Here is a 117,811-nt window from a genome sequence, read left to right as displayed (position 1 = left end):
AGTGGGGTTAACACAGTGAGGCTAACACAGTGAGGTTAACACAGTGGGGTTAACACAGTGGGGTTAACACAATGGGGTTAACACAGTGAGGCTAACACAGTGAGGTTAACATAGTGGGGTTAACACAGTGACGTTAACACAGTGAGGTTAACACAGTGATGTAAACACAGTGAGGTTAACACATTGAGGTTAACACAGTGAGGTTAACACAGTGGGGTTAACACAGTGATGTTAACACAGCGGGGTTAACACAGTGAGGCTAACACAGCGGGGTTAACACAGTGAGGTTAACACAGTGGGGTTAACACAGTGAGGTTAACACAGTGAGGTTAACACAGTTGGGTTAACACAGTGGGGGTAACACAGTGGGGTTAACACCGTTGGGTTATCACAGTGGGCACGGTTTCTGAAGTCGGAGCTGTGGTGAGCGGCCTGCCCCACTGCCTGAGGAGCTCATAGTTCCCCGATTCTCCGCCTTGTGCTGTGGGGGACTGAGTGTGTTTGTTGTAGTTGTTTACTCTGTAAATTTAATTCACATTCTCTACCCGTCTGTGTCTGACCCTATCTGAACCGACTGTGACCCAGACATGTTGAACTGAAATAAAATGAAATGAAATAACCTCCTGATTGTGCCAACTGTGTCCCATTCCCGAGCTGTGGGGAGGTGGTGGTTTAGTGGTATTGCCACTGGGCTAGTATTCCAGAGACAAAGGGGAATGATCTGGGAGCCTGGGGATTAAATTCCCCTACAGCCGAGGGTGAAATTTGAATTCAATAAAAATCTGGAATTAAAAGTCTGATGATGTCTATAAATCCATTGCTGATTGTCATAAAAGCCCATCTGGTTCACTAATGTCCTTTAGTGAAGGAAATTCTGCTGTCCTTACCTGCTCTGGCCAGTGTGTGACTCCAGACCAACAGCAATGTGGTTGAATTTTAAATGCCCTCTAAACAAGGGCAATTAGGGATGGGCAATAAATGCTGGCCTAACCAGTCACACTCACATCCCATGAATGAATAAAATCAATCTGATTGGGAATCTGAATTCATTTTCTCCAGTTAATAAATGTTTTATTTGTAGACGGGACTGACACCGGGTGTGATGATTGTTGATTGAGAGACTGAATAGAAAGAATGAGGAAGGAGAATATAAGAAATAGATGCAGGAGTAGGACACATGGCCATTCAGTAAGACCCTGGCTGAACATCAACATCAAATCCACTTTCTCACCCTATCCCCCTTTCACTTCATTCTCTTTGTAACCAAGAATAAATCGATCTCGGTGTTGAATCTACTCATTGTCAGCTCGCTGGGATAGAGAATTCCAAAGATTCACAACTCTGTGAGTGAAGAAATTTCTCCTCATCTCAACCTTAAATGTTCATCACCTTATCCAGACTCTGTGACCCCTAGTTCCAGACCCGTCTCAGCAACTGCCCTGTCAGGACCTCTAAGAATTGTCTATGTTTCAATGAGATCAGCTCTCACTCATCTAAACGGCAGAGAATGTATATCCATTGTACTCAAACTCTACTCATAGGACAACCCGTTCATCCCAAAATTCAATTCAATGAAGCTTCATTGCACACCTCTAAGATAAGGAGCTTAATAGGACATGAGGAGGTTGCAGACGGATATGGATATGTTGAGTAAGGGGGGCAAAAATCTGGCAGATGAAGCATAATGAGGGAAATATGTGAAGTTGTTCACTTTGGCAGGAAGAATAAAAAAGCAGAGCATTACATAAAGAGAATGACTGCAGAATTCTGAGATTCAGAAGGATCTATTTGTTCTAGTTCATGAGTCACAAAAAGTTGGTATGCAGGTACAGCAAATAATTAAGAAGGCTAATGGAATGCTTTCCTTTATTGTGAGAGAAATTAAACATAAAAGAATGTTATGCTTCAGTTATACAGGGCATTGGTATGACCACATCTCAAATACTGTGTGCAGTTCTGGTCTCCTTATTTAAGGAAGGATATAAATGCGTTGGAGGCGGGTTCAGAGGAGGTTTACTAGATTGATACCTGGAATGAGTGGGTTGCCTTGTGAGGAAAGGTTGGACAGACTGGGCTTGTTTCTTCTGGAGTGTAGAACAGTGAGGGTGGTTTGATTGAAGTATATAAGACCCTGAATGATCTTGGCAAGGTGGATGGGGAAGGGATGTTTCCACTTGTGGGTGAGTCCAGAACAAAGGTTGAGGGGGGGGGGGGGGGGGGGGGGGGGGGGGGGGGTTGGTGGTGGTGGGGGGCGGGGGTGCATTGTTTTAAAATTAGGGGTCACCCTTTTAGGAAAAGATGAGGAGAAAGTTCTTCTCTGAAGCTTGTGCAACTTTGGAACTCTGTGTCTCAGAAGGTGGTGGAGTTAGGGTCATTGAATATTTTTAAGGCAGAGGTAGATAGATTATTGTTAGGTAATGGGGTCAAAGGTTATTGGGGTAGATGGGAATGTGGAATTAGAAATACAAACAGATCAGCCATGATCTTATCAAATGGCACAGCAAGCTCGAGGGGCCGAATGTCCTTCTTTTGTTCCTATTTCGTATGTTCCTAACTGTACACAGTCCTTGAGCTGTGGCCTCATCAAATCCCTGTATAATTGCAACAAGATGTATACTCTTATACTTTAACCCCATTGTAATAAAGGCTAACGTACCATTTCCTTTCCTAATTGTTCACTTTATCTGCATGTTAGCTTTCTGTGCTTCATGGACACCCAAATCCCTCTGATTCCCAACAAATCTCTCTTTTTAAAAAATATCCTGTCATCCTCATTCAAAACTGGACAATTTTACAAAAGGTGGAGAGCATTGAGCCCCTCCAACCTGTTCCAGCATTCAGTTAGACCATAGCTGATCTGTATCTTAACCACATTTACACACTTTGGTTTTATAACGTTTAACCCTTTGTGAGAAGAAATGCTTCCTGAAATCCCCCTTGAGCTGTCTCATCCTGATGGGCCGTTTGCCCATGTTGGTGGGAAGGGGATTTAACATGGAGCAGCACCGCCATCTGCTGGCACTGCTATGAATGACCACTTGCACCGTCAGCTGCCTTGAAACTCGTCTCCTCTACATTGGAGAGACAAAACGTAAACTGGGCGACCGCTTTGCAGAACACCTGCGGTCTGTCCGCAAGAATGACCCAAACCTCCCTGTCGCTTGCCATTTCAACACTCCACCCTGCTCTCTTGCCCACATGTCTGTCTTTGGCTTGCTGCATTGTTCCAGTGAAGCTCAACGCAAACTGGAGGAATAACACCTCATCTTCCGACTAGAGACTTTACAGCCTTCTGGACTGAATATTGAGTTCAACAACTTTAGGTCGTAAGCTCCCTCCCCCATCCCCACCCCCTTTCTGTTTCCCCCTTCCTTTTTTTTCCAATAAATTATACAGATTTTCCTTTTCCCACCTATTTCCATTATATATAAAAAAAACCCACTAGAGCTATACCTTGAGTGCCCTACCATCCATTCTTAATTAGCACATTCGTTTAGATAATATCACCAACTTTAATTTTAACACCTATGTGTTCTTTTGTACTATTGTCTTTGACATCATTTGATGATCTGCTTCTATCACTGCTTGTTTGTCCCTACAACCACACCCCCCCCGCCCCCCCACCTCTCTGTCTCTCTATCTCTCCGCCCCCCACACACACACCTTAAACCAGCTTATATTTCAACTCTTTCTTGGACTCGAACGCAAGTTCTGTCGAAGGGTCATGAGGACTCGAAACGTCAACTCTTTTCATCTCCGCCGATGCTGCCAGACCTGCTGAGTTTTTCCAGGTAATTCTGTTCTTGTTTTGAAACTGCAGGCCTGATTTAGTGAGTCACGGACAAATCCAACAGGGAATTCAGGAGAAACACCTTTACCCCGAGAGTGGTTAGAATGAGGAACTCACGACAATTCAGTGAGAACAGAAAGAGAGAAGGGGTTAAAACAGCGAGTGGGCAGAGCACCAGTTCAGCGCCGGACTCACTCTGACCTGGTTTGGGGATGGTTCGTGGCCCTTGTTTTAGGTGAAACTATTTTAAAGTTGGACGCGATGGCAGCATTGGTATTCAACTGTACAGAAATTTTCTTCATTGATCTTCACTGACATCCCTGATTCAGGATCATCGATCGCGGGTTGTCTTCCTTCTCCAGGCAACACTCAATCTTCCAGCTCTGCTCTTCTGATTGAAACATCTTCAGACTGATGGCTCAAAGTCTCTGTCACCCCTTCCTCCGCAACTTGTGCCCCACAATCCTCTCACACGGAGCTGACTGTTGACATGGCCTCACCACAGCTTCGATGCTGCCTGACTCATGTAATGTCTCCGCAGCTACATTCCTCAACCTGAGCAAGTGTTTCCCCGAGCGTTGCAGGAGAGCCCAGCAGGAGCTGTTCATCTTCCCACCGAGAAGCTGATTGGAGAGCGTCAAATCCGATTGCGGGAAAGATGGGCACGGGATTGGGAGGCAGCGACACTTTCCCGGACTTCACACAAGCGGGGGAGGCTGGAGATGGGGGAGGGGGGTGGGGGACAGTTGTCGAGGGCAGAGGGGGTGAAAAGTTGGCTTCTACAGAAAGGGGCGCAGATGGTGGAAGGGTCGAGGGAGGATAAGGTGGGTCTCGGGGGGGCGGGGGCGAGAGGAATTCGGAAAGCACACGAGGGGAGCGACAGGGAGAAACTAGGGATGGATGTGGGGGCTGAGGGGGTGATGTTTGATCGTTGGGCGAGGGGGCAGGAGGTTAGGGGCTGAGGCAGCTGAGAGGGTGGTCTCAATATTACTGAAAAATAAATTTGTGAGCTCCTCACACTTGTTCAGGTTAAGGGGAGTGGGTGGGAGACGGAGCAGGGGGAGGTGTTAAGGAGTGGGTGGGTTGGCAGAGAGAGAAAAGGAAAGACTGTGATCAACCTGGCTTTATAACAGTGAAAAGACTCCAGACACAATAAAGGGAGTCAGTTTGATTCAGGGACAAAATGCCTGACACTGGGTTGGTCTCTGATTACGTGAAGTCAAATCCAGGAAGTGCAGCCCTGAACGAGAATTGAAAGTGAAAGTGCTGGAACAGGGAAGGAGAGAGACTCTGAGCACCGAGATGGCGTCTGCAGATCTCACCTATGAGCTGACCTGCCCCATCTGCCTGGAGACGTTCACCGACCCGGTGTCTCTAGAATGTGAGCATCACTTCTGCAGGTCCTGCATCTCTCAGAGTTGGGACAAGGTCCCGGGAGATGTTTCCTGCCCCCAGTGTCGGCAGGTCTTCACCCAGAGGAACATCAGGACCGCTCGGACCCTGGGAAACATCGTGGAGACGTTCAGGCTGCTCAAGGTGAAGGTGACACAGCCAGATGAGGTGTTTTACTGTCAGGAACACGAGGAGAAGCTGAAACTGTTCTGTGAAGAGGAACAGAAAGCGATCTGTGTGGACTGCTGGAGTTCAGGACATCAAACTCACAAAGATCTACATATCAAAGAGGCTGTTCAGAAATACAAGGTACCAGATCACTGCTGCTGGCACAAGTAGACATGGAAGGTGGAAGGAGGTGGTGTATAACGGGAGAGGGGGGAGGAGAGGGCGGGAGAGAGTTGGGTAGGGGTGAGGTGTGGGGGGTGAGGAGGGTTTGGGGGAGGAGAGGTCTGATGGAGAAGGAGGTGGAGGAGGATAATTGCAACAGTTAAAATTAAAAGACAGTTTCTACTTATCAATTTATCCCAGATGTTGACTGTGATCAGTCCTGAGAATTTCTTCTTCCCTACTTCACAAGTGCCAGTGTATTTAAAAACAGCAAACACCTCCAGAAAGTCACACTGAGTGTTCCCCTTCACAAACCCCTTTGTGTTCTTTCTGTTTTTCAGAACAAATTAGAAAAATCACTGGAGTTCCTGCAGAAGCAAATGGACCTCAGTCTTCAAAGTAAAAGAGAAGGAGAGGAAGGGATTTTACAGATGAAGGTAGGATTGTTCGTTTAGGCTTTGTGTAAAGTTCCCTGTGTTTGTGATTGTGAGTGAATGAGCTTCTCACAGGGTGAGAGAGTTTTACTGAATGAAATGCAGTTTGTCCAAAGCACACTGCAGTCTGCTCCCTGAACTGCAATGTCAGGGACCGTCCAAAAATTCATAATCATTATAACAACTAATAAAGGATAAATGTTCTTACTCCATCCAATCTGGAAGGTTGACTACAATCAATGATGAGAATATATCCTTATCTACATTGCAAAGTATCCATATATCACTGATCCCCTCTCTCCTGCCAGGTTTCAGTTACTGATCACACAACTCACAGTTATCCATTATTCTATATCTAAACCATACACCCCTCGATTAGAATCCAGCCCTATAAGTCACTCCTAGGAATCCATTACTCTAAACATCAACTGTCTGAACGTCTGAATTACATTCCGGTCTGTAACACACTCCCAGATATCCATTATTTTATATAAAAACCCTCTGAACCGCGCGAATAGATTCCAGTCTGTAACTCAACGACGGATATTCACTATTCTGTAGATAAATCCCCTCAACCCCTCAATTAGATTCCAGCCTTTAACTCCCTCCCGGGTTTCTGTTATTCGATGTATAAACCAACTGAACCCAACGATCAGATTTCAGTCTGTAACTCACTCCCGGGTATCCATTATTCCGACATTTTAACGAACTGAATCCCTAAAATAGATTCCCATCTGTGACTCACTCCACGGTATGCATTATTTTATGTATAAACCATTTGAACCCCTCGATTATATTCCAGTCCGTAACTCACTCCTAGATATCCATTATTCTATATTTATACCAGCTGCACCCATCGATTATATTCCAGTCTGTTACTCACTCCCAAGTATCCATTATTCTATATATAAGCCACCTGAACCCCTCCATTAAATCGCAGCATGTAACTCATTCCAAAGTATTCATTATTCTATATTTCCAAACCATCTGAACCCATCGATTGGATCCAATCTGTAACTCACTCCCAGGTATCCATTATTTTATCTACGAACCATTTGAACCCCTAGATTAGATTCCAGTCTGTAACTCACACTTAGGTACCCATTTTTCTACATATAAACCACCTCAACCGTCCTTTAGATGCCAGTCTGTATCACACTCCCAGATATCCATTGTTCGATGTAAAAACCCTCTGAACCCCTTGAGTAGATTCCAATCTGTAACTCACTCCCAGGCATCCAGTATTCTACATATAAACCATCTGTACCCCTCGGGTAGTTTCCAGCCTATAATGCAGGTTTCCATTATTCTATATATAAACCATCTGAACCCGTCGATTAGATTCCAGCATATAGCTCACTCCCAGGTATCCATTATTCTATATATAAACCATCTGAACATGTTGATTAGATTCCAGCGTATAGCCCCCTCCCAGGTATCCATTATTCTATGTGGGAACCATCTGAACCCTTCAGTTAGATTTCAGTAACTCATTCCCAGGTATCTGTTACTTTATTTATAAACCATCTGAACCCCTCGATTAGATTCCAGTCTGTAGCTCACTCCCAAGTATCCATATTCTATATATAAACGGTTTGTAACTCACTCCCAGGTATGCGTTATTCTACATATAAACCATCTGAACCCCTCGATTAGATTCCAATCTGTAACTCATTCCCACAAACCATTATTCAATATATAAATCATCTGAAACCTTAGATTAGATTCCTGTCTGTAACTCACTCCCATGTTTCCATTATTCTATCTGTAAACCATCTGAACCTCCTGATTAGATTCCGGCCTGTAACTCACTTCCAGGTATTCATTATTCTATATATATATATACCATCTGAACATGTCGATTAGATTCCAGCATATAGCTCACTCCCTGGTATCTATTATTCTATGTGGAAAACATCTGAACCCCTCAGTTAGATTTCAGTAACTCATTCCCAGGTATCCGTTACTTTATTTATAAACCATCTGAACCCCTCGATTAGATTCCAGTCTGTAGCTCACTCCCAAGTATCCATATTCTATATATAAACACTCAGCCATGAGATTAGAATCCAGTATGTAACTCACTCCCAGGTATGCATTATTCTACATATAAACCATCTGAACCCCTCGATTAGATTCCAGTCTGTAGCTCACTCCCAAGTATCCATATTCTATATATAAACGGTCTGAGCCATGAGATTAGAATCCAGTATGTAACTCACTCCCAGGTATGCATTATTCTACATATAAACCATCTGAACTCGTTGATTAGATTCCAATCTGTAACTCACTCCCACAAACCATTGTTCTATATATAAATCATTTGAACCCTTAGATTAGATTCCAGCCTGTAACTCACTCTGGGATATCCATTATTCTATATATCAACCATCTGAATCCCTCAATTAGATTCCAGCATGTAACTCATTCCATAGTATCCATTGTTCTATATATAAACATTCTGAATGTGTAGATTAGATTCCAGTCTGTAACTCACTGCCAGGTATCCATTATTCTGTATTTAAACCATCTGAACCCTTCGATTAGATTCCAGCCTGTAATTCACTCCCACAGCTCTATTACTCTATATATAAACTATCTGAATCCTTTAATTAGCTTTCAGCCTGTAACGCATTCACTAATATCCATTATTCGAGATAAATCATCTAAACCCCTCAATTAGATTCTAGACTGTAACTCACTCCTGGATATCCATCATTCTCTATATAAAACAACTGAACCGCTAAATTAGATTCCAGTCTGTATATCCCTCCCAGGTTTCTGTTATTCAATACTGAAACCATCGGATCTCCTCGATCAGATTCCAGTCTGTTACTCACTCCCAAGTATCCACTATCCTATATATAAACCATCTGAACCCCATGATTAGATTCCGGCATATAGCTCACTCCCAAATATTCATCACCCCTTATATAAGCCATCTGAATCCCACGATTAGATTCCTGTCTTTACCTCATTCCCGGGTATTCATTATTCTATATATAAACCATCTGAACCCCTCGATTACATTACAGTCTGCATCTCACTCCCAGGTATCTGTTATTCTATATATAAACCATCTGAACCCCATGATTAGATTTCAGCATATAGCTCACTCCCAAATATTCATCACTCCTTATATAAGCCGCCTGAACCCAATGATTGCATTCCAGTCTGTAACTCACTCCCGGGTATTCATTATTCTTTTTATAAACCATCTGAACCTCTCGATTAGATTCCAGTCTGTTACTCACTCCCGGGTATTCATTATTCTATATATAAACCAACTGAACCCCAAGATTAGATTCCAGTCTGTATCTCACTCCCGGGTATTCATTATTCTAAATATTAACCATCTCAACCCCTCAATTACATTCCAGTCTGCATCTCACTCCCAGGTAAACATTATTCTATATATAAACCATCTGAACCCCCTGATTAGATTCCAGCATATAGCTCACTCCCAAATATACATCACTCCTTATATAAGATGTCTGAACCCCACGATTAGATTCCAGTCTGTAACTCACTCTCAGATATTCATTATCCTAAATATTAACCATCTGGATCCCTCGATTACATTACAGCTTGCATCTCACTCGCAGGTATCCATTATTCTATATATAAACTGTCTGAGCCCCACAATTAGATTCCAGCATATAGCTCACTACAAAATATTCATCACTCCTTATATAAGCCATCTGAACCCCTCGATTACATTCCAGTCTGCCTCTCACTGCCAGGTATCCATTATTCTATATATAAACCACCTGAACCCCTCGATTATATTCAAGCCTGTATCTCATTCCCAGGTATCCATTATTCTATATATAAACCATCTGAACCTGTCAATCAGATTCCAGACTGTGACTTACTCCCAGGTATCCATTATTCTATAAATAAACAATCTGAATCCTTTGATTACGTTCCCGTCTGTAACTCACTCCCCGGTAACCATTATTCTATATATATAAATCAACTGAACTCGTCAATCAGCTTCCAAATTGTGACTCACATCCGGATATCCATTACTCTGTACATAAATGACCTGAACCCCTCCATTAGATTGCAGTCTGTTACTAACTCCTGGGTATTCGTTATTCTATATAGAAACCATCTGACCCCCTCAATTAGCTTCCATCTGCAACTCCCTCCTGGGAATCAATTACTCTATACATAAACTGTCAGAACACCTCAATTAGATTCCAGGCTGTATCTCCCTCCCAGGTACCCATTATTCTATATATAAGCCATCTGAAACTGTCGATCAGATTCCGATCTGTAAATCCCTCTTGGGTACCCATTATTTTTTGCATAAACCATTTGAACTCCTCGATTAGATTCCAGGCTGTTACTCAGTCCCACGTCTCCATTACTCTATATATAAACCATCTGAACCCATCAATTAGATTTCAGCCTGTAACTCATTCTCTGATATCCATTATCCGAGATAAATCATTTGAAGCCCTCAGTTAGATTCTAGACTGTAACTCACTCCTGGATATCCGTCATTCTCTATATAAACTAACTGAACCCCGAAATTAGATTCCAGCCTTTATATCCCTCCCAGGTTTCTGTTATTCAATATCGAAACCATCGGAACTCCTCGAACAGATTCCAGTCTGTTACTCACTCCCATGTATCCTTTATACTATATATATAGACCATCTGAACCCCACGATTAGATTCCAGCATATAGCTCACTCCCAAACATTCATCACTCCTTCTCTAAGCCAACAGAACCCCACGATTAGATTCCATTCTGTAACTCACTCCCGGGTATTCATTATTCTATATATAAACCAACGGAACCCCACGATTAGATTCCAGTCCATAACTCACTCCCAGGTATCCATTATCCTATATATAAACCATCTGAACCCCACGATTGGATTCCAGCATATAGCTCACTCCCAAATATTCATCAGTCCTTATATAAGCCATCTGAACCCCTCGATTAGATTCCAGTATGTAACTCTCTCCCGGGTATCCATTATTCTAAATAGTAACCATCTGAACCGCTCGATTACGTTCCATTCTGCATCTCATTCGCGGGTATCCATTATTCTATTTCTAAACCACCTGAACCCCTTGATTAGATTCCTGTCTGTAACTCATTGCAACAAACCATTATTCTATATATAAATCATCTGAACCGCTCGATTAGATTCCAGCCTGTAACTCACTCCCGTGTACCATTATTCAATATCGAAACCATCAGAACTGCTCGATCAGATTCCAATCTGTTACTCACTCCCAGGTATCCATTATACTTTGTATAAACTATCTGAACACTTTGATTAGATTCCAGGCTGTAACTCACTCCCAGATAACCATTGTTCTATATCTAAACCATCTGAACCCCACGATTAGATTCCAGCATATAGCTCATTCCCATGTATCCATTATTCCACACATAAACCACCTGAACCCCTCAATTAGATTTCCGTCTGTAATTCACTCCCAGGTATCCATTATTCTATATATAAACCATCTATACCTTTCGATTAGATTCCAGCCTGTAACTCACTCCTAAGTATCCATTGTTCTATATACAAGTCAACTGAACTCCTCTATTTGATTCCAGCATGTAACTCACTCCCAGGTATCAGTTATTCTATATATAAACCATTTAAACTCTCGATTAGATTCCAGTCTGTAACTCACTCCCAGGTAACAATTATTCTATATATAAACCATCTGAACCCTTTGATTAGATTCCAGCATATAGCTCACTTCCAGATATTCATTATTCTTTATATAAGCCATCTGAACCCCTCGATTAGATTCCAGCCAGTGACTCGTTCCTTGCTTTCCGTTATTCTATATATAAGCCATCTGAACCCTTTGAGTAGGCTTCAGTATGTAACTCACTCCTGGGTTTCCATTGTTCTACATATAAACCATCAGAACCGACTCGTTTAGGTTGCAACCTGTAACTCACTCCCAGGTATCCATTATTTTATATATAAACCATCCGAACCCCTCGAATGGATTCCAGGCTTTTACTCATTCCCTGTATCCATTATTCTACATATAAACCATCTGAACCTCTCAATTAGATTCTAGTCTGTAACTCACTCCCAGGTATCCATTATTCTATGTATAAACCATCTGAACTTGTCGATGGATTACAGCCTGTAACTCACTCCTGGGTTTCCATTTCTCTATATATAAACCAGCTGAACCCCTCTCCCACCCCCAATTAAATGCTAGCATTTAACTCACTTCCAGGTATCCGTTAGTCCATATACGAACCCTCTGAACCTCTCAAGAGATTCCAGTATGTAAATCAGTCCCAGGTATCCATTATTCCAATCACTTGAACCCCTAAATTAGATTCCAGCCTGTAACTAGCTCCCAGGTATTTGTGGTTCTATACAGAAAGCATCTGAACCCCATCTGAATGCCTACCTTGGAGAAGTTTAGCCCTACTCTCCGTCATGATTTTCATATCTCTCTTTTGCCTTGTTCACCATCATTGCTTTCCATTTCACCCCTGGTGTTTGACAAGGTGTTTACTAAAACCCGCTTTCACAGCCATATCTCCTTTCTCAGTGACTGTCTCCGTCTCCGACTTGCCCCACGTGGATTTCAACTGAAATTCCATCCCTCATGTTTCGAACCCACCCAGGATTACATGTATCTCCGGGACATACAACGTTCCTCGGACTGCTGTTCCCGTCACATTCTGAGATCCACACTCAGTGCCATGCGCCGCCATATGAACACACTCGACCTCTCCCTCCAGCAGCACCGTCGCACCCTTTTTCAAAGCTGTGCATGCCCCCAGTTTCATTTTATTCTTTGTCTCATCCAACGCCTCAACAAGAAACTTTTTCTCTTTCTCTCAAGTGTTAAGGAACGCAAGCTCCAACAACTCATCGACACCAACACCCATCTAGGACCCTCCACCCCTGCTTGTCCCTCTGTCCCCATCTCGTCTTCCAATCCCAGCCCCAGCCGTGTATTCACTATACCCCCCGACCTTTCCCTCTTCGACGCTGAACGTTCAGTGCTCAGCAAAGGACTTAGTTTCATACCCCTACGCCCTCACCTTAATGAATTTCGGTCTCGGCACGATGCTGAACTCTTCTTCCGCCGCCTTCGTCTCCGGGCTCACTTCTTTGGGCAGGAGTCCTCTCCCCGTTCAACGGATCCTTTTACCCATCTCCAATATTCTCCCTCCACCTGGACCCCCACTCTGGATTCTTACCTTCTCTTGCTCTTTTCATTAAGAACTGTTAGCGTGACATTAGTCATCTCAATTTCTCTGCTCCTCTCACCCATTCTAAGCTGTCTCCCTCTGAACTTACTGCACTCCTTTCTCTCAGGTCCAACCCCAGTCTTGTCATCAAACCCGCTGACAAGGGTGGTGCTGTTGTTGTCTGGCGCACTGACCTCTACCTCGCGGAGGCTAAGCGTCAATTCGTAGACACTTCCTCCTACCTCTCCCTGGACCATGACCCCACCACTGAACATCAAGCCATTATTTCCAGGTCTGTCAGTGACCTCATCTCCTCTGGAGATCTTCCTTCCACAGCTTCCAACCTGATAGTCGCCCAAGCTCGAACGGCCCGCTTCTATCTCCTACCCAAAATCCACAAACAGAACTATCCTGGCAGACAGATCGTGTCAGCCTGTTCTTGCCCCACGGAACTCATTTCTCGCTATCTTGACTCCCTTCTTTTTCCCCTTGTCCAGTCCCTTCCCACCTACATCCGTGATTCCTCTGACAATTTCCGTCACATCAACAATTTCCAGTTCCCTGGCCCCAACCGCTTCCTCTGCACCATGGACATCCAATCCCTCTACACCTCCATCCCCCACCAGGATGGTCTGCTGGCTCTCCGCTTTTACCTCGAACAAAGGCCCGAACAATCCCCATCCACCACTACTCTCCTCCGTCTGGCTGAACTTGTTCTCACACTGAACAATTTCTCCTTTAGCTCCTCTCACTTCCTCCAAATAAAAGGTGTGGCTATGGGTACCCGCATGGGCCCCAGCTATGCCTGTCTCTTTATGGGGTATGTGGAACATTCCTTGTTCCAGTCCTACTCCAGCCCCCTCCCACAACTCTTTCTCCGGTACATCGATGATTACTTCGGTGCCGCTTCATGCTCTCGTCGGGACTTGGAAAAAGTTATTAATTTTGCTTCCAATCTCCACCCCTCCATCATTTTCACATGGTCCATCTCTGACACTTCCCTTCCCTTCCTTGACCTCTCTGTCTCAATTTCTGCTGATAGACTGTCCACCAATATCCATTACAAACCCACCGACTCCCTCAGCTACCTCGACTACAGCTCCTCACACCCCGCTTCCTGTAAGGACTCCATCCCATTCTCTCAGTTCCTTCGCCTCCATCGCATTTGTTCTGATGATGCTATCTTCAAAAACAGTTCCTCTGACATGTCCTCCTTCTTCCTTAACTGAGGTTTTCCACCCACGGTCGTTGACAGGGCCCTCAACTGTGTCCAGCCCATCTCCCACGCATCTGCCCTCACACCTTCGTGTCCCTCCCAGAAACATGATAGCGTCCCCCTTGTCCTCACTTATCACCCCACCAGCCTCCGCATTCAAAGGATCATCCTCCGCCATTTCCGCCAACTCCAGCATGATGCCACCACCAAACACATCTTCCCTTCACCCCCCGGTGGCATTCTTAGGGATTGTTCCCTCCGGGACACCTTGGTCCACTCCTCCATCACCCCCTGCTCCTCAGCCCCCACCTATGGCACCACCCCATGCCCACGCAAAAGATGTAACACCTGCCCCTTCACTTCTTCTCTCCTCACCGTCCAAGGGCCCAAACACTCCTTTCAAGTGAAGCAGCATTTCACTTGCACTTCCCTCAACTTAGTCTTCTGCATTCATTGCTCCCAATGCGGTTTCCTCTACATTGGAGAGACCAAACGCAGACGGAGTGACCGCTTTGCAGAACATCTTCGGTCTGTCCGCAAGCATGACCCAGACCTCCCTGTCGCTTTCCATTTCAACACTCCACCCTGCTCTCATGCCCACATGTCTGTCCTTGGCTTGCTGCATTGTTCCAGTGAAGCTCAACGCAAATTGGAGGAACAGCACCTCATCTTCCGACTAGGCACTTTACAGTCTTCCGGACTGAATATTGAGTTCAACAATTTTAGATGATGAACTCTCTCCTCCATCCCCACACCCTTTCTGTTTCTTCCCCCTCCTTTTTGTTTTTTCCAATAATTTATATAGATTTTTCTTTTCCCACTTATTTGCATTATTTTTAAATGTATTTCTATGCATTGTTTTATCTCTACCTTTTACCCCTTTTAGTATTCCTTCACCCCACCCCACCCTCACTAGGGCTATCTGTACTTTGCTCGTCCTGCTTTCTACCCATAATTAGCACATTCCTTTAGATAATATCACCACCTTCAACACCTCTTTGTCCTTTTGTCTGTGACATCTTTTGGTTATCTCCACCTATTACTGGCTTCTTGTCCCAACAACACCCCCACCCCCCTTAAACCAGCTTTTATTTCACCCCTTTCCTATTTTTACTTAGTTCTGTTGAAGGGTCAGGAGGACTCAAATCATCAACTGTGCTCTTCTCTGCTGATGCTGCCAGACCTGCTGAGTTTTTCCAGGTATTTCTGTTTCTGTTTTTGTATCTGAACCCCTTGATTAGCTTCCAGTCTGCAACTCATTCCTTGATATCTATAATAATAAACCATTTAAATCATTTAGTTTGGTTTGGTTCTAACTTACTCCCACTCATCCAATATGCTATCAAATTGTTCAGCCTGAAGGGAGCTGTTATTCTTTGTTTTGTTTTTAATGAACCTCTTCTGCAGCCCAGTTTGTGTGGCAGTCAGTGGGCCATCCGGTTTGACACACATTCTAACACACAATGTGACTCACAATTTAAACCAATGACAAATCCATATTGGATAAAATGCTTTAAACCTGTAGAGGGCGCACAGAGTCCAGAGACACTGGGATTATAGACGGTGTTTATTCCATCCTGTATTTAATCTGTTCCAGGCTCAAGTTGACAGTCTGAGAAATGAAATCAACAGTGAATTTGAAAAGATGCACAAGTTCCTGTTTGAGAAGGAAGAGCTGATGAAAGCAGAGTTGGAGCGAAAAAGCAATAAAATATTAGAGGAAATGGAGAAGAATTTAAAGAAAACCCTGGAAGAAATGTCTTCTCTTGAAGGAGCAATAATAGGCCTTGAATCGAGGCTGGAAGTCCAAGAGGCTCCAGCGCTCCTCAAGGTACAAAATTTCTCTCCCCTTGTACAGGGAATGTGAACGGACAATGAAATATCTGTCAGTGGGGCTGATCGAAAGGTAAATGGGATCAAACAAGCTCGCTCAGTGAGTTGAGGTCAGCAGGAACCCTGAAACATTCAGGGGACTGAGGGCTGACACACTGACCTTTAACCTCTGGGCTTGGGTTTGGCCCCGGTCTGATTGGTTGGATGATTATCCCTTTCTGCTAACACTCAGAGTCCAATGGGAAATGAGATGAGGCAACGTCAGTGCAATTTCTATGCACGGTGTAACCACGGTACTGATTGATGATTGGACTCAGAGGGGGCTGGGCTGGGGACTGGAGAAGTTTTCACTGGTGCAGATGGGGCTCTTCTGAAGGTGGGTTATGGTGCACTGGTGAAGCAGAGTAGGTAGATCTTTATTCTCTTGCAGGTTCTGTTCTTCTTGACCCTGTAAGCAATTGATGTAGCTGAAGATACAGCCACCAATGGTGGAGGGATTAAAATGGGGGATGTACAAGAAGCCTGAGTTAGGGGATTGCAGGTATCTCGGAGGGTCATGCTGCTGGTGGAGGTTACAGAGACAGAGATGGGCAAGGCCATGGAGCGAATTGTAAACAAAGATGAGAATTTTAAAATCAATGTCTTGTTTACTTGGGAGCCAATGTAGGTTGCCGAGCACCGGGCTGATGGGGAAATGGAACTTGGTGCGAGTTAAGACAAGAGCAGCAGAGTTTTGGATCAACTCGAGTTTAAGGAGGTTGAAATGTAGGAGAGCAGCCAGGAATAGCCGAGTCTAGACGTAAGAAACATATGAGGGTTTCACAAGCTGTGACTGGCGGAAAAGTGGGAGAAATAGGTGATCTTTGTGATATTTCACGATTTGAGATTGGAAGCTCATCTCACAGTTGAATGTGACTTCAAGGTTGCGAACAGAGTGATGTAATCTCAGACTACTGCCAGGGAAAGGGAATGGAGCTTTGAGCAAGGACCAAAACCAATGACTTCATTCTTCCTAATAATTAATTGAAGGAAATTCCTGCCCATTCCGGACTGGATGTCAGATAAACGGCCTGATATTTTATCAACAGTGGAAGAGTTAGGAGAGGTGGTGGCGTGGTAGAGCTGGGTGTCAACAGCGAACATGTGAAAACTTACACTGTGCCTTCAGGTGGTGGTGCCTAGGGGCTGCATGTAAACAGGATATAGGAAGGGTTCAGGCATAGATCCTTGAGGGACACCAGACATAACTGGAGTGAGAACAGAAGCCATTGCAAGTGATTCTCTGGCTGTGATTAGACAGATAAGAATGAAATCAGGTGAGAGCAGTCCCACCCAGCTGGATGACAGTGGAGAAACATTGGAGGAGGATGGTGTGGTCAGCAGTGTCAAAAGGCTGTAGGCGGGTTGAGAACGATGAGAAGGGAAAATTTACCTTTCTCACAGTCACCTAGGATGTCATTCATGACTTTGATAAGGGTCCTTTCAATACGGTCAAAATGGCGCAAACCCAATTCAAACGGGATTCAAATTTGGAGTTTTGGGAAAGATGGGCTTGGGTTTGGGAGGTGGCAACATGTTCAAGGGCATTGGAGTGGAAAGTGAGGTTTGAGATGTGATGGACCATTGCAAGGTTCGTGGAGTCAACGATTATTTTGGGGCGAGAGGTGAAGATGAAGATTTAAAGAAGAGACACACAACACTCCAAGAGTGAGAACGGTTTACAATATCAGTTAACATGGGGATCAGGAGGGGAAGTTGGGTGATCAGTAATTTAGTGGGAATAGGATGGAGGGAGCAGGAGGTGGGTCTCATGGACAAGATGAGGTCAGAGAGGGAATGAAGTGAACAATAAAATTCCTTTTCTGACTGACTCCTTGTCTTGATTCTGTCCCTCTTCATAATTTTTCCTAGAGATTTACAACAACAGCTCTTTAATCTGACTCAGTAATATCTATTGTGTTTCTTTCCCCTCAGGACATTCAAGTTCTTTTGAAGAGGTAAGCAGATTTAAAGAAACTGTGTTGTGATTTGTTCACTGTTGTCTCTCTAACACGGACTGATTTCCAGGCCTGTTTTTACAGGAGTCAGATGGAGTTTCACAATCCTGGAGCTGCCTCCACTCAGTTACCTGCGGATATAGTTGATGAACCATTCAAATACATCAATGTGTGGAGGGAAATGAGAGCAGTGATTTCCCCAGGTATCATTCTCTGTATATCACCTTCTCCCTACTGTTATCCACATGAATAATGAGGTTTGATACACTGACCATAGGATGATAGATTCCTGTTCAGCAAGGGGATCAAAGGTTATCGGGTTTAGATGGGAATTTGGAAATCGAAGCACAAACAGATCATGGATGATCTTAATGATTGACACAGGAGGCTCGAGAATGGCTTACTTCCGCTCCTATATCGTATGCTCGTATGCTTCCTGTCTCCCTCCCCTTTTGAATAGCAGTGTTACATTTGTGGTTTTCCAGCTGCTGGGACATTTCCTTTCACATGCAAGTGGAATTCCTGGTGTGAACTTAGCTTTCAGTCGTGTTATCTCCCCACTCAGTCAGAGAGCTGTAGGTTTATGTCCCATTCCACAATCTTGAGCAGAAAGTCCAGGCTGATACTCCCAGTTCAGGACTGAGGAAGTGCTGCAATGTTGGAGGTGCCGCCCTTCAGCTGAGGCTTTTCACCTTCTCAGCTGGAGGTCAATGATCCCATGGGTCAAGTTTGAGGAAGAGCAGCAGAGCCCTTGTCCTGACTGAGATCGCAGAGGGGGTTGTAGGGCTGGAGGAGGTTACAGAGATAAAGAGGGGGGTGGCCATGTAGACACAGGAGGGAGAATTTGAAGTTTGAGACATTGCTGGGCCAGAAGGCGATGTGGGTCAGTGAGCACGCGGGTGGTGGGTGAATGGGTCTCGGTAGGAGTTAGGATGTGGGCAGCAGAGATTTGAAGTTATCAACATTGGCCAGAAAGTGTCAAAATCCAGTAGGCTGGGCTCAGGGATGGGGACCGAGTTCCTACAACTTGTCATAACTGAGTTGTACTGGAGTGAGCTCTTTATTTTATATAAATTGATGCAGATCGGTGCTGAGTAAATAGGGCTGAGGGAGTGGGGAGACATTTCTTCAGGCTCTCTGTCTCTGAGCTTCTACAGTTCAGGGGCTGAGGGAAGTGGTGATGTCTCATCACCGTCTGTACACGTCTCGTGATTCACTCCTCTTTTTCTTATAGTAACAGCTTCCCATTCATGTTCCCTTCCAGTTCCAGAATCTCTCACCCTGGACCCAGAGACAGCAAACAATCTACTCAGCATTTCCCAGGATCTGACTGGTGTGAAGTTTGGAGATGAGGAGCAAGACCTTCCTGACAAGCCAGAGAGATTTGCTAAATACTGTTATGTTTTGAGCTCACAGAGTTTCTCATCAGGGAGACACTACTGGGAGGTGGATCTTGGAAAGAAGCCTTACTGGATTGTGGGTGTCTGCAGAGAGTCTATCAACAGGAAAGAAAACATCACACGTTCACCTGATAATGGATACTGGGTCATCGGCCGATTGCCTGAATGCAAATCATTGAATATACCAGATGTCATCTCCCAGCTGAAAGTGAAACCCCAGAAGTTGGGAGTTTACCTGGACTATGAGGGAGGACGAGTGTCATTTTACGATGTTGAGGACATGTCTCACCTGCACACGTTCACTGACACATTCACTGAGAAACTCTATCCCATCTTTAATCCTTGTAAGAATTACACTGGTGATAACACTGAACCACTCAGACTGCTCACGATTTAACACATCAGGGTTAACACAGTGGGGTTAACACAGTGGAGTTAGCACAGCGGGGTTAACAATGGAGTTTACACAGTGAGGTTAACACAGTGAGTAAAAGTCTGATGATGTCTATAAATCCATTGCTGATTGTCATAAAAATCCATCTGGTTCACTAATGTCCTTTAGTGAAGGAAATTCTACTGTCCTTACCTGCTCTGGCCTGTGTGTGACTCCAGACCAACAGCAATGTGGTTGAATTTTAAATACCCTCTAAAGAAGGGCAATTAGGAATGGGCAATAAATTCTGGCCTAACCAGTCACACTCACATCCCATGAATGAATAAAATCAATCTGATTGTGAATCTGAATTCATTTTCTCCAATTAGTAAATGTTTTATTAGTAGACTGGACTGACACCGGTTGTAATGATTGTTGATTGAGAGAATGAGTAGAAAGAATGAGGAAGGAGAATATAAGAAATGGATGCAGGAGTAGAACACATGACCATTCAGTAAGAGCCTGGCTGAACATCAACATCAAATCCACTTTCTCACCCTATCCCCCTTTCACTTCATTCTCTTTGTAACCAAGAATATATCGATCTCGGTGTTGAATCTACTCATTGATAGCTCGCCGGGGTAGAGAATTCCAAAGATTCCCAACTCTCTGAGCGAAGAAGTTTCTCCTCATCTCAGTCTTAAATGTTCATCACCTTATCCAGACTCTGTGACCCCTAGTTCCAGACCCGTCTCAGCAGCTGCCCTGTCAGGACCTCTAAGAATTGTCTATGTTTCAATGAGATCAGCTCTGACTCTTCTAAACCTCAGAGAATGTATATCCATTGTACTCAACCTCTACTCATAGGACAACCCTTTCTTCCCAAAATTCAATTCAATGAAGCTTCATTGCACACCTCTAAGATAAGGAGCTTAATAGGACATGAGGAGGTTGCAGAGGGATCTGGATAGGTTGAGTAAGGGGGGCAAAAATCTGGCAGATGGAGTATAATGTGGGAAAATGTGAAGTTGTTCACTTTGGCAGGAAGAATAAAAAAAGCAGAGCATTACGTAAAGAGAACGACTGCAGAATTCTGAGGTTCAGAGGGATCTAGCTGTTCTAGTTCATGAGTCACAAAAAGTTGGTATGCAGGTACATCAAGTAATTAAGAAGGCTAATGAATGCTTTCCTTTATTGTGAGAGGAATTAAACATAAAAGTAAGGATGTTATGCTTCAGTTCTACAGGGCATTGGTATGACCACATCTCGAATACTGTGAGCAGTTCTGGCCTCCTTATTTAAGGAAGGATGTAAATGCGTTGGAGGTGGTTCAGAGGAGGTTTACTAAATTGATACCTGCAATGAGTGGGTTGTCTTATGAGGAAAGGTTGGACAGACTGGGCTTGTTTCCACAGGAGTTTAGAAGAGTGAGGGGTGATTTGATTGAAGTATACAAGATCCTGAATGATCTTGACAAGGTGGATGGGGAAAGGATGTTTCCACTTGTGGGTGAGTCCAGCACTAGGGGTGGGGGCACTATTTTAAAATTAGGGGTCACCCTTGTAGGACAGAGATGAGGAGAAAGTTCTTCTCTGAAGCTTGTGCAACTTTGGAACTCTGTGTCTCAGAAGGTGGTGGAGGTGGAGTCATTGAATATTTTTAAGGCAGAGTTAGATAGATTATTGTTAGGCTAAGGGGTCAAAGGTTATTGGGGGTAGATGGGAATGTGGAATCAGAAATATCAACAGATCAGCCATGATCTTATCAAATAGCAGAGCAAGCTCGAGGGGCTGAATGTCCTTCTTCTGTTCCTATTTCGTATGTTCTTCACTGTACACAGTCCTCCAGCTGTGGCCTCATCAAATCCCTGTATAATTGCAACAAGATTTATACTCTTATACTTTAAGCCCATTGTAATAAAGGCTAACGTACCATTTCCCTTCCTAATTGTTCACTTAACCTACATGTTAACTTATTGCGCTTCATGGACACCCAAATCTCTCTGATTCCCAACACTTGCAAATCTCTCTTTTAAAAAATATCCTGCCATCCTCATTCCAAACTGGACAATTTTACAAAAGGTGGAGAGCATTGAGCCCCTCCAACCTGTTCCAGCATTCAGTTAGATCATAGCTGATCTGTATCTTAAGCACATTTACTCACTTTGGTTTTATAACATTTAACCCTTTGTGAGAAGAAATGCTTCCTGAAATCCCCCTTGAGCTGTCTCATCCTGATGGGCCGTTTGCCCATGTTGGTGGGAAGGGGATTTAACATGGAGCAGCACCGCCATCTGCTGGCACTGTTATGAGTGACCACTTGCACCGTCAGCTGTCTTGAAACTGCAGGCCTGATTTAGTGAGTCACGGACAAATCCAACAGGGAATTCAGGAGAAACATCTTTACCCCGAGATTGGTTAGAATAAGGAACTCACGACAATTCAATGAGAACAGAAAGAGAGAAGGGGTTGAAACAGTGAGTGGGCAGAGGGTCTTTGCCACCAGTTCAGCGCCGGACTCACTCTGACCTGGTTTGGGGATGGGTACGAGGCCCTTGTTTCAGGTGAAACTGTTTTAAAGTTGGACTCGATGGCAGCATTGGTATTCAACTGTACAGAAACAAGAATCTCTAATGCAGGCTTGTTCCTTTTCGCTCAAGTCGATTATAAGCCAGACCCAGATATAAACTGTTGTAGTGTGGCCAAGTCGCCTATTTGTAATACTTGCTATGTACAGGCAACTTTCTGAGTGGAAACATGATGTTCATTTACAAAGCAGCCAGCAGCAACTACACGTGTGCTTTCAGCTCAATCTCTATCTCTACACTGACTGTGGGGGTTCCCTGCACTGCCAACACACTGGTTTGCACAGATCATGTGATCTTACATCGCCGGTCTATTCTTAAAGGCACAGGCCAACATTTAAGAAAACCATAATTACTACATAAACAAATACAACCTTTAACCAGGCATTGTGCCTCGATTGTGGAGGGAGATCAGTCCTCGTAGTGGGAGGAGAAACTTTCTTCACTGATCTTCACTGACGTCCCTGATTCAGGATCATCGATCGCGGGTTGTCTTCCTTCTCCAGGCAACACTCAATCTTCCAGCTCTGCTATTCTGATTGAAAAATCTTCAGACTGATGGCTCAAAGTCTCTGTCACCCCTTCCTCTGCAACTTGTGCCCCACAATCCTCTCACACGGAGCTGACTGTTGACATGGCCTCACCACAGCTTCGATGCTGCCTGACTCATGTAATGTCTCCGCAGCTACATTCCTCAACCTGAGCAAGTGTTTCCCTGAGCGTTGCAGGAGAGCCCAGCAGGAGCTGTTCATCTTCCCACCGAGAAGCTGATTGGAGAGCGTCAAATCCGATTGCGGGAAAGATGGGCACGGGATTGGGAGGCAGCGACACTTTCCCGAACTTCACACAAGCGGGGGAGGCTGGAGATGGGGGAGGGGGGTGGGGGACAGTTGTCGAGGGCAGAGGGGGTGAAAAGTTGGCTTCTACAGAAAGGGGCGCAGATGGCGGAAGGTTCGAGGGAGGATAAGGTGGGTCTCGGGGGGGGGGGGGCAAGAGGAATTCAGAAAGCACACGAGGGGAGCGACAGGGAGAAACTAGGGATGGATGTGGGGGCTGAGGGGGTGATGTTTGATCGTTGGGCGAGGGGGCAGGAGGTTAGGGGCTGAGGCAGCTGAGAGGGTGGTCTCAATATTACTGAAAAATAAATTTGTGAGCTCCCCACACTTGTTCAGGTTAAGGGGGGTGGGTGGGAGGTGGGGCAGGGGGAGGTGTTAAGGAGTGGGTGGGTTGGCAGAGAGAGAAAAGGAAAGACTGTGATCAACCTGGCTTTATAACAGTGAAAAGACTCCAGACACAATAAAGGGAATCAGTTTGATTCAGGGACAAAATGCCTGACACTGGGTTGGTCTCTGATTACGTGAAGTCAAATCCAGGAAGTGCAGCCCTGAACGAGAATTGAAAGTGAAAATGCTGGAACAGGGAAGGAGAGAGACTCTGAGCACCGAGATGGCGTCTGCAGATCTCACCTATGAGCTGACCTGCCCCATCTGCCTGGAGACGTTCACCGACCCAGTGTCTCTAGAATGTGAGCATCACTTCTGCAGGTCCTGCATCTCTCAGAGTTGGGACAAGGTCCCGGGAGATGTTTCCTGCCCCCAGTGTCGGCAGGTCTTCACCCAGAGGAACATCAGGACCGCTCGGACCCTGGGCAACATCGTGGAGAAGTTCAGGCTGCTCAAGGTGAAGGTGACACAGCCAGAGGAGGTGTTTTACTGTCAGGAACACGAGGAGAAGCTGAAACTGTTCTGTGAAGAGGAACAGAAAGCGATCTGTGTGGACTGCTGGAGTTCAGGACATCAAACTCACAAAGATCTACATATCAAAGAGGCTGTTCAGAAATACAAGGTACCAGATCACTGCTGCTGGCACAAGTAGACATGGAAGGTGGAAGGAGGTGGTGTATAAAGGGAGAGGGGGTAGAGAGAGGGGGGAGGATTGGGCGGGACAGAGTGGTGTAGGGATGAGGTGTGGGAGGTGAGGAGGGTTTGGGGGAGGAGAGGTCTGATGGAGAAGGAGGTGGAGGAGGATAATTGCAACAGTTAAAATTAAAAGACAAATTCTACTTACCAATTTATCCCAGATGTTGACTGTAATCAATCCTGAGAATTTCTCCTTCCCTGCTTCACAAGTGCCAGTGTATTTAAACAGCAAACACCTCCAGAAAGTCACATTAAGTGTTCCCCTTCCAAACCCCTTTGTGTCCTTTCTGTTTTTCAGAACAAGTTAGAAAAATCACTGGAGTTTCTGCAGAAGCAAATGGACCTCAGTCTTCAAAGTAAAAGAGAAGGAGAGGAAGGGATTTTACAGATGAAGGTAGGATTGCTCGTTTAGGCTTTGTGTAAAGTTCCCTGTGTTTGTGATTGAGAGTGAATGAGCTTCTCACAGGGTGAGAGAGTTTTACTGAATGAAATGCAGTTTGTCCAAAGCACACTGCAGGCTGCTCCCTGAACTGCAATGTTAGGGACTGTCCGCAAATTCTTAATCATTATAACAACGAATAAAGGACAAATTGTCTTTCTTCATCCAATTTGGAAGGTTGACTACAATCAATGATGTGAAAATATCCTTTTCTACTTTGCAAAGTATCCATGTATCACTGATCCCCTCTCCCCTGCCAGTTTCCCTCACTGATCACGCAGCTCACAGATATCCATTATTCTGTACATAAACAATCGGAGCCCCCGCCAATTAGATTCCAGTCTCTAACTCACTCCAGGCATCCATTATTCTATATATAAACCATCTGAATCCCTCCATTACATTCCAGTCTGTAATTCTCTCCCAGACATCCATTAATCTTTTTGTAAACCACTTGAAGCCTTCGATTAAATTCCAGTCTATAACTTATTCACAGGTATCCATTATTCTGTACATAAACCACCTGAATCCCTCGATCAAATTCCAACTCACTCCTTATAATCTTTTTTTCATAATAAACCATTTGAATCATTTCATTATGTTTGGTTGTAACTCACTCCCAGGTCGCTGATATTCCATCACGTTGTTCAGCCCGCAGTGCTCCTGTTGTTTGTCATCTTTTTTATGAACCTCTTTGTCCAGCCCAGTTTTTGTGTCAGTCAGTGGGCTATCCACTGTGACATACATTATCATACACAATGTGACTCTCAATTGAAACCGATGACAAATCCCATATTGGATACAAGGTTTTATCCTGTAGAGGGCGCACAGAGTCCAGAGATACTGGGATTATAGACGGTGTTTATTCCATCCTGTATTCAATCTGTTCCAGGCTCAAGTTGACAGTCTGAGAAATGAAATCAAAAGTGAATTTGAAAAGATGCACAAGTTCCTGTTTGGGAAGGAAGAGCTGATGAAAGCAGAGTTGGAGCGAAAAAGCAATAAAATATTGGAGGAAATGGGGAACAATTTAAAGAGAACCTTGGAAGAAATGTCTGCTCTTGAAGGAACAATAATAGATCTTAAATCGAGGCTGCAGATACAAGAGGCCCCAGAGCTCCTGAAGGTACGAAGTGTCTCTCCCCTTGTACAGGGAATCTGAACGGACAATTAAATATCTGTCAGTGGGAGTGTGGGAAGGTAAATGGAGTAGTGGTATTGTCACTAGACTAGTGCTCCCAGGGTAATGTTCTGGTGACCTGGGTTTAAATCCCACCACAGGCAGATGGTGAAATTTGATTCCATAGACATGTGGAATTAAAAGTCTGATGATGATCATGAAACCATTACTGATTGTTGTGAAAACCCATCTGGTTCAGTAATGCACTTTAGGGGAAGGAAATCTGCTGTCCACACCTAATCTACCTTACGTGTTACTCCAGGATCACAGCAATGTGGTTGACTCTTAAATGCCCTCTGAACTTGGGCAATAAATGCTGGCCAAGCCAGTGATGCCCAAACCGGACGAATGAATGAAAAAGACAAGCTCCCTCCCTGAGACCAGGAAAGTAGGATCCTGAAACATTCAGGGGGACTGAGGGTTGACACACTGACCTTCAACCTCTAGGGATGGATATGGCCCCATTCTGATTGGTTGGATGCTTTTCCCTTTCTGCTAACAGTCAGTGTCCAATGGAAATGAGGTGAGGCAACCTCAGTGCAATTCCTATACACAGTGTAACCACGGTACTGATTGATGATTGGACTCAGAGGGCTGGGCTGGGGACTAGAGAAGTTTACACTGGTGCAGATGGGGCTCTTCTGAAGATGGGGTTTAGGTGCACTGGTGAAGCAGGGTCAGTAGAATTTATGTTGGTTAGAATGTGGGGGACAAGCCAAGTGTGCATTGGAATAGTCCAGTCTAGAGGTGTAGATGAGGGTTTAATGATCTGATACGGGGGCAAAGTTAGGCATTATTACAGAGATAGAAATCAGTGATCTTTGTGATGTTTCAGGAATTTGAGGTTGGAAGCTCATCGCACGTTCGAATGTGACTCCAAGATTGTGAACAGACTGACTTAACCTCAGACTATTGCCAGTCGGAAGCATGGAATCAGTGACAAGGGAATGGAATTTTGAGCGAGGACCAAAATCAATGACTTCACTCTTCCCAGTATTTAACTGAAGGAAATTTCTGTTCATCCAGAACTGGATATCAGATAAGCAGTTTGACAAGTTAGCAACAGTGGGAGAGTTAGGAGAGGTGATGGAGAAGTAGAACGGGGTGTCATCAGCATCCATGTGAAAACTAACACTGTGCCTTCAGAAGATGGTGCCATGAGGCAGCATATAAATGAGCTATGGGGGGGAGGGGGTCAAGGAAAGGTCATTGGGGGACATCAGAGGTAAGGTTGCTGGAGCAAGAAGTGAAGTGAATCCAGGTGATTCTCTGGCTACGGTTAAATAGATAAGGATGGATCCAGATGAGAGCAGTTCCATCCAGCTGGAAGACAGTGGAGAGGAGTTGGAAGAGGATATTGTGGTCAACCTTGTGAAAGACAGCAGACAGGTGGAGAAAGATGAGGAGGGAAAGTTTACCTACGTCACAGACAGCTATTCAGTCACATTCATTTCTGATTTTAATAAGAGCTGTTTCAGTATTGTGGCAGAGTTAAAACCTGATTGGAGGGATTCAAACAGAATTCAAACCTGGACTTTGGAAAAGATGGGCATGGATTTGGGAGGAGATCAGGGAATTTGGAGAGGAAAGGAACATTGACGATGGGATGGACGATTGCAAGGATGGTGGGGTCAAGAGTTGTTTTTGGGGAGGGGGGGCTGACACAAATTTAAAGGAGAGACACACAACACCCTAAGAGTGAGAATGGTGTACAATATCAGTTAACATGGGGATCAGGAGGGGAAGTTGGGGGATCAGTAATTTGATGGGAATAGGATGGAGGGAACAGGAGGTGGGTCTCATGGACAAGATGAGGTCAGAGAGGGAATGAAGTGAAAAGTAAAATTCCTTTTCTGACTGACTCCTTGTCTCGATTCTGTCCCTCTTGATAATTTTTTCCTACAGATTTACAACAACAGCTCTTTAATCTGACTCAGTAATATCTATTGTGTTTCTTTCCCCTCAGGACATTCAAGTTCTTTTGAAGAGGTAAGCAGATTTAAAGAAACTGTGTTGTTATTTGTTCACTGTTGTCTCTCTAACACGGACTGATTTCCAGGTCTGTTTTTACAGGAGTCAGATGGAGTTTCACAATCCTGGAGCTGCCTCTTCTCAGTTACCTGTGGATATAGTTGATGAACCATTCAAATACATCAATGTGTGGAGGGAAATGAGAGCAGTGATTTCCCCAGGTATCATTCTCTGTATATCACCTTCTCCCTACTGTTATCCATGTGACTAATGAGGTTTGATACACTGACCATAGGATGATAAGGAATAAGAGCAGGAGTAGGCCATTCGGTCCATTGAACCTACTCCGCCATTCGATAAGATCATGGCTGATCTGATTGTGGCCTTAACTCCGTTCTTCTGCCTGCTTCCCATAACCTTTAACTCCCTTGTCAATCAAAAACATCTGTCTAACTTAGCCTTCAATATCTTCAATGATCCAGCCCCCACTGCTTTCTGTAGAAGAGAATTCCAAATACTAATGACCCTCTGAGAGAAGAAATTTCTCTTCATCTCTGTCTTAAATGTGAAATCCCTTATTTTAAAACTATGTCCCTTATTGTTTTGATTCCCCGAAGGGATGAAACATTCTCCCAGCAGTTACCCTGCCAAGCCTCCTCAAAATTTTATATATTTCAATAAGATCACCTCTCATTCTTCTAAACTCCAATGAATATTGGCCCAACCTGCTAAACCATTGCTCATAAGACAACCTCTTCATCCCAGGAATTAGCTGAGTGAACCATCTCTATTCTGCTTCCAAAGCAACTATATCACTCCTAAGTAAGAAGATCAAAACTGTTCACAGTAGTCCAGATGTGGTCTCACCAATGCCCTGTTCAGCTGGAGCAAGACTCCCCTCCTTTTATCCTCCTTCCCTCTTGCAATAAAGTCCAACATTCCATTTGCCTTACTAATTATTTGCTGTACCTGCACGTTAGCCTTTTGTGATTCATGTACAAGGACCCCAAGATCCCTCTGTACTGCAGCATTCTGCAGTCTCTCTCCATTTAAATAATAATTACATGGCAGTATAGAATTTGAGTACAGCTGAATAAAGTGATATTTGTCAAAGCATTTCATCTTGCACTCATCAGGACAATTCTCAAAATAAAACAGTTTAAGGGAAAACAATGAATTTATACTGTAGAAGAGGAGATTGCCATTTGGTTGGCAAGTGGATTCTGATTGGTAGAGGCATTGCCAGAGAGAATGTACCACTTGATGGTGACTGACAGTTAACTGCCAAGCATTGCTTTAAATTTCAACCAGGCAGCTTGACTCCGATTGGTCAAAGCATTACCCTGAGAAATGAAACAGTCACTTATGTCGTTTATCTGAAACAGGCACAATGTGTGTCTGTGTCCTTTCTGTCCGCAAAGAACAGGACCCTGTGTATTAATATATGTAGCTTCCAGTACATGCAGCAAGCCTGAATGACAATCTTAAATTGGTATCAACTTAATGCTTCGCATATATGTGGATGATATCTTCGCTGTATTTAAATTCGCAGCTGCAAGTAATAATTTCCTTCCATGTCTTAATGTCTCCATCCTGCACTCAAATTCACCTTTGAAATAAAGCAGTCAAATGAACTCCCCTTTCTTAACGTAATAGTTGAGGAAGCTGCCAGGGGATTCTCTACCACGGTCTACAGCAAACCTGACTTCACTGGTCAATATACGGGTTGCGATTGTTACATTTCCTCTCGTTATAAGATTGGTCTTATCGGTAACCTTGTAAATAGGGCCTGAGCCATTTGCTCACCATGCGAGCTTGATGCTGAAATCAGGCAAATCAAACACATCCTGTAGGTTAATGGCCACCCTGATAGGATCATTTTGCGCTGTACACCGCACAAACTCAAGAACGGGTCCAAGGCGGTCACTTTCGGCTCTGAAACGTGCCCAGTCTAGATCACCGTACACAACCAGCCCGTGCTTGTAAAACTCAAAACAAAGCGTCCAACATTAGGTGTGATTCCGTGATTGGACAACATTTGTTAAATAATCCTCATTGTGCTAAGAATTACTTGACAAACAATTTAAGATTGTCAGTCAGGTTCGCACATTTACATGTCCTGGAAGCTACATATATTAATACACAGGGCCCTGTTCTTTACAGACAGAACAAACATGAACACATTGTGCCTGTTTCAGCTAAACAAAAAAAGTGACAGCCATTCGCTGTTTCATTCTTCGGCACAATGTCTTGACCAATCAGAGTCAATTTGCCTGGTTTAAATTTCAAACAATGCTAGTCAGTTAACTGTCAGTCATCCTTGACTGGTGCATTCTCCATGGCAATGCCTCTGCCAATCAGAGCCCACTTGAGAACCAATCAGCACACTCATACAGTATAAATCTGTTATTTTTCCTTATATTGTTATTCTTGCGAATTGTCCTGAGGAGTGCAAGTCAAAAAGCTTCCACAACGTCTCTTCTTTCAGCAATACTTAAAGAATATTTTGAGTTTCTATTCTTCCAGCCATTTGGACAACTGTAAATTTTCCCACATATTACTCCATCTGCCAAATTTTTGCCCACTCACATCACCTATCTGTATTGGTTTGCAGGCTCTTTAGCTCTAATTTTCATGGAGACGGAAGGGCCATGTGTCTTTGCCAAAATGTCGCCGGAGCCTCGAATCTAGAAATTCCGACCCCGTATCCGGCACCCATCATTTTTTCTGGAGCATGGTGAGAAATATTTTGCATGTGTGTGATTCATAGAGGCAGTAGCCCATTTAAAACTGCCGATGCCTTCACTCAGAAGCAATTTTTGTCACCAAAGTTTTCTGAAACAACCTGTGGGATTTTCACATTTGAGGAAAATATCTAAAGCTGCTGGAGGACTTTGCAGAGGTCAGGTTGCATTTTGGAGAGGTCAGGTACACTTTTGGGCTCTTGAAGAATAGACATGAATGTGCGTAAAAGGTGGTTAAGGTTTGTGGAACTCTCAAGCTGTCAAGTTATTTCATTCCTCTGCTCTTTAACTTTGAAAAAAAACAGCCTGCTGTCTCTCAATTGAAATAAAAATGCTGTTCTTAATTTCTAAAGCTGTTTGCTGACAGAAGCCTGAAGGCTATCATGATGTTATCCTTGCTGCTTGATTGCTTGCACAAGTATCATTATCATAGTCGAGGCTCTGTAAGTTCATAATTTGGTTGACAGCCTCGTGGGGTTATAAACCATTTGTTGCAGTGAAAATGCAGCAGTTCAGGGCATTTTCTCCCAAGTTGGAGATGTGAGATTTCCCAGCTCCGCCCACCTGACTCGGAAGTGAAATTTTGAGCCTTTGTGTCCTCCTTACAACTTGCTTTTCTACCTATCTTTGTGTTATCAGCAAATTTAGCCACCATACACTCAGTCCCTTCATACACGACAATAACATAAGTCATCCATATTGAGGCTCCAGCACCGAACCTTGTGGCACTCTACTGGCTACAGCTTGCCTCCCTGAAAATGACCCATTTACCCAACTCTTGTTGATTGTATTATGATTTTCTAAATGTGTTGCTACTGCCTCCTCAGTCATGGATTTTAACATTTTGCGAGTGACAAATGTTCGACTAACTGGCCTATATTTTCCTGTTTCCTGCTTTCTGTCTGGCACCTTTTTTGATCAATGGTGCTACATTTGCAGCTTTCCAATCTTCTGCATCCTTCCCAGAAACTAGGGAATTGTGGAAGATTGCAACCAATGCATCCGCTATCCCTGCAGCCACTTCATTTCAGACCCTAGGATGAAGGCCATTGGGTCCAGGGAACTTGTCAGCCCTTAGTCCCATCAGTTTCCCTGATAGTTGTTCTCTGGTGATCATGGTTGTTTAAGTTCCTCCCTCCCTTTGTCCCCTGGATTTTCTACCACACTGGATGACCCCTGGTGTTGTTGTTGGTATATTGTTGGGTATTTTCATACCACCAGGTTAAGAAAAAGACATGTATTTAATGATCTTCAGTCATTTCAAAGCGAGATCACCAGATATCAGCACAGAGCCACCGATTGGGGTCCCACGTGTCCCATTGTCAAGGCTGATACATTTCCCCTCACTCAGTGTACCAGACCCCTCCTGTGACCAAGGACAGGAACTCTCAACTTTGTTAGACTTCATCTTTTGTCTCTTCCTCAGGACTTTGTCTTGTAGTAAGTGGAATTCAATTCAGAGTGGCCATTTGGATAAGGAATTGGCTGAGTAACAGAAAACAAATAGAAGTGATAAATGTTTGTTTTTCAGATTGGAGGAAGGTCTGCAGTGGATTTCCCCAGGGGTCAGTGTTGGGACCCCTTCTCCTCCTGATTTATATTAATGACCTAGACTGTGGTATTCAGGGCATGATTTCAAAATTTGTAGATGATATGAAAATTGGAAACGTTATGGTGGATTGGCAGACAAGTGGCAGATGAAGTCCAATGCAGAGAAGTGTGAGGTGGTCTATTTTATCAGGAAGAATGTGGAGGGAGAGTAAAAAATAAAGGGAAAGACTCCAAAGGAGGTTCAGGAACAGAAGGACCTTGGTGTATATGTACAACGGTCATTGAAGATGGCAGGGCATATTGAGAGAGCAGCTAATAAAGCAAATAGTATCTTAGGCTTTATTAATAGGGGAGTGTAAGTATTTGTATAAAACACTAGTTAGGCCTCATTTTGTGTACTGCATCCAGTTCTGGGCACCATACTAGAGGAAGGATGTGAAGGTATTAGAGAGAGTACAGAGGAGATTCACAAGAATGATTCCAGGAATAAACAACTTTAGCTGTGAGGATAGATTGGAGAGGGTGGAACTGTCTTCCTTTGAGAACAGAAGGCTGAGAGGAGACTTGATAAAGGTATTCAAGATCCTGAGGTGTATGGACAGGGTAAATAGCGAGAAACTGTTGCCACTCAAGAATACATCAAGAACTAGAGGGAACAGATTCAAAATAATTGGCACAGGGAGTAAAAGTGATGGGAGGTAAAATGTTTTCACCCAGAGGGTGTTTGGAATCTGGAACTAACTTCCTTAGAGGCTGGTAGAGGAAGGTTCGATCGAGGTATTTAAATGGGAATTGGATTGATAACAGAAAGGAAAGAATGCGTAAGGTTGGGGAGATATGGCAGGAGTGGCACTGGGTAGAATGCTATTTCAGTGAGTCAGTGCAATCTCGATGGGATGAATGGCTTCCATCTGCACTGTAAAGATTTTGTGGTTCCCAAAGAAATATAAGGTTGTAAAGGGCAGACGTGGCAAGGGGATATACAATAACTGCTAGGATAGTGAGAGGTGAAGAGGAACAGAGGCACCTTGGAGTTTATGTCCACAGATCCCTGATGGTAGCAGGACAGGTAGATAATGTAGTTAAGATGACATACTGGATACTTTCCTGTATTGACTAAGGGATAGTAAATAACAGCTGGAAGGTAATGCAGGAGCTGTATTAAACATGAGTTCGTTCACAGATAGATTACTTTGTATAGTTCTGGTCAATGCAATGGAGAGGTTATTGAGGAGATTAACGAGGGTGATGGCAGATCAGAGAACTTGAGTTATGAGGAAAGATTGGAGAGGCTGGTGTTGTTTTCTTTGGATCAGAGGAGGCTGAGTAGAGACTTAATTAAAGTGAGTAAAATTATGAGGGGTCTAGAGAGAATGGTTGGAATCCCCTATACCCATTGTCTGAGGGGTTCATAATCAGGGGGAATAGATATAGGATAAGAGATGGGAGGGTTAAAGGGGATTATTTTCACCCAGAGTGTGCTCTGTTTCTGGAACTCACAGCCTGAAAGGATGGTTGTGGCAGAATCCCTCACACTATTTACAAAATAATCAGGTATGCACTGAAAGCACCATAACCAACAGGGTTACAGACAAGGAACTGGAAAGCGGGATTAGGCTAGATGTCCCTCCCTCCCCTCTCCTCCCTCCCAGAAACATGATAGAGTCCCCCTTGTCCTCACTGATCACCCCACCAGCCTTCGCATTCAAAGGATCATCCTTCGCCATTTCCGCCAACTCCAGCATGATGCCACCACCAAACACATCTTCCCTTCACCCCCCGGTGGCATTCCGTAGAGATCGTTCCCTCCGGGACACCTTGGTCCACTCCTCCATCACCCCCTACTCCTCATCCCCAACCTATGGCACCTCCCCATGCCCACGCAAAAGATGCAACACCTGCCCCTTCACTTCCTCTCTCCTCACCGTCCAAGGGCCCAAACACTCCTTTCAAGTGAAGCAGCATTTCACTTGCATTTCCCCTAACTTAGTCTACTGCATTCGTTGCTCCCAATGCAGTCTCCTCTACATTGGAGAGGCCAAATTATACTGGCTGACCGCTTTGCAGAACACCTGCGTTCTGTCCGCAAGAAAGACCCAAACCTCCCTGACGCTTGCCATTTTAACACTCCACCCTGCTCTCTTGCCCACATGTCTGTCCTTGGCTTACTGCATTGTTCCAGTGAAGCCCAACGCAAACTGGAGGAACAGCACCTCATCTTCCAACTAGGCACTTTACGGCCTTCCAGACTGAATATTGAATTCAACAACTTTAGATCTTGAACTCCCACCTCCATCACCAGCCCCTTTCTGTTTCTTCCCCCTTCCTTTTGTTTTTTCCAATAATTTATATAGATTTTTCTTTTCCCACCTATTTCCATTATTTTTAATTTTTTTATTCCCTGCTAGTCCTTCCACCCCACCCCCACTAGAGCTGTACCTTGAGTGCCCTACCATCCATTCTTAATTAGCACATTCGTTTAGATAATATCACCACCTTCAACACCTCTTAGTTCTTTTGTTCTTTTGTCTGTGACATCTTTTGATTATCTGCTCCTATCACTGCTTGTCCCTACAACCACTCCACCCCCACCCCCGCACTTCTCTTCCCCCACACCCCACCCCCCCCCCCCCCCCCCCCCCCCCCCCCCCCCCCCCCGACAACCTTAAACCAGCTTATATTTCACCCCTCTCCTAATATTCACTCAGGTCTGTTGAAGGGTCATGAGGACTTGAAACGTCAACTCTTTTCTTCTCCGCCGATGCTGCCAGACCTGCTGAGTTTTTCCAGGTTATTCTGTTTTTGATTAGGCTAGATGGCTCTTTATCAACTGGCACTCACTCGCTGGTCTGAAATGGCCTCTTTCTGTGAATCAGAGAACCACCGAATGTTTACAACACAGGCGGAGATCATTCAGCCCATTGTGCTTGCGCTGACTCACTGCAAGCACAATTAGTCAGTCCCACCCTTCCACTCTCCTACATAGTCCTGCAAATGTTTCCTCTTCAGATAATGTTCATTTTCTATGAAAGCCAGCACTGAAATGGATTCCACTGCAGTGCATTCCAGATCCTAAATGCTCATAGCATGAGAAAGGTTTTCCTCCTGCTGCTGTTGTTTCTTTTGTCTGTTTGCCTCACCTTAGTAACCCAGAGACCCAGGGTAATGCTCTGGGGACATGGGTTCAAATCCCATCACAGCAGATGGTGGAAATTGAATTCAATAGAAATCTGGAATTTATTGTGGGTGACCATGGAACCATTGGCGATTGTAAAAACCTATCTTGTTCACTGATGCCCCTTAGGGAAGGAAATCTGCTCTCACTATCTGGTCTGGCCTACATGTGACTCCAGACCCACAGCAATGTGGTTGACTCTTAAAAATGCCCCCTGAACAAGTGCAGTTAGGGATGGGCAATAAATGCTGGCCTAGCCAGTGACTCCCACATCCCATGAATGAATAAAAAAAATATATTTGTGCCCACTGGTCCTCAATCCTTCCACCAATGGGGACAGTTTCTGCCGATCTACTTTGTCCAGATCTCTCGTGATTTTGAACACATCCAACAAATCTCCTCTCAACCTCCTCGAAGGAGAACAGCCCCAGCTTCTCTCATCTTCTTCATAACTGAAGCCCTGCATCCCTGGAACCCGGTGAATCTTTTCTGCATCCTCTCTAATGCCCTCGCATATATCCTAAAGTGTGGTCCTCAGAACTGGACACAAACCTCCAGCTGAGAATGAGCCAGTGATTTATACAAGTATAGCATAATATCTTTGCTTTCGTACTCTATGCCCCTATTACTAAAGTCTGGGACGCTGTGTGCTCTATTAACCGCTCTCTCAACCTGCCCTTCCACCATCAATGATTTATGCACATATACCCCGAGGCCTCTCTGCTCCTCCACCCCCTTTACAATTGTTCCCTTTATATTTTTCATCTCTCCATGTTTTCCCTACCAAAATGAATCACTTCACATTCCCCAGCATTGACCTTCATCTTCTATTTGTCCACCCATCCTAACAGCCTATCCATGTCCTTTTAAGCTTCTACATTCTCCTCCTCACATTTCACAATATTTCCAAGTTCCTTGTCATTTTGAAACTGTGCTCCGGACATCAAAGATTCAGATATTAAAGTACATCAGGAAGAGCTGGGGTCCTAATGCTGCCCCCTGTGGAATCCCACTGTACAGTCAGGATTTTCCAGCCTCCCTGCAGCACGTTCCCTCAGCAGTGGATGTGCCAAGCCATTTCAAACAGCCATTGGCTCCGGCGGGACCGGAAGATCCGGCTGACAGGAGGGGTCAGGAAATTCCGGCCTAAATCTTCCCCCAGCCTGAAAAACAGCCGTTCACCACTTCCCTGTCTCCTGTCACTCAGCCAATTTCACACACTTGTTGTTCATCAGATCAGCCATAATCTCATTGAATGGGGGAGCAGGCTGAAAGGGCCGAGTGGCCTACTCTTGTTCCTAATGCAACTGTACATATGTACTCTCCTGACACTTTTATTCTGTTACTTTCTGTCTATCAGTCTGTTAGGGCAGGCTCAAAGTTCCAGCCCTCAATATTCTTCACAAACTGGTTCCGAGTGAATTCCACTGTTCGCCTGAGACCAGGGAATCTCCAAGGAAGTTTAAGAGCAGCCATGTTATTGAGATAACTCGAGCCATTGTCGGCAATTTGGATCTGCGTTTTCCAGTGGCCTCTCTCCTGTCATGGAGTGGAAGTCCTGGTGGGAATTTAGCTGTGGGCCATGTTATCTCATCGCTGGGTCAAGGAATGAGTCAGAGTCAGAAGGAGCAAATCTAAGCTCCTTTCCAGAACCTTGAGCAGAAAATCCAGACTCACACTCCGGTGCAGGACTGAGGAAGTGCTGCAGTGCCGTCTATTAGCTGAGGCTTTGCACCTTCTTAGCTGGAAATCCGTGGGTCCATGGCGGGAGTTTAAGGAAGAGCAGCAGAGCCCACCCCCCACCCCCCCACCTTGTCCTGACTGAGATCACAGAGGGGGTTGTAGGACTGGAGGAGTTACAGAGATAAAGAGGGGGGAGGCCATGTAGACACGGGAGGGAGAATTTGAAGATTGAGACGTTGCTGGGCCAGAAGGCGATGTGGGTCAGTGAGCACGCGGGTGGTGGGTGAATGGGTCTCGGTAGGAGTTATGGTGTGGACAGCAGAGTTTTGAAGTTATCAACATTGGCCAGAAAGTGTCAGAATCCAGCAGGCTGGGCTCAGGGACAGGGACCGAGTTCCTACAACTTGTCATAACTGAGTTGTACTGGAGTGAGCTCTTTATTTTATATAAATTGATGCAGATCGGTGCTGAGTAAATAGGGCTGAGGGAATGGGGAGACATTTCTTCAGGCTCTCTGTCTCTGAGCTTCTACAGTTCAGGGGCTGAGGGAAGTGGTGATGTCTCATCACCGTCTGTACATGTCTCGTGATTCACTCCTGTTTTTCTTATAGTAACAGCTTCCCATTTGTGTTCCTTTCCAGTTCCAGAATCTCTCACCCTGGACCCAGAGACAGCAAACAATCTACTCAGCATTTCCCAGGATTTGACTAGTGTGAGCCTCAGAAATGAGGAGCAAAATCTTCCAGATCAGCTACAGAGATTTGATTGCTGCTTGTGTGTTTTGAGCTCACAGAGTTTCACATCAGGGAAAAACTACTGGGAGGTGGGTCTTGGAAAGAAGTCAGAGTGGGTTGTGGGTATCTGCAGAGAGTCTATCAACAGGAAAGGAAATATCACACTTTCACCTGATAATGGATTCTGGGTCTTCGCCCAATTGTCTGACTGCAAATCATTGAAAATCCCAGATGTCATCTCCCAGTTGAAAGTGAAACCCCGGAAGTTGGGAGTTTACCTGGACTATGAGGGAGGACGAGTGTCATTTTATGATGTTGAGGACATGTCTCACCTGCACACGTTCACTGACACGTTCACTGAGAAACTCTATCCCATCTTTAATCCTTGTAAGACTGACACTGCTGATGACACTGATCCACTCAGATTGCTCACTAGTTAACGCAGTGGGGTTAACACAGTGGGGTTAACGCAGTGGGGGCAACACAGTGAGGTTAACACAGTGAGGTTAATACAGTGGGTTTAACACAGTGAGGTTAACACAGCGGGGTTAACACAGTGAGGTTAACACAGCGGGGTTAACACAGTGAGGTTAACACAGTGGGGTTAACACAGTGAGGTTAACACAGTGGGCTAACATAATGGGGCTAGCACAGCGGGGTCAACACAGTGGGGTTAACGCAGTGGGGGCAACACAGTGAGGTTAACACAGTGAGGTTAACACAGCGGGGTTAACACAGTGAGGTTAACGCAGTGGGGTTAACACAGTGAGGTTAACACAGTGGGGCTAATAAAGTGGGGCTAACATAAGTGGGGTTAATACAGTGGGGTTAACACAGTGGGGCTAATACAGTGGGGCTAACATAAGTGGGGTTAATACAGTGGGGTTAAGAATGGGATTAACACAATGGGGTTAACACAGTGGGTTTAAGAATGGGGTTAACACAATGGGATTAACACAGTGGGATTAAGAATGGGGTTAACACAGTGAGGTTAACACAGTGGGGTTGACACAGTGCCACACGAGCTGGGACATGTCTGCAAGTCTTATTAAAAAAATTTATTAAACTTTATAAACTTTCAGGAAAGCTCATCCACCCCCACCTCCCCCCTACCCCCCCCCCCCCACCCCCTCCCGCCATGATAAACACGAAGGCCGCCTGGGGTCTTCGCCTGGCCGCCAACCTTAAGTTAACTATTTTAATCGGTATTTAAATAGCATTAGTAGGCCTTCGACAGTTCGGCGGGCGCGCAGCCGACTCCGGTGCGCGCCTGCCGGACTGAAAACCTGAAAGACGCCCGGTGACATCGGGACGCACGCCTGACATCACTGCGCATCATTTAACGCATCGGCGAGCAGGGCACTCACCTCCCGCGCTCCGGCCATAAGATTCTGGCTGTGGTCTGCGGTCCTCCAAGAAGGGGCTGGCCTAACCGGCGATATTCGTGTCGCATGAATGAATAAAAATACACCGGAGCGGCTAGTTCATTCTCTCAATCAAAGCTGAGATGGTTAGGCTAGTGTTAGGCAAGCCTATTAAGTATTACAAAACTGATGAGTTAATAATCAGCTGTGATCTGAATGTCCTGCTCCAGTTCCTACGTTCCAAAGTGCGAACGACAGATTCATGAAAGTGTGCTTCCCGGTTTTTATCCGATTAGTTTCAACACATGGGGAATCACGGTCAGTCTGTTCCTGAATTTCTTGTGTCATTGGAAGGGGAGAATCTACCTGCACATCAATTTGTGAGTTGTTTCCATCTCAGCGGCCCTGGTGCATTGCTGAATGGCAGCTGACTGAAGAGGGCTCAGTCTCTTCTCAACACTTGTGTTTGACCGCACGGTGAACCTCTGGCCTCACATTTGCACCATATCGAAGACCACCTATTTCCCCCCTCTATAACATCACCTGGCTTTACCTCTGCCTGCTACCGGAACCCTCATCCATGCCTTCATTACATCCAGTCTTGGCTACTCCAATGGCTTTTGGCTGTTCTCCCACGTTCTGCCCTCTGTAAGCTTGAGGTCATCCAAAGCTCTGCTGCCCGCTTATTAACCCACACCCAAGTCCCTTCAGCTTTCACCCCGGTGCTCGTTGGTCTACATTGGCTCCTTGGTGAGGAATACCTTTGATCTCCAAATTTTTATCCTCGTTTTCAAGTTCCTCCTGACCTCACACCTCCCTCTTCCTGCCATCTCCTCGGGTACCATACCTCTCTGTGCTGATCTCTAACGCTGGTCCGAGCACCTTTGATTTACATCGCTCCACATAGGTGGCCGTGCCCTCAGTTGCCCTGGCCCCAAGCTTTGAGATTCCCTCCCTAAATCTCCTCACCTCCTTATCTCAACTTTCCCCCTTTAAGACACTCCTCAAAACATATCTCCTTCACCAACCTGTTGGTCATCTGACCTTACATCTCCTTTTGTTCCTCAGTGTCCTCCTTTGCTTTCTAAAGCCCCTGTCAATTGCCTTGGGACATTTTATTAAAGGCTCTGCATAAATACAAATAAAAATGGAAAATGCTGGGATCTGCTCTGGCAGCACCTGTGGACAGAGGAGTAGAGCTAACATTTCAGGCTGTTGACTATCATCGGAACAGAATATAAATACGAGTTATTATTGTTGTTTTACAGCAGAGAATCCAAATGCTTAAACATTTGCTGAATGGGGAAGTTAAAATATAAGATTGTTATGGGCAGGGGAGAGAGACAGAATGAAACCCTCTAATTCTTCCACTCTTCTGTGTGTGAGCAGAGTGGTTTAACTTCAGTAAGGCTGAGGTGTGCTCCAAAAACCCTGTTTGTGTGTAGTCAGTTTTTACAGAGTCACTAGCAGCAGACCTTCATGGACTTTTAAACCAGGAGCATTATTTATTCAGGCACACACCCACACCCGCCCACGTTTCCCAGAAAGGTTTATTACTACATCACACACCCAAACCACCCACATTCGAGAAAGAAACATAAGAAGAGAGGAGTTTCATTCCTATGAGTATTAAAACCAAAGAGAAAAGCCCTGGTAAAGTGAAGATAAGACACCAGTGAAAGGGACTTATTCACAATAAATCCAAATGAGTCCAGATAGCTGAAGACAGGATTTTGTGGAGTTTCTTCAGAATAAGAGACGCGCAGCAAGTAGAATAGACAGCCTTGATAATGCTTGTCAACAGAGGATCAGTTTCCCTTTTCCAGTCGAACTCAGGATCTTTCAGAAATAGGCTTTCAAGGAGGCTTTAAAACTTTAAGCACTGTGGCTCGGTAGAAGGTGAGGTGTTATCGCCAGATTTCAGCATTGATATTACTCCTGTATTCTGTGATCTGCTGTCCGCTGCAAAGAGCAAGCAGGGCTTATAATAAAAGGCTTTAAAAAAAATTGAAGAGTTTTGGTCATGTGACGACTGGCCAATGATACACGATATGGTTATACACTTCGGTGTGAGAAACAGAAAGGCAGAGTATTATTTAAATGGTGATATACTGGGAAATGTGGATGTACAAAGTGATCTGGGTATCCTTGTATTTAATTCAATGAAAGTGAATAGGCAGATGCAGCAAGCAATTAGGAAGGCAGGTGGTATGTTGGCCTTCATTGCAAGAGGATTTGAGCTCAGAAGTAGGGATGTCTTACTGCAGTTATACAGGGTCTTGGTGAGACCACACCTGGAGTATTGTGTGCAGATTTGGTCTCCCTACCTAAGAAAGGATAATTACCTTAGAGAGAGTGCAGCGAAGGTTCACTAGGCTGATAGCAGGGATGGCAGGACTGTTGTATGAGAAGAGATTGGTTCTACGTGGCCTGTAATCACTAGAGTTTAGAAGAATGAGCGGGGATCTGATTGAAACATATAAAATTCTAATAGGGCTAGACAGACTGGACGCAGGGAGGATGTTTCCCCTGGTTGGGGAGTCTAGAACCAGGAGCCACAGTCTCAGGATACGGGGCAGGGCATTTAGGACTGGGATGAGGAAAAGTTTCTTCACTCAGAGGGTAGTTAACCTGTGGAATTCTCTACCACCGAAGGATGTGTAGGCCGGGTCACTGAGAATATTCAAGAAAAAATTGATAAATGTTTGGATATTAGGGGCATCAAGGGATATGGAGAGAAAGTGGGAATATGGCGTTGAGATAGAGGATCAGCCATGATCGTATTGAATGGCAGAGCAGGCTTGAAGGGCCGAATGGCCTACTCCTGATCCTAGTCTCTATGTTTCTATGATAGAAAGCAATCAATAATCTATTCATGTTATCAAAGGAATTTCCACCTCCCCGTGGTCAAACCATCAACAGATAATTGAGGCAGATAGGAGTCCTGAACATTTCTCTTGTACATAATCAGTTTTCTTAATTCTCCTTTGTTAATTAGTACTCCTGGAGACAGAAAACCTGAGGCCTTATTGGCCTTGCTGTTTTGGGGTAAGTTCTGACAATGGCAGCCGTGACAGTCCACAAGGATGTGCTCTGGCCATGTTCGTTACAATCCATTTTTAGACGTTTCCAGATTATTGGCCAACTCGCAGTTCACAAAAGTCAGGGTCAGAAGTGCCCTTTGTCAAAACAGGCATCTAAGCCTTTAAAAATGTGCAATGTCTTCATGCTTACATGGCATGACAAGGGACTAATGCAAGTAAGAGGGTGGCAAGTATTGGGAATGGGGCCTTCTCCTTTAAAGATTTTTGCAAGTGTATTTTATGAGAATGTTGTTTCCAGTTACTCTCAAATATCAAAAGCTTATCAAAGATTTTATATCCGCATATATATTGATTCTTGTTGCTCCATTTGCCTCACTTTATTACCACCTACTCTTACCATCTTTGTACCATTATGATTCCAACATTCATATTTTGGATGGGATTTGGTCATGCCCTGAGTTGTAATTGCATAATGTGCACACTGGATGGTCCTGTGATACAAATCACTGAACTATTTCCACCAGTTCCAATGTAATCTTTATTCATCTTATCAAACTGAATTATCCTTTCAATTTCAAATCAGTGTTAAACCTCATTTGAGGCACAAGATGGAAGGTTTTTCTGTTTTAGATAATGATATAGGAGCGCTTTTGCCCCTGCCACCTGACTCCTGACCCCAGCATGTGGTTGACCCTGTTTATTGTACAAAGTGACAAGGAGCTCTCTTGGCCTTTTCTGCTTCCCCCACCTCTTACTGCAGCTGAGTCCGCCACTCAGCCCTTCATTTATTATTGCCTTGAACCGCATGGTCGAAATGGCAGTTCCCCAAATCTAACTCTGAAGGAGCCTGCGGCCTGGTCCAGCTGCCTTGGAGCTCAGCCAACCACCCCATCACCTTCCTTCTTGTGACAGCCTCCTCCCACCCAAGTTAACCCCCTCGACTCTTGGATTACCATTGGCCATCCACTAAGTGCCCCATTCGTCTCTCTCCACGGATCACCCATTTATCTACATTGCAAATGTAACTATTTGCTTCAAAAATACTTCATTGGCTGTAAAGGTCTTTGAGACATCCTGTGGTCATGAAAGACTTTGTATAAACACAAGTCTTTCTTTCTGTCTTTCTTTCTGCCATTCAGGTCCCCCCTCCCGTCATCCGGACTCATCCAGTTTCTTTCCACGCCCATTGTTATATCACCAAGGCTATATCCGGATGGACCACAGTGGCTGGAATCCTGTACAAGGATTGTCCATTTCCCACTCGCGCTCCTTCTTCCTGAAAGGATCAGAGTTTTTCAGGCATGAGGTGAAATCAGCCACCTTACTATCTAACCCTTCCACGGCTGCGGAACAGCCAGATCAGCATCGTGCAGCAGGGAAGGAAGAGGCATGCTCAACCCACTCTGCCTCCTGCTGGCGCATTGAAAGACCTATCCAATTAGACCCCCCCTCACCCTGCTCTTTCCCCATCACCCTGCAAACTTTCCTCTTCAAGGCATTCATCCAATTCCCTTCCGAAACCCACCACCCTTTCGGGTAGCCTGTTCCAGATTATAACAACTCATCACTTAGAATTTTCTTATCTTCTTCCTGCATTAAGTAGAGAGGTGGAGGAATGGGGTTGGAGTGGGAACTTCATTGATTCAGGCCTCAGGCTTTGGTGACAGCAGAATAACACTCGCTGCCCCCAGGGCAGCTGGAGTAGTGAAGGAGATGATCAAACACCTCACTGACTGAGTGCAATGTTTCTAGTGCTCAGGGCTGCTACCCAGCATTAGGAAGCATAATAAGTTGCAGATTTTTTTTCCACAATTGTTAGAATAAAAGACACTGCTTGGAAAGTTAGTGGACATAGTTTGACACCAGACCAAGAAGGAGTGATGAGAATAAGTGGCTGATCATCTGGTCAAAGAGGCAAGATAGGAAGGGGAGGAGGCTATTCAGCCCCTCGGGCCTGCTCTGCCATTCAATGAGATCATAGTTGCTCCGTTATTTAGCCCCATCAGCCTGCCTTGGCTCCAAACCCTTGGCTGGCCAAAGAATCCTATCAATCTCAGGTTTAAAATGATTAAATGAGAAAGTATTGACTGTTTTTTTTGTGGGGGGAAGTTTGTGTGGACTTCGAGTGAAGAAGGGCATCCTAACTCTGTTCCTGAGTGACCTAGCTCTGGTTAGAAGGTTAGATTGGCCTCGGCTCTCCCACGGGCAGGGAAGGTCTCTCTGTGTGACCAAAGCATCTCCTACACTGTAATAACTATGACTCTATCCATCTTATCAATTATTTCCAAAGTCCCGTAACCTCAATGAAATTGCCCCTTAACTTTCAGTAGAAGATAATGTAACTCCTCCTTGTAATCCAAGCCTTAGAGCCTTGTGATGATGTGACTATTGCATCCACTGACACAGAGCCACATAACAACACTGATCTTTATTGATGGCGCTGTTTGAAGAATCAACCCCCCATCAAACACTGTGGCTAAAGTCAGTCCAGAAGGGTTCATAAAAATCAAAAGCACATGGAAGAAATGACTGTGATGAAAAATAAAACTTGACAGTTGGCAAAGCAAGTCAAATGATGCTGGTGAATACACCTTGGTGGTTCACTCCACTATGCCAGCAACCACTTGCTGCGAACTCAGAAACATTGCTGGTGATTGGCTGCATCGCAATTTCACTGGAGGAACAGCAGAAACCCTCTTTGTCCCGAAAAATTGGGTTCGGTGCTGCACTTCTGGAAAAAATTGTGCCGTGGACGAGACATTGAACCAAAACCCTGTTTGCTCTCTCAGGAGGAATCAAAAGATCCCATGGCACTATTTTGAAGTAAAGCAGGGAACTTATTGCCCGGTGTCCTGGCCAATATTTAGCCCACAATCCTCACCCTGAAAGCAGATTATCTGGTTATTTTCATACTGTCAGTCGTGCTGTGTGAAAATTGGCCCTCAAATTACTGCCAATGCTGGAAATCCGAAGTGAAGACAGAAAATGCCGGAACTCCTCAGCAGGTCAGGCAGCATCTGTGGAGAGAAAGAGAGAGAGAGAAACAGAGCTAACGTTTCAGGTTGATGACCTCTGCTCTGATGCAAGGTGCATGTGGTGAGTGACCGGGCACTAGGGATCTACAACCAGGCCAGAGGGAAAGCGTAGCATATTCAGCAGCTCCCTGAGGAGTGAGGTTGCACACAAGATCTGCTGCAGAGGGTTTAGATGGGGACTTTAGTGTGGCAGAGTACAGAAAAAGGATGATAAACACGCAGACCAAAATTCATCAAAATCTGGTGCATTGGCAGTGTTTCTAGGGAGCTTGTTGTCACTGTCAAGGAGCATGGAAGAGTCCAGATCCAACTTGGCACAGGGATTCACGCAGAGCATGAAGGCCACCCTTTCCAGTGTGGAAGTGGTGGCCAATCCATGGAAACACTTGCAGACCAAGCCATGGTGCAGCGACTGATGGCTGACGTCTCAGCTTCCATTGCAGCGTGGGCAGGAGCCACCTCAGTGTCTGAGTTGCTGCAGTGGAAGGTCAGACTGAGGTCACGAGATCTGTGCTTCTTTCCATGCAGGCCCAGGCCACAGATTTTGGCTGCAGACACCAGTGCGCACAGGGGTGTGCAGGGTCGCACACAGCGGTCCAGAAATCTGCGCTCCGATGGGGTGAGGTGTTGCTGAGGTGTCACCCCAGGGAAGTGGCAGTAGCACAAACCTGCTATTTTCACCCTCAACATTCCTGTCCCCACCACTGCCACTCTGCTCATGCCTCTCCTGTTGTCCCAGAGTTGCACTTCCCCCAGTGAAAGTCAGTCACCTTCCACCAACCATGCTGCAGCCACTTGGATAGCACTGTGTAGGAGCACTAAGCCAGACAAAATTCATACAGAACAAACACTAAGAGAATTCAGAAGGGTGAGTCATTGAGTACCTTCTAGAACATTGAAAGAGATGTTGGATAAAGCTGGTATGAAATGGTTGCTTTGTGCTGTGTTTTATTCCAGGATTGTGGCCAAGAGGACACTGTGGTGGTAAGGTGAAGAGGTGTTGAGTGTCACAAATGCCGAATTCACATCTCAAGTTATAACTTTTAGTTTTAGGAATTAAAGTTGTAACTGTATAGGAAAGAAGCATCTGGCTAAGGAACTGATAAGCAACCCTGAAGTAAATGGAATTCAAACAAGCTTGAAGTTAATTACACTGAAAAGCCAACCTGTGTTTATCTTACAAGGTCAAGGAGAGCAGTGCAACAGGCGAACATGGATGACCCATCTTTAAGCCTTAGGTAGAGATTTAAATTATGTGTGTAGTTTCCAGGTGAGAAAAAGCTGACATCAAATTTACACCCATGGGGGTTTCTTTGTGGGCAAAGAGAGCCTGAAGAAAGGGCAATCACATCCATTAACAATATAAATTCTTCACATAGGTTACAGAATCAAAGGGTAACATTGAAGGTAAAATAATTTGTATGTATTTCTGTTTTGAGGACATCCCAAAGCATGCCACATTGTCATAGAAGTAGGCTGTGGGGAGTTCTTTTGTTTAGTTTATCTGGGTGTCTGCTCTGAAAGCAAATAATTGCAGCTGTTGCCTTTTGCAGCTCACTGAGAAGAGAAAGCCAAAAGAAATGATTGCTAGTCAGGCCTGCAGTTAGACAGAGAAAATACTAACATCATCGTTCACCACATGGAAGATGGAAGGGGGGTGGAACTTAACCTCAGTTTGGGTTTCTTGTGGCAAAGAAAGCAGTCAGCAGAGTTAGCTTGGCAGCATTGAGAAGACAACCAGAACAAGTGACCACAGCTTCTAAGGTCAAGGAGTATTACATGAAAACCTTACCTTGGAAAATAGCTGGGACACTGAGAGAATTAAAGTGAATTCGAGAGAACTGTGGCATGCATTTGGGTGGCTCCCTACAAAGTAAATAATTTTAAGATATGGTAAAATATGATTGAATTCTCGGGGCAAGTATAAGTAAAACTGAGCGCATAACATACATAGTTATAAACTATGGTGTTAAGTTAATGCCTCTTTTGTTTAATTCTTTTATATACATTAAAGTTTATTTTTGTTTAAAGGCGGAACTTTTTGGGGCTTATTTCTAACGGTTAATCACTGGGTGTTCAGATTTCTCTTTAAAGGTTAATGGTTCCCCAAAAGGATAGGAGCGTGAGAATGGCGATCGGAAGATTCACTAAGGGGAACGGGAGGATGATGAGATGCTGTCCAGATGCAAATAGCCTGGTGACGTCCCCTATTCTCCCTCTTTCTCCTTCTCCTCCTGATCAGGTCACCCATGCCTTAGTGGTAAAGGGCTGGGCCTTTATGACAACAGGTAGATTTTGTTTCCCGAGAAGGGCAGCAAGTCAGTGGTGAGGGGTTGGGGAATGCCGTTGAGTGAGGTGGTGAGGGTCGGGGGAAGGGACAGAGAGTGAGGTGGTGAGGAGTCAGGAGAGAGACTGAGAGTGAGGAGATGAGGGGCCAGGAGAGGGATGGAGATTGAAGTGGTGAGGGGTCAGGAAAGGGACAGAGAGTGAGGGGTTGAGGGGTTTGGAGAGGGACAGGGAGTGAGGAGGTGATGGATTGGGAGAGGGACGGAGACCAAGGAGGTGAGGGGTAAGGAGAGGGACGGAGACTGAGGAGGCGAGGGGTAAGGAGAGGATTGGTGAGCGGGAGGGGAACGGGATAAACAGTACATGCACCGTCAGACAGTCTGTGTCCTATGGGGATGCGCAGCTGGTCCTTTGGAGCTGCGGGAGTCTCAGTTTATATAGTGGAACTGTTCAGGTCAGGCAGCGTGTGTGCTGAGAAAAAGCAGTCAGCAGGTCAATGACCTTTCACCAGAACTGAGAAAGGGTCAAAATCGAATAGACCGAGAGCAAGTGGAGGGGAAGAATAAATTGAGCGGTGTGTGATAGGGTAGAGGACAGCAGAGAGGAATTACAAACATTTCCTGGTTTGAAAACCAGGTAATGAATGATATAAAGGAGCAATGTCGTCCCAGCTTTCAGGAGCTGCATTGATCTAACCCCGAGATACTGAGCTCGAAACATTAACTCTGTTCCTCTCCGCAGATGCTGCCAGACCTGCTGAGTTTTTTTTATTTTTAATTTTGTTTTGGATTTCCAGCTTCCGCAGTAAAAAAAAACTTTTTATACAGAGCAGCATAATCGTCATGGGCGTGGATTTTCTTAATATTTCTAAGGATTGATCGCAAGAGGCAGTGAAGTGCAATCGGCAGCTTCCTCTCTCTGGCTTCACGCTTTGCATGGAGGAGACGGAGAGGCGTGGTCAGAAGATCAAGGAGCCACTTGGATCATGTCCGCCACCAACTTCTGCACGTTTATCCAAGCCGCTCTGCTTTTGGGACTTGATGCTGTCGCAGGTAAGGGGAGTGGGAGACTTTTATACAAAATAATTCTTGCCCTTACGGGAAGTGACACGCGAAGTGAGCCCGACCTGCCCCACAGTTAGCGGAAAGTTTGCAGGGCGGCTCCGGTGCAGAGATGTCTGTGCATAGATGGCAGTTCTGGCTCAGTTCACTGGTCCCAATGGCCAACAGGGAGATAAAAGCAAAGAAATGCGGATGCTGGAAATCCAAAACAAAAACAGAAACAGAAATACCTGGAAAAACTCAGCAGGTCTGGCAGCATCGGCGGAGAAAAGGTGCAGATGCCCTCCAGTCAGTTCGGTTCAGTCTATTGTATTGATTCATTGTCGTTTCGAGTCCTCATGACCCTTCAACAAAACTAAGTAAAAATAGGAAAGGGATGAAATATAAGCTGGTTTAAGAAGGAGGGAGGGGGTGGGGGTGGGGTGGGGCGGGGGTGGTTGGGACAAGAAGCCATGAATAGGTGGAGATAACCAAAAGATGTCACAGACAAAAGGACAAAGAGGTGTTGAAGGTGATGAAATTATCTAAAGGAATGTGCTAATTAAGAGTAGGAAGCAGGACCAACAAGGTACAGATGGCCCTAGTACGGGTGGGGTGAAGGAATACTAAAAAGGCTAAAAGGTAGAGATAAACAATGGGTGGAAATACATTTAAGAATAATGGAAATAGGTAGGAAAAGAAAAATCTATATAAATTATTGGAAAAAACAAAAAGGAGGGGGAAGAAACAGAAAGGGGCTGGGGATGGAGGAGAGAGTTCATGATCTAAAATTGTTGAACTCAACATTCTGTCCAGAACGCTGTAAAGTGTATTACCCAGACCTCCCTGTCGCTTACCATTTCAACACTCCACCCTGTTCTCCTGCCCACATGTCTGTCCTTGGCCTGCTGCATTGTTCCAGTGAAGCTTAACGTAAACTGGAGGAACAGCACCTCATCTTCCGACTAGGCACTTTACAGCCTTCTGGACTGAATATTGAGTTCAACAATTTTAGAGCATGAACTCTCTCCTCCATCCCCACCCCCTTTCTGTTTCGTCACATCTTCCCTTCACACCCCTGTCGGCATTCCGTAAGGATCGTTCCCTCCGGGACACCCTGGTCCACTCCTCCATCACCCCCTACTCCTCAATCCCCACCTATGGCACCTCCCCATGCCCAGGCAAAAGATGTAACACCTGCCCCTTCACTTCCTCTCTCCTCACCGTCCAAGGGCCCAAACACTCCTCTCAAGTGAAGCAACACTTCACTTGCATTTCCCCCAACTTAGTCTACTGCATTCGTTGCTCCCAATGCGGTCTCCTCTACATTGGAGAGACCAAACGTAAACTGGGCGACCACTTTGCAGAACACCTGCGGTCTGTCTGCAAGAATGACCCAAACCTCCCTGTTGCTTGCCATTTCAACACTCCACCCTGCTCTCTTGCCCACATGTCTGTCCTTGGCTTGCTGCATTGTTCCAGTGAAACCCAACGCAAACTGGAGGAACAACAACTCATCTTCTGACTAGGCACTTTACAGCCTTCCGGACTGAACAACAACTTTAGGTCTTGAGCTCCCTCCTCCATCCCCACCCCCTTTCTGTTTCTTCCCCCTTCCTTTTGTTTTTTTTCCAATGAATTATATAGATTTTTCTTTTTCCCAACTATTTCCATTATTTTTAAATATTTTTAAATCTTTTATGCTCCCCCACCCCCACTAGAGCTATACCTTGAGTGCCCTACCATCCATTCTTAATAGCACATTCGTTTAGATATATATCACCAACTTCAACACCTATGTGTTCTTTCATTCTGTTGTCTGTGACATCTTTTGATGATCTGCTTCTATCACTGCTTGCTTGTCCCTACAACCACACCCCCCCCACTTCTCTCCCCCCACCCAATCCCCGCACCCCCCCCCCCCAAACCTCCCCCCCAACACACATACCTTAAACCAGCTTATATTTCACCCCTTTCCTATTTCTACTTAGTTCTGTCGAAGGGTCATGAGGACTTGAAACGTCAACTCTTTTCTTCTCCACCGATGCTGCCAGACCTGCTGAGTTTTTCCAGGTAATTCTGTTTTTGTTTTGCAGTAGACTAAGTTGGGGGAAATGCAAGTGAAATGCTGCTTCACTTGAAAGGAGTGTTTGGGCCAGATGTGGTTTTAGTTTTAATCAACAATGGCCATCATTAGACTTTTAATTCCAATTTTTTTTTAACCGGATTTAAATTTCACCATCTGCCATGGCGGTATTTGAATCTGGATTCCCAGAGGATTACCCTGGGTTTCTAGATCATTATTCCAATGACAATACCACTGCACACCGCCTTCAAACCAATTGCTAAAGAGAACCCTGCATGTCAGTTTACTATAAACTAGGAAATGCAGATGTAATTAGGGTTTTATTGTTCCTTCCCACAATGTGTACAGGGGGCGGGAATATGTGGAAGGTGTGGGGTGGGGGGTGTTGGTTGGTGTCAGGGATGCCAGTCTGGAGGGTTCACCTAGGGAAGCAAATACCCTTGCACTGGCACTGCCCGTGGGTTGGTCCAAAATATTTTTTTACTCATTCATGGGATGTGGGTTTTGCTGGCTAGGCCAGCATTAGTATTTCCCATCCCTAATTGCCCTTGTTCAGATGGGAATTTTTAAGAGTCAACCACATTGCTGTGGGCCTGGAGTCACATGTAGGCCAGATCGTGTGAGGATGGCAGATTTCCTTCCCTAAAGGACATTAGTGAACCAGGTGGGTTTTTACAACAATCAGCAATGGTTTCATGGTCATCATTAGACTTTCAATTCCAGGTATTTATTGAATTAAAATTCCACCACCTGCCATGGTGGGATTGAAACCCAGGTCCCCAGAGCCTTAACCTGGGTCACTAGTCCATTGACAATGCCACTACACTAACACCTCCCCGTATGCAGGTTGCTGTTGCACAAAGCCATAGCTGATGCCGGACAAGAGAATGGGTCAGGGCCCTCATTCCCACTGCTTGCTTGATGTTGTGGTAATGGCAATGTCATTGGATGATAACCCAGAGACCTAGGCTATTGCTTTGGGGACATGGGTTCAAATCCCACCAGGGCAGCTGGTGGAATTTAAATTCAATGAATAAATCTGGAATATAAGCTAGTCTCAAGTAATAGTGACCATGACAAATATCATTGATTGTTGTTAAACCCAACTGGTTCACTAATGTGAAGGGAAGGAAATCTGCCATTCTTACCTGGTTTGGCCTACATGTGACTTCAGACTTGCAACAATGTGGTTGACTCTTAACTGCCCTCTGAAATCACCTAGTAAGCCACTCAGTTCAAGGGGAATTAGAGATGGGCAACAAATCCTGGCCTTGCCAGCAATGCATGTACCCCAAAAGAATAAACGGAAAAAAATACAACCAGATGACTCATGTGTGTTTTTGTGTGTGTGTGTGTGTGTGTGTGTGCGTGTGTGTAGCAGGAAATGTCATAAGCAACATTTATATGGTAGTTGCAACATACAAACTGTGAGATTGGACTTTCAAAACTTTAGGGCTATAAACAAAGAAAGAGGAAGAACAGGCGGAACGTGCAGCTCTCTGGGCTTGGAGCCAGATGCCACCTCATTATTCTCTCCTCAAAGGCAGATCCAACTTTCCCATTAGTTCTGATGAGATATTTTGTAGTGGCAAGTTGATGGGGTAAGACCAGTAGGTGGGCCATATGGTCATTTGCCCAAATAGAGTGTTCTCCTCCCCCCCACCCCCGAACTAAAGTGCTTGAGATAGTAATAGTGTTACATGGACAATAACAGCCCCTCCTGACTTTCTGTAGTTTCGGCTTCAGTCAAGGCAGGTCGTATAACCAGCAGCTGATCAAAATTTCATGAATTGGCCAAAGTTCAAACTGCACCCTCTGAAGCAAACATGAACCTACAGCTTTCTGACTCCAAGGTGAGTTTACTAGCACTGAGCCATTGCTGATACCTGTTATTACTCCTACATCCACTATCCTACATGCGTTGATACTTTCATTCCTACCACTTTATTGTTTTTTTTTTTTGCTACTGCTAATATTTCTAGGGAAGGAAACTTTAGGGAAGGGAATCTTCTGTCCTTACCTGGTCTGGCCTGCATGTGACTCCAGACCCACAGCAATGTGGTTAACTCTTAAATGCCCTATGAAATGGCCTAGCAAGCTACTCAGTTGCATCAAAATGCTAAGAAATCTAAAAAAAGGAATAAAACTGGATGGACCATCCAGCATTGACCTAGGCACTGGAAATGACAACACCAAAGTTAGTCCTGTTGATCCTGCAAAGTCCTCCTTACTAACATCTTGTGTCAAAATTGGGGGAGCTGTCTCTCAGACTAGTCAGCCAACAGCCTGAGCAGTCATAGTCATGGAATCATAGCTTACAGATAACGTTCCAGACACCACCATCACCAATCCTGGGTATGTCCTGTCCCACCAACAGGACAGGCCCAGCAGAGGTGGTGGCACAGTGTTATACAATGGAGTGAGTCCTCAACATCGACTCCGGACCCCAAGAAGTATCATGCATCAGGTAAAACTTGGGCAAGAAAATTTTTTCCTCTGATTACCACGTACCATCCAACCTCAGCTGATGAATCAGTGCTCCTCTTTGTTGAACATCACTTGGAGGAAGCACTGAGGATGGCAAGGGTGCAGAATGTTCTCTGGGTGGGGGACATCAATGTCCATCACCAAGAGTGGCTCGGAAGTACCACTGCTGACCAAGCTGGCTGAGTCCTGAAGGACATAGCTGCTAGACTGGGTCTGCAACAAATGGTGAAGGAACCAACAAGAGGGAAAACATAGTTGAGCTCATGCTCACCAACCTGCCTGCCACAGATGCATCTGTCCATGGTAGGAGTGACCACTGCACAGTGGTGGAGGTGAAGTCCTGCCTTCACATTGAGGATACCCTCCATCGTGTTGTGTGGCATTATCACCATGCTAAATAGGATAGATTTTGAACAGATCTAGCAACTCAAGACTGGGCAATCATGAGGTGCTGTGGGCCATCAGCAACAGCAGAATTGTACTAAACCACAATCTGTGACCTCATGGCCTGGCATATCCCACACTCTACCACCAAGCCAGGGGATCAACCCTGGTTCAATGAAGAATGCAGGAAGGCATGCTAGGAGCAACACCAGGCATCCCTAAAAATGAGGTGTCAATTTGGTGAAGCTACAACACAGGACTACTTGCATACCAACAGCATAAGCAGCAAGCAATAGACAGAGCTAAGTGAATCCACAGCCAACAGGTCAGATCTAAGCTCTGCAGTCCTGTCATTTCCAGTCGTGAATGGTGGTGGACAATTAAACAACTCACTGGCGGAAGAGGCTCCACAAAAACCCCATTCTCAATGATGGAGGAGCCCAGCACATCAGTGCAGAAGATAAGGCTGAAGCATTTGCTACAATCTTCAGCCAAAAGTGCCAAGTGGATGATCCATCTCTGTCTCCTCCGGAGATCTCCACAGATGCCAGCTTTAAGCCAATTCAATTCACTCCACATGATATCAAGAAACAGCTGAAGGCAAGTAGATACTGCAAAGACTTTCAGCCCTGTCAAATTTCCAGCAATAGCACTGAAGACTTGTGCTTCAGAACTTGCCACACCCCTAGTCAAGCTGTTCCAGTACAGCTACCACACTGGCATCTATCCGGCTATGTGGAAAATTGCCCAGGTATGTCCTGTGCACAAAAAAAAGGACAAACCCGGAAAATTACCACCTCATCAGTCTACTCTCCATCAGCAGTAAAGTGATGGAAGTGGTCATCAACAGTGCTATCAAGCAGCATTTGCCTAGCAATTACCTGCTCAGTGATGCTGTGTTTAGGTTCTGCCAGGGACACTCAGCTCCTGACCTCATTACAGCCTTGGCTCAAACATGGACAAGAACGCCAGAGGTGAGATGAAAGTGACAGCCCTTGACATCAAGGCAACATTTGACTGGGTGGCATCAAGAGCCCTAACAAAACTGAAGTCAATGGGAATCAGGGGGAAAACTGTCTGCTAGATAGAGTCATACCTAACAGAAAGTAAATGGTTGTGGTTGTTGGAGTCAATCATCTCAGCTCCATGACATCACTGCAGGAGTTCCTCAGGGTTGTGTCCTCAGCCCAACCATCTTCAGCTTCTTCATCAATGACCTTCCTTCCATCATAAGGTCAGAAGTGGGACTGTTCGCTGATGTGTTCACTCATCAGACACAGAAGCAGTCCATATCCAAATGCAGCAAGACCTGGACAATATCATGATTTGGTCTGACAAATTGCAAGTTACATTCGTGCCATACAAGTGTCAGGCAATGACCATCTCCAACAAGGGCAAATATAAACACCGTTGCTTGACATTCAATGGCATTATCATTGCTGAATCTCCCACTATCAATGTCCTGGGGTTACCATTGACCAGAAACTGAACTGGACTAGCCATATAAATACTGTGGCAATAAGACCAGATCAGCAGCTAGGTATCCTGTGGCAAGTAACTGACCTGCTGCCTCCCCAAAGCCTGTCCACCATCTACAAGGGACAAGTCAGGAATGTGATGGAATACACCTCCACTTGCCTGGATGAGTGCAGCTCCCACAATATTAAAGAAGCTTGACACCATCCAGGACAAAGCAATTGCTTGAGTGGCACCACATCCACAAACATTTGTTCCCTCCACCACCGACACACAGTGGTAGCAGTTTGTACCATCTACAAGGTGCACTGCAGGAACTCACCAAGGTTCTCTAGACAGCAACATCCAAACCCACAACCACTACCATCTAGAAGGACAACATCAGCAGATAGATGGGAACACCACCATTGGGAAGTTTCCCTCCAAGTCACTCAGCATCCTGACTTGGAAATATATCACCATTCCTTCACTGTCACTGGGTCCAAATCTTGGAACTCTCTGCAGCGCCCACCACCACCGCCCCCCCCACCGCCCCAGCCCCAACAGCACTCTGGGTGTACCTACACCACTTCGGCTGCAGTGGTTCAAGAAGGCAGCTCAGCGCCATCTTCTTAAGAACATTTGCGGGGGGGGGGTTGGGGGGGCAATAAATGCTGGCCTAGCAAGAGATGTCTACATCCCATAAATGAATAATAAAAAACAACTAATTTTATTATGACTGTTAACTGTACCATGTGCTGTTTCTTCCATTGCAACTATTACTATTTCTCGCATATTTCAAAAAGTATACTTTTTATTTTTAAGATGTCTAAAAGTACATTTACAGTTCACGCTTATCATTACATAAAGTGTAATACATTTCAGTTTCTTTCAACGTAGCTGAGGTCCTTTCACGGAATATGTGTCCCAATGTCTAGGCCAGCATTTGTAGGAGTGCTGAGGTAAAATTTTTAAAAAAAGCTTTGTTTAGGCCCCTCATGGTTTTGAGTAACTCATCAAATCTCCTCGCAATCTCCCCTTCCCAAGGAGCCCAGTCCCAGCTTCTCCAGTCTATCCAAGCAACTTAAGTCCCTCCTTCCTGGAACCATTCTCATAAATCTTTTCTGCATCCATACTCACATCTTCAAATCCTTCCTAAAGGTTGTGACCAGAAATGGTCACAATTCTCCAGTTAAAGCCAAGCCAGGGTTCTTATACAGTTTCATTATAACTTCCACCCTTTTATACTCGATGCCTCTGTTTATAAAGCCCAGGATCCCATATGCCTGTTTAACCACTTTCTGTGCTGGCCTGCTACCTTCTATGATCTGTATACATATACCACCAGGTCCCACTGTTCCTGCACTCCCTTTATAAATGCAATTTTATAACTATTTGTTTTATTTTGCCTTTCATCATACTTGCTATCATACTACTTTGTACCTCCTGGCATTAAATTTCATCTGCCATGTGACCACCCATTTCAGTCCTGAAGACTATGTTGCCTGCCCAGTGCCAGGGTTAAGGTCACCTCCTCAGGGATGCTGTTGACCATTACCACCAAGAAGGACAAGGGCAGCAGATGCATGGGAGCACCACCACCTGCAAGTTCACACCAAGCTACATACCATCCTGACTTGGAAATATATCGCCGTTACTTCACTGCTAATGGGTCAAACTCCTGGAACTCCTTCCCTAACAGCACTGTGGGTTTACCTACACCACAGGGACTGCAGTGGTTCAAGAAGGCATCTCACCATCCCCTGCTCAAGGGCAGTTAGGGATGGGCAATACATGCTGGTCTAGCCAGCGCCACCCACATCCTGTGAAAGAAAAGCACATCCTGTCCTTCTCCTTGGCAAACCTAAATCTTATGGTACTGTGATCATTGTTCCCTAAAAGTTCCCAGACTGACTTGATTCACTGGATCCACCTCGCTTCCCAGAACAAAATCTAGAAACGCCTCCTACCTCAATAAGTTAGAAACATTCTGATCAAGAAAATTCTCCTGAACACACTTCAGAAACTCTCTGCATTTTACACTATTACCATCACAGACTATACTTGGGTGATTAAAGTCCCCCTTTGCCATTCCCAAAGAGTTCATGCTGTGCTGTCTCATTTTCCTGCAAAGTTTGTGACCTATAGAATACACCAAGTAGTGTAATGATGTCTTAACTCTAACCAAATAGCTTCTGTCCTTGACCTCACTGATAAATCCTCTCTCTCCAGCACTGTAATTTTATCCGTCATCAATATTGTCACCCTCCTTTCTTTTTCCCACTCCCTATCTTTCCTGAAAACCTTGCATGCAGGGATTGGGGGAATGATACTGTAGCTGGACTAGTATTGCAGATGCCCAGGCAAATCCTCTGGGAACCTGGATTCAAATACCACCGTGACACCTTGTGGAATTTAAATTCAATTAATAAATCTAGAATGGAAAGCTAGTTTATACCCTTTGGGTAATTACATTGTTTTCTTTTGTCCATCAGCTCAATCAGAAACCCAGAATCCGAGCAAGTCGGTTGTTGGAGCCGTTGGGTCTTCCGTTTTGTTGCCTGGATTCAGTGATGAAGATTATAAAAATGTTGATCATGTCAGGTGGGCAATGTCAGGAAGGCAAATTCTCAACTACTACACTGTGACACAAATACCCACCTTCACTGACTTGTATAGGAATCGATGCACCTTCTACTCTGTCAATGGATCACTGCTGTTGAAAAATATAACACTGAAGGACAATGGACTATACATGGCGCAAGTTAATTTAAATGCTAACAGGAGCAAATTGATCAAATTAAACATCTTCGGTAAGTGCTTTGTGTGTTTACTATTTTGTAATATTAATGTAAAACTCTTGTAACAGGAGATAGTGAATCTCCCATGCCATTTCTCAATTCAAAAGGGCATAAAGACTTAGATTTAAATAGCACCTTTCACTTTACAGCCAATGAAGTACTTTTGAAAGTGGGATATAGGAAGCACAATTGCAGGTCTGCACACACAAAGTTTTCACAGACTGTGAAGCGAATGACCATATCGCCTGTTTTTTTTTAACAATGTTGCTTGAAGGATGAACATTGATCAGGGCATCAGAGAGAACTCCCCTGATCTTCTTTGGGACAGGGCTGAGGGATCTTTTACATCCACCTGAAATGACAGGCAAGGCTTCACTTTAACATCTCGTCGAGCTACAAATCTGACAGTACAGCACTCTCTCAGTACTGCGCAGGAGTGGCAGCCTAGATTGTGTCCTCAAATGTCTGAAGTGGCACTTGAAACCAGAACCTCCCACTCAGAGGCAAGAGTGCTACATCCCGAGTCACATTTGACACTAATGCTGAAAGTTCAGGTGCTGAGATGAGAAAGAGGGGAAGTACAAATGATTGCTGAAAGAATTTGGAAGAAATATCTAACAACTTTTCTCAGCCACCAATCTAAATAAGTGGATGGTCCACATTGTCCAGAGAAAATTAGTCAATAATTTGAGTTTATAAATAGTGTTTTCCTTGCCCACTGCAGGTTAAAAAATTTTCTCTCGGAAGGTTGTGCGACCTTGGAATTCTTTGTCTCAGAAGGTGGTGGAGGCGGGGTCATTGAATATTTTTAAGGCAGAGATAGATAGATTCTTGTTAGGCAAGGGAATCAAAGGTTATCGGGGTTAGATGGGAATGTGGAAATCGAAACACAAGAAGATCAGCCATGATCTTATTAAATGGCAGAGCAGGCTCAAAGCGCCGAATGGTCTGCTCCTGTTCCTATTTCTTATGTTCTTAAATATGTAAACAAATTTGTTGATGTAATGCATTGTAGCTGTAGAAGCAAGCAACCCTACCCCAGTCTAGTTAGATTGTTCTGTCATCATAGTCATTTCAGAAGTTAAGCTCACATGCTACTTTGCTTTTTGTTGTTATAATTGGACCAACTGCTAGTCAAGCTCCTTCCTGCACAATGGTGCACTTTGAGTACGCATGATGTATTTGATAGTGAAGCATGCAGACAACAAACTTTATTGATGTAGAGCATGGGTCATCAATCAATGACTGTACATTGAGAGAGTAGCTTTTTGGTTGAAAACCATGCTCTTTTATAAACCTTACCTCGCTCACATCCAAGGTTCCTGAACTTCCTGATTTATCTTCCACCCATTGGTGGAAGAATAAAAAATTAGAGGGTACCAAGCAAAGATGATTGGAAAGGAAGCAACAGGGACATGAGGAAGCAGCGAATGGTTAAGATCTGGAATGCACTGCCTGAGAGCGTGGTGAAGGCAGGTACAATTGTGGCTTTCAAAATAGAATGGGATCATTATCTGAAGAGGAAGAATTTGCAGGTCTACAGGGAAAAGGCAGGGGAGTTGCACCAGATGAATTGCTTTTGCAAACAGCCAGTAAACAATGGGCTGAATGGCTTCCTTCTGTGCTGTAACCAGTCCATAATTCTAAGATGTTTCTGAATCCTTTGAGTGGTTTAATCTACAAATTGCCTTTCAAACCCTCTATCTTTATTACACTAGCCTTCCCAGTCACTTACTTCCTTGCAGAGTCAACTATGGTTTTCCTGTTTATGCTAGAAAACCTATTTCTCCAATATAAAAGACAGGTTGATTATTAACCCTTAGTTTTCCAAGTTGTCCCATGGTTACATACAACAAAGAAATGGATTCCTGACTTTTAATACTGATGATCCTTAGGCCTTTCACCACATTGAGTGGAATAGGGTCTGAGCCCAACAAAACAGCAAGACCTGCCACATTGTACGAATGGCCACTCTCACTGTCAATCATGTAAAAGAAGCCCTGGTGTGCTTTGCATAATTTGGTTCCAAAATGTTGTGATGCTTTATTAGAGTCAGAAGTGAAGGCAGTAACCTGCATTGAACTGCATTCTAGACGTTGTGCACAGACTGACACCAATGCACTCTGGGAGCTGTAGCCTGGTACGTGTTTTGAATACCCTCAGAAGCTGACCACTTTTTAGGGTTGTTTTGCATCTGTAGCAAAGTGTCATCTCTGTACATGTAGATGCACTATTTTAATACAAGATGAGTATATCTCTTTATATATTTCTAATAGCAACTAAAAGAATACATAACTTTATAGCAGGAAGGCTGTTTAACAGTGCAATATATGATATATTATCATACATAAAATTCAGGTTTTATTACATGATTTGCTGGCATTAATGGATAGAAAATTAGACAGAAAATGTGTACTCCAAGCACACCCTGAGAAAAGTGGAATTTAATACCTTTTATACCTCTGTGCCTGGATCGGTTGGCTGGATGGCTAGAGTGTGGTACAGAATAATGTGGTACAGAATAAAACTATATACTTATACTGGACGAGGTAGTTCTCAGGGCCTGTCTCTTCACCTTGCCCCATAGTGATATTATGGCATTCACCATGATTAAGCAACGAGGTGGGGACTGCATGAATAGAGAGAGAGAGAGATCTTTTAGGCACACATTTAAGAAAGGATATCAAGGCCTTGGAGAGCAGAGATTAAACTTAAATCACTAAAATTATACCAAAGTTGAGGGAGTTCAGTTCTGTGGAGAGAGCGGAGAAGCTGGGAGTTTTCTCCTTAGAGCGGAGAGGGTTAAGAGAGACATAATGGAAGTGATCAAAATTATGAGGGAGTTTTAAAAAAATTTTTCCTCAGCTGACACCATCAGAAAACAGATGAACCTTTTCATCTAATTGCTTTTTGTGGGATCTTGTGCAAAACATTTACTGAGTTTGTTCCAGGCCATAATATGCCTGTACATGGAATAGCTCATTGTACATGAAGTACTTTGGGACTATTTCTGTGAGATGTGAGAAGGTGCTACATAACACAGTTTGCTCTTTCTCGTCACCCTGATGATTCCTTGTTGGTCTCGCAAGCCACAACATCTTAGCAAGCCCAGATATCGGTTGCAGTCTGTGATTTATTAATTTCCTACATCTGTTGTGGTGAAGTGATAAGACACTTGCTATCAGACAAGAAAACCTGTGCAAACTATGTATGATATGACTTCACATGTACAATGGAAATTAATAGTTTTACTTTATATCTAAGAATCAGTTTCATTAACGGATGGAAATAGGATGAAACACCCGTAAAAGACAGAGCTCTTGTGGCTAACTGCACTAACGTAATGTGAAGCATCAATGTTTTCATGCTCAAATCATTTTCTCTGTTCACTCCTTCACTCCCACAGAACCACTGTCAGAACCTTTGATCTTCAGTAATTCCAGCTTCGTCGATACCAGCATTGCATTTGTCTGTCAAGTATCGGCGGGGAAAACGAGTTCCATTCTGTGGTGGAAAGATGACAATGTGATAACCAATGGCCAACGTTATCAGTTGGCAGAAGACAACAGGACAATGGTTATTTATAATGCCATAAAGTCAGATTGTGGGGTATACACTTGCACTGCGGAGAATGCTGTTAGCAAGAAGAACGTTTCACATTCGCTCGCTATTTATGGTGAATCACATTGTTTATCCTCATTCTCACTGTTATATGACTGTTACTCCAATGGCAAATAAATAAAGGAGTAGAATGGGCAGTCACAGACTGGTAGTTCAGTTTGCTGATATACACTCCCACATTTACCAGGAGTGTCAAAGTGGAAAATTATCTTTTCACTTAACATTGTGACAATGGCTATAGTTGCAACCTAGCATCCCTGTTGGGAATTGATGGGATTGAGTGCAATTGATTTGATGGAGGTGTTCAAAATTATGAGGGGACTGGACAGAGTAGATAGGGAGAGGCTATTCCCATTGGTGGAAGGTTTGAGAAGCAGAGGGCAGAGATTTAATGTAATTGGCAACAGAAGCAATGACGACATGAGGAAAAACCCTTTTATGTAATGTGTGGTTTAAGATCTTGGATGCACTTCCTGAGAGTATGGTGGGGCAGGTTCAATCCAGATATTCAAAAGATCAAAAATCTGCTTAACTCAGCCATGAATATTTCAATGACCCAGCCTCCACTGCTCAGTGGAGTAGACAATTCCAAAGATTAATGGCTGTCTGAGAAAATAAATTCCTCCTCATCTCCATCTTAAATGGGAGACCAGTTATCCTGAAACTGTGCCCCCTGCATCTAGTTTCCCCATGAGGGGTAGTATCCTCAGCATTGAGTCTGTCAAGGCCTCTCAGAATCTTATATGTTTTTATATATTTCAATAAAATCACCTCTCATTCTTCTAAATACCAACAGGTCCAACCTACTCAAAATTCTTCATAAGATAACTCCTTCATTCCAGAATTCAACCTAGTGAGCCTTCTCTAAACTGCCTCCAATGCAAGTATAACCCTCCTTTAATAAGGATAAAAATTATACACAGTACTCAGTAATCTCTCTCCACTTAAATAATATTTTGCTTTTCTATTTTTCTTGACAAAGTGAACAGCAATCCATTTTACCACCATTGTACCTCATCTGCCAATTTTTTTACCAATGCACTTAATCTATCCATATCTCTTTGCAGGCTGTTTGTATCCTCCTCACAACTAGCTTTCTAAGCTATCTTTGTATTGTCAGTAAATTTGCCTAGAATTCGTTCTGTCTCTTCCTCCAAGTCATTAACGTAGATAGTTGAGGCCAACGCACTGGGGCATTCTACTCATTATATTTTGCCCAACTGAAAATGACTCTTTTACCCAGACCCTCTGTTCCTTGTTGGTTAGCCAATCCTTTATCCATTCTAATAGATCACCCCTAACACCGTGATCTCTTGTGTGGTGGCCTTTTATGCCTTCTGGAAATCCACATACTTAAAACAACTGGTTTCCCTTTATCCACCTTGCTTGTTACATCCTCAAAGAACGCTAATAAATTTTCATAAAACTCCGTTGCCTCTGCTTGATTGTATTATGAGTCTCTAAATGTCCTGCTACTATTTTCTTAATAATGGATTCCATCATTTCCGAACAACAGATGTTGGGTTAACTGACATAGTTTCCTGCTATGGATCTAGGGGATGGCAGATGAGGTACAATGGTGGTAAAGTGGATCGCTGTTCAATTTGTCAAGAAAAATAGAAAAGCAAAATATTATTTAAGTGGAGAGAGATTACTGAGTACTGTGTATAATTTTTATCCTTATTAAAGGAGGGTTATACTTGCATTGGAGGCAGTTTAGAGAAGGCTCACTAGGTTGAATTCTGGAATGAAGGAGTTATCTTATGAAGAATTTTGAGTAGGTTGGACCTATTGGTATTTAGAATCTAGGGAATTTTGGAAGAATACAACCAATGAATTTACTATATGCAACCACTTCTTTTAAGACCCTAGGATACAGTCCCACCAGGTCCAGGAGATTTTTCAGCCTTTAGTCCCATTAGTTTCCTTGTACATTTTCTCTTGTGATAGTCAGTCATTGTTTTAAGTTCCTCCTTACTTTTTGCTCCCTGATTTTCTATTATTCTTGGGATACTTTTAGTGTCATCTACTCTGAATACCAATACAAAATACTCATTCATAGCCTCTGCTGTTTCCTGTTTGCCATTATTTATTTTTCTGTCTCATCCTCCACATTTATCTTAGCCACTCACTTCATTTTTATGCAATCTGTTTTTATGTTTTTTTGTTAGTTTACTCTCATTTTCTAATTTCTCCTTTTTTTAATCATCCTTTGCTGGTTTATAAAATGTTCCCAATCTTCCAGCTTCCCACTAAACTTTGCAGCGTTGTGTGCCTTTTCTTTGATACCATCCTAACTTCCTTTGTTGGCCACAGATGATGTATCCTTTTCATAGAATCCTTTTTGCTCAATGGAATATATTTTTATTAGAAGTTATGAAATACCTCCTTAAGTGTCTGCCACTGCTTATCTACTGTCTTACCTTTTACCTATTTTTGCAGTACACTCTAGCTAACTATGTCTTCATACCCTTGTAATTGCCTTTATTTAAGTTTAAGACACTAGTTTCAAACACAAGTTTCTCATCTCCAAATTAAATATAAAATTCTATCATGTCATGATCACTCCTTCTTAGAGTATCTGTAATCACTAATTAACCCTGTCTCATTGCACATTAATAGGTCTGAAAAAAGCCTGTTCCCTGCTTGGTTCCAGAATTTATTGTTCTAAGAAAATGTCCTGAATTCACTCTATGATCTTGTTCTCGAGGCTACTTTTGCCAACTTGATTTGTCCAATCTATATGAAGATTAAATCACCTATGATTATTTCTGTACCTTTCTTGCGAGCCTCCATTATTTCTTAGTACATACACCGACAAGTATATATCATCAGGCGGCTTATAAACCACTCCCATCAGTGATTCTTTCTCTTGCTATTTCTTACCTCCACCCAAACTGATTCTCAGCTAAGATCATTTCTGACTTTTACAGTGAAATCATCCTTAATTAGTAGGGCAACCTAGTCATTATCACATTACTGTTTACGGGAGCTTGTGCACAAATTGGCGGTCACTTCTCTCATAGTACCATGGTGAACACATTACAAAAAATACATAATTGGATTTGGGATGCCCTGTGGTCATGACAGTTGTTATATAAATGCATTAATCAAAATCCCTCATGATTTTCAACAATCCTGTTAAATCTCCCCTCAACCCTTCTCAGCTCTAAGGGGAATAATCCCAGCTTCTCTCTACATACCTGATTCATCCCTGGTACCATTCCAGCAAATCTCCCCTGTACCCTTTTGAAGGTAATCTAGTGATAAACACATCTTTAAGGGTTGGGGGAGGGGTGGGAGTGGAATCATCCCTGTTGCAATTTAAAATCTAATATGAAAATAATATAAGTTTAATATACTGGTTTCTGTTGTAGGTCTTCCACCTCTGATTCATCGCACAATGGTATTGTCCATTGTTGCACTGATTTTTGCGACTGCGATCATCTTTGGCATAATACTTTTATGTTTACACAAAGACAGGAAAAATATAAGTAAGAAAAACATGCTATCTTCAGTTTCTCTGTCAGAAGTTTAAAACTGATATAATTTAATCACTGGGACACTGTGAGGCATTTAAATGTGACACTGAGTCAACTTAAATTCCACTTCTGACGTATCAAGTGATTTACTCGAATGTGTGAATACTCTCTGCTTGAATAGGTGGTGGGAGCAGATTCAATAGTAACTTTCAAAGGGGAATTGGATAAATACTTAATGGGGAAAGGAAGTACCAGATAATGGGGAAAAAAACGGGGAGGTGGGACTAATTAGCTAACCCTTCCAAAAAGATGGCACAGGCACAATGGGCCAAATGGGCCTTCTCTTTGTTGTAATGTTCCATAATTCTATGAGTAATGTTAATGTCCATTCATTTATTTTTCCAGGTATTGATTTTCATGGAAACGCACTACTATCCTTACAGTTTGCCGCAATGATTTCGCTTGTCATCCTTTTTGCTGCCGTTATGTTTTGGCTACTATCTGAAGGTACTGTGAGTGCTCACATGTGTTTTCTCCCTCAGTTAGTAACTGTATTTTTTACCATCCCTTGGTGTGATAGATTAGTGGTTATGGTGCTTGACTGAGAACAACAACTGCTTATATTTATATAATACCTTTAACATAATACATCATCCCAAACGCTTGACAGGAGCATTATAGAATAAAGTATGACACTGAGCCTGAAAAGAAGCTATTTGATTAGATGACCAAATACTTGGTCAAACAGGTACATTTTAAGGAGGATCTTAAAGAAGAAAAGAGAGAGAGGCAGAGAGGTGTAAGAAATTACAGAGCCTGGGGCCTAGGCAAAGGAAGGCACAGCCACCAGTGGAGGAATGGTTAAAGTTATGAATGTACAAGGGGTCAGAATTAGAGGAGCACAAATATCTTGGAATGCTTGGTGCTGGAGGAGATTACAGAAGTGGGGAGGGGAAATGCCAAGAAGGGATTTGAAATCAAGGATCAGAATTTTAAAATCAAGATGGTGCTTGACAAGGAACCAATGGAGGCCAGTGAGCACAGGGGTGATAGGGCGAAGGAACATGGTGTGAGCTGAGACAAGGGCAGCAGAGTATTGGATGACCTGAATTTAAGAAGCTTGGAATGCAATAGTTGTCCGAAGGTAACAAAGGCATGAATGAGGCATCAGCAGCAGATGAGCTGAGATGGATCAAAGTAGAGCAATGTTACATAGGCAGTCTAAGTCATAATGTGAATATGAGGTTGGGAGTTCATCTCAGAGTCAAATTTGAGACTAAGGTTGTAAACAGATTGGCTTAATATCAGACTATTGTCAGGAAGAGGTATAGAATTAGTAGAAAGGGAATGAGGTTAGGAATGGGGATCAAAAATAATAGCTTGTTTTCCCAGTCTTTGACTGGAGTAAATTTCTGGTCATCCAGTATTGAATGTCGGATAAGTAGGCTGATAATTAGCAACATTGGGTGAGTCAAGAAGGGTGGCAGTGAAGCAGAGCTAGGTGTCGCCAAGCTACATGTGAAAGCTAATGCTGTGTTTTCAGAAGGTATTGCCAATGGGCAGCATGGTTGAGAAATATGAGGGGACAAAGCATAGATCCTTTGAGGCCATCAGATGTAGCAGCACAAGAGCAGTAGGAGAACCTATTGCAAGTGAAGAGAACCGAAATGTGAAAGAAAGACTTGCATTTACACTACCCTATCACAACCTCAGAATGTCCCAAAACACCTTCCAACCAATGAAATACTTTTGGAGTGTTGCCATTGCTGTAATGAAGGAAATGCCGCTGTATTAATTTAAATTTGTAACTGAGAGAGTAAGGAGAGAAGTTAGGATGAATTCTATTACCCCAAATGGTGAGGCAAAGTTCATTGTCTCTTTGAAGGGATGGTTGCAAAGCCTAAGGGAGTGAACTGGGCAGTGTGATTAATTATGGATTGCTCCATCAGCATACTGCACAGATCTAATGAGCCTTTTGCTGTGCTGTAAACAACTATGGTCTATAAGTAAAGAATTCCCTCAAGTTGGATCCAATTTTTAGTTGTATCTTTATCTAACCTATGAATATGTGTAATTTCCTTTTGTTCTTTCCAATAGGAATTTCTGTAATTACAGTGATTACATTGGTGATTTTGTGCTTACTGCTAATATTCAACGTATTATCAACATGCAGTATGAATGACTGGGTCATGAAAAGGTTCAAAGATATCTTGAATTCTACATGTAAGTTCAAACCTGAATTTTATTATTACTTATATCAAGCTTTCAATGCTCTCCTTTAGAGTTCCTCTTAGCAATCTCTACTCCATTCAAAGAGTCCCATGAACTGCCTCCCGTTAACCTACACCGTACTTTCTCTGTGCCAATGGTGCCCTTTCTTTAAGTCCTGCCATTACTATGTTCTTGGCCACTGACTCTCAAAACATGCATGGGTTTTAGTGAATGTGTTTATGGACTCATCACTGAACAAATTGTTTCCTTGATCCCATTACTTTAATATATTGTCCTTATTTTGCTCTCGTATTTGATCCTCTTTCCATACCTAGTCTTCCAACCACCTTTTCACACATTCATACTGCTGGTTGTGTAACATTGACAAGAGGCCACAATGACCATCCAGTCAACTGAGCCAATCAGCCCCCCGATCCATGCTAAGACGAGTGTCCTCGCAAATCGCATAACTAGGGAATGAAAGAGGGCTTTGAACTAAACAAGACGGGTGGGGGATCAAGTTTGGGTAGAGGTAGCAAAATCAAGGTGTAGAATCAAGACAGGAGAGCAAAATAGTAATATGAGAAATGAGGATCATAGAATGGCAGGAAGGGACAGAGAGAAAAAAACCTAAGAGTACATTAGCAGTCAAGATTAGATATTACAAAGTAACAAAAAGTCAAAACTCTCTTTCTGAGTGCACATAGCAGTCATAACAATGTAAATGAATCGATGGCCCACATTGAAGTAAATAAATATGATTTGACAGCAATAACAGAGATGTGGCTGCAGGATGACAAGGATTGGGCCTTTAATATTGAGGGGTACATGACATTCAAGAAGAATAGGAAGCTAGGTAAAGGTGGAGGAATAGCACTGTTAATCAAAGAGGTCATTGGTGCAACAGTTAGAGATAACCTTGGTTCAGGAGATCAGGGTGTAGAATCAGTTTGGGTGGAAATGAGGAATAGTAGGGGGAAAAAGTTCTTAGTGGGGATAGTCTACAGGTCCCCTAACAGTAGCCACAGTGCAAGACAAAGTATTCAAGAGAAAATATTGTGTGCTTGTGATAAAGAGACAGCATTGGGGGGTGATTTTAATATACACATAAACTGGAAAATTCAGATTGGCAGTAGTAGCCTGGATCAGGAGTTCTTAGATTGCTTTCAAGATGGTTTCTTAAAGCAGCATGTTCTGGAACCAACCAGAGAGCAAGTTATATTAAACTTGATATTGTGTAAGGTGACAGGATTAATTAGTGACTTCAGAGTAAAGGCACCGCCAGGTAGCAGTAACCACAATATGATTGAATTTTACATCCAGTTTGAAAGGGAGAAGAATGGGTCTAAGACCAGTATCTTAAATTGAAATAAAGGCAACTATGTGGGGATGAAAGCTGAGCTAGCTGAAGTGAAATGGGAAACTAGACTAGAGGATAGATTAATAAAGAAGCAGTGGCAGACATTTAAGGGGAAATTCCAGAGTATTCTGAATAAGTACATTCCTACTATAAAGGAAAATTCTAAGGGGAGGACCCACCATCCGTGGTTAACTGAAAAGTTAAGGAAAGCATCAAACTTAAGGAAACAACATACAACTCCGCAAAGATGGGTACAGGATGGATGATTGGACAGAATGTAAAGAACTACAGAGAATGGCAAAAGGTTAATCAGGAGAAAGAAATTAGAATATGAGAGGAAGCTAGCTAGAAATGTAAACATGGATAGCAAGTGTTTCTACAGGTGTTTAAAAAGGAAAAGAAAAAATAAATTGAGTGTTGGTCTTCTAAAGAGTGATAATGGGGAGTTAATAGTAGATAATAAGGAAATGGCGGAAGAAATGTGTTCACTATAAAGAATGCAAAAAACTTCCAGTAATAGCTGCAAATCAAGAGGTGAATGGGAGAAAGGAACTTGGTGAAGTTGAAATCGCTTAGCACTGAGCAAATTGATGGAGCTGCGGGCTGGCAAGTCTCTGGGTCTTGATGGACTACATCCTAGAGTCTTAAAAGAGGTGGCTAATGAGATACTCGATGCATTGGTGTTAATTTTCCAAAATTCACTGGGTTCTGGAAAGGTTCTATCAGTTTGGAAAGTAGCAAATATAACTCCTCTATTCAAGAAGGGAGGGAGGCAGAAAATAGGAAATTATAGGCTAGTTAGCTTGACATCTGCCATTGGAAAGTTATTAGAATCATTAAGGAGGTTATAGCTGGGCACTTAGATGAGTTTGAGGCAATTGGGAAGGGTCAGCATAGTTTTGTGAAAGGAAAATCATGTTGAACCAATTTATTGGAGTTTTTATGAAAGAGTAACATACGCAGTGTATAAAGGGGAGCCTGTAGATGTATCGTACTTTGATTTCCAGGAGACATTTGATAAGGTGCCACCTCAAAAATTATTACAAAAAATAAAAGTGCATGGTGTAGGGGGTAACATATTAGCATAGATATAAGATTGGCTGGTTGGCAGAAAGCAGAGAGTGTGTGTAGCGGGTCTTTTCTGATTGAAAGGACGTGATGAGTGGAGTCTCACAGGGGTCTGTACTGGGGCCTCAACTTTTTACGATTTACATCAATGGCTTAGGTGAGGGGAGTGAAGACGTGGTAGCTAAATTTACAGATGACACAAAGATAGGTAGGAAGGTATGTTATGAAGAGGAAACGAGGAGGTTGCAGATGGACATAGGTTGAGTGAGTGGGCAAAGGTCTGGCAAATGGAGGGAAATGTGGGAAAATGTGAAGTCGTTCAATTTGGCAGGAAGAACAACAAAGCAGGGTATTACTTAGATAGAGAATGGTTGCATAATTCTGAGGTGCAGAGAGATTGAGGTGTTCTAATAAATGAATTACAAAAAGTTAGTATGCAAGTACAGCAAGTAATTAAGAAGGCTGAGGGAATGCTATCCTTTATTATGAGAGGGATTGAACATTAATGTATGGACATTATGCTTCAGTTACACAGGGCGTTGGTGAGACCGCACCTCGAATACTGTGAGCAGTTTTGGTCTCTTTATTTAAGGAAGGATGTTAATGCGATGGAGGCAGATTCAGAGGAGGTTTACTAGATTGATACCTGCAATGAGTGGGTTGTCTTATGAGGAAAGGTTGGACAGACTGGGCTTATTTCCACTGGAGTTTAGAAGGGTGAGGGGTGATTTGATCGAAGTATACAAGATCCTGAACGGCCTTGACAAGGTGGACTTCGAAAGGATGTGGTTGAGTCCAGAACTAGGGGGCACTGTTTTAAAATTAGGGATCACCCTTTTAGGAGAGAGATTAGGAGAATTTTTTTCTCTCAGAGGGTTGTGTGATTTTGGAACTCTGCCTCAGAAGGCGGTGGGGGCGGGGTCATTGAATATTTTTAAGGCAGAGGTAGATAGATTCTTGTTCAGCAAGGGAATCAAGGGTTATCAGGTATAGATGGGAATGTGGAACTCGAACCACAAGATCATCCGCCATGACCTTATTGAATGGCAGAGCAGGCTCCAGTGGCCAAATGGCCTATTCCTGTTCCCATTTCTTATTTACTTATGTTCAAGGAGCTCAAGTTTCTGTGGCAACACACACTTTTTCATGCATGTTGTAGCCTGGAGCTATGGAACATAGGAAATAGGAGCAGGAGTAAGCCAGCCCAGGAATCAGTCTGGTAAGCCTTTGTTGCATACCCTCTATGCCAAATATATCCTTCCTTAGGCAAGGAAACCAAAACTGTACACAATATTCCATGTGCTGTCTCATCAGGGCTCTATACAATTGCAGTAAGACTTCCGTCCTCCTGTCCTCATCCACTTGCAATAAAGGCTAACACCCACTTGCCTTCATAACTGCTTGTGCACCTCCATATTAGCTTCAGTGATTCATGAACAAGGACACCCGGGCTCCTCTGGACATCAACACTTCCCAATCTCTTGCCATTTAAGAAATACTCTGCATTCATGCTTTCCCTACCAAAGTAGATAACTTCACCTTTTTCCATATTATATCCCATCTGCCATGTTCTTTCCCACTCACTTAGCCTGTTTAAATCCCCTTGAAACCTCCTTTGCATCCTCTTGATAACTCACATTCCACCTGGATATGTGTCATCAGCAAATTTGGAAATGTTGCATTTAATCCCCAATTCCAGATCATTGATATAGATTTATGAACAGCTGGGGCCCAAGCATCCATCCTTTCGGTACCCCACTAGTCACAGCCTGCCGACACGAGAATGACCCATTTATTCCTACTCTCTGCCTCCTATCAATTAACCAATTCTCAATCCATGTCAGTGTATTACCCCCAATCCCATGCGCACTATAATATAATGGAATATAAAATGGGAAAAGGTGAAGTTATCTACCTTGGTAGGAAAAACAGAAATGTAGAGTATTTCTTAAATGGCGAGAGATTGGAAAGTGTTGATGTCCAAAGGGACCTGGGTGTCCTTGTTCATGAGTCACTGAAAGCTAACATGGAGATGCAGCAAGCAGTTAGGAAGGCAAATGGGTGTTGGTCTTTATTGCAAGAGGATTTGAGTACAGGAGGACAGAAGTCTTTCTGTCCTTTTCTGCACTCTAACTTTACTGACTTACTTTACCTCTTGTGTGGCACCTTATTGAAAGCCTTTTGAGAATCCAAATATATCACATCCACTGGTTCCCCTTTATCTATTCTGCTAGTTACATCCTCAAAAAACTCTAACAGGTTTGTCAAACATGAATTCCCTTCATAAATCCATGTTGACTTTGCCCAATTCTACCATTATTTTCTAAGTGTCCAGTTGTCACTTCCTTTATAATAGATTCTAGCATTTTCCCACCCACTGATGTCAGGCAAACAGGTCTGTAGTTCCCCATTTCCTCTCTCCCTTCTTTTTGAAAATGTCTGGTCACATTTGTTACATTCCAATCTGCAGGAACTAGTCCAGAATTAATAGAATTTTGGAAGATTACCACAACACAGTCATCATCTTGACAGCCATCTCTTTCACCACTCTGGGATGTAGATCATCAGGTGCAGGGGGTTTATCAACATTCAGTCCCATTAATTTTTCCAGTATTACATTTTCACTAATACTAATTTCTTTCAGTTCCTCATTCCTCATTCTCACTAATCCCTCGGTTCTCCAGTATTTCTGGGAGGTGTTTTGCATCTTCTTCCATGAAGACAGAGACAAAGTATTTTAGTTTTTCTGCCTTTTTCTCACTCCCCGTTATAAATTATCCAGCCCCTGCCCGAATGAATGAATGACTGTTTGTTTTAAGTTTTTTTTACACATCCTATTGTCACTATAGGGTTCATTGGTTCTATACAGTGTATAGTGGGTCATTGGACATGGAAGTACCATAGCTTGACATAGGAGTCATGAGGGGTCATGGAAGGTGGGAGGGGAGGTATAGCTTGGCATAGGGGGCATGAAGAGGAATTTTTGAACTCACATTTTAAAAGGTCCCCTCATATAGACTTTGGTTCACAACTCCTCTGAGGAGCCATGAACCACGAGTCTATAAATACCCGGCCTGGCTCCATGAAAATTGCAGAGGAGTAGGACAAGCCTATTTCCGCAATGGAGACAGCCAGGTGGGGAGTGCCAGGTGTGGGATTTTGACCCAGACCATCCTGCACCCTTTAAAGGCACCGCCAAAAATCAGTCAGTTCAGGAATCCCAGAATCGGGACCCACCCACCACTTTTGAAAGGCTCCCAAGTCACCCATACTTGGCAAAAACCCAGCCCAAAGTTTTTGTTTAGTCTCTCTGGCATTTCCCTATTCCCCGTTATAAATTCTCCTGGTTCTGGTTGTAATGGACCCACATTTGTCTCACAACTGACAACTCTCTCCAGCAATCCCTCAAAGCAAGGAGGACGCCTGCCATGGAGTGCAGCCTGTGATAAGGCCCTGTGTGTGGAGTTGTCTAACACGGAAAGGCTGCTGCTGCACTGCAGCTACCACATAGTTCTGGCTGACCAGGAGACTCTCCTACTCTTACTGCCTGCTACAGACACATTGGAAGGGGATTTGCAGGTTGATAATCAACCTCTTTGGCCATGTTATGAATGCACCTTTCATGGTTCACCAGTTCCGGAGTGGGGCTCAAGCCTAGAGTTCCTTGTTCAGAGGTTCAGGGGATACTGCCACTGCGTCAAAAGACTTCCACAGTTGGCAACTATATTTGTCGCACTCAGGTGACCCAATAATTCGAACTGCAAGCCCACGTAAATATATCATGTATATTCTTTTTTCTCCAGTCGCATTCTCCAGTGACACAACCTGGGGCAGACAGCTCAGGATTTGTATGTGTGCATGTGTATGTATGTGTGTGCATGTGTATGTGTGTGTGTGTGTGTGTGTATGTGATCTGTGCTCTCTGTGATTCTTTCTGTTTTATTTTTTACCAGTTTGTCGTGTCATGCTAGATGTAGTAACACCAATGAGTGGAATCATTGTGATGTTAGCATCAATTGTTCTGCTCGTGGAAACCATGAGCCATGCTGGTGAGTGTTCAATGATTAAAAATATGGTCAAGCAGATTCTGAAATCCCATGAGGTCAGGCTAATTGCTGAGTTGTTGTTGCAAAAGTTTACATGTCACCTGATTTTTTTGGTGTATAAGGAGGCCATTTGACCCATTGTGTCTATGCTAACTCCTTGTAGGACCAAACTAACTCTCATACCATTGCCCATTCTTTCCCCTTAGCCCTATATCTTGCTCTGCTTCAAATATTTATCCAGTTTTTCTTCAAGAGTTGCAATGGGTCCCCGTCTGAATCACTACCTGGGGCAAAGCATTTCTTGAGAGAAATGTTTTCAAACTTATATTCTGACTCACTGGGGGTGGTGGGGTGGGGGGGTGTAACTTTAACTCCTGACTCCAACAAAAAGGAAAATTGGATAGCATGTGTACAGGGTGGCAAACCTTTATACCATCACTCAATGTTTAAATTACACTCTTGATGATATTAAATTGACTATCTTGTGTGATTGAATCTTCAGTCAGCGGGAATAGATCTTCCCTGCTCAGTCTGTCAAACCCTACATAGTTTCAAAACTCTCTATTAAATGTCCTCTTACCCTTCTCTGTTCCAATGGAAGTAGTCACCATCTTATTAGTCTGTCCTCATATCACAGTGGCAGATGACAGCACACTCACTCTGTGTCGGAAGGTTGTGGGTTCAAGTCCTGCTCCAGAGACTTGAGCACAAAATTTAGGCTAACAATTCAATTTAGTACTGAGGGAGTGCTGCACTGTCATAGCAACTCTCAGGTGGACATCAAAGATCGCATGGTACTATAACAAAGAAGGACAGAGGTGATTTCCTGGCCAACATTTAATCCCCTGCCAATGTCATTAAAACTGATAACCTGGTCATTATCACACTGCTGTTAGTGAGAGCTGATGGTACGCTAATTGGCTGCTATTCTCCCTACATTACAACAACAGTGGCTATATTTCAAAAGTAACTTCCTTGGCTGTAAAGCACTTTGGGGCATGGTGAGGTCATGAAAGGAGCAAAGGTTTTTTCCATTCAGGTCTTTTTGCGCAAAAAGCTATCATTTTCCATCTATAGCATCTTGCTGTTGTCAACAGCCATTATCCATAGGTACAGAAGGCAGGGTCGCTGCCAGCAAGTAATAGGAATCCATTGTGCGGTTAAGGTATCTCAGAGTGAAAGAAGAACTGCACACAACGCACATTTTAATGTAGAACCTTGTTTTACGGTGCTTCATGGGGAGTATGGAGAGTGGACATTGAGCTAAAGAAGGAGATGCTAGAAAGCCAGACACAAACTTCGGTCAATGCCATGGAGGGTCTTAAAGAAGTTGGGGAGGTACAATCATTTCAAGGATGGAATTCCAGAACATGGGACCATGGAGCTGCAAGCAAGGCTGCCAGTGGTACAGCAAAGGGAGAGCGAGAGGAGCTGAGAGTTCAGGTGGGTCCTTGAGTTGGAGGAGAACCTAAGAGGAGAGGGGGCGGGGACCAGAAGATGGAACTGAGGGGAATTTCTCCAATGCAGCAAGTAATGATCTGCAATGTAGTATGGGGTTGGAAGCAGTTTCAATAGTAATTTCCAAATGGATATTGGATACATACGTGAAAAGGAAAGCTTTGCAGAACTAGGGGGAGAAAGCAAGGGAGTGGGACTAATTGGATAGCTCTTTCAAAGAAACAGCACAGGCATGATGGGCTGAATGACCTCCTTTTGTTTGTATGATCTGAACACTTCATATATTTATTATATTTACAAATTGTCTTTGGTACAGCGTGCAGTCAGCTGTGTTTTTTGTGGATATAAGATAGAATCATTACAGAATAGAGGAGGCCATTCAGCCAATTGTGTTCATACCAATGATGGTGTGAGGAGAGACATCTAAGAAATTTCACCCCATAGTGCCACGTACTGGCTACAGCCTGCCACCATTTTGTTACAGATTAATTTTCTAAATGTTTACATGCTCAATCTTAGTGCTTAATGTTGACAAAGTCATGTTCAAAATTGAGACAACAGGAAGTTGGACAAGAAACCGGACAGACTACCTTGCATCAACCTAGGCACCAGAAACAACAGCGGAAATCTCAGCCCTGTCAACCCTGAAAAGTCATCCTTACTAACACCTGGGGGCTTGTGCCAAAATCGGGAGAGCTGTCTCACAGACTAGTTAAGCAACAGCCTGACATAGTCATATTCACAAAATCATACTTTACAGATAATGTCCCAGACACAAGTATCACCATCCCTGGGTATGTCCTGTCTCAACAGAAGGACAGATGCAGCAGAGGTGGAGGCACAGTGGTATACAGTTGGGAGGGAGTTGCCCTGGGAGTCCTCAACATTGACTCCGGACCCCGTGGAGTCTCATGGCATCAGGTCAAACATGAGCAAGGAAACCTCCTGCTGATTACCACATACTGCCCACCCACAGCTGATGAATCAGTGCTCCTCCATTTTGAACACACTTGGAGGAAGCACTGAGGGGGGGGCAAAGGCACAGAAAGTACTCTGGGTGGGGGTCTTCAACGTCCACCACCAAGATTGGCTCAGTAGCAGCACTACTGACTGAGCTGGCCGAGTCCTAAAGGACATAGCCGCTAGGCTGAGTCTGCAGCAGGTGGTGAAGGAACCAACAAGAGGGAAAAACATACTTGACCTCATCCTCATCAGCCCTGCTGCAGATGCATCTGCCCATGACGGCATCGGTAGGAGTGACCACCGCACAGTCCTTGTGGAGATGAAGTCCTGTTTCACATTAAGAATACTTTCCATCTTGTGTGGCACTACCACCGTGCTACATGGGATGGATTTCAAACAGATCTAGCAACTCAAGACTGGGCAACCATGAGGCACTGTGGACCATCAGCAGCAGCAGAATTTTACTCAACCACAATATGTAACCTCACGGCCTGGCATATCTCCCACTCCCCCATTACCAAGCCAGGGGATCAATCCTCGTTCAATGAAGAGTGTTGGAGGGCATGCCAGGAGCAGTACCAGGAGTACCTAAAAATGAGATGTCAACCTGGTGAAGCTACAACACAGGACTAATTGTGTGCCAAACAGCATAAGAAGCAAGTGATAGACAGAGCTAAACGATTCCACAACCAACGGATCAGATCTAAGCTCTGCAGTCCTGCTACACCCAACCGTGAATGGTGATGAACAATTAAACAACTCATTGGAGGAGGAGGCTCCACAAATATCCTCATCCTCAATTATATGGGAGCTCAGAACATCAATGCAAAAGATAAGGCTGAAGCATTTGCTACAATCTTCAGCCAGAAGTGCCAAGTGGATGATCCATCTCAGCCTCCTCCAGATGTCCCCAGCATCACAGATGCCTTTCTTCAGCCAATTCACTTAATGCTACAAAGGCTATGGGCCCTGACAATATTCCGGCAATAGTACTGAAGACCCGTGCTCCAGAATTTGCCGCGCCCCTAGCCAAGTTGTTCCACAACAGCTACAACACTGGCATCTACCCGGCTGTGTGGAAAATTGTCCAGGTATGTCCTGTCCACAAAAAACAGGAGAAATCCAACCCGGCCGATTACCGCTTCATCTCAATCATAGTAAGATGGTGGAAGGGGTCATCAGTAGAACTATCATGCGGCACTTGCTTCACAATAACTTGCTCACTGACGCTCAGTTTGCGTTCCACTAGGGCCACTCAACTCCTGACCTCATTGCAGCCTTGGTTCAAACGTGGACAAAAGAGCCAAACCCCTGAGGTGAGATGAGAGTGACTGCCCTTGACATCAAAGCAGCATTTGACCGAGTGTGGCACCAAGGAGCCCTAGCAAAACTGGAGTCAATGGGAATCGGGGGGAAACTCTCTGCTGATTGGGGTCATGTCTAGCAGAAAGGAAGATGGTTGCGGTTGTTGGAGTTCAGTCATCTCAGCCCCAGGACATATTTTCAGAAGTTCCTCAGGGTCGTGTCCTCGGCCCAACCATCTTCAGTTATTTTATCAATGACCTTCCTTCCATCATAAGATTAGAAGTGGGGATGTTCACTGATGATTGCACAATGTTCGGCACCATTCGCAACTCCTCAGATACTGAAGCGGTCCATGTCCATGACAACATCCAGGCTTGGGCTGACAAGTGGCAAGTAACGTTCATGCCACAAGTGTCAGGCAATGACCTTCTCCAACAAGAGAGAACCTAACCATTGCCCTTGTCATTCAATGGCATTACCATCGCTGAATCGCCCACTATCAACATCCTGGGGGTTAGCGTTGACCAGAAGCTGAATTGGACTAGCCATATAAATACTGTGGCTACAAGAGCAGGTTACAGGCTAGGAATCCTGCAATGATTAACTCACCTCCTGATGCCCCAAAGTCTGTCAACCAAATACAAGGCACAAGTCAGGAGTGTGATGAAATGCTCTCCACTTGTCTGGATGAATGCAGCTCCCACAATACTGAAGAAGCTTCAACAGGACAAATCAGCCCACTTAACTGGCCCCCAATCCACAAACATTCACTCCCTCTGCCACCTATGAACAGTAGCAGCAGAGTGTACCACCTACAAGGCGCACTGCAGAAACACACTAAGGCTCCTTAGACAGCACCTTCCAAACCCATGACCACTGCCATCCAGAAGGACAAGGGTAACAAATAGGCAGGAACACCACCACCTGGAAGTTTCCCTCCAAGCTAGTCACCATCCTGACTTGGAAATATATTGCCGTTCCTTCACTGTCACTGGGTCAAAATCCTGGAACTCCCTTCCTAACAGCACTGTGGGTGTACCTGCACCACCTGGACTGCAGCTGTTCAAGAAGGCAGCTCGCCACCACCTTCTCAAGGGCAATTAGGAATGGGCAATAAATGCTGGCCTAGCCAGAGAAACCCGTATCCTTTGAATGAATTTTTAAAAAGTATGCATTTACTCAGAATTTTTCATAAAATAATATAGAATTGTTTTGGATCTTTTTCAATTACTTTGAACTTGCAACTAATGTGCTGATTAAGAGCTGCAATTTACATGCTGTTATCTATTGGCAGATAAAGGATGTGAAGCATCACCTGGTCTACATTTAAGCATCTCGTTTGCTGTGGGAATACCAATCGTTGTTTCTTTATCAGTCTTTGTCATTTATGTCCAAAAATGTAAGTAATGATCCTACAGATTGTCTGAAAACTATAACAATATCTTGCATTTGTGTAACACTTTTGTGCAGCAAAGTATCCCAAGGCACTTCACAGGGAGTGCAGGCTGACAACAATGGACATTGATCCAGAGAACGAGGTGTTCGGGCAGGTGCCCAAAAGCTTGGGCAACATCCTAGGCTTTAAGGAGCATCTTGAAGGGGCAGAGAGTGGTGGAATGGCACAGAGCTTCAAGAAAGGAATCCCAGAGCTTGTGGCCACAACAGCTGAAGGCAGTGCTGCGGTGACGAAGGAAGTGACTGATGCACAACGGGCCAGAGCTGGAAGAATCCCAATATTTTGGAGAGCTGTAGGGCTACAGGAGGCTAGAGATGGAGAGGGGTGAGGCTGTGGAGGGATTTGAACAGAAAGGTGAGAATTTTAAATTGGAGCTAAGTGTATTGGAGACAAAGCAGGTGCAATTTCTGCTGATTTCCATTTCGATATTTCCCTGCACTTCCATTCTGCCCTCTCTGTCCTCGGCCTCCTGCACATTTCTAATGGAGCCCAAGGAACAGCACCTCAGCTTACAGCTAAGCATGTTACAGCCTCCTGGACTCGAAACTGATTTCAGCAGCTTTGGATCATAACCTCTGCCCCACTTTATTTTGTATTTTTTGTTTCTTTTGGATGGTAAAAATCGGTGATGGTTCTGCTGTTCCATTTACATAGAAACTAGGAGCAGGAGTAGACCATTTAGCCCTTCGAGCCTGCTCCGCCATTCATTATGATCCTGGCTGATCATCCAACTCAACAGCCTGCTCCCGCTTTCTCCCCATACCCTTTGATCCCTTTTAGCCCAGAAACTATATTTAACTCCTTCTTGAAAACATACAATGTTTTGGTCTCGACTACTTTCTGTGATAATGAATTACACAGGCTCACCACCCTCTGGGTGAAGAAATTTCTCCTCATCTCAGTCCTAAATGGTCTCCCCCATATCCTCAGACTGGAATCCCTGGTTCTGGACTCCTCCACCATCGGAAACATCCTTCCTGCATCTACCCTGTCTAATCCTGTTAGAATTTTATAGGTTTCTATGAGATCCCCCCTCATTCTTCTGAATGCCAGCGAATATAATCCTGATCGACTCAATCTCTCCTCATATGTCAGTCCAGCCATCCCAGGAATCAGTCGGGTAAACCTTCACTGTGCTCCCTTTATAGCAAGTACATCCTTCCTCAGGTAAGAAGACGAAAACTGCACACAATATTCCAGGTGTGGTCTCACCAAAGCCCTGTACAATTGCAGCAAGACATCCCTGTTCCTGTACTCGAATCTTCTGGCTATGAAGGCCAACATACCATTTGCCTTTTTTACCGCCTGCTGCACCTGCATGCTTAGCTTCAGCAACTGGTGTATGAGGACACTCAGGTCTCGTTGCACATTTCCCTCTCTCAACTTATAGCCATTCAGATAATAATCTGCCTTCCTGTTTTTGCTACCAAAATGGATAACCTCACATTTATCCACATTATACTGCATCTGCCATGAATTTGCCCACTCACCCAGCTTGTCCAAATTTACACCTCCTGTCGACCCATCTTTTCTTTTATTACTTGTTTGTATTATCACACCCTTTTGCCTTGCACATTTATCCATTTTGAAATTTAATCTCCCCTATCTTCCACCCCAACACGATCCTCCCCTACACCGCCCCCCCAACCCAACACACTTTTCCATGCCTGAAAAATTGCTAGGAACTGTCATCTCTAACTTTTTCCAGTTCCAATGAAGGGTCAGCAACCTGAAACATTAACTCTGTTTCTCTCTCCACGGATGCTGCCTGACCTGCTGAGCGTTTACTGTTTTTTTTATTTCCAATTCCCATCCTTTGCTGTATTTTGCTTTTGACTTTGTGTCACAACTGGCATCCAGTGTCGCTGTGACAGAGGTAAACTATCCTCCTGTCGCCTTTGACCACACCATCCTCTTTACACTATAGCTCTTGCGGCGAAAGGGATCAAAGGATATGGGGAGAAAGCGGGAGCAGGCTGTTGAGTTGGATGATCAGCCATGATCATAATAAATGGCAGGCCGAAGGGCCGAATGGCCTACTCCTGCTCCTAGTTTTTTTGTTTCTATGTTTCCAACGCTTTCTCCACCATCGTCCAGCAGAGTGGTACTGTTCCCACCTGGCTCCACTCCTCTAACTAACTATAGTCAGACAGTCACCTGTAATTCTTTCTCGTCCTGTTCCTGCACTGTTACTTCTTGTGTCCCCCCAATGATCTATCTTTGGCCCCCTCATCTATATGCTACCCCTCGCCGACATCAGCCAAAAACACACGAACACTGATGACACCCAGCTCTAACTCACTACCATTTCTTTCACATCTCCTCCACTGTTACTAAATTATTTATCATCCTTATTTATCATCCAGCATTAGTTGGGCAGAAATTTCTTCAAACCGAATATCGAGAAGATAAAGCCACAGGGCAGAACAACCCCAGATTTGCACTAAGTGCGGTAGCGCCATGCGAGTGCAGTCGATGGCATCCTACACCTGTGGGAAACCTGAGATCTAAGCAAGTTCCATCGCTCTTGCATCCTGGCTTACCTGGCCCCAGGCCCAATGCATAAAGCTATGTGCCTTCATGAAGAGAGTGTCCCTGACCTCATGGAAGCATTTGTGGGTGGAGGCTTGCGATATCCCACAGAGGCCGCCTGTGGAGCCGTGAAAGGAGCCATTTGCATAAAAATCCTGCAGCAGCTAGCAGATGTGACCGACCAGTTTCCTGTGCGCAGTCTTCGGCGACACTGGTACTTGGTGACCTGCAGAGGCCCAACTCTAATCATGTCAATGTGGCTGCGCCTGAACTGTCTCAGGTGCAGAGGAATGGTCGCTTTATACCGGTCTCCCCTAGAGCGTGGCCACTTCCCTCCCCACCCCAACCCACATGTGCTTGAGCACTACCTTCGACCACAGTGCAGCCCTTCCCCACCGCCACCAAGTCACCTCAACCGCAGGGCAGTCCTTGCCCCGGCACCGTACTGTCAGCTGGCTGGGAAAAGGTGACCGGCCTGTGCCCTCGACTGGAAGTGCAGGCGGCCCTCGTGAGCACTGCACAACATCACTGTGCACTCAGCTCTGAGTTCCCCTTGAAGTGCCTCTCGCCTTACATACGCTGCTGTGAGACACGTCGGTGAGTTAGGATGATCCAGCGGGAGGCGGGGGGGCGCATGGGGGGAGTTTGATTCCGGCAGGCTTGGCTTAGAATGATATGCAAATGTGTTACAGGGAGGTTCCTGACCTCTGCTGGCGGGAAATGCGGCCCACCATTGACGAGCAAAGCGGACGATCGCAAACTGGTTTTTGCGACGTCGTGAAACTGATTTTTGGCCTTCTTGTTATATTGCCCGCTCACGCTGCTAAACACACTCACCGCCTGCGGGCACAGCAAATTCCGGCCATTGTCTTCGATCCTCACTACAAACTCCGTCCCTTAGCTACCGAGTTTGCCCCTCCCCCTGAGAGTTTGCTGAGGCTGAACCAGACATGGTCACAATCTCGATGTCAGGCCTGGCCCCGAGATGAGCTTCTGACCTCATATCCACTCCATCAGGAAGACCAACTTCACCCTTGCCTCAGCTGTTCTGCTCTTTTTTGCCTTTTTTGAACCCTTAGGCTTGAAACTTCAGACTGGCTTCCCTTATCCAACAGCCTCCAAAAACTTAAGCTCATCCGAAGCTTTGCTCCATGTCCCATTCCCCAATCAATCCTGTGCTGGCTGAACTACATTGGCTCTCAGTCTGACTGTGCTTTGATTTTAAAATTCTCGTTCTTGTTTCCAAATCCCTCCATGGCCTCTCCCCTCCCTATCTCTGTAATCTTCTTCAACCCCACAACCCTCCAAAGTACCTTGGCTCCTCCAGTCATGGCCTCTTGTGCATCCTTGACTTTAAATGTTCTTCCATTGGTGGTTTGTGCCTTGAGCTGCTTAGGCCCCAAGCTCTGGAATTCCCTCTACACCTCTCCACTTCTCTACCTCACTTTCCTCTTAGCCTCTTCTTAAAGCCTACCTCCTTGACCGAGCTTTTGGTCACCTGACCTAATATCGCCTTACACGACACAAGTGTCAAATTTGGTTTGATAATGCTCCTGTGCAGCACCTGAGGATGCTTTGTTACACGAAATTAAAGTTGTTGTTTGCATTTCCATTATTGATAAGTTTGCTGTTAGTTGTGTGACAATGATCGGTGGGGTGGAGTGAGGGCTGGCGGGGGGGGTGGTGGTGGGTGCGGGGGTGTTGGTGTAATGAGGTCTGTCGCAATATAGGACGAGATGCAGTTGTCTCCCGACATGGGGAAGTTGCAGGTGGAGTGGGGTAGGGGGGCGGTGAGGGTTATTTGACAGTAACCCACCTGGTGGGAACCTAATCGGTGCCAACCATGAGAGTCAGTGTGAAGTAAAATAAGGCAGGGGTGTAATTGGCAACTCGCCAATACCTAGTCATTTTCACATTGGGTGGGCTATGTTTATATAACTCTCTATGGTTCAATGCTTAATCCTGAGAGTGAGAATTCTCCTCACTGCTTTTTGCCATTTCTCTAGGAAACCTTTTAGACCAGGACTAAGCTGTGCAGTCGCTAACAGGCTGGCATTTGATTTACACATCTGCGCTGGCCTCTGCAAAGTACTTCTCATGCTATAATGTTCTCTTATTTGTGGTTCTACCACAGCCTGTGGCAGCTAGTATGAAACTCAGACCTTCTTTCACTGATGTGCTAAGGCACATTTCTCTGAACTTCTTTTCATTGAGCATCTGCAATTAAGCCATGGCTTAGTGGAACCATTAATGGACTGGCTGGTGGGTTTTCAGGTCATTCTGGATGGATCAAGCGAGATGGGCCGACTGGCCTTGCTCATCTGTAATTTTCCCTTACAAAAACAGAATTACCTGGAAAAGCTCAGCAGGTCTGGCAGCATCGGCGGAGAAGAAAAGAGTTGATGTTTCGAGTCTTCATGACCCTTCAACAGAAGGGTCTGTTCTGTTAAAGGGTCGTGAGTACTCAAAACGTCAACTCTTTTCTTCTCCGCCGATGCTGCCAGACCTGCTGAGGTTTTCCAGGTAATTTTGTTTTTGTTTTGGATTTCCAACATCTGCAGTTTTTTGTTTTTATCTCTGTAATTTTCCCTAGTTTACTTGCATAGTGCAGCACGATTAAAGGGAAACTAACACACAATAACCTGACTTAAGTCATGAAGGTGGGAGGGATGGGGTGAAGCAATATGTGGTAATATTTCACCAACACATATCAGTTGGGATTTTCTGACGCAGCACCTAGCACAGGAGGGGGTATCTGGGAAAATTCCTGTGTTAGACCACCACTTTCTGACCACAAAACTGATGCAGAGGGACCGTGGTTGGCCGATGTTTCGAATTGTCACAGGGGAACCGTGCTTTATGCTGACTTTCACCTAAAACTTTCAATGATTCAGCACAACATTGACCCCATGCATTGTTGCAATATTCTGCCGTGGCTGAATTTCTACTGAAGTCAGTTTCCTGTAAAACTACCAGCTAGCAAGTTTTTTGAATCTTCTTTCGTCACCCAAATCCTCTTTAGTTACTTTCTGTTCTGTCTGCAGTTTCCTTATCTGAATTCTCTGGCACCCTTCGAAGACAGTGAGTTCCAAATGTCATTTCCAGTCACTGCACTTTTGTTTGAAAAAAGTTGTTCTTCCTCACAAGACCCTTTCACCCCTTGCTCAAACCTTAAATCTGTGTCTTTTGTCACCGCTACGAACTCCATTCCCTAGCTATTGACTTCAGCCCTCTCCCTGGCAACGATCTAAGGCTGAACCAAACTCTTCGTAATCTCTTCACATAAAAATGGAATCTGAAGTCTTCCGTAGGCGAAAACAAAAGACACAGTAACAGGATGATAAAAGGAGGAATGAAGCTGATTAGGGACCCAAAAGTGGATTTACACAAGGAGCAGGATTTTGCCCTGGGCAGGTGTGCTCGGCAGGGCCGATCGGGAAGCCGACAGCCGCCCGCGATTGGCCCCGCACCTCGATTTCACGCGGGCAGGCCAATCAAGGCCCGCCCTGCGTGGATTGCGAGCGGCGGCGCTGAGCACTGCCTGTGCGGGCAGGATGGGGGAGGGGAGGAGGGAGAGCTGGGCCTAGCGTGCAGTTCACACATGTGCGAGAAAGAGCACTTCAATCTCCCTGAGGCAGCTCCGTGCCTCAGGGAGACTGAAATGCTGCGTAAAAAAAAAATAATAATTTCTATTACTCTGTTATGTGAGCTGGGACATGTTTTTAATTCAAAAATAAAGTTTTATTTAACGTTTATTTGCTTTAGATCCCACTCGTGGATGAAGTTTCCTAAAAAATGTGAAAGGCCGCTTGGCCTTTTCTCCTGCCCACCAACCGTTAGGCTGCTCGGGCAGTGTAAATTTGAATTTAATTAGATTGTTAATGGCCATTAACAATCTAATTTAATTATTGGCAGAAACGCAGCCAACTCCAGCGCGCTCCCGCCCTACGAAATATTGTGAGACTGTGCAATGGCGGCGGGATGCATGTCCGACATCACCTTGCATCATTTTTACGCTTGGACGTGTCGGGCACATGCCTGCACACTGAGCGTAATATTCTGCCCATGGAGACAGGGTAATTAAATGAATATTTTGCACCTTTCTTTACCAAGGACGAAGATGCTGTCAAAGTCATTGTGAAAAAGGAGGTAGACGAGACACTTGATGGGGTTAAAAACTGATAAAAGGAGGTATCACAGGTGGTGATGGCTTAGTGGTATTGTCACTGGATTGGTGTTCCAGGGACCCAGGGCAATGCTTTGGGTACCTGAGTTCGAATCCCACGACATGAAATTTGAATTCACCAAAAAGTCTGGAATTAAAAGCCTGACGATGACCATTAAACCATTGTCGATTGTTGTAAAAACCCATCTGGTTCACTAAAGTCCTTTAGGGAAGGAAATCTGCTGTCCTTACCTGGTCTGGCCTACATGTGTCTCCAGACGCACAGAAATGCAGTTGACTCTTAAAATGCTCCCTGAACAAGGCCAATTAGGGATGGGCAATAAACGCTGGCCTACAAAGCCCACACCCCATGGGGGTGGGGGGAAAAAAAGATCGTGCGGCTGTACTGAGAGCTCGCAAGTTACCAGGACTGGGGAATGTCTCTGAGGAAATTGCAGGGGCACTGGCCATAATTTCTCAATCCTGCACAGGTGTGGTCCTGGAGGATGGCAAATGTCTTCTTTAAAACAGGGTGTAAGGATGAGCTCAGCAACTACAGGCATGTCAGTCTAACCCCGGTGGTGAAACCCCGGGAAGCTTTCAGAAACTACAGCTTGAATTTTCCTTCCCCAGACGTGGCGAGCTATTCAAACATTCATTGACTGCGGCAGGCCCGCAAGATCTTGCCAGCAGGAGGGGTTGGAAAATTCCGGACTGTAACTTGTGACAAAATTAAATGTGGCTTAATTAAGGAAAGCCAGCGCAGATTTGTTCAGGGCAAGTCGTGTTTCACCAACTTGCTCGAGTTTTTTTGATGAGGTAATGGAGAGAGTTGATGAGGGTAATATTGTTGATGTGGTGTACACAGGCTTTCGAAAGGATTTGATAAGTGCTGCTCAATGGATTTCTGAGCAAAGTTAGAGCTCATGGAATAAAGGGGACGGTAGCAATGTGGATATGGAGTTGACTTGAGTGGCAGGAAATGGAGGGTAGGATTTTCCAGCCCTTCCCACTGGCAGGATCTTCTAGTCCCGGTGGAGTCGACGGAGATTCGAATGGCACACTGCAGCCGCAGCAGGGGAACCCGCCACACCAGAGCCGGGAAGTCCCAGCTGGAAAGTAGCGGCAAACGGATGTTTTTCGGAATAGAGGATGGTTAATTGTGGGGTTCCCCAGGGGCCAGTGTTAGAACCATCTGAAGATATGCTAATGACCTAAACCAGGATTTTTTTGGCCCTGCACACGGCTGGGATTTTCCGGTGCCACCAAAAGTAAATGGACTTTTGGTTGGCTCTCCAAATTTTCCACTCCAGCATGACGAGTCCCGCCATGGGTGGGACTGGAAAATCCTGACCCTGGACTTAGGTGTAGAGGGCCCGATTTCAAAATTTGCAGACAACACAAAAGTTGGGAGTATTGTGACCTGTGAGGAGGTTGGTGTCAACCTTCAAAAGGACATAGGCAGATTGATGGAATGGGGTTACAAGTGACAGAAGTAATTTAATGCAGAGACATGTGAAGTGATTCATTTTATAGCATCATAGAATGGTTTCAACACAAGAAGCCAATTCTTGGTAGGGATAATGGGGAGAGACAATATAGAATAAAGGGTACAATTCTAGAAGGGGTGCAGGAGAAGGGGGACTTAGGGGTATGTGTGCACAAGCCATTGAAGGTTGCAGGGCAGATTGAGAGAGCAAGTAATCAAGCATACAGCATCCTAGGCTTTATGAATAGGGGCATAGAGTACAAAAGCAAAGAAGTTATGATAAGCCTGTATAAAACACTGGTTCAGTCTCAACTGGAGGATTGCATCCAGTTCTGGGCAAAGCACTTTAGGTGTGATGTGAAGGCGTTGGAGAGAGTGCAGAAACGATTCACAAGACTAGTTTCAGTGATGACGTGTATCAGTTATGGGGTGGACAGGTTGGATAAGTTGCGGCTGTTCTCCCTGGAGGGGAAAGGCTGAGACGAGATTTGGTAGGGGTGTTCAAAATCACGAGGGGTCTGGGCAGAGTGGATACGGCAATACTGTTCCCATTGGTGGGATGATTAAGAACCAGAGGACACTGATTTTAAGGTGATTTGCGAAAGAAGCAATGGTGACATGAGGACAAAAACTTTTTTTCTAATGCAGCGAATGATTAGGACCTGGAGTGCACTGCCTGAGAATGTGGTGAAAGCAGGTTCCATTGTGGCTTTTAGTAGAGAATTAGACCATTATCTGAAGAGCAAATATTTGCAAGGCTAATGGAAAAGGCAGGAGAGTGGCACTGGGTAAATGGCTCTTGGAGACAGCCACTGAGCAGCCAGGGAGAAGTTAAGTTTATAAGGTAAATGGGCAGGATTGGAGGGGTGGCGTAGGATGGGTCGGAGTGATCGAGTGGTCAGCGGTGTGGGTGGGGTTGGCTGGTCAGGGTGGGGGGGGGCTAGACAGTTGGGGTGGGGGTGCGGTTGCATTGTCAGTGGGGGTGGTCGAGGTGTGAGGAAGACAGTCAGGAGGGGGCAGTGGGGGTGCAGTCAGGGCGGTCAGGGGGTTACATGGGTGGTTGGAGAAGTAGTCGGAGGGGTGGGGGGTGTAGTCAGGGTGTCCTGTAGGGGTCGCAGCATCCTGTGGGTGCTCAGGGTGTAAGGCTATACCTGGGGGGAGGAAGGAGAGAGAGTGGGGGAGTCGTAGTGTCGAGGGGGGTCAAGAGGGTGGGAACATTGGGGATTGTGGGGGGAGTCCTGTGGCCTGTGGGAAATGGCGGGGTTGTTGGTGGGAGGAGTTATGTGGGGATTCGGTGTGGGTCAGTGCTATATTTAACCAAAAGCTAGAAGTGGTTTTAATTCTTCTAATCTTTTCTGGGTAACTATTGATTTAACACAGACGGAACCATCCGAAATTTGTGAATTAAATCACATTATTGGATAGTTCCCTGTGCAGGGCAATCATGCATCAGGATGGGGGGACTTCTCGGGTAATTGCCATCAATCCCTACCTGGGAACCTCAGTGGTGCAGGGGGTCGGTGGGGGGTGGGGGGGTGCACTAGCACATCTTTGGGGTACCTCCCCAGTTACACTGCTCCGGAGATCGGAAGTTATGGACCTATGATTCTATGGTTGGTGTCACAGCTGACTTCAAGATGAACTTTCAATCTCATATCTGTCACTAAGACCACCTATTTCCCTCTCTGTAGCATTATCTGCCTCTTGACCTGTCTATCCCAATGCCCTCCTGGCTGGTCTCCCACACTCTACCCTCTATAAGCTCGAGGTCATTCAAAAATCTGCTGCGCATGTCCTTATTTATACCAAATCCCATTCACCCATTACCCCTGTGCTCGCTGACCTACACTGGCACCCAGTTAAGTAGCACCATGATTTTAAAATTCTTAACTTTTATTTTGAAATACCTTCCATGGCCTCGCCCCTCTATATCTGTCTAATCCCCTCAAGCCCCACAACCCTCCAAGATACCTGCCCTCCTTTAATTCTGGCCCCTTGAGCATCCGTGATTTTAATCGCTTCACCATTGTTAGGCTTCAGGACTTGTGGTGGGGTGGATAGCATCCCTGCCTCTAAGCCAGAAGCCCTGAGTTCAATTCCCACCTTGCTGGTCAAGGAAGGTGCCAAGCAGGTTGGGTATCAACCTGCAAACCGTTCCAACATATGCCAGTGGCAGGCGGTAAGAGCAGGAGAGGTTCCTGGTCAGCCATGAGATGGAAAGAAATTACTGGCTGTGCCTTTCGCTACTTAGCCCTGCTCCCTGAAACACCCTCCCTGAAGCTCTCCACCTCTCTGCCTTCTGTTCCTCCTTTAAGACGTTCTTTAAACTTACCTCCTTGACTGAGCTTTGCGCCATCCACCCTAATTTGGCTTGGCCATAATTTTGCGGGGTAACACTGGTCTGAAGAGCCTTGGAACACTGGACTACATTAACGTAGATTACATTCATCTCAAGGCGTTATCTTTTATTTATCTTATAATAATCTCTCAAAAGTTGTGAAATTATACTGAGTGTAACTAGGAAATCCTGCCACTGCTAAATAGGCCGGTTAAAATAATGGACCAGGCTCGTAACTCTTAGATACGTAAATCTTGCACAGTGCGATTTTAAGGCCAAAGTGCCTTAGAAAACAGCAGTTGGAGCAGATTTTCCACTTCCTGCCCCTCGGATCTTCAGGGTGCAGCAAACACAAGGGAAATCGAAAGCAAAATACAGCAGATGCTGGAAACCTGAGATAAAAACAGAAACTGCTGGAAGTACTCAGCAGGTCTGGCAGCATCTGTGGAGAGAGAAACAGAGTCAATGGGCTGAGTCTTCTGGATGCTTTGGGGATGGGCTGGGAGGTGGGAGGGCTGGCAAAATGGCAGGGGGAGGTTTCAGTGGAGGGGGGTGGAGGGGGAGCCCCCAAGTCTTCCCCTCACCATGCCACCATAACTTGCCGACTTGGACGCTTGCCGGGCCGGCACGCTGAGCCACTGCCAGCGGTGGCACTGCTGAGGTGGCTGAGCTGCCAGCCTTCTGATTGGTCTAGCAGCTCTTGGGGTGGGCTGATAACCTTAAGTGGATGGCAACCCAGGCAGCCACTTCATGGACCGCTGCTGGCACCATGCCGACTTGGATCTGGCTGCCATCTGGAGGGGCCATCTCCCACTTTCAGCCCCTGTGGCAGGACTTCGCCATTACTGGCAAAATACAGCCAATGTTTCAGCTCGATGACCTTTTGGACAGAAGGAAAATTGGGTGGGGTGGGCTCGCATTCCTCCTGGTCGAAATTCCTGTAATCGCAAGCAATTCAGCAGGAGCAGGAACTGAAAAATCTATCCACCTACTTATGAAGAAGTCACTCGAATCATTCAGTGGTCAAAATGTTGTTCAGCTCGTGTGTAGATTGAAGAAACTTATTTTGTGCTCACATCAACAGACAGAAAACAGAGGCAAAATCAAGAAGCCACACCTGCGAATCCATGTGAAGAAGCTCAAGGCCACTCTGAGACATCTGTAAGTATTGGGATAAAAAAGACTTGAGGGCGCCCCAAAGTCTGCTCCCTGTATCCTGACTCTCACCAAGTCCCGTTCACCCACTTCCCGTTTGCTCACTGACACAGATTGGCTCCCAGTTAAGGAACATGCCAATTTTAAAGTTCTCATGCTTGTGGTCGAATCCCTCCATGGTCTTGCCCTGCCCTGCCTCTGTAATCTTCTCCACCCCCACAACCCTCTAAGATACCTGTGCTTCCCTAATTCTGGCCCCTTGTGCATCCCTGATTTTAATTGGACCGCAATTGGTGGTCGTACCTTCAGCTGCCTAGGCCCAAGACTCTGGAATTCCCTCCCTTTACCTCTCTGTCACTCTACTTCTCTCTCCTCCCTCAAGCCGCTCTTTAAAACCTATCTTTTTGACCAGGCTTTCGGCCTTCTGCCCTACTATCACCGTATGTGCCTCCATATCTAATTTTGATTTATAATGCTCTTCTGAAGTGCCTTGGGAGGTTTCATTATGGTAAAGGTGCAGCATAAATATAAGTTCTTGCTAATGAGCTGTTCATTGTAGAGTGTTAACTAAGTGTAGCTGCAGCGGAACATTAGCGACCATACCTTTCCACTATGGTTACAACCGCACCCTTCACACCTCCAACCTGCTCTTTTAGCCACAGTTTTTATATGGCTGGTCCAGTTCAGTTTCTGGTTAATTCCCCAGGATGTTGATAGTGGGGGATTCATTGAATGCCATTGAATATCAAAGGGTGATGGCTAGATTCTCTCTTGTTAGACATGGTCATTGCCTGGCACTTGTGTTGCAAATTAAATCCAATTAATTAATAAAGAAAAAAGTCTGTACCTGAACTTAGTGTCAGTAATGATGACCATGAAACTATTGCAGATTGTCATAAACCCATCTGGTTCACTAATGTCCTTTAGGGAAGGAAATCTGTCGTCCTTACATAGTCAAGGCCTACATGTGACCCCAGACCCACAGCTTGACTCTTTACAGACCTCTGAAATGGCCTACCAAGTTCACAGGCATTTGGAGTTGGACAACAAATGTTGGCCTTGCCAGTGATGCCCACATCCCATGAAAAAATTAAAAAAAATCAAAGAAGATATGACACCGAGCCACAAAATGGAGTATTAGGTCAGGTGGCAAAACCTTGGTCAGAGAGGCAGGTTTGAAGAAGGAATGCTAGATAGAGAGGCAGAGAGGTGTAGGGAGGGAATCACAGAGCTTGGCGCCTAGGCAACTGAAGGCACGGCTGCCAATGGCGGAGATTAGAGATTGGGAGGGCCAAGGGTATGGAGGGATTTTAAAACAAAGGTGAGAAGTTTGAAATGAAGATGTTGCTTAACCAGGAAGCAATGTAGGGTGGGGATGGGAATTGGGATTCTGGCTAGGGCTCAGTACCCCTGGGTCTCTCCCACACCCTCTCTTTCTCACCCCACCTCCTTTTATCTCTTTTGGAAAGTTCTGATAGGAAGGAGGCGCTTTGTGAACCCCAGCCCTTCCCATCATTGAATTAGTCCGAGAGATGAAGATAGTTGTTTGAAGATTTGACTGATAAAGTTTTTTTTATTGATATTTGAAGGAGGCAATGCCACTGCAAGCAACAGCATCTGAAGGAGACGGGGTAAATCCGAGGTACTCATTTTTACTGATCAGTTACTCTATATCTTTGTGTATTTAAGAATTTAAGCTGAGCCTCCCAATTCAATGGGATGGTGGTTGTGAGGGAGTGGGGAGGGTGGGTGGTGGGAGGTGGGGGGTCGAGTGGGCAGCATCGAATTTCTCAAGGGGATTCCACTGGTCTCTCACTGAATTCACAGGGCTGGGGAGGGGGGGCAGGCAACTTGTGCGGAATTTCCAGCCGTGGGTTTCTAACTGCATTATCTTTCTTCTGTAGAAATGCTGTTAATGGGGAGGAATCATGTCAAAACTAGCAGCACTATCAGCAGCAAGGAAGCATCCCAAATCCAGGAATGCCATCCCCGGAAAGAAACAGTCAGAAAGGAAGCATTCCAAGATCTAGGACCACTAATGCCAGGATGGAAGCATCCCAAATCAAGGAGCACTATTGCCGGAAAGGAACCATCCCAAATCTAGGAACATTAATCTTGGGAAGGAGCCATGCTGTTGCCCCCTCTGTGCTGTTTCCACCTCATTTTATACCAAGCTCAGCCTCCATTCACTGACAACTTTATTTACTCCTGCTTTGCACTTTCAACTTCTGCTGTTTCCAAAATATTTCAACTGTCGTGTGTGCAGATGTTAAGCAGGACACTTCCTCCACTGGTCTTGGTGCTGTCATATTGGGCCACACCTCTAGCCAATGGATCCTCTCCAGCTGAACTCCTCGTATGCTGCCATTTTAAATGAAAGCAGGCTCCCCCTTTCACCTGCGAGCCGATGCCAGTCGCGGAGTGAGAGTTTTGATGCCAGGCCAGCGAGTGTGGATCCAGGACCAAAAAGCCAAATGCCTCTTTCTCACTGGCACTCAGCACCCATGTACATATTTGGTCTGGCCGCTATTTGGTGTTATCCGAAGAAACTGATGAGCTCTCATCAGGCTCACACCCACCAGGCCGCAGGGTTTTGACTACGACTAGGTGTGGACCACAGACCCTCAAGATTCGCCAAACCCCACTCCCAGACCTCTGACTCCATGGTGCAGTCACACTTGGGAAGAAAAGTGAAGGCTCCCCCGAGACTCTGTCTATATGGGCGTTTGGGTGGGGGGAGGGGGTTAGTGATGTAAATAGCTCAAAAACAAACCTCATGTAAATAGTCAAATATATAGTTTTATATTGTTGTTAGGAAGCATACTTGGGGGGAGGCATAGTATAAATGGTTAACAGAATGGATATGCCAATCTACGAGGTACATGCTGATGTAGCCCTGACATTAGGCAGTCATGTACTGGGTGCTGTAGGCAGTGGACAGGTAACTCTGATGGGACATGTGCCTTCCCTGTAACACAGGCACATACTGTCAGTACTGTAAAGAAACTAGTTTTTAAGTAAGAAGGCCCACAGCTCTTCCTTATAAGGTTCCTAGTTTAGCACATTCCACAACATTAAGTGCAACAGCTCTCTCAAAGGCAAATCTGCCAGGCACGGGTCAAGCAGATATAAAAACAAAAAAACTGCGGATGCTGGAAATCCAAACAAAAACAGAATTACCTGGAAAAACTCAGCAGGTCTGGCAGCATCGGCAAGCAGAGGTCACTTAGCTGGCCTGGGCACTTTTTCCAGATGGGAAAAAAAATGAAGGGACACTTTGGCATGGGGTATGGTACAAGCAGGCAGGGAGGGAGCGCTGACGAACTTGTGGGGGTGGAGGGCTGCTGCTGGTGAACCTCAGATCCGGCAGCCGGGAGCGCAACCATGTAGATGCGCAATGCGCATGTGCAAAATTTAAAGACCTGAATTACTTGGAATACAGCGTCTCAGCAACATAAACCTGGGACACGGGACAATTGCTTCAATTACCGGATGATACTGTAAAATCTGGGGAGGTTGGCGAACCTGCACCAAAAGCTCCACTTCAAGGATGCTTGCAAGTGTGGAATGAAAGCCTGAAACATCGATTCTTGCTCCTGGGAGACACTAGCTGACCACAGAGGAAGTTACGATGTGAGACGATCAGTGGTTATAGTGGCTTGGCAACATTGAAAAAAAAAGAACCGGCAGTGACGCCTGATAACCATTTCAGAGCCACTTGTGGTAGGACCTGTCTCTCATGGATTTGTCCCTTCAGCCAACAAAAAAAGTGAATCAAAGGAAGGCTTCCCACCCCCAACGGATTTACATCAACAACCTACGGAGATGGAAGGAGGCTGCGGATGACCTTTAAGTGTGCACATCCTGCCCCATTTGAACGGCTGACCAGATGTATTCCACATGCACCCTCCCCCCGCCCCCCATTTGGCTGACTCTTGGCACAGGACTGCTTTGAGCAGACAGCTTATCTAATAAATATTCATTACAACAGGCAGTCAGACCAATGTTGAACAAATATCCAACAAAGTTCAATTTAGTCTTAATCAAATGGAGCACCTAATGCTTCAGATTGGATTTTAGTGTTAATAAGGCAACCTGAAAATCCAGAATCAGGATTGCAGTGTCTATAGGCATAAACCTATTTTAAAAAAATTAAAGAGCAATGTGGTAGAAGTTCCCCTGTGTCCCCTCCAGCTGTAAAGTGTTGAGAAACCCTAGCCTGCATTGTTTTGGCTCAGGTTCAGCAAGACTTTAACTTCAATATCAAATACATTAAAATAAAGCCCAGTGGAGCACTGTTTAACAAGACTTGTGCATTCATTAAATACATTTGTGCAGTCCAGTGTACTCATGTGTATGATTTAATCATTTTATGCATTTTACATGATTACTGCTTATACAAACGGTTGGCCCAATGGTAATGTTGTTATAATCCCCAACCAGACCCACAAGTTTGGTTACAATCCAGTAAGGGGCATTAACATTTTTATTTCAAAGTAGACAAAGGTTGAGAATCCCAGTTATTTGTTAAGCAAATAAAACCACAAGATTCCACAGCTTCAAACAACCAATGGGGTTGGTAGGTATAACTTCAGTAGTTTTCGGGTATGGAGGCAGAGGCAATGTAAGATCAAAAGGCAGCTGCAAACCTCCAACTGGCTTCACAGTGAAAGGAACCTCATTTTTGAATTCATAAGGTGTAAAGGCTTCGCCTGGTTTTTGGGTTAACTCCATGAGGTGCTGTTGCCTTAATGGAGATTAGTTTGGGAATTTGTTATAAGTGATGATAGTAGTAATTTGTAGCCATGTGTACGTATATTTTAACCTGTGTAAATTAAACTAAATGAAACATTTTATTAATGTAAAATCTCGAGAACTAGTGGTCTGATTCCTGAGTTTAGAGTTGTATCTCAAACATAACACTTAAACTTATAGGTTATGACAGTTGTTTAGAGTTTCCCTCTGGGATTTTTAAATAACTCCGCTTTACCAACTGTATCGGTCATAACATATACAAAGTCATAAAAATGTTAAATAATCTACAATATCTACCTTATAGTTTAAATAAGACACACGGTAACAACTAAACTGTGGTCAAACATAATACCCTGCCCATTACATGGCAAATGCGACCAAGACAGATCCCACAGAATTGTCAGCAACCCACCTCAACATCAATCTGTGAGTTATAAAAGCTTTATTAACACTGTCTTCCTCCAGAGGCATTTCAATTCTTCCCTATAAAAGATCCAGCTTCTGAATTCCCTAAAAAGATGCTCCAGCTCGGACAGCTTCAATGCCTGATAACTTCCTGGGATCAATCCCTCCTCCCGAGACTGCATCCGCTGGCTTCCTGAGGTGGCACTCCAGCACCTAGTCACAGGCACAGTTCCAGCTCTTCAGCCAGGCCGAGCAGAACGCCACTGCCCCACAGGGTTACCCTTGTCCCAAAGGCCAGCAGCATGCAGTCAATGACCGACTATCACCTTTCTCGGCTCCCCAGGGACTTCTCTGAGCCCTAACTACATGGAGCCAGCACACAGCATCACTTTTGCTGCCTGGAGCCTCTTCCTCTGCTCCTCTCCCAGTGTTGTCCTTCCCCTGTGGTTCCTCCCCATGGGGTTTTCTCTTCTCTGTGGGTACTTCCCCAGCAGATCTTTTCCCCAGTGGTTCTCTTCCCTGTCTTGTAACCCGCCCCTTTCATGGCACCATACTGGCTCCTGTGATCAAGCTCTCACGGCGCTTTACCCACACAGGCACGTTGCTGTCACAGCACCTGAGCTCCTTAACTGCAGGAGGAGAAACCCAGAATAGAGCATGAACAGTCAGACACGCTGGCGTGCACAGTGCATACACTGAAATTCGTGACCTGCCAGGGAATGTAGTCCTTAGCCGCCACCTGGCAAACCCCACCTCCCCCTCCCCCACCCACCCCACAACGCACCCCCTGCCCACCCCACCCCACCCCACCCCATCCCACCCCATCTCCTCAAAGAAAGGCAAGTCCGCTTCATAAGTGAAACAGCCAATGACTTGTTCAATACCAGCTGTTTTATGGGAAGATGATTGTGTAGCGGTAATATCAGTGGGCCAGCAGTCCAAGCTAATGCTCTGGGGAATGGGTTCAAATCCCACCAGGGCAGCTGGTGGAACTTAAATTCAATTAATAAATCAGGAATTGAAATCTATTCCCAGTGAGGGTTACTATGAAATGATCATTGATTCTCATAAAAACCCATCTGGTTATGTCCTTTAGGGAAGGAAATCTGTCACCCTTACCCAGTCTGGCCTACGTGTGACTACAGACCCACAGCAACGTGGTTGACTCTTAACTGCTCTCTCCAACGTCCTAGAAAGCCACACAGCTGAAGCGCAATTCAGGATGGGCAACAAATGTTGGCCCTGCCAGCGACGCCCGCGTCCCAGAAAGAATGAAGAAATAAAAAGGCTAGACCCAGTGGCTGGGATATCCCTCTCTTTAAAGCTAATGGTTAAAAAAAGTCAAAGAACATGGAGTGTGGGAGTCCTTGTGATGCACTCACAAGAGGTGGAAGCGATGAGGCCCATAAGGAGGCCAATCAGCTCCACATGAGAGGATCTTTGATTTGCTCACTTATTGCTGCGCACATATAGTAGGAGTTCATATCAAGAAAGCCGTGGTTCTCCCAAGCCCCTATCCCAGACTGGGATTTTCTGCTCACTATTTTGTGGACAGAAAGGCCTGAATGTTACCACAGGCTCCGGGACCCAGGGGTCAGCGTGAAGAGCAGGTCCCGAGCCCACACTTGCCGGCAGTGGGACCAGCTTGGTAATTTTACCACAGGCACCATCGATGGGCTCGCTTTCCAATCAGGGGTGGCAGGCAGGCAGCTGGGGCCGCAGGCCTAGTCAGCATCTGAAGCCTTGGCAGCCTGGCTGGGAGAGGTAGGCACTGCTGAGGCAGGTGAGAGAGTTTGAAAAAAACAGTTTAAAAAAAATTGGGGAAGCAGTGGGTGGTGGAGCGAGCGTTCAAGTGGAAACCCCTCCAGGGAGATTACTAGACCCAACTGGCAGCCCCGCTACAACCCCCCACCTCTTTGGGCCATTGAGACTCAAGTCCCAATATACCCCCGAAAACCACCACCACCCACCCACCCCACCCCCCGACCCCCGCACCCCCCACCCCCCCTCACCCCACAACACCCACCCCCAAGGCTGCTGCAGTGGGGCCGTCTCCATTTAGCTATTGGCCTCCCCCCACCACCCCCTCCCAAGTGGTGGGAGTGGGGGGAGGGGGGGTGGTCATCCCACTCTGGGCAAATGCCGGCAACCCCTGTAAAATGGCCCATAATTGGGCCTTTAATTATGTTAATTGGCTGCCAACCTCCTTGGGCTGTCTGCACCCAGTCCCACTGTTGGGAAAATGCCCTGGCGAAGGGACCTTGTCAGGGAGCCAGCCCAATGTTGCTCCCTGCAATTTTACAGCTCCCCACCATTCCCATTCCCCCTGACCTCCCTGCCTGGCCAAAATCACAGGCGGTGTGCAGCAGCTTTGTAATTCTACACTCCCATAGAATATTTCACCTCTGTTACCATGCTAACCTCACAATGGGTTTCTACAACATGAGTACAAAAGAATAGGTTCCTTATCCTTCGCTGTTGGTAGCGGAACCACTGCCAATACACAAAACACACCAACACACACATCCATACATATTTAAACAAGTAAGCGGATTAATGTTAAATAGAATTTGCAGCACACTAGAACATGCCAATAGTTATGCTCCATACGGTCCTCCTTCCAGCCTATCTATCATTCTATCAACATATCCTTCCATTCCTTATTTCTCCCCCGTATCAATGCAATTGGATTCAACTAATCCGAGTTCCCACCACCCCCCTTAGAAACTGAATTTATCCTGAATGCTTTACTGGCTTTATTGGTGACTGCCTTATATGTATGACCCCTGTTTGTGACTCTGTCCATAAGTGGAACCATCTTCTCTATATCATTAGGAGGTTGGACACAAGGGTAGGATTCATGGTTGGAAGACTGTGTGTGTTTTGTACACACGGGGCGGGACTTCCCCACCCTGCCCACCAGGGGTCTTACGGCAGGTGGGAGCAGAGAATCCAGCGGCAGGTAAAAAAGTCGGCGTAAAAGTAGTTTGCGTTTCTGCCGATGGTGGGTTAATGGCAGGACTGTTATCCTGCTGCCGAGTGGCATGAACGCCATCTGCATCCATTAACATCTCAGGAATGCTCATTGAAACAGCTGCTCACCAGAAACTCGTAGCGCCTTCCAACCTTGCAGGAAATTGCATCGGCCTGAAACCCGTTTGTAAAGGAATGGCGTGCACAGTCAGTTCGCCCATGACTTTGAGGCGAGCGCAACAGACGGAGCCTACCCGCCACTGTGCTGTGCCTGCTTTGTTGTGATGGACACCACACTGCAGGGGCTTTAGGGTTGGTCTGCTCCTGCTCTTTGTCTCCGTTGTTCAGAAGGGCACCGTTGCACAGCATGCTCATGCACTGTACCCTTGCAGGGCTCCAATTTCAGACGGTGACCAGTACTGTGGGCAGGGTTGGAGAGCAGGGGTCTTCCGCTTCCCCGTTGCTGCCATCGTTGTCCACCAGACAACACTGTGCAGTGGTTCTCAGCCAGAACTCCACTTTCAGAAACACACATTTCTGTGTAGGGGAAGGGTGGGGTGATGCTGACAAGGTGAAGGAAGGTTGTGCAAGGGGTGTGAGGGGCGAAGGGAGCAGGATGGATGCAGAGGGGCAAGGAGGTGGAGGAGCCTGGGAACAATGGAGGACAGAGGGTAGACTGAGCAGTGGAGCCCGACTAGGTTACGTGAAACACTGACAAACAGGGGATAACACATGTTTGAATGGGAGGGGATGCACGCAAACTGTGGAGTAGGAAAGGGTGGGGAGCGTTGTTAGTGCAGCACAAGAGGGATGCGCCGCACAGAGACTTATAACAGGGGGTGTGGTTTGGGAGGGGTCACTGTAATTCATGGCATTCATAACTGGGCAACGGGCATCCATTCATTGACCCCATGTAAACTGACTGGACATTACTATGCCACATCAGAGACTGGAGCACTGAGCTAGTTTGGGTCTTGCATCTCATTTACTCCTTAGCATTTCCACGCAGGGCTCCAGATGTTACACATCTGCGATGCCATCTTGATCACCTTGATCCGTGCGCTAGCATCTCAGGGACAAGGCAGCATCAGCCACCACGCAAGTGGGGCAGAGAAAACTATAAACCCTTACAGTTGGCATACATTTCATATTCTGAGCTTCACTCTCTTGACCCTTTAATCGTTAATGTCTTCAATGATTCATTTCAGAGGGAAGGCAAAAGCAGAATCGGATCCAGGGCTCAATGTTACATTTGTCAGGGTCCTGATGCAATAGTGGAGGTGAAGGAGGGAAAGGCGATGTCAAGTGCAGCTCCAGCAGGAGGCCCCGCCTGAGGGATATAGTCAAGTGGAGCCAGAGCAGGAACAAGAGGGTCAGGAGGAGAGGCCTAGACAACAGAGGCAACTCACCAGACCTAGGGTATAGCATAGAAGAGTCTCCTATTTCCCAATGGGTGAGAGACAATGCCGAGCACATCTGTGCTTGTCCCAAGCTCTAGTAGATCACATCTGCCAGATTCTTTGCTAGTTGGAGGCTATCACTTGCCAGTGGCTTTGAAGGTAACCACTGTGCTCAATGTCTTTGATTGTGGGTCTTTCCAGGGATCAACAGGGGACCTGTGTTGTTTCTCTGAGTCCGCAACACATCAATGCACAAAGGAGGTCACAGATGCCCTTTACAGGAAGGCCCATCATTATGCCTAGTCTGTTCTGGATGAAGATAGCCAGGCTGCCATGTTCACCAGCTTCGCTGCCATCTCAGGCTTCCCTAGAGTGCAGGGTATAATAGACTGCACCCATGTGGCTATATGAGTTCCATGGCAGCAGCCCCTAATGTTTATCGTTGCCAGAGGTCACAGGTAATGATTATTGGCTTAGTGCACAGAGGAAGAGTCGATTTTCTTTTAACTCTAAACGTGCTTTATTCATGTTGTTAGATCATCTACATACAGCTTATATGTCTGGTTAAATATAGACATGCAGTTTACAGCAGGTTATACAGTTTTATACCCAAATCTAGGATCTAAACGCACACCCACTAGGTTTCTCTGACACTCCCTGAGTGGTCACAGAATATAAAAGCTAATACCCGAAAAGGAGAGCTGACGCTGGCCAGGCATTCCGTTCTCTCTCTCGTGTCTCTACGTTGCTGACGTAGGTTCTTCTGCTTCTGCGATGGTTGGTCTCTGGAGTCTTGCTGTCCCATGCCCAAAATCCTCTCAGTATTATACTGAATCTCATCTCTTCAAGCTGTGCTTTCTCTCTTCCCATTGGTTTAGGGCTGCTTGCCTGATCTGTGGTATCTTCTCCATTGGCTCTGTTCCAAGACTTGCAGGATCACCTTGTTTCCCCCTTTTCTAAATATGGATTCATCACATTTCCTTTGTCTTCAAGACAGTCAGCTACTTCAGAACTGGTTCCAGCCAATTCAGACCCAGTGACTGGAGTCAGGTTTCAAAAGTCAGGCCAGCTTTTGCCTGTGTCTGGCAGTTCAGCTGCAGCCCCTGACCAACATTATAAACCGCGAGGGCTTTCATTCCATCAACGTACAATTGGTGTGTGATTACCGGAAGCACAAACTGTACATTTGTGCACAGTACCCTGGGATTTGCCATGACTCTGACATCCTGGGGCCAGTATGTCTGCAGCGCTGGCTGATGACACCAAAGCATCGCACTCAGAGTCATTCCGAGGACAGTAAAACGCTGCTCACAGCTCCACCCACTCGCTTATAGAGCAGACCACAGGGCTTCTGAAGCTGCGTTTCAAATGCTTGGACCGCTCAGGTGACTCACTCCAATACATTCCTGACAGGGTTCCCCGTATTGTCGCAGTGTGTGGTGCCCCTCACAATCTGGCAATGCAAAGAGGTGACCCACCCCCCCCCCACCCCCCACCTCCACCCTTGCTCCTTCCAGAGGGCGAAATGAAGGAGGGTGAGAGCTCATTGGAAGATGAAGATCCAGAGGCCCAGGAACCTCAAGAAACTGCTGAGGCTCAGTATGAACGCAACTATGACATGGAGAAAGAAAGATGTGGGAGATGTGCCCATGACATTTTAATTGCTGACAGCTTCCAGGAAGATTGAAATTAATAGAGGCCATAGGGCCACATCTTTCCCAGTCCTTAAAGCCATTCTGTTGTGGTAGCTTTGACAAATGGACCACAGGAGGTTCAGGAACAGGTAACGATCATTTATTTGAGCAATTGCAAGGAGACAGCCATCTCAAGCAGCTTGAGATAGCACTCAGCTAACTTACAAGTATTCAGCATATTTATACATGACTGGTCACATAAAAGAACATTGCTCAGATTCCAATCTTGTCAAGAAATAGATACACACATCCCCCTACAACCAGGCAAAGCATTCCCTCCCAATCTAAGCTGGAACCATCTGGCCTTTCCTTAACTGTTGAAGAGCACGCTTAATCTATATTACTTTCAACCTTTGTCTTCAGCCTGGCTCCCAAGGCCTTTCTGTTATTTGCAGGCCCTAAGGCTTTGCAAGGTTCATCTGCTTCACTGTTAATGTGCTTGGTAGCACCGGCTGCCTAGAGATTTTAAGTAACTTATTCCCTGTCAATAAATTCTCCTGTATTTCCCCTTTCATCTCAGGGGATGGCCAACTACTTACAGTGAGAACAGGTCCTGCATTCACACTTGCACATTCTGGCCTCATGAATTGCCAGGCCATGATCTCCAATGGTCCACGGTGCCCTGTATGTGAGCTCACCATCGGAACTGAGAGTCCACTGAGGAACAGGAGCGAAGCAAGGGATGGCTTGAAGCACTCGCTGCCATCTAATGATGCCAACACTGAGATGTGGACACGCCTAGGGATCTCCTCTTCTCCTGCACGTCTTTTCTTCTGCCGCTACCACTAAGGGGACACAAATACCGCTAGAATATCAATGCTGATGAGCTACCCTCACTCATTGGTGTTCCTTGAGGAAGAAGGGTCAGAAGCGCATACATCATGCACATCAAATAAAGATTTAAACACATCTCCCTGACTTCACACAAGGGTGCAGAAAGTAGTTCATTAGGGGTTGACATCACAGGAATGTTAAGCTCACAGTGGGGCACAATCACTGAGGGTGTGCATGGCTAAACATGGAGTCAAGTAGATTCCAATGCACAAAATCACAACGCCTTCAGTTTATCAAGACATTCACAGAACCATCAAATGTATTCACAAAAGTGCAGCTTCTTTACAGTGGTGGCATACCTGTGACCCAAAAGCGACATCAAAATTTCTTAACTTTCCTAACCTTATTGCTAGGCCTGGGTGCAGCCACGATATCTGCAGCAGAGATGGAGGCAGCCTCCTGACTGCTACGTCTTGATGTCTGTAGCGACCCAGTGGATGACCTCTGTTGGCCCGAGGCCTGGAGGGCCCGGGCCTGATGGGTCTCCTGCTCAGGAGCAGATGCACCCTCGGTGATCTGAGCAGCTGGAGTGGATGGGGTCACAGAGGGGAGTGTGAGAGGAGGCCCTCAGGATCTGCGGCTGATGCTCATCCTCCCCGTGGCTGCCCGAGGGCCCTGCACTGAATCCTTGAGGAGATGGTGCACATGGAGCGAGGTCAAGGTGCCTCATCGCCATGTCGCTTACACCTTGATGGCACCCACCAGGGTGTGTGGCCATGGAATCCAGGGCCAAACGCAAATCCAGCAACATCTATTGGACCAAGGTCTCCATGGTGATCACCTACTTTCCCATGGTGACCTCGAGGCACTGGCATGTCAGAGCCACAACATCAGGCAGGACGCAGACTGACTCCTCTATCTTCGCTCTAGTCTGCTGAGTGACTGCCGAATCTCTGCCTGTTGTTGTATCTCCAGCACTGAGCCAGCAGCCGCTCGCAGGGGTTCATCATCAGACGCGGACTGAGCGGGTGGCTGGTCTCCAGCAGCCCTCTGAATGACAGAGACCTGGGCTGTCCCTGCCTCAGACTTGCAGGGAAGCCGAGCTTAATTAGAGCAATACACACAGAGTTGTGTGTCTCTGCGCTGGTGGAGGGTGCGGCTGAGAGCTATGATGGTTCTTCCAGCTCTCCCTCTTCAGATGTGTTCCGGGGGCTGCGACTTATGGTGGGCACCCTTGTGGGCCTCAATTCGCTGCTGCCCAGAAGATAGAGAATAGAGTTTCGGTTAATGAGCAAGGGCAGGAGAAATCTGCATGTGACTCACTGCGATTGGCTGGATGTGATGGAGTGATGCAGCTATGATCCGTACAAGGTTGATGGGACAATCAGATCATCCCTCCCCACGGGAGCAATCCCTATCCTCCCCGGCCCGATCGGTTGCAGCCTCCTCGAAGTCAGTGAGGGCAATTATGTCTGCTGTGCCTTCCCTAATCTGCGCTCTTTCCCCTCTGTTGTGTGCCAGCTTGCCCTGGACGAAGACGAAAGAAAGGCATTTGATGAGAAGGGATGGAGCACAGGTTGGGTGAGGTGCATGCCCCCCATGAGTGTGGTGAGACCTCCTCAGAAGGGACAGAATATGGAGTGTGAGCAGTGCGATAGATGGGACGGTGGTGGTGATGTGAAAGTCCCTGTGAGAGTATGGGCTGTTGATATGTGTCCCCCGATAACGGTTGTGTGAAATCCCTGATGAATGGAGCAGTTCGAGTGTGTGATTACACAATAAGAGTTTGATGCTGGATGACTTATCCTGGCCGAGTGGATGAGATCAGTCATCCTCTTCCTGCACTGGATGGCATTTCAGCCACGCTGACCTGCTCTGTGACAACCTCTCAGGCTGGAGAGGTGAGACTGGTGTGCTTCCTGGACCCATCCTGAGGGTACAGGACATGCCAGTGTACCCGCACCCCTCTGATCAAGGCCTGGTGGGTGAAGTGGGGTGTGGCTTTCTTCTTGAAGTTTACAGCCTTCTGCTTGTGCGAGGGAGACACCTGTAATTGTCTCCTGGAGACAGGTGGGCTGGAGAGAGAGAGATTATGTGTTTGACGGGCGTTTAAATATGGCATCTGGACCTTCGTCCCCGTCAGCTGACAGGGGCAGACAAATGAGCTCCCGCACCTCCAGGTGACCTGACCCGATGTTTGCCTGTGCTTAGCTAATGAGCTTCCAGCCCTGGAATCGGGTGAGAGTTTTCACCATTCTGAGTAGTGGGGTGGATGTAGCCAAGCCTACCTGCCACCTCGCTTAGTCTCATAAATGGAAAATTCCACCCGCCGTTTCTCAGTGTGTGATCCAGCCAGGCAATGCTCCACACCAGCAGGGCATGAGCTGGAAAATTTACTGATGATGTTTAAAGCATATTCTGACACACTTATATCAACAGGTAGGACCAACAATGTTGTTGACAGGTGAATCATCGGCTTTTTGACTTAGAAGCAGCCATAGCTCTGCCATGCCATTCATATTCATGGCGAGCGAATTGTCTCTGTCATAAAAACAGGAAATGGTGGAAATACTCAGCATCTGTGAGAGAGAAACAAAGTTAACCTTTCAGGTCCATGGTCGTACATCCTTGTTACGGGTAGGAGAGAGATAGGCAAAATGCATTGATTCCTCCGTCTGTAAGCAGGTGTTTTGAATTATTTTTACAGTAGGCAGTGGCATATTTCCCCAAACTCTTGTTTTCTGTGATCCGATTTACTAATAAACTGCAGCAAACTCATGTTATGATTAACTTAGCAGGTTGGTTTATTTCACATTCAAAGCCCGGGCCACTCCACTGCACTACAAACACACACACACACACAAACACACATACATTAAAGGGGATAGAAAAGGGAGTTTTACAGTAGAAGAACCACAAGAACTAATATTAGCTCACATGATTTCCACAGTCAGAGTCCAACGAGGAGTTCTCTCATTTAGGAGTTTCGGGTTCAGCTGGCTGAAGACAGGAATTGTGGAGTTTACTTTACAGGTGGTGCTGAAACTGCAAGATGCAATAGGTACATGGAGACTGGGTCAGTTCTGCAGGAAAGAGTAGGAAATCTTCCAGCAGAGACAGGCTTCCAGGAGCAGATGGTTTTTCTGCCAAGAGTTCTTGCAAGGGGTTCACAAGTTCGATGTTAAAACCGTGGAATGAGGATTTCTCAATTCTCAAAGGTATATAGAGATTTTAAAATGTTAATTTGAGTCATGTGACCCTATTTCTCCACAATGACCTCAAAGGGGATGTTTAATCAGTGTCTAGAATTGGCTTTCAGGATTGATAATGTCCCAGCCATTAGCTGTTGACAGTGTCATTCTCCATATTAAAGATCTAATGTTGGGAAGCCTTTGTCTAGACACACCCTCTGACTCTGCCAGAAGGGTGAGCTTATAAGATGTCCTTTGGACCCCTTCTGAAATGAACCTGGACAGTCCCAGATGTGAGATGACTCTGTTAGCAGCATTGCAGGCAGAACAAAGGGCCAACTCTGTAGTCACGTGACTTGTAACAGCCATCTTTTTTGGCTCAGCAGAAAGTCAATTTTTTTTTAAAATGGCAATAAGAATAAAGTTTTGAACATACATTGTTGGATTCCTTTTCATGTCATAAGAGCCCAACATCCTAGTCTCTATGTTGCATAGCTCCAGAACATAAATGTCTTATGTTGTATGGAGTGTTGTCTGGGGTAAAACCAACAGAACAAAGATTGACTCAACAACATATGAAAAGGAAGCATGTTTCCAATGTAGAGAGCCTTGGTCTGATGCCATCTGGAGTACTATACACTGTTCTGGGAACGGCACCTCAGGGAGGATATGTTGTTGAGCAGAAACAGCCCAGCCCAGATTCATCAGAGTGAAAGCCAAGCTTAGATATTTGAAGTATGAGGATAGGTTGCATAAACTCTTGATTCTCTTAAAACTGCATGACACAGTGTCACATGTGTGCTGGCATACTGAAAATAAATAGCTTTTCCCGGACTTCTCTCAGCACTTAGTTTCGATTCTGCAATTCTTCAGTTTTGAAAAGTGAATGTAAAAAGAAATTTGAAACCAGACCAGTTTTTTTTTAATGATTAACAAGAGGGGTTGCTTTGGAGCTAAACTTGCTATTCCAGCATGTACAATGCTGCTCTTTTGTCTCTGTTCCTTATCAAAGAACAACACTAGTTATTTGCAGAATATGTTAGAGATTAACTGAGTTTATGCCATGTAAACTGACAATTCATTCTAAACCTGTAATTGAGTTCCAAGAAGAACTTCTGCAAAAATTACTTGCAAGAAGGAAACAGATATGAACAACTGGAACAAGTTTCAATATGTTTTCTTCAGAAGTTGCTATTGCACCATTGTTATTATTGCCTCCGCAGTCAGTCATGTGCAACATAACTCACAGTAACTTAGAAACATAGAAAATGGAAACAGGAGTAGATCATTCGGCCCTTCAAGCCTGCTCCGCCATTCAATTTGATCATGGCTGATCCTCTATATCAATGCCATATTCCCGCACTCTCCTCATACCCCTTGATGCCTTCAGAGTCCAGAAATCTATCTATTTCCTTCTTAAATATATTTGGTGACCTGACCTCCACAGCCCTCTATAGTAGAGAATTCCACAGGTTCACCACCCTCTGAGTGAAGAAGTTTCTCCTGATCTCAGTCCTAAATAGCCTACCTCGTAATTTGAGACTGTGACCCCTTGTTCTAGAGCCCCCTATCAGACGAAATATGCAACCTGTCTGTCTCGCCCTGTCAGAATTTTAAAGATTTCAATGAGATCCCATCTCATTCTTCTAAACTCCAGTGAATACAGGCCTAGTCGGCCCAAACTCTCCTCATACCACAATCCTGCCACCCCAGGAGTCAGTCTGGTGAGCCTTCACTGCACTCCTCCTAAGGCAAGTATATCCTTTCTTAGGTATGGAGACCAAAACTGCACACAATACTCCAGGTGTGGTGTTACCAAGGCCCTGTACAGCTGCAGTAAGACATCCTTGGTCCTGTACTCAAATCCTCTCGCAATGAAGGCCAACATACCATTTGCCTTCTTAACTGCTTGCTGCACTTGCATGCTTGCTTTCAGTGATTGGTATACAAGGACACCCATGTCCCTTTGTACATCAACATTTCCCAATCCATCACCATCTAAATAATACTCCGCCATTCTGTTTTTCCTACCAAAGTGGATAACTTCACACTTATCCACGTTATACTGCAGCTGCTATGTGTTTGCCCAACCACTCAACTTCTTTAAATCACCTTGAAGCCTCTTTACATACTCCTCACCACTCACGTTCCTACCTAGTTGTGTGTTGTCAGCAAACTTGGAAATATTACATTTGTTTCCCTTGATATATCCTTGATATATATTATGATTAGCTGGGGCCAAGCACTGATTCCTGCAGTGCCCCAGTAGTCACTGCACGCCATTCCAAAAAGACCCATCTATTCCTACTCTCTGTTTCCTGTCTCCTAATCAATTCTTAATATATATGCCAGTATATGAACCCCAATCCCATGTGCAGTAATTTTACACACCTTACTGGGACTTTATCAAAAGCTTTCTGAAAATCCAAATACACCACATCCACTGGTTCTTCCTTATCTATTCTGCTGGTTATGTCCTAAAAAAATTCCAGTAGGTTTGCCAAACATGATTTCCCTTTCATAAATCCATGTTGACTTTGTCTAATCCTGTTGATATTTTCCAAGTGTCCTGTTACCACATCCTTTATAATAGACTCTAGCATTTTCCCTGCTACTGATTTTAGGCTAATTGGTCTGTAATTACCTGTTTTCTCCCTCCCTCCTTTTTTAAATTTGGCACCCTCCAATCTGCCGGGACTGTTCCCAGAATCTACAGAATTTTGGAAGATGACAACCAACTACTATTTCCATGACCACCTCCTTTAGTACCCTGGGGATTTATTGACTTTCAGTCACACTATTTTTTTTTAAATAATACTAATTTCCTTCTTTCCTCCTTCTCACTAGACCCTTGGTTCCCTAGTATTTCTGAGAAGTTATTTGTGTCTTCTTCCATGAAGACAGAACTAAAGTCATTGTTTAATTGCCCTGCCACTTCCTTGTTCTCCATTATAAATTCTCCCATTTTGACTGTAAATGACCTCCATTTGTCTTCACTAATCATTTCCTTCTTACATACTTATAGAAGCTTTTACAGTCTGCTTTTATGCTCCTTGCAAGTTTACTGCCAAAGATGTCATAGACAAAAGGACAAAGAGGTGTTGACGGTGATCACTCTCATACTCTATTTTTCCCCTCTCAATCAATCCCTTGGTCCTCCTTTGCTGAATTCTAAACTGCTCCCAATCCTCAGGCTTGATATATGTTCCAGCAACTTTATACGACTCCTCTTTGGAGCTAATAATTTCCTTAATTTATTTTGTCATCCATGGTTGGGTGGCTTTTCCTGTTTTGTTTTTGCGCCAGAAGGGAATGTATAACTGTTGCAATGCTTACATTCATTCCTTAAATATTAGCCATCACCTTTTAATGAAGCTCCCCAATCTCTTGTAACCAACTCACCCTCCTACCTTCGCAGTTTCCTTTGTTTAGATTTAGGACTCTAGTTTCGGATTGGACTATTCCACTTTCCATCCTAATGAAGAATTCTATCATGTTATGCTCAACCTTCCCTAAAGAACAACAAGATTATTAATTAACCCCTTCTCATTGTACAATACCAAAGTGACAAGTGACAGTTGCTTGTCCTGCTTTCTACCCTTAATGTCACCATTACCACATTCCTTAGATTATATCATCACCGTCAACACCCCTTTGTCCTTTTGTCTATGACATCTTTAGCAGTCTTTTCTTTGCCTCCACCTATCACTGGCCCTATATCCAGCTTCACCTGTCCCACCCCCCTCAACCAGCTTATATTTCACCTCATTTCTATTTTTCCTTAATTCTGATGAAGAGTCATATGGACTCGAAACATTAACTGTATTCCTCTCCACAGATGCAGTCAGACCTACTGAGTTTTTCCAGCTATTTTTGTTTTTGTTCCACTTCTGGGGTTTTGTGTCTAGACTGCCCATAAGTTTCCATGCTTATTTTACTATATGGAAAACAATGACCTGTTTGCATTAGTATCTGATTACTCATTTACTCTTGATATTTCCTTATATGATTCGCTTTTTGTGTTACGTGGTGTCGTCACAATGTTGGATGATCATGCCAATCATCATTTTTGGATTTAGCGGGAGGTTTTGCAGCTGGATGGCCTTCTTGCCGGTAACCTTCCCCATCTATCCAGGCTGGGGACCGGCACTGATTCACGCTGGCTTGCCTGCACCACTGGCTGGATTATTTATTTATTCTTTATCATAAGTGTTTATTTGTGTACCATGATTACTCACATCGATGTTAGTTTGGAAATTACCACATACTTTGCTTGACTTTGGTGAAAAGCCCACAGAAGGAAGACAGGATTTGACTAGTACAGACTAAAATGATCTGCCCTGAATCCTCCTCTCCTTCAAATATTTATCCAATTTTCCCATAAAAGATGGAATAGCTTCTGACTCAGCCATTCCTGCGGCAAAACATTCCAAGCTCCCACAAACATCTGCATAAAGAGATTCCTGCTCACTTCCCTCTAAGTAACAATGTTAACTTGATGGCTCTTCATCATTGATTTCCCAAGGAAAGGAAATAGGTTTCTCCCTGTTAACTCTATCAGACCCTTCATCATTTTAAAGAGCTCAATTGAACCTTAAGTTAGTCCCAGTACCTCAAGCTTTGATGTCACAGGGTTTTCCAATCTTGGCAGCATGCTGGTGAATCTACACATGTACTATGGTGTTAATGCCCTGCCTGTAATAGAATGCCCAAAACATTATTTCCCCTGGCCTAATGAAACTTTTGTGCATATTTATCATCACTTCTTTACTTTCATATGCTAAGCCCCTATACGTAAAATGCTCTCGGCCTCTTTTATTACTTTATTTATTGGCACTTCGAGCAAATTATATATTTGGTCCTATTCTCTTTGCTTGTCCAAATCCCGTCAGATGGAATCGAGTGCAATGATGGCTTTAAATCCAGGAACACCTGAGCTAACAGAAGTGCAGAGCACCATTGCCATACAGGCTGCAGCAGTTCAAGATGTCTCACTGCCACCTTGTCAAGGCATCAAGGGACAGGGAATAAATGCCAACCTTGCCAGCAATGTCCACATCCTGAGATTGGAGCTTGAAATGTTTTGCCACAGCGAGCAGCTCAGCCAGAGACTGTCACATCAAGGGAAGGCTGGATAACTACTGGAAGCAGGGGAATATGAAATATTACAGGAAGGGAGCAGCACAGTGGAATTAGCTTTGGATTGTTTTTGTAAAAAGTCTACATCCTAGTCAAGAACCCTACGTCAACTTGGTGTGCCCTTCCTGTAAATTAGATCATTCTTTCACCAGTCTAAATAGTCTTGTTTTGCACACACCTCACAAAATCAACTTGCTCTATTGTACATTAAGCCCTGGAGGACATAGAGTCATAAGGCAGTATAACACAGAAGGCAGCTGTGCTGCCCATCAATACTATGCTGGCTTTCTGTCGTGCAACCCAGTCAATTCCAATCTCCTGCTCTATCCTCACAGCCCTGCAGGTTCATTTCCCTAAAAAAAATAAGCAGTAAAATGGGCGAGAGGAGCTGAATACATGCTGCAACAATGTATTACATTTATGTAGCACCTATAAAAAGAAAATCACAAGAAGCTGCCAAGCAGTTTTATTAAGCATGATTTATCACTGAGGACAGCTCACCAAAAACTTGATCAAATAGGTTTTAAGGAGCTTCTTAAAGAAAAGGGAGTTGAGAAGCGGAGAGGTTTGGGGAGGGAATTCCAGACTTGAATGCCTAGGCTGCTGAAGGCATGTCCACCAATGGTGGGTCAATGGAAAACTGAGATGCGCAGAGACCAGAATTGGAGCAGCACCAAGACCTTGGTAGTTTCTTGGACTAGAGGTCAGGTACAGAGATAGGCAGGTGTGATGACATGGAGGTGCTTGAAAAGAAAGATGAGAATTTAAGAAGTGAGGCACTGCCAGGCCATGAGCCAATATAGGTTAGCGAGCACAGACAGTGATAGAGGAATGGATTTGGGCAACAGCGTATTGGATAAACTCAAGTTAAGGAGGCAATGTGGCAGGCCTGCCAGAAGAGCACTGGAATATTGGAATAGTCAACTCTAGAGGTAACAAAGTCATGGATGAGTGTTTCAGGAGCAGATGAGCTAAGGCAGAGCTGAGGCAGGGCTGGAGATAGCCCGGGTTTCACAACCTATAATGAAATTACACAGGGAACACTGTCGAAAGGAGCAGAATTGCTTAACGCTGTCTCGAGAGTTGATGAAGATGACAAGCGGATGGTTGTTGCTGGGAGTTCCTACATTAATGCCGAACGAGATGTGCAGATATGGCACTCTTGTGAGGCAATCTATGCAAAAACATGTTCACAAATACTAAATGTAAATCTTGCCCACACCCCTATGTTAAATTTGTTCCTTTAACTATTCAGTTTTATTTTCTGCAGCCATGGAAGAGCAAGGAAGCTGGAGCTTCGGTTAACACAATCATGACAACACTCCAGACAATTAAGTTTAACACTCTCATGAATTTTGCAATATTTCCAGGAGTTGCATGAAAACCACAATGACTGTTCGAAGACATTTTCTACTAAACATGACCAATCTTGCTTTCCCACATTGCTTCTTACACAGTTTCTCATTTTCTGGCTGAATTAACCAGTTCCTTTTATCAGCAATGCTCACAACTGTTCCCTTCATTGGAAGCTAAAAATCCACATTCCTGACCATTGTCATCGGGTCTGGATTATCTAAACTGCTTCAATGGTTAATAATTGCCCATTGAATGCTCCTTCTTTACTTGACATTATCTTTCTGAGTCACAATTTTGCTTCCCCCTCAGCTTTGGCCCAATTAGTAGCATTCTCGCTTCTGAATCAGAAGGTTTTGATCTCGGGACTACCTGTTGAGCAGGTTTTGCTGTTTGCGGGAGCTGGCTGCTGCAAATTGGGGGGAGGGGGGAGCTGCATTTCCCTATCTTGTACAGTGACTGCACTTCAAAAGGGCTTCATTGGCTACAAGAAGCACTTTGGAGACCTCCTGAGGTTGCCTTCCCCCATTGTATTCCATGCAGGCTCCTGAAACCTGGTGTAACATTGTCGAGGGGTTCGCAGGCCAGGCAAAGCCTGACAGGGGCCATTAATGTGTGTCCTGTGCCCCCTGCTCCCCCAACCAAGGTTGTGAAAAGTGCCATATCAATGCATGTACTTTTCTTTTTTTTTAAATGGAGTTAAGGTGTGGGGCGAGTGGAGAAAGGGAGGGAAACGGGCAGAGGGAGGCAGAGGCATACCGGGGATGTGTTATTTTCAAATACACTGGAAGATTCCGGGATCGCTTAAGAGCTAGGCCAGAAGCACAAATAAAAGTGGGATCAAAGCAATGAGACCAGTTCTGGTTTCGCTGAATTTTGTCATCGTCAGAAGCAGGCGTGGCTAGTACTTGTTTACACATGAATCGACTTCGAACTGCCACTTCAACTTTCAGCTTGGTGCGGGTTGCCAAATAGAATAGAGTTGCCAAAAAAAATTTTTAAAAAAATAAAAAAATGGCAACAGTTTCCCTGAAGTGGTATCAGCACCCCATGGACAGGTGAGCTGGAAGGTTACAAACGGCTGGCCGGATGGGTGAGTCTGCCAGTCCCTGGGTCCTTTGTTAACGCTCCGCTGTTTCTGCAGATTCATGGACAAGGTGGCCCTTGTCAGTGTGTCCACCTACCGGGATCGTTACCTGGAGGAGCTGGAGAAAAGCACTGGCCACTCGGGGGGGAAATGCACCCAGCGAAACGGAAGTCTGAAGGTATTGTTTCTCAGCCCGGAGTTACCATGCTTTTGTACTTAGTCTTTTACTTCCATCTGCTAAACATTGTTATCAAAGTGGGTGGTGGTGGTGTGTGGGGGGAACGACGTTTGAATCGCCCTTCCCTGTCCCCATCCATTTCTGTCAGATGTTAATTTCTGACTGGTTTTGACAATTTTCACTGGCGACCTGTGCCCACGGTCAGAATGGGTAAATTTAAAATTGGACTGTTTCACTCCACACAAAGCTAGTGCAATTATTCCTCCTTCTCCGCCCCTTGAGCAAACTCGGGTTGTATCCCTTGGAATTTTGAAAGTTAAGGATCAGAAGTTTCAAGATTTTAAGGGAAACAGAAAGGAATTAGCTTCTCTCTATCTATCCTTTCATTTGGTTTAGGAATAGGGGATCTATTTCCAAAAAGATGGAGACAGACCTTTCAGGAGATAAATTAGAAAGCGCTCCAGCACACAAAGGGTGGTAGAAGTTTCGAATTCTGTTCTGCAAATAGCAATGACATGAGATCAGTTGTTGATTTTAAATTTGAGGTTGGCAGAGGTTAATCAAAACCATTAATGGATATGGGGCAAAGGAGGGCATATGAAGTCAGACTGTAGATCAGCCAAGATCTCACTGGATGACCGAACAGGCTCAAGAAAGAACTTGAATTTATATAGTGCCCTTAAAATGTCAGGACATCCCAAAGTGAACAAAATGACAGCCAGTGAAATACTTTTGAACTGTATTCACTGCCGTAATGTAGGAAACTTGGCAGTAAATTTGTGCACAGCAAGCTCCCACAAACAGATAATGACCAGGATAAAAGCAAAATACTGCGGATGCTGGAAATCTGAAACAAAAACAAAAATAGCTGGAAAAACTCAGCAGGTCTGACAGCATCTGTGGAGAGGAAGACAGAGTTAACGTTATGAGTCCCTAGACTCTTCATCAGAACGTTAACTCTGTCTTCCTCTCCACAGATGCTGTCAGACCTGCTGAGTTTTTCTAGACAATGACCAGGTGTTGGTTTTAGTGATGTTGATTGAGGGATAACAATATTACTCAGGACACCAGTGATAACTCATCTGCTCTTCTTCAGAGTAGTGCCATGGCATCGTCCCTGTTCTTCTGAGGGAGTTTTAAAATCTCATCTGAGAGACAATAGAGCACTTCCTCACTACTGCAATGGAGTGTCATCTTGGATTTTTATGCTTAAGTTCTGGAGTGGGACTTGATCCTACAATTGTCTGACTTGAAGGTACCCACTGAGCCACAGCTAGCTGGCCCACTGCTATGCCCATTTGTGTATGTTTCATTTAACTCCATCTCTTCTTCACCTAGAAGAATACCCCTGGAGTTGACACTCCACTTGGTGCAATAACTAATTCGTGGTGAAATTGGCAAATGCACTGAAAATAGACTAAATTTGGCATTGACAGGTTCTATCTGGTTGTAGGAATGTTTTGTTCCCCTTTCACCTCTTTCACGAAGAGTAGGAGACCAGTAGCTTTCAGCAACAAGTTCTGAAGCAGCTGAATCATTTTACCATTAAAAAGGCAAAGACCTTTCCTGATATCAGGTTTTAGAGGGTGAGAACAATTAGACCCTGGAATAAACATAGAAAGATAGGAATTGCTGGGTCCAGCCAATTCACCTTCCGCCATCCTGGTGGTTACATATTACAATGATGCTGTTGGTGCTGACTAATCACAGCAAAAAAAAAGACTATCAACTAGTCAGCAACAAACCCTGATAAAATAGGAACATAAGCATAGGAGCAGGAGTAGACCCCTTGTGTCCACTCTGCCATTTAATAAGATCATGGCTGATCTGTGTTTCGAATCCCATCTACCCCAATAACCTTTGAATCCCTTGCCTAACAAGAATCTATCTACCTCTGCCTTAAAAATATTCAATGACCCCCACCCCACCTTTTGAGGCAGAGAGCTCTGAAGTCACACCACCCTCTGATAGAAAAAAATTCTCCTCATCTCTGTTCTAAAAGGGTGACCCCTAGTTCTGGACTAACACACAAGAGGAAACATCCTTTCCATGTCCACCTTGTCAAGAACATTCTGGATCTTATCTTCAATCAAGTCAGCCCTCATTCTTCTAAACTCCAGTGTAAACAAGCCCAGTCTGTCCAGCCTTTCCTCATAAGATAACCCACTCATTCCAGGTATCAATCTAGTAAACCTCCTCTGAACCGCATCCAACGCAGTTACATCCTTAAATAAGGAGACAGAACTGCACACAGTATTCAAGATGGGGTCTCACCAATGTCCTGTATAACTGACGCATAACATCCTTACTTTTATATTCAATTTCACTCGTAATAAAGGAGAGGACATGCTGCCCTTATTTTTATGTCATTCTATGATTATATACTTTATGTTGTTAAATAGCAAAACATATGACAATTTGTGAAGTAGAAAATCTGAGTACATTGGAACAAAAGAGTTTCCTTGCAAGTTGACAATCTGGGAACTATAAAATTGAGGATTATGCAGTGCCACCAGTGGTGAGGGGGTGTAATTGCAGTATGACATGAACACAATAGTTTCTGTTTACTTGTGGGCATTGAAAATTATAAGGAAAAAAGCTGGTACAAAACTGTGACAATAGCAAAGTTGCACAAGCAGATGTAAGTGTTTTTAAAATTGTAGATAACATAATTTACAATTTATCATTGTTATTGTGCATTTTATTCTGTTTTGTTAGTCTTAGCAGCGCTTTAAAAGTAAATGGGAGTGGAGGGAAATAGGCTACTGATTGATATGCTAACACCATTACTTATACATTTCAGGGAAGTCGATTGGACACCAGCACTAAAAAACATTGCAAAGAAGCTTCAATCTAAACCAAAAATATGGTGAAGTTTTCCAAGATTCTTCAAATAAACAGGTTCTCAAGAAAATGTCAATGACAATCTTTGTTATGTACTTTCTTTTGTGTAAAAAGCATTACATTTACAATTTCTTGCTAAAATTCATAGCACTGTTTACTTGGAGTCAGCTACTTCAATGCACTTCTGGCCAACCCCCTACTCACCAAAAAAATTAGTGTTGGTGCTAGGTCAAGGTTTTTTTCCCCAACCGTTGAGAGTAATTATAGTAAGGGAGCTTTAATGTATCACTGAGTGTAGTGAAGTTGTTCATTGTGTAATGATTTAAGAGGAAACTGTGTGAGTGATCCAAAATAGGAAAATTGAAAATTTAGAACAAGGAAGGCGGCAGTCGTGAACTGCCTCGGCAGGCTCTGAGTCAGACAACCTTCTTCTTGCCATCTACTCTTCTTCCTTGTGCATGAGTTTTGCCTGAGGTTCTCTGCTGTAGCTCTGAACTCTGCAGCCCAAATTGGCAGAACCAGTGGGTATGCAGGTGGAACAAATGGCACTGTGCGATGTCAGTCTCAAACACTAGAAGGGCTGAGCAGCAGCAATAAAGCAAAACTTGGCTCCTAGTCTAGTGACACCATGAATTTAAAAGTCCCATTCTTGTGCTCAAATCCTTCCAAAGCCTCACCCCTCCCAACACTTAATTTCAGACCTACAACCCTCTGTGAACTTTTATGTTCCTCCAATTTTGACCACTTGTACATATTTGTGCCATCATTGGCAGCCATACCATCATCTGCTTAGACCCCAAGCTCTGCAACCCCTAAAGACTTACTTGACCCCCCTCCTCACCAATCTACCTGTTGCAGATGCATCTGTAAATGATGGTATTTGTAGGAGTGACCACCACACATTGGCACTACCACTGTGCTAAATGGGAGAGATTTTGAATAGATCTAGCAACTCAAAACAGGGCATCCACGAGGTGCTGTGGGCCATCAGCAGCTGCAGAATTGTATACGACCACAATGTGTAACCTTATGGCTTGGCATATCCCCCACACTACCATTACACCCTGGTTCAATGAAGAGTGTAGGAGAGCATGCCAGGAGCAGCACCAGGCATACCTAAAAATGAGGTGTCAACCTGGTGAAGCTACCACACAGGACTACTTGCATGCCAAACAGTGGAAGCAGCATGCAATAGACAGAGCTAAGCAATGGCTCAACCAAAGGATCAGGTCTAAGCTCTGCAGTCATGCTGCATCCAACTGTGAATAGTGGTGAAGAATTAAACAACTAACGGAGGAGAAGTCTCCACAAATATCCCCACCCTCAATGATGGGAAAGCCCTGCTCAAAGACATGGCTGAAGCATTTTCAACCACCTTTAGCCAGAAGTGCTGGAGGTCCCTGGCATCAAAGATGCCAATCTTCAGCCAATTCGA

The 117,811-nt window shown here is 44.8% G+C and overlaps 3 protein-coding genes across 5 annotated transcripts; all 3 read left to right on the top strand.

Annotated features, from left to right (window-relative positions):
* Positions 1–4,887: 4,887 nt before the first annotated feature.
* LOC121291871 (zinc-binding protein A33-like) lies at positions 4,888–20,343 on the top strand. Its single transcript, XM_041213504.1, has 6 exons — positions 4,888–5,491; positions 5,854–5,949; positions 15,967–16,200; positions 18,177–18,199; positions 18,284–18,402; positions 19,464–20,343. Exons 1-6 carry the CDS (start codon positions 5,093–5,095, stop codon positions 19,994–19,996), a joined length of 1,404 nt encoding a protein of 467 aa, XP_041069438.1. The 5' UTR covers positions 4,888–5,092; the 3' UTR covers positions 19,997–20,343.
* A 3,628-nt stretch (positions 20,344–23,971) lies between these two features.
* LOC121291393 (zinc-binding protein A33-like) lies at positions 23,972–39,040 on the top strand. The gene is made up of 6 exons (XM_041212495.1): positions 23,972–24,401; positions 24,774–24,869; positions 25,807–26,040; positions 28,061–28,083; positions 28,168–28,286; positions 37,860–39,040. Exons 1-6 carry the CDS (start codon positions 24,003–24,005, stop codon positions 38,390–38,392), a joined length of 1,404 nt encoding a protein of 467 aa, XP_041068429.1. The 5' UTR covers positions 23,972–24,002; the 3' UTR covers positions 38,393–39,040.
* A 9,041-nt stretch (positions 39,041–48,081) lies between these two features.
* Positions 48,082–94,920, top strand: LOC121291395 (SLAM family member 9-like). 3 transcript variants are annotated; one of them, XM_041212500.1, is made up of 12 exons: positions 48,082–48,733; positions 52,542–52,660; positions 57,629–57,946; positions 61,341–61,610; positions 64,933–65,049; positions 65,443–65,544; positions 67,135–67,260; positions 73,630–73,725; positions 78,743–78,847; positions 90,513–90,589; positions 92,173–92,225; positions 92,488–94,920. In XM_041212500.1, the coding sequence occupies exons 3-12, from the start codon at positions 57,745–57,747 to the stop codon at positions 92,522–92,524; spliced, it is 1,185 nt and encodes a 394-aa protein (XP_041068434.1). In that variant the 5' UTR covers positions 48,082–48,733; positions 52,542–52,660; positions 57,629–57,744; the 3' UTR covers positions 92,525–94,920. The 3 variants fall into 3 exon arrangements, with proteins under 3 accessions (XP_041068434.1, XP_041068432.1, XP_041068433.1); XM_041212498.1 differs by lacking the exon at positions 52,542–52,660; XM_041212499.1 differs by lacking the exons at positions 52,542–52,660; positions 64,933–65,049.
* Positions 94,921–117,811: the final 22,891 nt, after the last annotated feature.

The sequence above is a fragment of the Carcharodon carcharias genome, chromosome 19, assembly GCF_017639515.1.
Source record: "Carcharodon carcharias isolate sCarCar2 chromosome 19, sCarCar2.pri, whole genome shotgun sequence".
In the NCBI taxonomy this organism is placed as follows: Eukaryota; Metazoa; Chordata; class Chondrichthyes; order Lamniformes; family Lamnidae; genus Carcharodon; species Carcharodon carcharias.
Note: the sequence above shows the minus strand (reverse complement) of the source record. Positions and strands in the feature narration are given on the sequence as shown.

Excerpts from the sequence above, each read along its gene's own strand:
- LOC121291871 (XM_041213504.1), top strand. The coding sequence starts at position 5,093 with ATGGCGTCTGCAGATCTCACCTATGAGCTGACCTGCCCCATCTGCCTG. Across the intron at positions 5,950-15,966 it reads AAGGGATTTTACAGATGAAG|GCTCAAGTTGACAGTCTGAG; the intron begins GTAGGATTGTTC and ends AATCTGTTCCAG. Across the intron at positions 18,403-19,463 it reads GAGAGCAGTGATTTCCCCAG|TTCCAGAATCTCTCACCCTG; the intron begins GTATCATTCTCT and ends GTTCCCTTCCAG.
- LOC121291393 (XM_041212495.1), top strand. The coding sequence starts at position 24,003 with ATGGCGTCTGCAGATCTCACCTATGAGCTGACCTGCCCCATCTGCCTG. Across the intron at positions 24,402-24,773 it reads AGGCTGTTCAGAAATACAAG|AACAAGTTAGAAAAATCACT; the intron begins GTACCAGATCAC and ends TCTGTTTTTCAG. Across the intron at positions 26,041-28,060 it reads AGGCCCCAGAGCTCCTGAAG|GACATTCAAGTTCTTTTGAA; the intron begins GTACGAAGTGTC and ends CTTTCCCCTCAG.
- LOC121291395 (XM_041212498.1), top strand. The coding sequence starts at position 48,667 with ATGTCCGCCACCAACTTCTGCACGTTTATCCAAGCCGCTCTGCTTTTG. Across the intron at positions 61,611-64,932 it reads ACATTCGCTCGCTATTTATG|GTCTTCCACCTCTGATTCAT; the intron begins GTGAATCACATT and ends TTTCTGTTGTAG. Across the intron at positions 73,726-78,742 it reads GGAAACCATGAGCCATGCTG|ATAAAGGATGTGAAGCATCA; the intron begins GTGAGTGTTCAA and ends ATCTATTGGCAG.